The sequence below is a fragment of the Peromyscus maniculatus genome, chromosome 3 (genome assembly GCF_049852395.1).
Source record: "Peromyscus maniculatus bairdii isolate BWxNUB_F1_BW_parent chromosome 3, HU_Pman_BW_mat_3.1, whole genome shotgun sequence".
In the NCBI taxonomy this organism is placed as follows: Eukaryota; Metazoa; Chordata; class Mammalia; order Rodentia; family Cricetidae; genus Peromyscus; species Peromyscus maniculatus.
This window is the reverse complement of record NC_134854.1, coordinates 144931561-145075739: the sequence shown is the minus strand read 5'-3', so window position 1 is coordinate 145075739 and position 144179 is coordinate 144931561. Positions and strand designations below refer to the sequence as shown.

Here is a 144179-nt window from a genome sequence, read left to right as displayed (position 1 = left end):
TAAATTTTAAGATGGAAGATACGTAAAGAAGGTTCCAAAGAAGCAAGAATAGGCATGGAGAGAAATAGAATCTTGAAAACAATAGTCCCTAGATTATTTTTTGGCTTTCTTCTGTCCCACACCAGTTGGCTCTTCTGATATGAGACAGAAGCCTCTTAATTTTTTCTTTAGCAACATGCTTGGGTTTAGAGAAGGAGAGAGCCACATTCCAACTCTAAAGCCAGCTTGATTTATAATTGAGTCGGGACCACAACTTTTCTAGAAGTAAAGATATACTAATGTTAGGCAGTGAGATATTACCCTGTAAAGTATATTGGTACCAATAGGTCCAATATTGTTTGCTTGTAAATCTTTTCTATATAGCCTTTCCTTCTGCTTTAGACGTGTAGATGTCCAAGGCCTTTTGACTTCTTGAAGATGGGTATTCCTATTATCCTGTAAAGACAACAAACAGAACCCTGCTCCGAGCCTTGTTTGTTGAGTTTTCGTACAACTTGTAGAGTTTTCAAGACAGTGGATGAGCTATCACTTCTTATCAAGAGGTTTCTCCTGTTCAATCCTATTTTTATTCATTTTGTGGGTATCCATAGCTTTTCTTCTGCAGAAACAAAAGCAAAATCCCTCCCCCAGCGTAGCACATATTCTGGTTTCCATTCTGAGGTCAACACATCTTTGACGCCAGATGATGCAGAAAGTCCACGGATTACTGATAAAGGAACTATTTATTAAAGGATTATATGGGGGTGGGGGAGAACCAGTCCAACTGTGCGCCAGCTGCTTCACACATTTCCACCCTCCAAGAGCGCTGGAGAGAAGGGACCTGAGAACCTCTCAAGCTGGCCTAGAGGCCACGCCCTAGGGGCTGGTATCCCAAGATCATAGGTGGAAGGAATACCCACTACACAGATCTGTACAATTGCGGTGGTGCCAGCCCTTTAGGGTGCCTGAATTAATGAAATCATTAGTCATTCCGGGTGCTGCTGGTGCCGTAGATGGGTGACATCTGCAACAGCGCTGTGTGAGAAGAGTAGAATCACTTCCATTCTTTTTTCCTTCCCCCTTTTAGTTGGCATTACCCTAACGAGGAGAGAAGACGTTGTCTCTTCAAATTTCTTTACCCCATTGTTCCCCAAATTTCTTACCCCATTGATCCTCTCAAGTCTTCCAAAATTGATGTACTTGAGAATACCCCGGATGAACAGGCAGTCATGAGAACTGGAAATGATCACCAGTGATTTAATCTCTTTGTCTCACCTTTCGGCTTGGGGGGGGAGGGCGCTAACAATGTTTACTCAACTTTATGAGGTTGCTGGAGGCTATAGTGAGTTTATGAATGTTGAGTGCTTTAAATAAACAGCATTTTTGCAGATGGTTATCTAGATCTCTTTAGGAACTTTCATGTGCACACTAATCATCTGGTGCGGTTATTTAAAAAATGCCGAGTTGGGGATAGTTTTAGAAGCTTAGTGGCTCAGGTCGGAGGTGGGGAACCACGCAGCCTGCATTTTAAGCAAGCGTCCCAGGTGATTGATTCCTCTGGGAGCGGGGGGGGGGGGGGGGCGAATCTCACAACCAGATGAAATTAAAGAAAGGGAGGGGGGACTTGCCCCGTTAGATTTCCGTTCTCTCAATCGTATCATCCCGTGATTCTGCCGCTATGGGAGCTTTCCTTCCCTTCCCGACCTCACCTCCTTTGTGTCCTCTCTGAGCATTATCTTGGCATAGAGAGAGGCACACAGTTTAATGTGTAGAAACGGAGAGCGGGGAAAGGAGGAGGGGTGTGGGTGGGGTAAGGCTTGACCAGTGTTTAGCTATTCTAACTGCGAAGTCTGTTGCCTGGCTGGTTCTAGCCGGCTGATTCTGGCAGCGGAAGCCGCGGGGAGAAGTAGATTCAGCAGCTCCTTGTTTGCCGATGGAGGTGCTGACATCAGACACCCGGCACCTTTTCTCTAGCTGCATGAATTTTGCAGTTAGATGCACCATAAAGAGCCCCATTTTTCGGTGCGGCTAACCACCTCGGGATTCAGAGATTGCATTCTACTTTGCAGTTCTCCTTTGCTATTTTGAATCCTTCATTTTTAATCAGATCCCAGATTGTTTCCTTGTCTTGAACCTCGGATGAAGATTCGCAACAGATGGTGCCTACAGGGCACTTTAAAGAAAGAATTTTACTCGTTTTTACAATCTAGGAAAAAAGGAAAGGAGAGAGAGAGAGAGAGAGAGAGAGAGAACCCACAAATTTTACTGTTGCTGGGTGTGTGAAGTGCGCTTTTTGGGGGTGGGGGGAGGGGGAGCTGATATCAGTAGACATCTATGCTGAGAAGTAGAAACGAGTTACCAGGATCTGGGTGTGGTAGTCCATGCCTTTAATTCTTTCCCTTCATAGAGAGTTGGAGGCCAGCCTAGGCTAGAGCTTGTTCTCCTCCAGCCAAACCCAACCCAACCCAAACCAAGCACACACACACACACACACACACACACACACACACTTGAGCCTAGTGTATTAGAGCACCCCTGTGATTTCAGCATTCAGGAGGCTGAGGCTGGAGAACCATGAGTTCCAGGGCCGCCTAGGTTACGCAGTAGTGAGACTGAAAACTGGGCAGATAAATCTTATTTGATATCGAAGAGAATCAAAGAGGTCCAACTCTTTGGGTAATATCTTTGATACTAACTCAAAGTTCATTTTCCCCCCTGACCAAGCATTTCCAAACTTACTCTTAATAGATCCATTAAACCTAACTGGACAGAGATAGCATTTATTGGTTTCACACCCAAGGACACACATTCAAATATGATTATGTGTACTGCTGTCATGTATATCTAAAAATATTTCTTTGCTACTCAGCTATTTTGGTTTCAACTTGAATAATAGCCAATATTTACTGAGCTCTTGCTATGTTTGAGTTATGTTAAACTGCGTTAAGTTTGGGTAACTTTATTAATCCTCATAATTTAATAAATCAGTGCTAATAAGATATTTATCCTATTTTTTTGGTTTTTCGAGATATTTATCTTCTTTTTTTTTTTTTTTTTTTTTTTTTTGGTTTTTCGAGACAGGGTTTCTCTGTGTAGCTTTGCGCCTTTCCTGGGACTCACTCGGTAGCCCAGGCTGGCCTCGAACTCACAGAGATCCGCCTGCCTCTGCCTCCCGAGTGCTGGGATTAAAGGCGTGCGCCACCACCGCCCGGCGATATTTATCTTCTTAATGCAAAAAAAATTTGAGGTTTGTGAAGTTAGTAAGCAACAGTCCTGTGTAGCTAGTAAGTAAAGCTAGGGTTTAAAATAAGATTTATCTGACTCAAGGGTTGTCATATTACCTATATAGTATGCCTTTGCAGAACAGTCAGCTGACCTCCAACCTTCAGAACAACATTAATTCACCAGAGAAAATCAAGTTGGGGGCTGGAGATTATTGCTCAGCAGTTAAGAACACTGGCTGCTCCTCTAGAGAACCTGAGTTCAATTCCAAGCCCTCACATGGTGGCTCACAACCATCTGCAGTCTCATGGGATACAGGAGGTACACAGACATACAGGCAAAAATCCATACAAATAAAGTAATAGTTTAAACTTTAAAAAAAAGCCGGGCGGTGGTGGCGCACGCCTTTAATCCCAGCACTCGGGAGGCAGAGGCAAGCAGATCTCTGAGTTGACTACAGATCCGAGTTCTAGGACAGCCAGGAATACACAGAGAAACCCTGTCTTGAAAAAAACTAAACCAAACCAAACCAGAACAAAACAAAACCCAGCGGGTGTATAATGCAGTCAAGACAAACTACTTCAAATACTTATAATAAAACATATCTTGAAGGAAATATGAGACATAGCTGTTTAAGCAAACCAACCATCAAGCCTCAGATTTGTAACTGAATCTGTATGGCCGTTCTTAGCCTTAGCCAGACAGGAATGGTGGAGATTTCAGGCCCATTACTTTATTCAGCAGAGTTAAATGATTATTTGTTCCTCTAAGTACTTTGGCAATATAACAGTTTAAAATGAGCCATATCCTCAGGCAAAGCTGAAGCAGAGTAATCTTGAGATATCTCTAAAATTCCATTCAGAAGTGCTAGGAATCCAGTTTAAGAGCTGCCTGTTGGAAAAAGCTGGGAACCAGTTTATATGAAGTGTCAATTACTTTAAGCTTAAGGCGTACCTAAGAACTGGAAATGGTCTCTAACACTAGGTTTTTACTTGTAACTTGCTGAGAACATTGAATATCCTACCGTTTATCATACTTGTTTTATCTACCCCTCAAGGGATTTTTATGAACATAAAATGTATTTTGCTGTTCAGATATGACTGAGTTCCTAAGGACAGAACAGAATGCTGGCATTCTCTTTTAGAACTAAGCTTGGAGATGGTCTTTGTTTTCCTTTTCAATCTTTTCCAGGTCCCTTATGTGTGTCTTGGTTCTTTTTTTTTTTTTTTATCATGCTAAATACATAAACACACTAAGTATTAAGACAAAAGGCCATGCCATTGCTTTGTTCTTTAAAACAGCATTGCTTTTTGTCCCCTCTTCCATTAGCATACATCAAAACCAATACTATACACTCAGACAGCGCACAGGGAGTAGCACTATGGTGGTTAGCAGACAGCATTTTTAAATTGCAAGTGGCCGGGGAGTTGATAGAATACCCACAGCTTCACCTGCACAGCCTACTTTTTCTGGAAGGTATATGGTTACTATCAATCGGATTCTGTTACAGCAGAAGGAATAAGCTATTCATGCTCTGTGCTACTTTTCTCTCTGCCAATGTGTGTGTGTGTGTGTGTGTGTGTGTGTGTGTGTGTGTGTGTGTGTACATGTGTGTGTACGTATGCACACAATCCTACATGTATGCATGTACTTGCTAGATTTTCATTGTGATCAAGCTTCCCTTTATTACAAAATGCTTTAAGAAAGCATGATCTTTTCGTTAAACATGGTTTCTGTCCCAGGAGGCTGTCAGAGTAGCCCCTTCTGTGTTTTTTTTTTCTTCTGAAGACAGTGTGCCATACTGCACATTTGGTCCTCTAAATGTCCTCTGTGAAGAGGGTTCACTATCTTTGATTGCTCTCAATGGCATAACAAAGAATAGATATAGCCACTCATAATAAACAGCTGCTTTGTCAGGAGGCGTCATGCACAGTCAGACTTCTTTGGTTTAACCAACTGTAGACTGAAAACACCTGAAAAAACTGCATCAGTACTGAATCAGTCTGTTCATGTGTTTTGCCGTTTGTATGGTATTTGTTGTATTCAGTATATCATGTAGAGATGGTTTAGGATGTGTGTAGGTTATATGCAACATTACCTACCATTATACATATGGAGCCTGAATATCCCCTAAGAGAGTCCTGGGTCCAGTTACCATGGATATTGAGGAACTGCTGTGCTCACTGGCTCCTTGTGACAATTCTAAATAAAGTAGGTAACTCCTTTTTTAAACCACTTTTTCCTTTTTCAGGCAAACAGGGTAAGAGACAGGGAGGTGAATTTAACTTCAGAAGATCACACAGTTAGTGGAACCAGCAACCCAATGCCAGCAGTGTGGCTCCAGTGGTTCCCACCCTGGTTATGTATGGTACAGCTCTTAAAATGTATCTACTCTCTGTATACACACCTATAGAGAGAACGAGGTAGCGATGGGTCACACTTGCGGGAATTGGTCCTCTTGCTCGGCAGAGGTGTACAGGAGCCTTTACCCACTGAGCAATTTTGCCCAGCCCCTAGGCCAGTGATTCTCAACCTTCCCTACGACCCTTGATACAGTTCCTCAGGGTGTGGTGGCCCTCAACCATGAAATTATTTTCCTTGTTACTTCATAACTGTAATTTTGCTACTGTTATGGATCATAATGCAAATGTTTTCCGATGGTCTTAGGTGATCCCTGTGAAATGGTCCTTTGCCCCGCAGAGGGTTACACCCATGGGTTGAGGACCACTGCCAAGTCTTCAGGACTGATAGGATGATGAAATGATGGAGAGGCAGAGAGAGAAGTTGTTGGTTGACATGATTTGAGATGGGATACAAGCTGCTTGAAGTGTAGCTCATGTCTGGGATCTCTCGTGACTGAAGTTATTAGGGAATGAATTTTCAATGTAAAGAAGGGCGGTCACTCCTCACCCTCGGTCTCATTCACGGTGTAGAGAAGGGTGTTTAAGCAGTGGAGCATGGTCAAATGTTTAGCCACTTTTTTTGGACAATAATTTTTATAATGAAATGCTCCCAAGCGTATGATCTGTCCATTCTGACATCAATTCAGGGAGATCCTTGTATGTTCATACTGGTTTCCAAGAGGCCGAGCTGGCTCTAATCCCCGCCTGTCTTTGAACCTGCGAAGCCCACAGAATTTTACGATATCGTTTATTTTCTTTTGTGGCACACGGTCGCCCGTGATGCTCCTGCCTCAGCCTCCCTTCTTAGCGTTAGCACGCTCGGCCGGCGGCCGGCGGAGGGCTGCAGTTAACGCGCCTCTCCCCTACGGAGCGGTATTGTCTTCGTTGGGTGCGTTCGCGGATCGGGGCGATCCCAGTTCCCATCATCTTTGTCCCCAAATCTCTGCCTTCTGGCGAGGCAGGGCGCCGGGGAGGAGGACGGCTGGCGCCACTGCGGGCCGCCCGAGTCCCCGGGCCAGACGTGGCGCGGGAGGCTCGGCTCGGCTCGGTCGGCGGGGTCGGCGGGCATCCAAGCGCGCCCGGCCGGCCGCAGCCCGGAGAGGGGGCTTGCGCGGGCGGGCGGGGCGCACAACGGCAGGGCCTACTCTCGCGGTGCGGCCGCCGAGCCGAACCAACCTCGCCCCCTACCCGTTTTCCCGGCTCCCGGAGGACGGTTTGGGGGGTGGGGGGGAGAGGCTGGGGGCGAGGCGCGTCCTCGGAGCGCCCGCGTGGCTCCCCTTCCCCCCGCTCTCCCCCCTCCCGTCCCTCGCCGCCCCATCGCGAGCCCCGCGCGCGCGCGCCTGCGCCCCCCACCCACCCCTCCACCCCTCCGTGCGTGGCTCGGCTCCGGCCGCGGGGCGGTCTCCTCGCAGGTGTCAGCCCGCGCGGGGCGCGCTCGCCGCCTCCGCCCCGCCCCCTCCGCCGCCCCCCGCCCGCCCGCGAGGGGCGGGGCCGCGCGGGGGGCGGGGGCGGGGGGCGCGCGGCGCCTCGGTCTGGGGGGGGGGACGCGGGGCGGCCTCGCCGGCGTCGCGCGCTGAGCGTGAGCCTGGTCTCTGTGTGTGTGTGTGAGTGAGTGAGAGCGGGGTCGCGCGCGCGCGCGACACGGGCGAGTGAGGAGGGGGAGCGAGCGAGCGAGCGAAGGAGCGAAGGGACGAGCGAGCGAGCGGCGGCGGGGCGCGTGTGAGCGTGTGGGAACGAAGAGTGCGGGCGCGGGGGGCGGGGGGCGGGAGGAGGGAGGGAGAGGCCGGCCGGCCGACCCACGAGGCCGTGAGAAAAGTGGGCGAGCGGGCGAGGACGCGCGGCCTGGCTGCGGGAGCCGGCGGCGGCGGCGGCGGCGGCGAGGAGAAAGGAGGCGGCTCCCGGCATCCCGGCCCCCTCCCCCTCCTCAGCGGATTTCCCGCGGCCCGCGCTTGCTCCGAGGCGGCGGCGGCGGCGGCGGCGGCCCCGGCCGGGCAGACGAGGGAGGAGCCGGCGGCCAGGTGAGGGGCAGGAGGCCCCCGCGACGGCGGAGGCGGCGGCGGCGGCGGCGGCGGCGGCGGCGGCGGGGGGCGTGGGCCGGGGGCGCGCCCTCGAGCCCGAGGCTCCGGCCGCGGCGCGGGGGCGGGCGCGCCGGAGGCCGGTGGTCGCTGGGTACCCGAGTCGGCGGGGAGCGAGGCGGAAGCCGGGAGTCGCCTGCCTGCGTGCGGGAGGGGGCGGGAGGCGGCGATCGCGGCGTGAAATTCGTCTGGTTTCCCCGTGTCGCCGAGGGGGTGTGGTAAGCCTGGGAATGCTCGCAGTCCTCAGGGGTGTGGTTGTCGCCGCGGTCCCTGGTTCCTTCGAAGAATTCGATGTGACCGAGGCAGGAGGATGCTGTGAGCCTCACCCTGATGCGACTCTGTCCCCTCCCAACGTGTAAAATGGAGAGTAGCGAGCAGCTAGTTCCATTTTTTCCTTTAACAGCCATCTGAACAATAAGGGCGACCAGATAATTGAAGGTTTGACTGTAGTAGAAATACTCCCTCCCCCACCCCACCCCCAAATTCCCGATAGAGGACAACTTCAGTCTTAATAATTTGATGTTTCTCATCGCAGGTTTGTAATCCCCGTATTCTGTCTGGTTTGTATTTATGAATAGAGATGAGGTGTTAATTCTGTTTTATCAATGGGGTTTTTATACTAACCAGGCTGTGTGTGTAACTTGAATGTAAATTCTTTCAGTGTAATTTTACTTTCCCAGAAATTGCCTACAGTTTTGTTTGCCTAGTGTTTCTGAAGTTGGGTTAAATTCCAAATCCATGTGGAAAGTGTATCAGTTTACTATGGAAGGTTTTCTTTTTTCTTTTTTTTGTTGCCTTTTTTTCCTTCTAGACATTCTTAATTACTAACCATAACCATGAAGATTTAAATGTCATTTGAGTCTCTTCCTTTTCACAGTGGGGAGCTTGAAGGTTATTTCTCCTGTTGTTTTAAAATAATCTCTTAAGCAATTAATTGACAATACCTTTTAGGATACTTGGACTAAAACAAGGGAATTTCAGTCATGGAGATTAGAGATTTAACCCTTGACTTTTTAAAGACGCCATTGTTGATCTTTCCTAGTGGTTCCTTGGTTACTTGTGGGACGTTTTGAAGTAGCATGTTTCTTCATTGTCTGCTCCTTCTTTTGTGTGCCGTTGTTTTGTTAGTTTGGCAGACTTTCCCCCATGTCCCATTTCCTTCTGTTTGTTGGTAGCCCCTGTAGGTGCTGGAGTCCATGTGCTTTGTCTGATTCTGACAAAACAGCTAAGAGGTGAAGAGCAAGTCGCATACAGTCCTCCACCAGGTCAAGAGCCTCTGCCGCCGAATGGGCCAGGGAGCACAGTACCTAACCTAAATTTAGCCCATTGTCCACCAGCTCCCATCTGGCTTCTGTTAGTTTATACGGGACAGTGTTATGGGAAACCATTTTTGAGTCCCCATTGAATAGACTCACTTCAGTAGTTGCATGGGAGTTGAGGGGGGGAGAATGGCAATAAGAAAGTACCCCCTCTCATTTCCTCGTTGACAGTTGGACCACTGGGCCCTGTTGAGGCAGGGGCTGAGGGCAAGGAACAGAGTTTCCCCACTTTGGAGAAGCAGAAGTAGCTTTCTTTACTTGTAGGGAGCAGGCATAGCAAACAAAAACTGAGTGGGAAAAGTGGGTGGAGAGTGAGAAAAGTGTGAAGAGTGAGAAAAACCAAATATAAAGGGAATGAGTTTTCTTCTAAGTTGTAATTGTTGTTTTGGGAGCTATGTAATAATGTGGACTCCTGGGGAGCCATTGGCAGGTGAGTTTGTAGAGTATTCTGTAAATGGGATTAAGTCATAAACATTAAAAAATTACAATCGTTATGCTATTTTAAAATCTGAAGGAGAAAAATGTTATCTGTGCTGACATGCAGTTGTTCCAAGAGAAGCTGAGTAAGATTAGGTGCAGATGTTAGAGAAACTGTCTTTCTTTCCTTGGAATTTTCTTCTTGTATTAAGATTAACAATAATAATATGGAACCTCCAAAAATATCTCTACATATGTGCTACATGTATTTGTACAGTTTAGGTTTGTAGAAAGGACTTTATGCTAATGAATGTCAGGCTGTTTAACATTTTCCAGTATTTCCTTCTCAAAATTGGCTTAGACACAAAAGCTACAAGTAAGCTGCCCCATTCATTCCCTTAGAGGCTGGAGTGCATGGAACCCCATGTGCTTTTCCCCCTTCCTTTACAAAAATTTTGGTATTGTTCTTCCAGCTTGAACTGTTAAGACATTTCAGGGGGACTGGAGAGATGGCTCAGCAGTTAAGGACACTTGGTTGCTCTTCCAGAGGTCCTGAGTTTAATTCCCAGCAACCACATGGTGGCTCACAACCATCCATGAGTGCCCTCATCTGGCCTGAAGGCATACATGCAGGCAGAACACTGTATACTAAATAAATAATTCTTTAAAAAAAAAAAAAAAAAAAAAAAGACTATTCAGGATCAGATATATGATAATGGATAGTGGCATCAGGCTATTTAAAGAATTATTAATTTTTCTTTTTTTTGAGACAGGGCCTCACTATACAACTCTGGACTGAACTCATTATGTGGACCAGGTTGTACTTGAATTCTGCCTCACAGGTGCTGGGATAAAGGATGTGTGTCACCATGGCAGCTACATTAGCCTTTTTTTTTTTCTCCCCCAGTGCTGAGGATTGTACCTGGGGCTTTGTGTATGCTAGGCAAACTATCACTTGCCCCTTCTCATTAAGATAAATTGAAAAAATAAACTATGAACATTGGCAGTATATTATCTTTTTTTGTTAATGTAATACCTACATGAAGCAATTTAAGGGAAGGATTTAATTTGGTTTATGGTTCTAGATCAGTGGTTTTCGATCTTCATTATGCTGTGACCTTTAATACAGGTTCCTCATGTTGTGATGACCCCAACCATAAAATTATTTGATTGCTACTTCGTAACTGTAATTTTGCTACTGTTATGAATCATAATGTAAATATCTAATATATGACCCCCCAAAGAGGTCACAACCCACATGTCCAGAGCCGCTGTTCTAGGGGATACTGTCCCTCATGGTGGGGAGGCATGGGGGCATTGGGTCTGAAGCCAGGAAGCAGAGTGCAACGAGTGCTCGTGTTTCTTGTGTCCTTATTCAGATCTGGACCCTAGCACGTGTAGTTTTTCACTTTTCAGTTAAACCTTTTTGGAAACATCCTCATAGACACACTCAGATGCATTTCCAAGGAGATTCTAAATCCAAGTCGACAATGAAGGTTAACCATTTGTCTGGTATTTGATTTGTATTTCACATAGCCAACTCAAAATAGATTTATTTTCAGTTTTTATGTGTCTCTGTGGGTGCTCTTAGAGGCTCGAAAAAGTTGTTAGATCTGGAGCTGTAGTTACAGGTGAATGTGAGCCACACTCCTCCGCATGCATGCTGGGAACCAAAACTCGGGTCTTCTATAAGAGTAACAAGCTCTCGAATCTGCTGAGCTGTCTACAGCCCCCAAACACACAGCTCTTAAAATTTTATCCCTTAACTTGGCCATCTAATGTACTGTGCTCTGTCACCCACTGCGGGTAACAGCAGAGAATAAAACATGTGAGTTCTGTCTTTGGAGTTTGCGGTCTAGTTTCATTGATCACGGTACTTGTTTTTGTTTTTGAGATGGTTTCTCTGTGTAGCCCTGGCTGTCCTGGAACTCTGTAGTCTTTAGACCAGTCTAGCCTTGAACTCAGAGATCTACCTGCCTCTGCCACCACCGTCTGGCTGATCACAGCACTTTTTAATCTGCCAGTTTTCCCAGTAATGTCAGTAGAGTATCAAATTCTCACAAGCTATATACCAACTGAATCGATGAGTTGGCTAAACAGTCTTATATGTTTATGTGCCTGATTAATTTTACTCCCACAAAATGTCAGTATGTTATGAATTGTGACAAGAAAAATTAAAGCTACTCATTGTCTAAATGCTTCCTACTACTGTCTTCTGTACCTTTTCCCCTTCTGATGCTACTAGCTAGCTTCATGCTCTTAACAGCCATAAAGTCTGAAACAAAAACAGGGAATCGTGTGGTGTAAGACTACACACACACACACACACACACACACACACACACACACACACACAATCAAAAAACTGCATTTTGGAAGCCCGTGTAAATTTCTCTCAATAGTATTGGTAATTCTTCCCTAGATGTTTTGGAGTGCTCAGTTTTTAGCTTATTCCATCGACATATAATTTAGTCATCCTGTTGGACTACAGTAAATGAGTAGCTTTCACATTCCTTTATCAAAGCACAGTAATGTCTGGAAAGGAAATTTGGGGAGGAAGTTTGGCATTTGTCTTAAATGTGAGGACCTTTGAGCTACACTGTGCATTGTATCTCAGAAACTTTTGAAACTTTGTGCCATCTTCTATAGATACTTTGTAACAACCCTCTATTAAGAAAACATATTGGAATCTTTGTTTTGATTTTGGAGATCTTGTATAGTTGGCTATAGATGATAGACCAAAGGCTGGGAATTTAATAATGAAAGTTACATACAGTTTAAGTAAAAGGTAATGTTTTTTATGATTAGAGTTGGAAATGTGTAAGAACTTGTAGTTCGCTTAGGGTTTTTATTTCTTTTTTTTCTAAATTTCTTGTATTACAATAAACACTTTATAAACTTTTTAAGTGTAAAGTTTGTTTAAGGGCACTAAGGACATTTATTGTACAGAATCACCATTTATTTTCAGGATCTTTCCTGCAGAATTGAACCTCTACCCACTTGATGATAGTTCTTTGTAATGTAGCCCCTTGATAATTACCATTCTACATTCTGCCTCATGATTTTGACTAGTGTGGGTATCTCATACAAGTAAAACCATGCCTTGTTCTGTAATTGTCATATTTGATTTAACATAATATCCTCAATGTTCATTCAAGTTGTAACATTTGTCAAAGTTTCATTTTTATAAAGATTTATTATTTTTTTTTATCCTATGTGTATGATTTGCCTGCGTGTATATGTGTACCGCATATGTGTGGTTCCCAGTAGAGGCCAGAAGAGGGTGCCAGATCACCTGGAACTGGACAGAGCAGCAAGGGCTCTTAACTACTGAGTCTCCAATTTTAATTTCTTTTTAAGACTGAATAATTTTTTTTGTACACACCCACACCCACACTCCTACCCCTTTAGCCTACTTATTCATGTGTCAATGACATTTAGGTTGTTCCTACCATGTAGCTGTTAGGAATAGTGAATGCTACTGTGAGTAAAGGTGTATAGAGACCTATTTGGGATCCCTTTTTTTTCTGAGTTGTAGCCTAAGCTGGCCTCAAACTCATCATCCTTCTGCCTTAGCCCCCCTTGTGGTGGGAGCACAGGTCTATATCACTCACTGTACACACTGCTTCATTATGGTTTGGGCTTGCACTTCCCTTAGTGATGTTAAGCTTCTTATTCTTAGCATTTAAAAAATGGTTTATTTTAGTTGTGTTTATGTGTTTATTCATGGGCTAGTCAGAGGACAACTTGGGTTAGTACTCTTTCCATCCTGGGTTCCAGAAATGGAAGTTGGGTCATCAGGGTTATGGCAAGTGCCTTTATTTGTCAAGCCCTTTTGCTGGCCCACTCAATGACAGTGGAACATCAGATTGTGTTTGTCTTTGTATGCTGACACCATGTCTTGTTCTCTGTCTTCAGTTTAGTATTAGGTAGATATTTAGTATCATAGATATTTAAATATTAATATATATTGCTTAATTGACGCCTCACTCTACCCACTTGTTTTCTTATTTTTAGTCTATTTGGAGTTGTGATTAATTTTTGAGATGGAAGTTTGTTCTTTCTATTCTGTGCATATTTGTTCCTACTTGTCCTCACACACCTCCCCCTTCTCTGTCCCTGCTTTCACCATTAGCCCCTCTTCTGCTTTTATGTCACATGCATTTATTACCCTCTCTTTTCCTCCCTACCCCTTAAAGATTTCATCTTCCCTTCCATGGTCTCCTTTATAGTTCCATGACTCCTCCCATATGTGCACACATAAAAATTAGAACCTTGGATCTTCATACGAGAGAAAACAGTATTTGTCTTTCTGACTCTGGTTTATTTTATATAACATTCTAATTTCCAGTTCATTTTTCTCTGTAAATGCCACTTTTTACAGCTGAATAAAATTCCATTATGTGTGTCTGTATCACATTTCATTATTGATTCATCTAGACTTTGTTCCATTTCTTGCTCCTGTGAATACTATAGTTAATAAACATGGATATGCAGATATCTCTGGTAGGATTTAGAGTTCCTTGGGTATATATCCAGAGTGATATAGCTACGTCATATAGTTCCATTTTTTTGTTGGGTGGTGGTTGTTTTTTTGAAAACCTTCGTACTGTTTTCTGTAATTGCTGCGCCAGTTTGTATACAATAGTATACAGTAGTGAATAACCATTTCTCTTTTCACCTTATCAGCATTATTTGTTGTTTCTTTACTTAATGACCATTCTGAGTGAGGTGAGCTAGAATCAAAAGTAGTCTTTTTTTGTTGTTTGTTTGTTTCGAGACAGGGTTTCTCTATAGTCTAGAACTCTGTAGACCATAGTGGCCATGAACTCAGATCAGCCTGCCTGCATCACCACTGCCTGGTCCTCAAAAGTAGTTTTAATTTGCATTTCCCTGATGACTCACAGTATATTGGCCATTTTTGTTTCTTTTTGAGAACTGTCTTCAGTTCATTTGTCCTCACAACCTCCCACCCCCACCCCACCCCCTTTTTTTTTTTTGAGACAGGGCCTCTCATTAACCAATTTATTGATTGGAAAATTCTTTTTGTTGTTGTTTTGCTTTGTTTTTCAAGATAGGGTTTTTCTGTGAAGCCTTGGCTATCCTGGAACTCATTCTATAGACCAAGTGCTGGGATTAAAGATGTGCCACCACTGCCTGGTGATTGGAAGTTTTTTTAAAATTATTTTTATTTGTATTTATGAGTGCTTGCATGTATGTATATTATACCACGTGTATGCTTAATGCTGGTAGAGGCCAGAAGGCATCAGACCCTCTAGAACTAGAATTATGAATGGTTGCGAGGCACTATTTGGGCACGGGTAACTGAACCCATGACTGCTGTAAGAACAGCACATGCTGAGCCATCTCTTTAACCCAAAAGAACTTTTGAAGTTCTTTATACAGTCTAGATATTATCATCTGAAGTATAATTGGCAAAAATCTCTTCTATTCTGTAAGGCTGTCTTCACTTTGAATGTTTCTTTTGCTGTACTGCTTTTTAATTTCCATATAATCCTGTTTGTGCTACTTCTTGTGTTATTGGAATCCTTGTAAAGTTCTAACTTAATATTTTGAAGTGTTTCCCCTAACATACGGCTCAAGAATTCCTCTTAGAGCACTGGCAGACCCCAGTTTAAAGATGAATCTGCTGGGCATGGTGGATGCTGAGCTATATCATCAACTCTGGAATTTTTTTTCCTTAAATGTTTTCAGTCCTCAGTTGAATCACTAGAATGTGCAGATACAGAGGGCTGATATATTAAAGAACGTTTGCATAAATACAATTAGACCATCTGGCTTAGAGAACCAATGGAAGAGCCTGGCATGGTGGCACATGCCTTTAATCCCAACCTGGTCTACATAGCAGTATCCAGGCCAGCCAGGCCTACATAGTGTGACCCTGTTTCCAGCGGGGGAAAAACAACAACAACACATAGTTGGCATGATAAATGAACAGGAAAGGGTGCTTGCTGCCAAGTCTAGCAACCTGAGTTTGATCAGAACCCACATGGTGGAAGGAGAAAACTGACTCTGTCACATTGTCTTCTTTATGAGTGTATTGGCACATTAAATGTAATAAAAATATATACTCCCGAGTTATAGTGTGGTAGTGCTAGAGTATGGATATGAGAGTATACTGGGCATTTCTAATATGATATAGACTGCTAGAGGAAGGAGGAGTCCAGAAAAACAGCTTTGTCAAACCTCTCAGCCCAGAATATACTAAATGGGTAGGTCTAGAGTATATTTTTCAAGTAACAGGAAGTATAGGAGAATAGATTAACAATGAGGTGGTGCCCAAGGGCAGTGCTAAAATATTCTGGGTGTATGATGAATGAAGAGACTAGTGAAATTCAGGTGTCACAAAAGTAAAATTAACATTGTGTGCATGTGTGCCTTTGTGGAAGTAGCAAAGGAAAGATGGAAACAAATGGTGACTAAGCTTCTGCATTGAGTATCATAGTTAGGCTAGGTATGTCAGCCAGTGCTGGCCAGAAGAAAGGAGTCAATACATGAATGGATGATTGTGATGGATTGTAAGGTTGGTAAATCCAAATCTGTAAATATGGCTGACAGTCCATATACACATGAGTTGGAAGTTGCTGCCTTAAAGCACACTCCGCAGGTTGGAGGTGTAGAGGAAATTTTGGGACTTTTTCTGTGGACCCAAGTCTTGGCATAGTTTTTGCACTTAAGGAAGGTCTTCTTCAGTGCAAAATTCTTAATCCAGTTGATTGGATGAGGCTTTTTTCACATTTTGGAAGATAGTCTTTTAAGTCAGTAGATTATAGCTGTTAAAGACTTATACAAAATAACTTGGACATAGAGACCAGTATACGGTCAGACAGATGGGCATTATAACCTAGCCAAGCTGGTCTAACAGTTTGAATGGTCACAATGGGTGTGTGTGTGCAGAATATAGGTGCTAAAGCAGACATGTAAATTAGAAAGTATAAGCTCAATGAGGCAAGAGAGGATGGCATTTAGTTAAGGAAGCCCAGTAACTTCATTTCAATGGGATTTAAAATTCAGTCATGAGCTCATAATTGGAATGAGATACTTAGGTCTGCATTTCAATAACTGCTGAAATCTGGATGAAAATGACATTTCTAGGTAGTAGAAAATGGGTTTAGAATGAAAACCTGAGATTTATGGACAGGAGAGCTCTCAGAGACAAAGGAGACTCTTGAAGGAGTACCTGAAACTCAACGAATCATTTGTTAATCTCCACAAACCAATCTAGTGCCCATTTCTCACATAGAAGTGGATGGCATCACTTGGACAAGACGGTAGCCATTTCTGGATTGTTTAAATGGTATTAGAATTTTATTGTAGATTATAGTAGAGTGACATACAAATTCTGTTCCATAATGTACGGCCATCCCTTTCTATCCAGTTGAGGACTGGAAACATTTGAATAAAAGTCTGCATTGAATGTGTTTGACGTATACAGGCATTTGGATATTTGGTCCCTAATTGGTGGCACTATTGGGGTATGTTTAGGAGGCGTGGCCTTGCTGAAGGAAGGATGTCACTAGGGCAGGCTTTTGGGAGTATTAGACAGAGCCTTACTTGATTATTCCCAGTTTGCGCTCTCTGCCTGTGACCCAACATGTGAACTCCAGCTTGCTACTCCAGATGCCGTTTGCCACTTCCGACACTGTGATGGACTCGTATCTCTCTGGACTCCTAAGCCCTAATAGACTCTTTCTTCTAAAGTTAGTTGCCTTGGTCATGGTGTTTCATCATAACAGAAAAGTAACTGGTATACCCAGAAATAAGGTATATGAGAGAATGTTCATTGGTTATATGTAAATACCATTCCATTTTATATGAATGACGTCAGTATTTAGGATTTTGTATGCTAGAGAGTCTGAGTGGTGGCTCCTAGAAACAAATCTTCCTTGGTTACTGAGGGTTGAGTGTATATTTTTTTTTACCTAGCCTCTATTTTTAGATTCTGAACTCATGTATTAGAGCATTATATGGAATGAAAGATTCACTGTTTAAATTTATTATTTTTTATGTGTTCTTTGCACCTTGTGTGTGTACCTGCAGAGGTCAGAAGAGGACACCAGAAACCTGGAACTGGAGTTACAGATGATTGTGAGCCTACATTGTGTGGGTGCTGGGAATTGAACCTGGGTCCTCAGTAAGAACAAGTGCTTTTAACCAGAGTCGACTCTCCAAGCCAAGGAGTGAAAGGTTTTTTTTTTCTTGTAGAAGTGTTTTAATATCTTTAGAGAGTTCATTATGGCCCTGTTCCCTCTTTTCCTCCCTTCAGCCCCGTCCGGAAAGGTTTTGCTAGTGCTGCTGAACCCTGCCATCCTCCCCTTCTAGTTCTTTTTTTTTCTGCTCGAGACCACACACCCTGGAAGAGGGAGGGGATGTGGTATCCTTGATTTACTTTTTCTTTTTTGTGATGTTACAAAAGCTTGTCTTATTCTGTAGTGGATAATTGTATCTTTTTGTGTTCATGAGCTCTGTTTTCATGAGCTCTGTGTGTTTATAAGGTTCAAGGATTTTAACTTTGAATTTTGAGAACATTTGTTTATTAAGGAGATAGTAAGAATTAGAATGCTAAGCTTTAGATCCTAGAGTGTTTTAGTTGAAATTATTTGAAAGCTAAAAAAGAAAGTACTTTTAGCTTTTACTGTAGTGTGAGAATTAAAATTTTGAGAAAGTAAAATCATACTCTAAAAATACTTTAAAAAGGAGTCTAGAGCTAGGTATGGTGACATTTGCCTGTATGCCACCAGCACTGGGAGATGGGGTTAGGGCAGGAGGAGGGTGGATTGAAGTCAACCAGCTTGAGCTACATACTGAGATCCTTTCTTTAAAAACAAATCTAGGCAGTCTTAAACACTGAAACAAATGACTTTCCCATGATGAAGGGAATAAGTGAAGAACTTCATTTCTTTCTTTCTTTTTTTTTAAGATTTATTTATTTATTTCATATACAGTGTTCTGCCTGCATGTGTCCCTTCAGGCCAGAAGAGGGCACCAGATCTCATTACAGATGGTTGTGAGCCACCATGTGGTTGCTGGGAATTGAACTCAGGACCTCTGGAAGAACAGCCAGTGTTCTTAACCGCTGAGCCATCTCTCCAGCCCCCAAAGGACTTCATTTCTTGTTTTTTGGTTTTTCGAGACAGGGTATCTCTGTGTAGCTTTGCGCCTTTCCTGGAACTCACTCTGTAGACCAGGCGAACTCACAGAGATTCGCCTGCCTCTGCCTGCCAGAGTGCTGGGATTAAAGGTGTATGCTACCACTGCCCTGCAAGATTTACTTTTTTACTGATGGCAAAGTGCCTTTACCTGCTAAAGCCATCTCACTAGCCACAATATTTACTATTTTAAAAGATAAGAGTCTCTGTAAAACGAAATGGCTATCTAATAAATGTAGCACGAATCTTAAATGGTCTTATAAGAACCCGGAGACAGGTATTGGGGTGAACGCTGGAAGATCAGAGAAGCAGAACAAGCCACAGTGACATCACCTTGCCAGTTCCTCAGCTGATCCTGTTTCCTCAGACTGCTAGCCTCTGAGTCCTGATCCAAATGGATCTCAGCTGAACTGCTTCTCAAAAGCCTGAAAGCTTAACCAGCTCTAGTTCCTGGTCCTCATGCCTTATATACTTTTCTGCTTCCTGCCATTACTTCCTGGGATTAAAGGCGTGAGTCACTATGCCTGGCTGTTTACAGTGTGGCTTTAAACTCACAGAGATCTGGATGGATCTCTGCCTCCCAAGTGATAGGATTAAAGGTGTGCGTGCCACCATTTTCTGGCCTCTATATCTAGTGGCTGTTCTGTTCTCTGACCCCAGATAAGTTTATTAGGGTGCACAATATTTGGGGGAACACAATATAACCACAAATAAAATCTGTGGGAAAATACAGGTGTAAAGTAAATGGAATGTCAGCAAATGTCTATAAGCATAGTAGTCCCACCCACCCTTTTTTTTTTAAAACAGAATCTTACTAAAAGGGATGAAACAGTGAAGCTAGAAATAGGCAGTCAGATTAAGTGTATTCCTAGAAAGAATTAATACAAATATTAATACAATATTAATATAGGGAAATTGTAATGGAAGTAAGCTGTGTGCCCTGTTGTGCTGCCAGCTTCCCCAGGGGAAGATGGAGAAATCTTTCTGGAGGATGTCCAGATTTTTAGTGGTATACCAGCAGGGAGAAGGCATAGTGTTTCTCTTCTGTTTTTGTTTGAAGCAGGGTTACTGGGGCTGGCCTTAAAATCTCTGTGCAGCTAAGGATGACACTGAGTTCCTGAGCCTCCTGTGTCTGCCTCCCTCCACCCCTGCAAAGTACTCGGGTTAGCTGGAAGTGTCTCTCTCCACTTCTTGTTTGTTTAGTTAGCATAAAACTACATTTATTTGTGAATTCTAGAAATCTGTATGATTTCATCAATCTCATGTGTATTTTCTTTTCCATCTAGATAAAATTTTATATTTAAATAATCCAGAAAAGGAAGCGCAAGCAGATCGAGATGTGTAGCTCCGTGGCTGCCAAGCTGTGGTTTTTGACAGATCGACGAATCAGAGAAGACTATCCGCAAAAAGAGATCTTACGAGCTCTGAAGGCCAAATGTTGTGAGGAAGAATTGGACTTTAGGGCTGTAGTGATGGACGAGGTGGTGCTGACAGTTGAGCAAGGAAATCTGGGTAAGACTATACAAGTGCTCTTTCAGATTTTGTTTAGAATGCTGTGAGTTGAAACTCTGGAATAATGAGAAGAAGTGAAGTCATAACAGCCTTATCATAAGGGCCATCACTCACAGGTAGTCTGTTTACAGAGACAAGAGCACTAGTATTTCCTAAATTATAGTATGTATGGAAGAGTGGAAAGGAAACTAGAATAAAAACTTTCTAGATTTATGAATATTTAGCTATCTGCCAGGCATAGTGGCGCATGCTTTTAATTCCTGTCTCTCTCTTTTTCTCCTCGAGACAAGGTTTCTCTGTGTAGCCCTTGTTGTCTTGGCTCTATATATAGACCAGGCTTGCCTCGAACTCAGATCCACGTCTTCCTCTGCCTCCCCCAATGCTGGGATTAAAGGAGTGTGCCACCACTGTCTAGCTGAGAAACCCTGTCTTAAAAAAGATAAAATAAATAATTTTTTTAACTTATCTACAAAATTTAAATTCCTTTTACTTATCTACAAAATTTAAAGTACTTGTAAGGAAATTTGTAATTCACTAATGGGAATTCTGTTGATTAATTAGTTTCCATGTGATTCTTATTTTCATTTTCCTTTAGATAATATCTGCAGCATTAATTGAAATAACTTATTACTTTAAAAATACCAGTAGTGTTGTCTGCACACCTTTAATCCCAGCACTTGGGAGGCAGAGGCAGGTGGATCTCTGAGTTCAAGGCCAGCGTGGTTCTACAAAGAGAGTTCTAGGATGACCAGAGCTGTTAGAGAAACCCTGTCTTAAAAAAAATAATACAAAACAACAACAACAAAAAGGATTTGACTCAGCTGGTGATACATGTATTTCTAGTGTTTCACATGTGTTCAGAAAATAGCCTGGGCATGGTGGCTCATTAGAGTTGAGGCCAGAGTTCAAGGACAGTATGAGCTACAAACAAAAATATCCCTACAAACAAAAATAAATATAATAAATAAATAAATAAATGAACCAGTTGGTAGCCTTTGGTTTTCTAACCTTTAAAAATGTCTGTTAAGTAACCAAAATTTGGGGGGTAGACTTGGGCATCACTCTGATGGTTAGTGTTGTCAGCTTCACAGGATCTAGAATTTTTTCGAGGAGATGCGCTTCAGTGCATTCCTGTGAGGTGTCTTCTTAACTAGGTTAGTTCATCTGGCAAAGCCCACACTAACCGTGAGCAGGCCATTCCTTGGGCAGGGATCCTTCATTAATGGTCCTCTTATGGATCCAGATATTTTTAGATTATTTTATTTTATGTGCATGGGTGTTTTGTCTATATATATATATATATATATATATATATATATATATATATATATATATATATATGTGTGTGTGTGTACCATGTGCATGCCTGGTGCCTGCGGAGGTCAGAAGAGTGCATTGGATTCCATGTTGGTGCTGGAAATTGAACCCTGGTCCTCTGCAAGAGCAACAAGTGTCCTTCACTGCTGAGCCACCTCTCCAGCCTTTTATACTATATTAAATGCCATCCTCTTGTAGCGAGGTAAAGAAACAGCTTTCACAGAACTCTCTTTCTCTCTCTTTTTTTTTTTTAATTAAAAATAATGTTCTTCAGGATTTTCTCCTTTGGAACATTTTCCTCATTATATGCCTAATTGCAAAGCAACAAGACCAAAAACTATAATGTAACCCTAAACTGGAGTTGGTTGGCTCAACTGGCCTGTGGGTTTCTGTCCTTGGGCTGCCGGTTTTATATTTTCCCTGCTTATCTCTTAGTTTTACTGACTGTGGTTTGGACTTCAGGCTCCCTGATTCATTTCAAAGCCACCCTGTTTGATAGCAAGTCTCCTTGTTTTCAAAATTGGCATACTTGGGTCAAACTCTTGTGTCAGCTGACCTGTAAGTAGAAAGGGGAATGAAAACAACCTTCATCAAACAAGTGGTTGCTTATAATGTGGGATATTGTAGACCAGGCCACCTCATTTCTGCTTGCTTATAATGTGGAGTGTTGTAGACCAGACTGCCCTGAAACATCTGACCCCCTACTTCACCCCTCAGTGCTGAGATTAGTGGCATGGGATACCTCTTGTGGCCCTCCTAGATGTAATTTATATGGTATTAATATTTTTATGAGTTTTCTGCTCTGAAATGGCACCTGACATTAATTTGAGGAAAAGTCATAGTTATTATTTAAAATACTGTTTATTTTTTAGTTACATGTAATTTATGCTACATATGAATTACACTTCTTGTTGCCATCCTGTAGTTTTTAGATAATCTTTCTTTAAAAAAAAAAAAGAAAAGAAAATTACTTTTTATTTTTGGATGATTGCCATGATTATCAAGTTCTGAGATTAATTTCTCTGCTAAGTCCAGTGTAGTGAAGTTTCTATCAAAGACTTTTTTAAATTAGTGTTTTCCATATGTACAACTTTTTGTTTGTTTCTGCCTGTTCCTGCATGCTTTCTGCTTTTTCCATAGAAAGTCTTAAACTGGGGCTGGATTGATGGCTCAGTAGTTAAGAGCTCTTCCAGAGGAGTTGAGTTCAATTCCCAGCACCCACATGGCAGCTCACAACTGTCTGTAACCCCAGTTCCAGGGGATCTGACACCTTCACACCAATGCACATAAAATAAAGTTAAATTATTTAAAAAGAAAGGAAGTCTTATACTGTCAGTCATAGTGCTTTGACTCTAGCCTAGGCTGACTTGGAACTCTGTGTAGCTCAAATTGGCCTAAAAGTTGTGGGGATTCTCCTGTCTTAGCCTCCTGTGTGCTGGGGTCACAGGTGTGAGCTACTGTGCCCAGCTTCCTAGTGTTTTAAAATCTGACACTCTGTGGCACCTGACTGGTTCTGATGCTTGTTTGCTTTCTTCAGACTATTTTTTTATCCTTCTCTTGGTGTACTAAAAACTCCAGCCAAGATCCTCAACTTTAGGGAGAAGTGGGCTTATTTTTAGCCTGCTGTTCAGTACAGCTTTGGAGGCAAGTCAAGGCAGGAACTTGAAATTGCTAGTGGTATTCACAGTCACAGGTAGAGTGAATGAATGGATGCTGAAGTTGTCCTTTGTTCTGAGAGTGAATCCACCTGGCAGTTCCATCACACTAGGAAGCAGGAAGCAGGGAGAAGGGACCTGGTGACCCCTCCCTTTCCTTCTAAGAGGTCATGTACAACAGCAAGAAGCGCTGCCTCCTTGGACCTATAGCCCAAAGCCATGGGCGGAGCAAATGCCACTGCACTGTCCCTTATTGAGACTCTTACCAGGTGATTCTAGGTTATTAGCATTTGTCTGAAGGCGAAAATTATGTAGAAATTCATCTTCAGATTTTATGATTGCCATCTCATTCTTTAGTGGTGAGCTTCTAATCCCCTTTCATGCCAGGGAGAAGTTAAAAAGTGGAGGTATGGGTTATGAGCAGACGGTACCCAGTGTGAGCACCTGAAAGGGCAGTGTGAACGCTTTAGTTTAGAAAATGTTACTTTGTGTTCTTACTTTTTTGCTGTCAGCCATATTTTTATATTTATACTAATACAAATCATAGTTGAGGCACATGACCTGTTCCTGTTTTTGTTTGTGATTTCTGGCTCTAACTTGTACCCACAGTATCTTTTTTATAGAATGAAAAGTTGTTCAGGAAAGGATTAATCATGACATTTCTTAAACCATTTTAAGAAGGAAGTGAGAATAAAATCTCTAGTGTAATTTTAAGTGATGGAAGACATTTATGTTAAACAATATGCAAAAATCTTGATTTTTTTTTTTTAAAAGGTATGAATTTTATATATACTTAGATGACCATCGAGAAAAGTAATAGTACCCAGGGTGGTGGGTGGAAGGTAAAATGTATCTTGACGTTTTATATTTGAGTGTTTTAAGCAACATGTATTATTTTAAAATCAAAAGTTTTAAAATCAAAAATTTTAAGGAGTAATTCATATAAAAATCTTTCCTGTATTGCTTATTGCCTTCTTAAATTCAATTTAAAAATTCATCATAGAAGCAGATGAACTCAAAAACCCACACAAAACACAAAGTAGGAAGAAAATTGCATGGAGTACAGTGTTGAAATTTCCTATTCTACCTTATTTTTACTTTGTTGCCAGTCACTATCGAAGTCAGCCCAGTCATTTACTCTTTCAGAAATTTTGTATTTATATATGTGCAAATAAACTTATTCTCAAATGTCCCCTTAATAGTTCATTATATGTTTGCTTTTTCATTTCTGAATGTAAATATATTATGCCATCTCTTTAAATGGTAGTGTATATTATACTGGTGTGTATAATTTAGTTAATAAGTCAGTTGAGATTTTTGCTTTTCTTAGAGAAGAATGTCTCTATTCTGGTCTAGTATTAACAACACAATGCATTTGATTTTGAGATATAAACTTTGGTATTTTATTTTAATTTATTTATTTTGGTTTTTTGAGACAATGTTTCTGTCACCTGACTATCCTGGAACTCACTCTGTAGACTAGGCTAGTCTGAAACTCACAGATTGGCCTCTCCCTCCCAAGTGCCGGGATTAAAGGTGTGCATCACCACCGCCTGGCTTGCTTTGGTATTGTATTGTTCCTTTATATTATTATTACTTTTTTTACATTTAAAAATATTATTTAGATTTGAGATTATAATATAATCACATTATTCCTTTTTCTCTTTCCTCCCTCCAAACCCTCATATCCTTGATCTCTCAAATTCATGTCCTCTTTTCATTAAGTATTGGTACATGAATGTGTGTGTATGTGTGTGTGTGTGTGTATACATACATATTCCTAAATACATAAAATACAACCTGCTCAGTCTATGTAATGCTAACTTGTATGTTTCCTTAGTACTGACCATTGGTATTGGGAAACTAGTGTGCTCTTTCTTGGGAAAGACTATTTTTCCGGCTCTCAGCATTCCTTAGTTGCCTGTAGTTCTTTGTTTAGGGTTGAGGCCTCTTGGGCTTTCTCCTGTCCACATTAGCATGTCTATTGCTATTGCCCTTATTCAGCTCATGTTTAAACAGTCATGTTGATGAAACTTAATGGGTGTAGTTTCTGACATTACTAGGAGACACAGTCTTACAGCAAACTCCTTGATCCTTTGACTCTTAAAATCTCATGGTCCCTTCACTTACAGTGATCCCTGAGTCTTAAATTAAGTGCTGCAGAGTTGTTTGTAGATATGTCCATTGTGATTGAGCGCCATAACTCTTTAATTTGATTGGTTGTGGTTTTCTATAATGGTCTGTCTGTTGCAAAGAGAAGTTCCCTGATGAAGGGTAAAGACTACACTTATCTGTGGGTGTAGAGACAAGGATTTATAGTATAGACTGTAGGTTGTCCTGCAAGACCCATGAGTTCACTAGCCCTGGGTAGTTGGCTAGGTTTCTGATACTAGCAATGACTTCCCCTTTGTTGAGTGGACCTTAAGTTTAGCTAGAGAGCTGTCAGTTACCACCAAATTATACATGACACTACTGCACTCTTAGCATTATTGTGCTATGCTAGTCATTGTTGTTCATAGGTGTCATATCTGGGTAGAACTGTTTTGCTTCTCTCCTTTGGAAGCTTGCACGACACCTTCTGGTATCATGGAAGTTGGTCCTCAGGGAGGAAGCTTTCAGGTCTGTTCCAGTTCAGGAGCCTCTTGACCCTGTCTTGGTGTCTTCAGCAATAGGGAATTACTTGTACTTCTAGGAAGCAACCAACAGCAGTAGCAATAGCCTATAGTGATTTTGGGTCTCTTGGACAACCCTGGCCGACAAATCAGAAGAGGGCTTCTCATGTCTGGCGTTGGGCTTTTTGTTAGGTGGTCTTTGCCTCTAGGAGGGAGCATTGTCAGCCCAGATAAGAAAATTTTATTTAAACTATATATGTATATTTATACCTAAACACATGAATCCTATAGGCTTTTCTTGATCACTAATAGTATGATTCCTTATGGCGTTTTCAGACACCCTTAACCATTATTCCCCTCCCCTCTCTTTCTACTGTGACTGTCTTCCTTCTTCCCTAATTAGAGCCCCATCTTGTTTTTCCCATGCCCCTGATGCAGTTGTCTGTACTCTGCTATTCCCCACTTTATTGCTCCCTACCCCACCCTCCACTCTGGCAGTGAACCCTTTTTTACTTTCCTGGTTTCTTGTGGTTACTCTGGAAAATGTAGTCACATTTGGATTTGGAGCTGGAAGATTTGGAGCTGGAAGGCTCAGCTAAGAGAGAAGATGCAATTTTTTCTCAATATGATCTTAGTTTCATTATTTTCCCACAAAGTTCATTATTTCATTTTTGTTTTTTACTGCAGAAAAGCATTCCACAGTGTGCATATACCACATTTTCATTAACTATTTGTTGGTTGAAGGACATTCAGGTTATTTCCATTTTCTAACTATTGTTTTGTTATTTTCCTAATTGGTAGGGACAGTGAACATCTTTGTTGTTGTTTCGTGGTTCCATAAGAGTTTTTGGATAGTTTTTTCTATTTTGTGAAGAATGAGATGGGGATTTTGGTTGGAATTACATTGAATCTAACTTTTTCTAAATTATAAATAAATTACATAAAAGAACTTACAAAGAAAAACTAGGACCTCATTCTCTAGTCCTGGCCTTGAACGCCTAGAGATTCTTCTGCCTCAGTCTCATAAGTGATAGAATTGCTGGATTGAGCCACCATGTCCTTCCTCTTTTGTGTTGCATACTCCTTCCAGTGGTTTTAACTTTTTTTTTTTTTTTTTTTTTTTTTTTTTTTTGGTTTTTCGAGACAGGGTTTCTGGCCTCCAACTCACAGAGATCCGCCTGCCTCTGCCTCCCGAGTGCTGGGATTAAAGGCATGCGCCACCACCGCCCGGCGGTTTTAACTTCTTTATTATTTCTTTTTTCAGGTCTACGGATCAATGGAGAGCTAATCTCTGCCTACCCACAGGTGGTGGTAGTCAGAGTTCCAACCCCATGGGTGCAGAGTGATAGTGATATTACTGTTTTGCGCCACCTAGAGAAAATGGGGTGCCGATTGATGAACCGACCTCAAGCTATCCTGAACTGTGTTAATAAATTCTGGACATTTCAAGAGTTAGCAGGCCATGGTGTACCTCTGCCAGATACTTTTTCTTATGGTGAGATCACAAATGAGAATGTATAATTGAGGGGGAGGGGGCCTAGAGAGATGACTCAACAGGTAGTCATCTTGTGAAGAGTGCTTGCTTCACAAACATGAGAATCTGAGTTCAGATCTCTGGCACTCACGTAAAAGATGGGTATAGCCATGTGTCCTATAACCACACTGCTGTGGATGGTGGACAGGAAGATCACTGGGTGTTGCTGGTTGTCAGCTCCACTTTCAGTGAGAGACCCTATCTTGGGGAATAAAGCACTTTCTAGTGCTAGATCAAGACACCTAGCATCCTTCTGACGTACACATACATTAATGCATGCGTCGTACACACACAGAGAAACATAGTAAAGTGTTTAGTATTCCATATTTAACTGGTAGAATAAATAACTGATGCTAACTATAACGTTTAAACAATTATATCTCTATTCCAATAAAACTTTCTTGTAAAATCAAACAGTAGGCCAGAAATTAGCCCACAGGTCTTGGGTTTGAGGTAAAAGACAGCTGTTCAGTATTTCTGTTTTATGTCTTTGTTATCATTTTCATACTCTTTAAGAAAATGACCTCATTAAAGAAGATGGGCAGTATGCTTTAAAGTAGCACTCAACTGTTCTCTGACAAAGGGTCATTTTAAGTCAGTTTGATGTGCATTAATACTAAAGTGAAATATAGTAATTTATACAGCCAATAAACTGAAAAAGTTTCCAATCCTTTTGGACTTGATCACCTGCCAATAACAAATGTGTCACAAGAGGCACATTTTGAGTAACACTGCTATAAATATTATGCTAATTTTCTGCCCTTCCATTTGGAAAAGAATGATATGAGAATGATATGCTTTTCTTTTTCTTTTTTTTTTTTTTTTTTGTTAATATTTTGTTTGTTCGAGGCTGTTGGCCTTGAACTTGCTGTGTAGATCAGGTATTCTTCAAATCCTCCAGCCTTTCCTTCTTTAGTGCTAGAATTACAGGATTGTGCCACCACACCCAGCTTTCTACAAAAATAATAGTTTTCTACAAAAGCATTTCTTCAAATAATGTTCAATAGAATACTTGGAAATTTAATGAGGTTTTAAAATGAATTCCTTATCTTACTATAAAGAACAGAACCCCATATGTGTGCGTTTATATAATTACTGCTTTTAGTATTTACATAGGACAAAATTAGTGTGAATCACTTAAAGGCTGATTTTCTAATGCTCTTGGGGTTTTAGTTTGGGAAGGAGAAAAGGGCTCACTAGCTAGTAAATTGTACCTTTAATGGTGAGGGATTAAAATTTTATAAGTGGATAATCTTAATTCAGTAAATTGCAAATTGTTCCTATTGTACTGGTGTCCCCAGGCCTTTTCCTGTCTTAGTTTTTTCTGTGATCGTACTGATTGTTTTTACACTTACAGACAGTTCCCCTCAGTTTGCTGCTCTGTCATTTTCTTCTGAGCAGTGGAAACAGTAAGACGCAAGTAAGAGTGGCCAGGCGTGGAATGAATGTGTCTTTAGTCCCAGCACTCAGGAGGCAGAGGCGGGCGGGTCTCTTTACATAGCGAGTTCCAGGACAGTCAGGGCTACATAGAGAAACCCAGTTTCGTATAACCAAAAAACAAAACAAAGCAAAAAAAAACTCCACAAAACAAAAAGCAAAACTATACTGGACCTAGTGGTACAGGCCAGTAATCCCAGCTACACAGGAGGTGGAGGCAGGGGAATCACATGTTAAAGCACAGCTTGGACTACAGAGTGAGTTCAGGTCCAGTTTGGCAACTTAGTGAAACTTTGTCTAGAGTAAGAAATGAAAAGAGGGCTGGAGATAGAGCTCAGTTGATCTTTGGGTGCTTAGCATAAATGAGACTGTGGGTTAAATCCTTGCTGCTGCAAACAGAAGCACTGACACTAGAACAGATGTGCTTATGGGATACAACAGAGGACTCAGACTCATTTAGTACAGCCGTCTGACTCTCACAGAAAGGATGGCCAAGAACGTGCACTGGAGAAAAGACAGACCATTGCCTGCTGGGAAATCTAGATAGCCACAAGTAGAAGAAACTAAATCTATCTCACCCTGCAGAAAAATCATTTCAGAAATGATCAGAATCTTAGTGTGAGACCTGAAACCATGTAACCACTAGAGGAAAACACTTTAAGATATAGGTGTAGATAATTAATTAATTAATATCTCTCTCTCTCTCTCTCTCTCTCTCTCTCTCTCTCTCTCTCTCTCACACACACACACACTCACTCACTCATACACACACACACACACACACACACACACACCCGTGTAGTTCTTAAATTTTTAAAATTATTTTATGTGTATGGGTGTTTTATCTGCATGTATGTCTGGGCACCAGGTGAGTGATGTTTGTGGAGACCAGAAATGGGTGTTGGATCCTCTGCAGCTGGAGTTTTGGACAGTTGAGAACTGTTGTGTGGGTGCTGGGAATTGAACTAGGTCATCATGAAGTGTAGCTAGGGCTTTTAACTACTGAGCCACCTTTCTATCCCCCAAAGGTGCTGTTTTCAATAGGTAGTCATTTATACGTAATTTCTTCAAGACAAACAGAAATTAGTCATCAGTCTTTTGCTTTCACCTCCCTTGTCCTGTGCTTTAAAATTGGTCCCAGCATACTTTTGCTATTAGTCTTAAATTTATTTTGTCTCAAACCAGGTGGCCATGAAAACTTTGCTAAAATGATTGACGAAGCAGAAGTGTTGGAGTTCCCAATGGTGGTGAAGAACACTCGGGGTCATAGAGGTGCGTAAAATTTGCTACATAGTTTTGAAATTGCTGTTGCAAATTAACAATTTAAGAGCAACCAACAAGTGTTTGAGACCACAAACGTGTAAAAGATTTCTACAAGTTCACTTTGGTGAGATGCAATTTCTGTTTAGAGGTTATGGTAGAGATAAAACATGCATGACTAGATCTCAAATTAATGTTTCATTTCAGCAATGCATAGTCTCTTAATTTTCTTAACACAAGCTCATTTGGCACTCTCCAAGGCACAGTGAAATTAAAAGCATTTTAAATCTTAAAATATATTTTTCTGTCCTGAGTGCAACTTTAGATTGTAAAAAAATGAAACTTAGTTAGCTGAACTTGGAGTCTTCAAGTTACATACCTGTATCATAAAACTGAGGTTAGGAATTTGTGCAGAGAGTTAACCATGGTCCTGGGTTATCAGCCAGACCTAACAAGAAAGACTGGCACAGCAATTAGGTTGCTTTGCACCTTGGTTCAACAAATCAGACAGCTGGCTAGTCTGTCCTTGTGAACTAGACTGCTTTTTCTAGGAATAGTTTATCTTAAAAACCATTAGCAAGGCACCTGGTCTAATCTAAAGCTACTTTGAAGCTAGTACCACTTAATTGTGTTCAAAAAACCTTTGACTTTATATCTTCCGAAGGACCTGGGTTCAATTCCCAGTATCCACATGCAGCTCACAACAATCGATTACTCCAGTTCCAGAGTATCTGACACCTTCACACAAACATACATGCAGGCAAAACTCCAGTGACCATAAAAAAAAAATTATTTTTAAAAAAAGACGTACCTCCTTTGGAATAAAAATAGAGCAAGGAACAGATTGGAGAATTCAGAAACATTTAAGTCTATGATACTGCTATGTTAGTGTATTGTAATCATAGAATGTTAATATGTAATAATATATGTGTATTTTAACTCAGAGGGAAAGGGTTTGCTAAAGAATGAGGTTAACATTGGCTAATCTTTGGAGGAATACAATGTAGCTCCTCTTTCTCATAAACCCAAAATGAAATAGTTAGCCACAAGAATTTGTTTGGGGAAATAATAGATGATTATTAAGTTTGACCCCATATATTTTCACATTGTCTTACAAATCATAATTAAATCACTTTAGTCAATACTTATAGCAAAGAATACTTTAAAAACACACAAGTATAATTGCTTCTAAAAGAGTATATGGAACCCAAGAATGTGTATTTATCACTATCCACAATTTCATGACTTGCATGTGTTGTATATTTTTATTCTTTTTAAATCCTAGGCAAAGCTGTTTTCTTGGCACGAGATAAACATCATTTAGCTGATCTAAGCCATCTTATTCGGCATGAAGCTCCATATCTGTTCCAGAAATACATTCAAGAGTCTCATGGAAGGGATGTGCGAGTCATTGTTGTGGGAGGCCGCGTTGTTGGCACCATGTTACGTTGTTCGACAGATGGAAGGATGCAAAGCAATTGTTCACTAGGTAAAGACAAATGCAGAGCCTTTCTGTTGGTATATAAAGTGAACATGCTTTCCACATGGAAATTGTAGCCCTACTGTCATTGTTGGTTTTCTCCTTATTGAATTAGATTTCACTGATTATGAATTTATTTTTTGTGATAACTTAAATTTTTCCATTTCTGTCAAGCTTTTCATGCATGTATATATTGTATTTAGCATATTCCTCATACACAGCCCCTTCTACTTGCCTTGCCTCTCTCTTCTTCCATTGGTCCCCTTGTCACCTTAGGACCTCTGCAGGAGCAACAAGTGCTTTTAACTACTGAGCCGTCAAAGTGGGCCTTGTCACGTCATCCAGTGCTGGGATTAAAGGCATGTGATTGATCCCACACCTGGCTACCATTCCCCCTGTTAACTTGGATTTTAATAAGCTCTACAAGTTCTAGAAATTTTCTGTTGTTCGTTATAAAGTGTTTTTTGTTTGTTTGATTTGGTTTTTGGAGACAGGGTTTTTCTGTGTAACCCTGGCTGGCCTTTAACTCAGAGATCCATCTGCCTCTGCCTCCTAAATCCTGGGATTAAATGTGTGCACCACCACCACCTGGCTCTGTGTGTGTGTGTGTGTGTGTGTGTGTGTGTGTGTGTGTGTGTGTGTGTGTGTGTGTGTGTGTGTGTTTTATCTGTGCACCATGTGCCCACAGAGGCCTGAAAAGGGTATTGGATCCCCTAGAGATGCAGTTACAGTTGTGAGCTACTATGTGGGTGCTGGGAATCCAGGCTCTGTCAGAGCAATCAGTGTTCCCAACTGCTGAGTCATCTCTCCAGTGTCTCCTCCCCATTGCTCTCTTTGTTACCGCCTCTCCTCCATCTATTTATTATTCTTCTGGAAGATTTATTTTCTGATTTAATTCCCAGACTTTCCACTTTGTTTAATGATTCCGTTTTAAGTTTTTTGTCTGTGCTTTAAAAATATTCCCTATATTGGATTAATTCTGCTTTTCTTTTGGTTGTTTGGTTTTTGTTGTTCTGTTTTGAGACAGGGTCTTGATGGATAGCTCAGGCTGGCCTTGAACTCTCCTCTTGCCTCAGCCTCTAGACTGCCTTTCACCACACCCTGCTCCTCTGATTGAACTTTCACAAACGACTGTAAGTTTTGGGATATTCAATCACACTGTGAACCCCGAGTTTGCATTTGCATTAATTAAATAAAATCATCCTTGGAGGTTAGGAGGAGGAGCTAGCAACTAGTTGACAGAAAGTAATCAGAGTCAGGGGTGTCTGGAAGATGGACAGAGAAATGCCCAGGAAGTAGTAGGGAGGGACTTTACATGGAATGGTCTTTTTTGGTTTGGTGGAGTGAAAGGTTGCTCCCTTTCTGAGATAGCAGTGAAGAGGGAAGGTCAGTTAGTTGTTCCTCAACCTTTCTGGGCTAGGGGGTTTTCATCCTAGGCTCTGACTCCTGAGTATTATTAATAAATAGAACAATAGAGGTTTAGTTAAAACTACATTTGGTGGCAGCGGCAGGAGGCAGATCCAGCAGAACATGAAAGTGACTTCAGAGACACAGTGACTGCTGAAACAGCAGTAGATTCAGGTTCAACACTGTGCCAATGGAAAACAACCATGCTGTCCTTCATTTCCTCTGTGGAATGTTGAGTTGCTGATCAGTTTTGTTTTAGCTCCAGAAAATCTCTTTTTGGCTGGGTGGTGGTGGTGCAAGCCTTTAATTCCACTACTTCAGAGGCAGGTGGATCTCTGAGTTCAAGGCTAGCCTTGTCTGAGTTCAGGACAGCCAGAGCTTCACAGGGAAACCCTGTCTTGAAAAACAAAAAACAAAACAAAAATTAAAAAAAAAACAACTTTTTATTATTGTTGTTGAACTTGAATTTCTTTAGGATATTCTTTCTTGTATTAGGTATTTATCTTGTCACACCTGGACTTATTTGTCGATTTTTTTTTTTTTTTTTTTTTTTTTTTTTTGAGCATGTATTGCTTTAGTCTTCCAGCTGTTGGGAAACCATACTGGTTCCTGTACTCTTCTTATCTTTCCAACCTCTGGGTAATGAGGACTCAGCTTCATTTGCCTATCTACTTTGGCCATTATGCATGACATTCCTGTGGATGTTCAGAGCTGCTACACCCAAAGTCTTGCCAGGCTTCTTTCTTTGCTTTCTAGTCTTCTTGAAGCTAGTTTCCCACATGAGGATGCTCTTATGTTTTCTTACTCTCACTCTATGCTAACAAAGCTCATTCCTTACCTATATGTTTGGCTAGTGATCTGAAGACTCAGAAGCCTTTTTCTTAGGAATAGAACCCATAAAGAAAGAGTGCCATATTTGGATTGCCATGTTCCCAGTATGCACCCCATCCCTTGTCCCTGTTTTGTGTCTGTATTAAATAAATTATTTTTGAGACAGAGTCTCACTATGAAGCCTTGGCTAGCCTGGAACTTGCTCTGAATTCCAGGCTGCTTCAAACTCACAAATTCGCTAGGCTTCTCTACTTGCTATATATAAAACCAGCTGGTGGACTGGGGAGATGGCTCAGTGGTTAAGAGTACTGGCTGTTCTTCCAGAGGACCTGGGTCCAATTCCCAGTCCCCACATGGCAGCTCATAACTGCCTTAACTCCAGTTTCAGGGAGTCCAACACCTTCACACAGACATACATGAAGGCAAAATACAAATGTGAATGAAATAAAAATAAGTAAATTATTTTTAAAAAATCAGATGTTCTAATTATACAAACATTTTAAACACAGTCTTTCATATTTGCAGACTGGAATGATTCAACTGAGGACTTAAAATATTAAAAAAACAAAAACAACCATAGTCCAGAGTTGGTGACTAAAGCTCAGTGTGTATGTTGCTTCCTAAAAGTTCCTGAAAGCAGAACTTGGCAGAAGCCAAACACTGTGCTAAGTTGGCAGGAATCAAGTACTAGTCAGTCCTTCTCTACTTGAGTCTCATGGGCTCCTCATCCTCTCCCTGGCACTCTTTGAGTGTTGTTTGAATTGAGTTTATGGATGGAAAGTTGAGCCTACAATGGTTGCATCTGTATTGAACATACATTATCATTGTTCCTAAGCAATAACATTTTAACAACTCTTGTGTGTTCCCATTGTATCAGGTATTGTACTATAGAGCTGATTTAAAATACACAGCAGGTTATAGGCACTACAAACTCTGTTAAGGGCTTGTGACCATTTGTAGATTTTGGTGTCTGGTGGGGATGGGAGGTTCTGGAAACCCTTGTTTGTGATGTTGAGGGACACTGGTCCATGTTATAGACAGGATAGACCTTAAGGGAAGTTGAATGTCTTTCTAAGACTTTGTCTTGGAGTTCTTTCTCACTTTTCTTTAATCTCTGTTCTGGCAGATTTAAAACTTAAATTTTAAGCCAGTGGTGGTAGTGGATGCCTATAATGCCAGCACTCAGGAGGCTGAGCAGTCCAGATTAAATAAATAAGCTTTAGTCTAACTAGGACAAAACAAACCATTTGTACACTAGCGTTGTTGTTGTTGGTGTTTCATTACCCATTTAGAAGAGGCCTGTGTTAATGCTACTCCGGAAGTTGGTAACCCTCTTCTACCTCTCCTTTTCCTTGCCAGGTGGTGTGGGGATGATGTGCTCCTTGAGTGAACAAGGGAAGCAGCTAGCTATCCAGGTGTCTAATATCCTGGGGATGGATGTCTGTGGCATTGACCTGTTGATGAAAGATGACGGCTCCTTCTGTGTCTGCGAGGCCAATGCAAATGTAGGTTTCATCGCCTTTGATAAGGCTTGTAATCTAGATGTAGCTGGTGTCATAGCAGACTATGCTGCCTCCCTTCTGCCCGCTGGCCGGCTCACCCGGCGCATGTCCCTGCTCTCTGTGGTGTCCACGGCCAGTGAGACTAGTGAGCCGGAGCTCGGTCCCCCTGCCAGCACTGCTGTCGACAACATGAGCGCAAGTTCCAGCTCTGTCGATAGCGACCCTGAAAGTACCACCGAGCGAGAGCTGCTCACCAAGCTCCCAGGGGGGCTGTTCAACATGAACCAGCTGCTAGCCAATGAAATCAAACTCCTGGTGGAGTGACTCCACCGGTAAATAATTAACCAACAAAACCCTTGTAAAACTGTCTCCCCTCCCCCACCCCTCCCCCCTTAACCAACTTGCAATGCTGTTCATGGAGAATGCTCAGGAGGTTGAGAGAAAGGTATAGTAAGATTGGTTAGAAGAAGGGAAAATAGATGAGACCTCGGATAGTAACACTTACCTGGTTCATTCACAGAGTCTACAGAAAGGAAAAATAGGTGATACACAGAGAAATGGCAGGCTCTCTTGCTAACCTTTTCAGTGACTAAAACCCTGCTCTTAGGCCATGAGGAACCTGAAAGTTTCTTTTTCCATGGTCTCTTGCTTTTGTTTTTATGTAGAATGGTTTTGATTCAAGTACTTGGTAGCATGACTTCACACAGTTTCAAGATTTGTAAAGAGGAAACATCTGCTTAAAAATAGAAATGTTTTAGTAGCAATCTGAAAATTCTGCCGTTTCTCTCAGCTAGCATTTAAATGCACATAATTGTTTATGAACTCTTAAGGGGCTCTGACCGGGACTTCTTATTTTCATGTTCATCCTTGTTTTTTTCCCCCTTAATTTGGGTGGGAGGGTAATGTGACTCTAATCCAATAAAGATTTTTAATAACAAAATTGGCATGTTTGCATGATGAAAGGGAAATGAACAGTATTGCAATGTCTGGTATACAAAGTAACATTTACTCAATGTAGATAAAGTTGCACTAGTTAAAGTTTGTGCATTGACTTGTATTTGTTAGTGTTTTAGTCTTTTTTGAAGGATATATGCTCTGTTAATGTTGCATTTTTAATACAAGCTGGTAACATCCCTTGCTCTATGACTTCATCTTTAACAATGGCCAAAGTAAACAAAATGCTACTTTTTTGGTTAACAAGACACTGACTCAACATACACATTTAAAAGTCTTCTTGCCCCCCTTTTCTCTTGATGAGTTGAACATTTAAAGGATAAGTACAGGGACATCATTTTGGGGAGGCAAGTAAAGGTCATTAGGTATAAAGCTGAAATGATTTCTTAATGCTATTTTTTGTATTTGCATTTTTCACATTTTAGGAGGGTTTATATATATGTTGCATGCAAGTGTATGTGTTTTATTTTTTGTTTACACCAAACAAAGAATAGATTCTAGAGAATGGCATGATGGGAAGCAGTTTTTTCCTTAAAACGAAAGAAAACAATTGAATTGCTTTAGACTCCAATAGTGTAGAGATACTCCCCTAAGGACAATAGGAAAGTAGATGTTTCTTAGGCATTTTGTGTGTGTGTGTGTGTGTGTGTGTGTGTGTGTGTGTGTTTTATTTGTTTTTATTTGTAGACTGTTTGGCATATGACTTAAGGCTACATGCTTTTATTTAATGTTATGACTGTGCATTTTCTCTTTATACACTTAAGATTTAGAGGGAGGTGGACTGGATGTTTTAATGCGATTTATTTAACATAATTGAGTCTCATATAGCCCTATCCTTAAGCCTTCAGTACTGACCACTCTATATTCCTTTTTTGAATTGACGAAAGCCCCCAGTCTGCATATAGTATGAGCCTTTAAGACAAGGATAAAGCTATTCCAGTGATTGAGTCTGGAAGATGTGTTAAGATGGCGATGCTACAGGGTTCAACATACTTTTTAAACAGCAAGCTCCATCTCCCTGCAAATTCTCTGCAGCTTCCCCGAGCTTTTCTTACCTCTCCAGTGCTGCTTTCCTTCACATGGACTGTAACATAATTTCTTGGACACTACTTAGAGACTTGAAGGTGATAATGAAACATCAGTATTATCCAGCTCCAACAGAGGTTTGATCATGATTAACTGTACAGTTTTCCCCATTTGAAAAAGGAATGTAATAAAACTTGGTTTCCCTCATAGAATTAAATAATATTAAAATGGAGTGAAAGGTTGATTGTTGACAAATAGAATAGTACCTATAATCTGTGAACTCGCTCATTTCATCTCAGAAAAAAGATACATAAAGAGTTCTAATTTATCTTTAGGATACTCTAATTGCATCTGCACGATTTGATTTGCACAGGGTCCTTGGGAGTCATAAGTACCTCTGATTCACTAACAGAATAAAAGTACTTGGTACTTTGCTGAATGATCATATTTTGGAGGGTGCATACTATTTGGTATAGAGAAATAAATGAACAATCGTGTAATCAGATCCTAAAATCAGATCTGGTTGCCACATACATTATGATACACATGTAACACCATGCATTTAAAAACAAATAGAACATCTTCATTTGAAAAGTTCATCTTGTTATGGTGGGATAAAGAAAGAGGAAAATTAGAGTTATCCATTCTCAACCAAGCACTCTGCTCTGTAAGGAGTTTTCACTGGCAGTTCCACTCCCGGTTCATGCAGCCACTGTGCATCAGCCAGTGTGAACTGTAGCCCTTCACCAGCCACCTTCTGGATATCATACTCACACAGTAGATGAAATTAACAGGGTTGCTCATCTTGAATTCTCTCAATTAAGGTAAGAATAAGAGCATTAAGGTAAGAAGGAGAACTCAAAGGAAATGAGTGATAGTTGACTTATCCTCCTAATTGTTTTCACAACTTTTGTATAATCTTCACCTGTGAGAAAAAATGTATTTATCAAATCTGTGTAATCATGCCAAAATCTGAATTACTGTAAATTTTTTGTATGCTGTTAAAATTGTAATTGTTAATTGTATTTTAATAATTCTCATGTTTTTATGTTACCTGCAATGAAAATTGGACTCTATAGATGATCTATCTATACATATGAACTATGTCACTTAAAATTTCTAATAAGTATTTTTTCTTTTGATACTTATAATTGGTCATTTCTGCTGGCTTTTCTCCAATGAACTTTGAAATCTTTCTTTATGCTGTCAATAAGAAACTGGAACGTTAGAAAAAAATCCAACAAGAGACTTGCTTTCATCAAGCACTCCTCAGACTTTAAGAAAAAGCACTGACGGCAATGGAGACGGCCACTGACTGTCAATCATCACCTTTTTCTCAAGAAGGAAAACATGGAAAAGCAAGCCTCTTTTCAGTGAACCCCTAGCTTGGGGTTGGGGGTGTTAGAGACATTGTGAAATGAAACCTTGTGTTATATTTTTCTCCTGGTTCGCTGTTTTGAGAAGGTTTGTGGGCTATTTGGCTGGTGAGACACGCTCCCTTCCTAAGAAAATGTAGGTGCTCAGACAGGTAACCTCTGCCGCTGTTTGTTTGTCTGTTTGTTCGCTTTATTCACATTGGCTTCTGTTGTGCTAGGATGTAATACATCGTAGGATTTATAACCAGGGTCACTGCTTTCTTTTGTTTCTTAAAAAGAAAAAAGTTTCACATAAAATACAGTCTAGGTCCCTTGGATTTGGAATGTTTAGTGATGGACAGAAGTCTGCTGTTGGAATCATCTAGTATTCCAGATTAGATTGGAAATGTTTTCATTTTGTTTTGGTTTGGGGGTTTGTGTAGTATTTTATTTCCTTTATCCCAATGCACTTTGCCATGCCTCCTGGGATGGCTGCCTAACTCTGGTGACTTTTTTTTCCATGTTAACAAAAAGTTTGGTTTTTAAAAATTCCTTAATGTTTTACATTTTAAAAATTGTTTTTGAAGAAATATTCTAATTGCTTGCACTGTTACTGTTCTTTGCCAGCCTTTTCAGGAGCCAAAATATACAAATACAAACAAACAAAAAATACTCAGAGAAAACACTTTCCTTCTTCCCCCCTCCTGATGATGAGTGAGAAGTTTTGAGAGCTTTGGGGTCAGTGCCCTTCTAAACTTCCCCTCCCCCAATAATGCAGCTGTGCAGTGGGTGCTAAGTGCAGCGGCTCGGACCAGGCACAGCCCAGCCTGCTGGCAGGTAATTGGACTCTCCTTTATTTCCTTCAGAAGGCTAACGTTCTACTGTTCTAAGTTTTCTTTCTGTAACACTTTAAAGGCAAACATGAGTTTATCATAACTTGATTTTTACAAATAATGTATAACTATGGTAGAAATAATTTAAAGAAGAGTTTGTGGGATAAAGTTTGAATCGATTGGGATGAACTCAGCATTTGGGATTTCATTTAGCTGTTTAGATAGTCCATTCCTTGCATATATGTCTATAATAAGTTTTCAGAGTGTGACTTCGGCTTTGTTTTGTTGTGGGTTTGTTTGTCTCTTCCATTGTGCTACTCTGGCTTAAGCTTTTTCAGGGGTTGGTGTTCGGAATACACAGTGAGCTCACACTTTAAAGACATCAATTAGGAGTTGACAGGTATGGAAAACTAGAGTTGTGTAAAGTAAACTAGGTTCTAGGTTATATATATGGTTTAAGTACACTGCATCCAGTTGGCCTTAGTGACGTGCACGGGGCTTGTGAAACCAATAGAGCTTTTTAGTCACCTTAGAAGTGATCACTAGCCTTTCTGATCCAGTAGTCCTAACAGATGTATGTGAATAGCCGAAGACTCTCAAATTCTAAAGAGTATACATTGTATAGATTGGAACATACAGGGTAGCATTTCTGAAGCACAGCATGGTTAACCAGATTAGCCAGGGTCATAAAACAAAGTTAGTGGCAGAATGGAAATAGTTTGTACAGTTTGGTAGTCTTCTGTTAGATACCACTTTCCTTTATGTCCATCCCAGTTTGCTTACTGTTTCCTCCTTCCCTGTCCTTTCTAAGGTTTTCACTCTGAAAGCTAGCTTTATATTTTACATTAGAGCAGTAATCTCTCTTTAATAAAGGGTTTCAGAGACAGTAGCCAGCACCTTCCCTTTATTTTTTGCATAGTTTTATCTGGTAGTTTGTAATGTCCTACACTAAGAATTCAGCAGACCTGGTTAGTGAATAAGAAACCCTGGCCTCAACTAGAGGCATGTAATAAATGATTAGCCTATTCTGTGCTTCAGTTGACACATGGGGTAGGGACATCCTCTGGCATCTTAAGATGATTATCTGTTGAACTGAACTGAAATTGACTTGTCCAGGAATTCCACCTGCACTCCTACAGGGATGTGTGAGGTGTTCTGAGAAGGACTCCTTCAGGAGACTTGTTCTCTGGCCTACGAGAATGGCTACCAGTAGAATGTTTGCATTGCACAGGCTGTAGAGAGTTTTAACAACCCCTATTCTGATGCCCCATTAATACTGCCGACTTGTAAGGAATCTTGATTTTATTGTATTCAAACTTACTAGGTGGACCTCATATAGTATATTTACCTGGCTGCTATTTGGGATTTGGGGAACATGAGGGGTGGGGTGAACTGTTGTTGTTTTAGGTTTCAGTCAGACAGACATCCCTGTGCCTCAGTTCCCAGAAGCACAGCAGGCCTCTAGGAGCATCCGTGGGAACGGCGCAGTCCTGACATCTCCAACTTCTCCTGCTCAGGCTCATCCCATATGCAGAGGTCAAAAGGGTGGGGTTTGAGATGGGGGAAGGAATGAGAAAGTGGAAGCGATGTCATTGCAGTGCTGCTGTCGACCAGCTCTTTGGTGCTGATGTCAGTGTTTGTTATTGTTTTAAATTGCCAAGTCTGTACATCTATTGGGGAGAAGGTAATGGGAGGGTGGAAAAAGGAAGCTGTTATTATTGCTAGTCTCTTCTTGGATGTAGTTCCTTAGTGTCGAATAGAAAATTTCAAATGTAGGCTCCAGTGACAAAGAATGGGAATAGAAGTGAATCTTAGATTTTTAAAAAGCATTAGACATCATGCTGTGTTAATTCCCAATTCTCTTAGAACTATTATTTTTGTCATTCCTTCCCTTCCCCCTAATTTTTTTATGTATGTATTAGTTTAAGGAAATGTACATTCATGCTCAGCCCTTTCTAAGGGACTTAATGAATATTAACTCTTTTGCAAAACAAAATACCCATTGCTTATATGGGCATACAAATGCTACCCTATTTTAAATGTAGGTGGCGTATGTGTTCGTGTTTTATTGTATTCAGAGCCATTGAGCAATAAGCAGTCCAGAACATTGAAATCTCAAGCAGGTAAAGCACCTAACACCCTTAGTTTCTAGAATTACTTTAAAGGCTTTGTATTGATGTGTCTTCCATGGTTCTTTGGGTAGTCTCTGAGTTTGGAATTTGTAGGAGTTGTAGATTACCTAGTTAAATCATGTACTTATTTATAGCTCATAGGGATACATAGGGAAGGAAAACAATGAAACAGAACATGGCTCTTTGAGATAACGACCACTGAGTGTATAATCATTCCTCTTCCTTTCTTTCTGTTTTTAATTTTCCTAGCTTAGCATGAACATTGATCATATGTTATTTGGTTTTCTATGATTGGGGTTTTTTCTCCTGATTATTGAGGTGGGATGGGTAATATTTGAAAATGTTGATTCACGTGTTAAAATATGAATTGTTAAAGCATTTGTTTAATTTGAACAATAAGCAAGGCCTTTTTCTATATGCCCTTCTGCTGCAGCAGAGAGATAAACGGGTAGGTGGCAGCAGAGAAAGGAACTCTTGAGAGTGGCTGTTGACGTTAAACCTGCATAGGAGAAGAAAGAGCATGTGACGTACTGAGTGGAGCAAGGAAGGGCAGAGATGAAAGCTGCATTTAGGATGGCTGCCTCCTTACTCTGAAAGGTAAGTTATTTCCAACCTGGAATGTGCTTTTGGTGTGATACCAGTGTTGTGGAAGGTGCATTGTTGTGGCCTGTTGTGGTGTGTAAACATGGGTATCCGTCATTCTTTACTTTAGGTTAAATCTGTTCCTACTGGTGCATTATCAGTCCCTGTTTTGAAAAATTTATACTAACACTATGCAAAATCCCCAATACATTGAAACATTGACCTTTAATGATGGCAAAAATTATGTAGAATATAAATTCTCTTTTAAAAACTCTTTTATGGAGTTAAGACCTCCCCCTTTAGTAGGAATGCTGGAAGGGTAGATAAAGAATGTAATAATTAAGCAGGGTGGTGGTAATATAGGCCTTCAGTTCCAGCACTTGGGAGGCAGAGGCAGGGGTATCTCTCTCTCTCTCTCTCCAGACCTGTCAGTTCTTCTCTCCTGCTCACGTTTCTGAGTCTTTTCCTCTTTTTTATTTCTCATTTCAGTGTTTGTGTGTGTCTCTCTCCTCCCCATTCCTTTTTCCCCCTCTTATTCTCCCTGTTGCCTCAAGATTTTTTTTTTTTTTTTATCCAATGTTGCCCTGCTGATTTTTTATTTTGTGACAGGCTCTCTCTACATAGCCCTGGTTGTCCTGGAATTCACTATGTAGACCGGGCTGGCCTTAAGCTCAGAGATCAACCTGCCTCTGCCTCCAGAATGCTGGGATTAAAAGCATGTAATCTTTTGTTTGGGGGTGGTTTGTTTTCTTGCTTTGAGATACAGGGTATGTAGACCTAGCTGACTCACCCCTATGGATCAGGTTGATGTCATTCACAGAAGAGCCCAACTGGCTTCCTCTGCCATCACGTCTATGTCTGTCTTTCCTTTTTTTTTTTTTTTTTTTTAAATTAAGGTTTAAGGAATTGACACTGTGGCACTGCATTTCTGTAATCCTAGAACTTGGGAAACAAGCAGAAGGAACAGGGATTTAGGGTCATCCTTGGCTGCATTGTGAGTTGAGACCAGCATTAGCTATGAGAGAAAAGAAGGAAGAGAAAAAGGGAAGGGGATGGAGAAGAAGGGAAAGATTAGACAAGAATTTGGCTAGGCTAAGTAGAAGAAAGTAAATGGGATTTTGAAGTCTACAAGAATTAAAGAGTAAAAAAATCAAATCTTTTTTTTCTTAAATCTTTTTTTTTTTTAATTTTTTTTTTAAATCAAATCTTTTTTTTTTTTTTTTTTTTTTTTTTTAAGCTGAGGACTGAACCTAGGGCCTTGCTAGGCAAGCGCTCTACCACTGAGCTAAATCCCCAACCCTCAAATCTTAATAAGCAGACCTGTTTACGTAAACATTTAAATGGACTATCTTTATTTCTGGCGACAGTGATTTTAACAGAAATGAAAGGACAATGCGTCATTATTCACGTGCACACAGGCCTCATTGCTGACCCAGTGCTCCACCACTGAGGTAAAGCCCAGCCTTTTTAGACTTCGGCTTCAACCTGCCTTTGTTTTGGTAGGGGCAGGGGTGTTGAGAAAGGGTCTCTGTGCAGCTCTGCCTCATGAGCCACATAACCCCCCCCCCCCTTACCTCCTGATTTTTAAATCTAAAGGAGCTCTGCTCATTGTGAAACCTATGTATTAGAGATGAAGGTTTAGCTTTTCAGATAAAACTTGTTTGTTTGTTTTGTTTTTGTTTGTTTTTTTGTTTTGTTTTATGTCAGGCTGGCATTGAACTCCTAATCCTCTGCTCTCCCATCAAGTGCAGACGTGTGCATGATGAATGGCACAGAACAGTGGTGACACTAACGGGCCTCAGTGTTTCCATAGAGAATAATGTTTCTCAGAAGCACATTCATTAGGGCCTTGTTATATGGAAATAATGTTCTCAAGTCATACAACAATAAAGAGGATATCCAGAGATGGGTGATTGGTGATGGCGCCTACTAATCTAATAGAACGAGTTCCTGGTTTACAAATACTTACCATAGACATTTGCAAAGATTAGTTACTTCATGTAGTCTTGAATTCAAACTCAGGTTAGTCAGGCTTGCACTCCAGCCCCTTTACATATTGAGCTATATCTCAAGTCTTTAGGCAAGTCTTCTAACTCCTGAACTTGAACTTTATCCCTGGAACCCATGGTGAAAGGAGAGAACCAGCTCCCTAAAGTTGTCCTTTGATTTCTGCATGTTCATGTGCTTGCATAATGAACACAATAATATTTTTAAAAAAATATTTGTTTGTTTATTTATTATGTATACAATGTTCTGCCTGCATGTATGCCTGCATGCCAGAAGAGGGCACCAGATCTCATTATGGATGGTTATGAGCCACCATGTGGATGCTGGGAATTGAACTCAGGACCTCTGGAAGAGCAGCCAGTGCCCTTAACCGCTGAGCCACCTCTCCAGCTGCCACAATAATAATTGAAATAGATTAGAAAATGATTTCCCAAGATTTCAGCCAGAGCTGAAACCCAACTCTGTAGTTGACATTATATCTACTTACTCCATCAGTAGTTACTGGACACCTGCTCTGCATGGGAGCTGGCCTTACCCAGGGTAAGCATGGGGTTCTTTTCAGAAAGCTTATTGAGATGGCTGTAGGAACACCTTCGGGTGTTTGCATGCATATTTACTGTTGACATTCAAGTTTACTTGGCTCAGCAATTCTTCCCAGACCTGAGTGTGGTTCTTACTCAGTTCCCAGCATTCATGTCAGGTGGCTCTCAACCACCTGTAACTCTAGCTCCAGAGGATTCAACTTTGGTGGGCATTGCGCGCACGCACACACACACACACAATCTTTAGGGTAAGGAAAGATACAAAGACACCTTTGTGCTCTCTAGAATTTCTGTTCTAAGGAGAAAGCATTCCTACTCTGAAACCTGCCTCTCTTTTGCACATTCCATTCTATTCCAGAAAATGATTCAGACTGTCACAGAGATGAAGTCTATATTCTCAAGTGCCTTCTTTTCATTGTAGATTGTAAAACCAGAAGAGGGACAAGCAGAGTCAGTAGGATGAATAGTAACAACAGTGGAACAACTGTCTAAATATGCAGTGAATTTTGTTGTCTAAAAAATGTGTTAAAGTGATACCACCTGTATTTAAAAAAATTGTCCTAACGTTGGAAAATATTTTACTGCCCTAAATAGTTATGTCCCAATCAGTAATTTTGGCTAGTATATAGAAATGTTAAAAAAATTCAGGGCTAAAAAAGATGACCAACTTGAATATTAATCTGAAATGAAATTTATTGTACATAAAGTATTAAAAATTTAGGGGATAAGAGTAAGAGAATTAAAGTTGAACTTTGTTTGGGGCCTTGTACAGTAATTTTATTTAATCTGTAAGAGTTTTCATTCCCGCTTCAGTTTCTTGTGCTGGCACAGTTCTGACTACAACCACACTTTCCTCTCTAACAGCACTGTTAAGAAATAATACTAACCAGGTGGTGGTGGCGCACACCTTTAATCCCAGCACTCGGGAGGCAGAGGCAGGCGGATCTCTGAGTTTGAGGCCAGCCTGGGCTACAGAGGGAGTTCCAGGACAGACTCCAAAGCTACAGAGAAACCCTGTCTCCAAAACAAAACAAAACAAAAAGAATACTAATAAGACTGTGATGCTAGTTTTAAAATATTATGACCATTCAGTACCTCAGATTGGATTTGAGTTTTATAAATTAAAAATTATTCCTGTTGGGTATCTTTATTTTTTAAACAATTTATTTTTATTTTGTGTACATTGGTGTTTTACCTACATGTATTCTGTGTGAGGGTGTGGGATCCCCTGCAACTGGAGGTACAGATACTTGTGGCTCCCATATGGATGCTGGGAATTGAACCCGGGTCCTCCGGAGGAGTAGTCAGTGCTCTTAACCATGGAGCTATCTCTCTAGCTCCCCTGTTGGTTATTTTAATCTCTGAGAAAACATGCTTAACTAGATAATCTGCTTAAAATAAGTTATAAACTGTAGGAAAGGAAAAAAGCAAAGTTTTAAAAAAAGCTGCAGTACTATGCTTTTTTTGGTAGCATCTCAGTTTTGTGAGCTGGAGTCTTGTGTAGCCTGGGTGGCGAGTCACTCATTGTGTTGCTTCGGTACCTGGAGCTGGCAGGCCATCCTGCCTCAGTACCCGAGTGCTGAGATGGAAGGTGCAGCTCTGGGCAGCCCATTGGCAGTACTGCGGATCCATGTGCGTATTCTGGATTTAGAAGAGTTTCTTCTGGAGAAAATAAAAGAACTGTATTTATAGTAGTAATAGTTATGCTCACTAAAATGTTAGGAACATTAACTATTTTCCAAGTTATAATTAGAGTATATGTCTTTGTTAACTCAGATCACCAAGTCAAAGAATGGAAATAACAAAAAATTGAAGTACAATTTGTATATATTGTAATGTTGGTTGGCTTCCTGTCCTTCCTTTTTCTTTTTTCCCTTATCCCCGTGACAGAGACTTAATCTGTGATTTCAGTGAATTTTGTTTTTCCCCAGGTTCTCTTAAAATAACCAGTGCTATTCTGGATGAAGACAGATTGGAGTTCACTGTTTAAAGTGGAAGAATAACACAGAATAAGAAGCCAGTAGTTCTACCTTGTTGGATTCAGTGTGGTTTCTTTTTCTAAAATAAAAGCACTGAATGGAAATGAAACACATGGACTGTGCCTTGTTCTTTTAGCAGCTATTATCTCTACCCACTCCATCATAGGTGCTGTTCACATTAGTCCAGGATACTAGACTCAACTACCCACTCCATCATAGGTGCTATTCACATTAGTCCAGGATACTAGACTCAACCGAGTTCTTTTATTCTTCCCACTAGTTGTCTTAGGCAAATGAAGTCTTACATTCTTTCCTTCTGACGGGAATACTCCTTTTGACACATAGGCAGGTACTATAGCGGTGTTGGATAATTTCCTCTGGGTCCCTTTCCTTCAACACTGAATGATCATGCCGAATCGCTGCTGTGGTTGTTAATCTCTGAAAGGAATGGTCATACTGTCTCAGATTTCAATTCTAGCACTTAATGGTTACATGGCCTTTGGACACATCTCTCTCCATGATGTAGAGTATTTATTTCAAAAGAAAGTAAATGAATTTAGTTAGATTAATATGTAAAGATTACTAGAATATGGTGTAGCACTTCACCTATTGTTGAATGTTTAACACTGTCAATCTTATACATTTGGTTATTGATAACTAATTCAAAACTACTGAATTATTTAATTTGCTGAACTTCAACATAGGGTCTTGCCCATATTGGCAAGCACTCTACCACTGAAATAAATGTATTCCTAAGATTGGTGTTTCTGTTTCAGTTCTTAGAATCTTAAGGACATGCCAACAGGTCAGACATTTGCTTCAAAGTGAAAGTTACTAAGAATGGAACAAGGCATTTCAGAAGTTACTGATAGAAGCAAATGGACTGTTGTGAGAAAATGAAGAGTGTGATGGTGAGACAACCCTGTGTACACTGATTACCATTCTTGTTGCTGTGACAACACCCAACCAAAGTAGCTCAAGCAGGGGGTCGGGGTTAGGGTGTTTGTATGTGTGTGCAAAGGGGTATGAAGCACAGCAGGGGAGGCGAGTGCGGGGTATGTGCATCCTGAGTGCTGGTGTCTGCTTGCTTTTGATTCAGTCAAGGACTCCGTTGGAATGGTGCTGCCCTCATTTAGTACATGGGGGAAGAGGGTAGGGGTGCTTCAGTTAATGCAATCTGGGAAATCCCTCACAGGCATGCCCTGATGTTAACCGGCTGGTTAACAGTACAGCAATACAGATCAGTGGAACCCTGAAGCAGCAGGCCATTATTAGCAGTCCAGTGAGAAGTATCCCAGAACCAGCAATATCACAGCACTGAAATGATTTCTCATGTAGATGCTGTAACTTAATAGACTGAGCCTGGGGTTGCCATGATTTTAAGGAGTAAAAGTCATTTTTGGATCCTGTTTTTTAGAAAACATATCTGTTGAAGATTAAGTAGATTGAATGTCTTATGAAATGACCCATGATTTGAGATTCTAACACAGCACAGTCAAAAAGGAATAAGGAGTTGATAGTTGATGAAGTTAGCCTAATTAAACCAGTAAATAGAAAGCCACCCTTCATGGTAAGATACTTGAGTATAACAAAAAGCACTAAAGGCATCAAATTTCTTCAGCGTTCTGAAGACTAATAAATAATCAGTAAATGTCAACTTCTTTATTACAGATGACCTTTGGGAGGTTCAGGGGTTTTTGCTTGTTTATGGCAGTTCCCTATAGTCACCTCCAGTTACACACAAGACTGTAGATTGAGGGCAAGGCCTCATTAGGTAGGTGGCAACAACTCTCATCTTGTTTATGACATCGATGCATGTATGGATAGAAGAGTGCTAATGAAACCCTGGTAGTCAAGAGAGTTCTGAGGAAAAGATACAACGGAAAGGAAAAAGCAGTAGACAGGAGTGCTTTTTAGAGCAGAGAGAACAGACTTCATGTGCAGGTAAGCCCACCAATCTGAGCAGGTTGCCCATTGGATGCTTTAGTACTGCTTGGGTAGAAGTGGCCTGACTGGTATGTGGGAGGAATCCTTATTGGACCTGTGCAAAGGGTCAGGAGTGCTAGAGGCTGTAAGTCTCATGTTTTCTTTGAAGACACTGGGTATTGTATCCCCATGGCAACCATGTTCCACTCCTTAACACTATACAGACCTACTCCACACATTTAAGGAACCTTTTCAGGATTTCATGGTTCGCTGAAATTTCTTGTGTCATTACCACTGACATGTTTTGTGCTTTTAGAATTTGCCTCATACAGTTCAATTTGTAAGGCCTACTCAGATTTAGCAATGTCTCCCAATCATTGAATATAAAGAAATGTTGAAGCAGTGTTTCTGGGTGGGTTGTGGTACCTCCACCAGGTAGTGTTAGCTTCCTAATAACAAGTGATGAGAAGTATAGGCACATTTATTTTATAGGGTGTGTTCCAGCATACCTTGACCACTGGCCTTCTAAAAATATTAGAGGAATGGCATCCCTACATAGTTGAGGATGCACTTGAACTTCCCTTCTATTTCCATCTTCTGAGAGCTGGGGTGCAGGTGTGCACCCCACACCTGTATGGAATATTTCTTAAACCAATTGAATCATTATAAAAGCAGTGTTCCGTAGCTTGTCTCTTGAATATTTTGTCATACAAGCAGGTATACTGCTCTCTCAACATTTTAAACAGCATGTGATGGTCATATTTGCTTCTATTATAATTTACCTTGTCATAGCTACATGTAGTATCATACTCTTTTAGTAAAACTCCCTCTTTTTGGTTTTTCAAGACAGGGTTTCTCTGTGTAGCTTTGTGCCTTTCCTGGATCTCGCTCTGTATACCAGGCTGGCCTCGAACTCATAAAGATCTGCCTGCCTCTGCCTCCCGAGTGCTGGGATTAAAGACATGCACCCCCACCGCCCGGTATAAAACTTCCTCTTTGCTTAAATCTTTTTGTTATTTTTAGATGCATCCAAATAATTCTAATATAAGAACATTAGCTTTACTTAGAATCTTTAGGGTGACCAATTGAAAATTATTTGAACACATTACCATTACTGGAGAAATTCCTTGTGGTTAGGATTCTGTACACTTATGTTTGAAAAACAGCACCTGGAAAGCTGTGGAGAGTAACAAGGATCATACCATAGTGAGGTTCCAACTTGAAAATGGTCACATGGTCAGTTATCAGAATCGGCAGAAAAGATATGGGTTAAAAAAAAAAAAAAGATTGCTTCTTTTCTCTACCAACACAGTCAGGAATTGTCCTGGGATCTGGCCCAACACAGCTGGAGGATAATGGATGTGACAGGAGTTAAGAACTGCCAAGTCTAATTAATATCTAGCGGCTGTAAAGTACCAACAGAAAGAGTAAAGTCATTTGCACTTGTTTAATAAAATCAATTGAATATTTGAACACACACTTGGGGGATATAATCCAACCTCATATTTAGTGTAACTATAGGATATGAGATCATAATGAAAGCCTGAAGGAAAGAAAGGCTGCCAAGAATTCAATGCAATTTAGTTCCAAAGCCATTTTTATAGTCTTAAATATTTTCACTCCATTCCCCTATTCCATCCCTAACTCTACAAGATAATCCATTGGAGTGAGAACACAATGCTAAGATCAGCCAGTCAAAAGCAACATGTGTTTGTGTTAAATATTTGTTGGCCACAATGAACAAATTCAGTTTATGTTTCACCTTAGGGGTCATGATAATTCTAGACCATTTCATGTATAGGATCTCTGAGAAGGAACCTGAAGTCTAAATCTAAGTGGCATCTGGTCTGGCTGAGCAGAGCCAACTCTTGGTAGCATAAATACAGCGTTCTTGGGGTTCCCAGCTCGGCAAGTTCCTAATGAAGCCAGTTAAGTGCACTCTGTTAAACTGACCTAACTATTTGACAGATCTATTGGGTAAATTCCAGTTAGAGCTGAGTCTAAATTTCAGCTTTTTAGCTGGGCATGGTGGTGCACACCTTTAATTCTAGCACTCAGAGGCAGGAAGAGCTCTGAGTTCAAAGCCAGTCTGGTCCACAGTAGTAAGTTTCTGGACAGCCAAAGATACATAGTGAGACCATAAAATAAAATACAAAATTAATAAAGGGTGAAGTGGAATTTTGTCTACATCGGAATATACCCACACACATATAAAACAAAATAAAAACAGACATTTTGCAGAAAAAAATGGACCTGGCTACATGATAACTGACATATAGAGGGTTAACAGAAGTTAGAAAGCTGGGCACATGTTTGGAGAACTGTGGGAAACTTGCTATATTCTGTAGTTAAGGGGATGTAGACAGAGAAGTGCAGTTTTGCAGAGACAAGGACAAGGAAATTCATTTTAGATTGTACTAGCGATTAGTTACCAAGATGTCTTTCCACCCTTTTCCTATATTAAAATTTTATTGCAAGAATTTAAATTATTTTAATTTTATATGTGTGGATGTTTTGACTGCATGCCTATGTCTGTACACCTCATGTATGCAGTGTCTGAGGAGGCCAGAAGAGGGCGTCAGGTCCCCTGGAACTGGAGTTACAGATGGTTCTGCCTAGCCATGTGGGTGCTGGGAGGGATCAAGAACATTACTTACTCATGATTAAGGAACCTAGAGGGTGCTTTGCCCTAATCTGCCCTGAAATCAACAGACTGAGAAAGTAAACGGAAGTAGGCATGCCCCAGTGTCTGTTCATGGGCAAAACTGGCCTCATTCTGCACCTTCCAGTCCTGCAGCAACACCGTATCCTGTGTGTTTGTTTCCCAGGAACTTCATGAGAAGTCTGGCTAGAGAAAGGAAGAGAAACTTTCCTGTGGTGACTTAAGACTCCCATCACTGAAAAAGGAGGGTCAGAAGCTAAAGCGGAACCCATTACCTCTGCCCAATGCTTTCTCTTTGCTCATAGTTCAAACTTAAGGGGAGTATGAAGTCATGTCCTCAAACTGGGAGCAGCAGACATTACCCATGTGCCTACAGAGAATAAACTTCCCAGAAGTCTGAGGACATGCTATTTTGTTGACTCCCACAGACTATCAGCCAGGTCAGAAGACAGCTTCTGACATGATACTTGTGATGACTCCTAACGTTGGAAGTTTTCTACAGCCCCCGTGTTTCATTTCTCAACAGTCCTCTGATCTCAGGCCTGCTCTAAGGACTACCATTGGTCTGATAAACTAATAGAGTTTGTCCCAAGAAAACAAATGCATTTCAGGGAGTGTAACAAAGACTTAAGTTCAAAGGTATATTAAAGCACAGAAAGCTCCTATAGAGTCTGGAAGAAGGTCAGAGCTGGGGCACGAGTGCATTCTGGGTAGACAGTAATGACCCCAGGACTAGGTTAAGGGTGCACACAGGCTGGGTTTTCAAAACTCAGGGAAAGCCCGAGACTCAAGGAAGTAGGTAATATGCTTAGGTTTCTGGAGTTCTACAGACATAGAGGCAGATGGATCAGAGGGTCATAGTAAAGTAGACTGAAGAATGATGCCAGAATCCAGTGGATGAGGAGACCAGGTTTGTGCTGACTCGGAAAGTGGCAGTGGACTCTAAAAGATGAACTTAGAACTCTTAGTTACCAGTCACATAGAAGAAAATAGCATCTCAGCCACCCTACAATTTAGTCCTCTCCTAAACATCGTATCCATCCTCCATTGAAAGAAGAGATGTGAGGGCCTAGGGAGATGACTCATAGTTAACAGCATGTACTGCTCTTGCAGAGGACTTGATTTGGGTTGCCAGCACCCATGTTGGGTGGCTCACAACAGCCTGTAACTCCAGGTATAGGATATCTGACGCACTGACCTCTGATAACACATGCAAATGATGGAAATTTTTAAAATCTTAAAAACAACAGTGGCCGGGCATCGGTGGTGCACGCCTTTAATCCCAGCACTTGAGAGGTAGAACCAGTGATCTCTGTGAGTTTGAGGTCAGCCTGGTCTACAGAGCAAGATCTAAGACAGGCACCAAAACTACACAGAGAAACTCTGTCTTGAAAAATAAAACAAAAACAAAACCAACAACAGTGGTTTGAACAAAAGGACTCAGCCAACAAAGTGAACCAGATGTGCAAGTTCCGGCATAGAAATATAAGCAACATGGAAAACAATAGTAACAGGCCCCTCCCCCAAATTACTAATTCTCTAGCAATTCACCCAATGAAAGTGACCTGGAAGAACTTCTGAAGAATTAAAAGAAAAAAATGACTACAACTGTGTTCAAACAACTCAAAGAAGATATGAATATACACCAGAGAACAAAACTCAAACTGAGGATTGGGGATTTAGCTCAGTGGTAGAGCACTTGCCTAGCAAGTGCAAGGCCCTGGGTTTGGTCCTCAGCTCTGGAAAAAACAAACAAAAAACCTCAAGCTGAATGAAATAAGGTGGTCCATTCAAGATACATAAATAGCCAGGCAGTGGCACTCAGGAGGGGAGACATCCAGATCTCTGAGTTTGAGGTCAGCCTAGTCTATAGAGCAAGTTCCAGGACAGCCAGGGTTACACAGAAAAACTCTGTCTTGAAAAAAAGAAAAAGAAACAAACAACCCCAAACAAAGACACAAAAATAGAGTTCAATAAAAAGATAGAACTGCTGGAGGAAAGCCAAACTGAAGTGATGCTGGAAATGAATACCTCGATAAAACAAACATAGGCCTCCCTCGTTTGGCAGCTTCATGTATAATAGATCATGTGGAAACAGTGTTAGGGATGGAAGATAAAATAGAGGAATTGGATCACTTGACCTTCAATCATTGACCTTCACTAAGTGATCCAAAATGATACATTTACAAAGAAATGTGAAGAGAACATTTGGGATATAGTTTAAAACAAAACAAACTTTCAACTTATGGGCATAGATGAAGAAGATAACATTAAAGGCATACAGAATCTTTTCAATAAAACCATAGAAGAAAAGTTCTCACAAGTAAAGAAAGAGCTGTCTATCTGTGGTAGTTTGAATGTAATTGACCCCCATAATCTCACATGGAGTGAAAGAATGAACACTATTACGAGGTGGGGCTTTGTTGGAATGGGTATGGCCTTGGAGGGAATGTGTTACTATGAGGGTGGGCTTTGAGGTTTCCCATGTTGAGGATACTGCCGAGTTTGTTGGTTGACATTCTGTTGCCTATAAGTTGTAGGACTTTCAGTTATAGCACCATGTCTGCCTGCACGCTTGCCATGCATCCCCACCATGACAATGGACTAAACCTCTGAAACTGTTAGTGGAACAGTCTTTGTACACTGTGTATATGTATTACTCTCATTGGTTAAAAAAGAGCTAACTGGCCTATAGCTGGGCAGGAAGAGATTGTGTGGGAGAGCTAGACTAGGAGGCTTCTGGGAAGAAGAAGGGCAGAGTCTCGAGAAGATGCAGATAATGTAGGAGATAAACATGCCATACTGAGGTAAGGTACCGAGCCATGTGGTAGAACATAGATAAAATATGATGTAAAAGCTAGTTGGTAACAAGCCTAAGCTATTGGCCAAGCATTTATAATTAATAAGTCTCTGTGTAGTTATTTGGGAGCAACTGGCAGGACAGAGCTGACTGGCAGTCCAACGAAAAACTCCACCTACAGCAAGCCCCTTCAATTAAATGTTTTCATTTATAAGCGTTTGCTGTGGTTATGGTGTCTTTTCACAGCAATAAAATCCCCAACTAAGATACCATTCAAATATAAGAGGCCAGCAGAACATCATATACACACGATCAGAAGCTACCCATGACGTATTATAGTAAGATTACTAAAAATACAGAATAAAGAAAGACTATTAAAAGTTTCAAGAGAAAAACCAAGACACTTATAAAGACAGGCCCATGAGAGTAACACCTGATTATTCAATAGAAACTTCTAAAGCCAAAAGTTCCTGGAAAGATGTATTCCGTGTTGTGAAAGACCACAGCTATCAACCCAGCTATTCTACCCAGCAATACTATCTGCTAAAGCTGAAGGAGAAATAAAAACTTTACATCACAAAAACAAATTAAAGGAATGACCCATAAACTATCTCTACAGATAATACCAAAGGAATTCTTTGGACTGAAGAGAAAGATAGATACTATCAAGGGGCCATAAAGTGTAAATAAACAATTCCAGATCTGTTAATCAAGAGAAATCTAGGAAAACATGTAGTAGTAATTTCTTGTCAGCTGTCAGGCCCCAGATAATGACACGGAGACTTATTGTTAATTATGAAAAACAAACAAACAAACAAACAAAAAAACCTTTTGCTTAGGCTTGTTACCAACTAGCTCTTAAAACTTAAATTAACCCATTTCTATTAATTCATGTTCTGTCGTGTGGCTTTTTACCTCTCTTCCATTCTGTGTATCTGACTTGCTCTGCATCTTGCTGACACTGTGTTTCTTATGCACCTAGATTCATCCGAGTTCCATTTTCTCCCCAGAAGCCCTGACTATTCTCTCTTGCCTAGCTATTGGCCATTCAGATCTTTATTAAACCAGTCACAGCAATACATTTTCACACAGTGTACAAATATCCTACAATAAGAACACGACAAAATTACAGGAATCAAGGCATAACCTTGGATAATAACTCTGAATAGCAATGGTCTCAATTACTAATTAAAAAGAAATAGACTAACAGATTGGATTAGAAAAGAGGATCCATTTTTTTGCTTCCTCCAAAAAAATTACATCTCAATGTGAATGATAGATATTATCACCTTAGAGTAAAAGTTGGAAAACAGTATTCCAAGTGAATGGAAGCAAGAATGCAGGAATGGCTAGTCTAATGTCTGATAAAATAGACCCAACTAAAGTTAATCAGCAGAGAAAAGGAAGGTTATTATATATTCATTAGAGGAGTGATAAACCAAGATGATGTTAACAGTTCTAAACACATATGTAATAAATACAGGTGTACCATCAAACAATAACTACTTGTTGTAAAACCACAGATTAACCTCAATACAGCAATAGTGGATGACTTCAGTACTCCTTTTTACCAACAGACAGCTTGTTCAGACAAAAGCAAAATAGAGAAATACTGGAATTAAATGATATCATAAACCAAATGAACCTAACAGAAATGCATAGAACCTTCCACCAAAATACTGAAGAATACACATTATGTTCAGCAGCAAATTTGGAAATTTCTCCAAAATTGACACATATTAGGTACAAAGAAAATCTCAACAAATACATGGAAATTGTAATAGCTTCCTATAATCTGTTTGATCACAACAGAATAAAACTGTATACCAACAGATATAGAAATCACCAAAAGTTGAAAAAACAACTTATAGAAACTAAATAATGTGCTACTGAATAAAAATTGGGTCACTGAAGAAATTAAAAAATTCCTGGAATTGAATGAAAATGAAGAGAATACCAAAATCTTTGGAAAATAGTGAAAGCAGTTCTAAGAGGAAAACATATAACACTAAGTGCCTACATAAAGAAATTGAGATATGTAAAATGAATAACTTAATGATACACCTAAGGCCTTGGAAAAACAAGAACAAACCCAAACCCAAAGCAACAGATGGGAAGGCATCATCAGAATCAGTGCACAAATTAGTGAGTGACATTACAAGAGATATCAGTGAAATTCAGGAAATCATAAAGACATGCCTCAAAAACCTTTATCCCATGAATTGGGAAAGCTAAAAGAAATAGATGAACTTCTACAACATAGAACATACCGAAATTACAATAAGAAGAAATAAATGATTTAAGCAGATCCATAACCAGCAAAAAGATTGAAGCAGCAATATAAGTTTCCCAACTAATAAAAGCTTGTGAACAGATGGATTCACTACAGAATTTTATCAGCACTTCAAAGAAGAATTAACACCAATACTATTTGAGTTATTCTATGAAACAGAAAAAGGAAGGTGCCCCAATTCATGTTAACGTGATACCAAAAACAAAGACACAACAATGAAAGAAAATTCCAGACCAAGTTCCCTGATAAATGCAGATGCAAAAATTCTCAATAAAATACTGGCAAACCTAATTAATTTAAGATCACCAAAAAAGATTACTCATTACAACCAAGTTGACTTTATTCCTGAAAAACAAGGATTGTTTAATATATATGTGTTAGGGTTTTTTTTTTTCTTTATCACTATGAAGAGACATCATGACCACAGCAAATCTTATAAAGTAAAACATTTAGTTGGGGTGGCTTGCTTACAGTTTCAGAGATTCAGTCCATTATTATCATGACAGGGAGCATGGTGGTGTGCAGACAGACATAGTGCTGAAGCTGAGAGAGCTACATCTTGCAGGCAACAGGAATTCGACTGACTGACACTGAGGGAAGCTTGAACAAAAGAGACCTCAAAGCCTGTCCCCACAGTGACACACTTCCTTCAACAAGGCCACACCTCCTAATAATGCCACTTCCTTTGCGGGCCATTTTCTTTCAAACCACCACAATATGTAAATCAGTAAATGTTATTCATCATGTAAATATAATCAAACACAGAAATCACATGATCATTTCAATAGAGGCAGAAAAGTCCTTTGACAAAATTCAGGATTCCTCTGCAATAAAAGTCATGGAGAAGCTAGGAATGAGGGGAGCATATCTCAACATAATAAAGGATATATGTGACCAGGCTATAGACAATATCATGCTAAATGAAGAAGAATTCAAAGCATTCTCATTAAAGTCAGGAATAAGACAAGAGTGTCCACTCTCCTCCACTCCTACTAAATACAGTGCTTGAAGTCCGAGCTAGAGCATTAAGAAACAAGAAGGGAAAGTATCTCCATTTGCAGGTGGTATAATTCTATATATACGAGATCCTGGGACTCAACCAAAAACTCTTAGAGCTAAGTGGCAAGATACAGAATTAACACACATAATCAGTAGCCTTCCTATATACCAATGTCAAACACACTGAAAGCTATATCAGGGGAACAATCCCGTTCACAATAGCTACACAATTAATGAAATGCATAGGAATAAACCTAACTAAGGAAACAAAGACCTCTACAATGAAAACCTTGAGACACTAAAGAAAGAAATCAAGGAAGACACCAGAAGATGGAAAGGACTTCTGTGCTCATGGATAGGAAAAATCAATACTGTAAAAATGACCACTCTACCTAAAGCAATCTACAAATGCAACACAACCCCAATAAAAATTGCAGGGTGATACTTTACAGATGTAGGAGAAATAATCTCAAAATGTGTATGGTGGCACAAAAAGTCAGTCTGCAGCCCAGGCTGCCAGGCTGAACCCACCTGCAGATACAGTTGTACTCTAAGATAGCTGTGGGTTAGGATTCAGTGTGAATTTGCAGAAGGAAACATAATTTAACCCACAACACTGTTCAAGGAATATGTATTGACAAAGTATCTTTCTCTTATAGAGTAACCTGAGCACATGATCTCTCTGCTTCGCTTTCCATCGTCTAACACAACTTTTCTTTCTTACTTTAGGGAGTGAACTGTATGTTCTCATACCACCATCTAAGCTGGGGTAGAGTCAATACTCATCTCATTAGCCTTCGTGCATTCATTTGGGAGCTTTGGCAGATTGCAGAGGGAAGAGAATAGAGTCGAGTCTGTAATTAGTCAAGGGTGGAGGGGGCACAGAGGGATCAGGGAGTGGCCAACCTTCACTGACTCTTCCTTTTCTTTTCCTTATATTGTGATTGGTCATAACTCCAGTTCTCCAGATGTAGTCTTGAGTCAGCATTTCTGGAGTGAGACAGAAAGAGGCCTCTCTTCTGCTCACCTCTGGGATGAAGAGAATAAAAACCTGGCTGCCAAGAATTCCACCCCACTCCCGGCAGGAGGAACTAGGATGTTCTTGGGGTATCCCCAAGTGATGTGCATTAGGAACCTTTTTGACACCACATCATAGAGAATGAAAACACTCACAATATATATTTGCAAGTATGAGACCAATGGTATATGTGAAAAATGGAAATCATCCGGAGAAAAATGAGGAAATAATACTTGAGCAGAATGCTCTAGAACAAAGTATCAAATACATAGTGGTCTGGTGATGTGGCTTAGTTGGTAGAGTGGATGCAGAAGTCTCTGGGTTTGACCCCCAGCACTACACAAGACCGGGTGTGATGTTACCTGCCTGCATACCAACACAGGAAATGGAGGCAGGCGGACCAGGAAATCCACACCATCCTCGGTAAAAGGAAGCTGGGGTGACACAAAGATAGAAGAATACATTAAAATAAAGCCATTTATTTTAGCTGTATTGATTGATAAAGGTTAGTACCACTGGGCTGGGAGTGCAGCTGGGTGGTTGAGCACTTGCTTAGTATGCACAAGACACTGAGTTCAGTTCTCTCTGTCTCTGTCTCTGTCTCTCTCTCACACACACACACACAGAGTACACTGTACATGCACACATGTATGTAGCACTCACTTTTCTAAAAGGAAGTTCACTATTATTTTTATTTATCTATCATCTGTCTGTCCATCCATCCATCCATCCGTCCGTCCGTCCGTCTGTCTATCTGTCTATCTACCTACCTATTTATCTGAGTGTTGAACCCAGGGCTTTGTGCATATTAAGTAAGCACTTCATCATGGAGCTTTAGCTTCCGCCCAGGAAGACTACTCTATGCAAGAAAAAAATTAGTCTCTCTCTCTCTCTCTCTCTCTCTCTCTCCCTCCCTCCCTCCCTCCCTCCCTCCCTCCTTTTTTTCCTCCCTCTCTCCCTCCCCCTTCCCCTTCTCTCCAGGGTCTTTCCTGGTTCCATTTTTCAAGTACTAGAATTATAGCTACGACCTACCATATCAGCAAAAATGAATCTCTTAGGGGACGATAGTTGATGTCTGGTAAGAGTCTGAAGAGTAAATAAGCCTCCATCCGTGCTCCATACACACCACTTCAATTAAATGCAAACACACACACACACCATGTTAGAAGGGTGTGCTGGTTAGTTTTCTTGTCAATTTTATGCAAAGGCCTTTTCCACACCTATTAAGATGATCATGTGATTTCTTGTTGTTAGTGTATTCTGGTGCTATTTTACATTTATTAATTTGAATATGTTGAGCCATCTTTAGATTCCTAGAATGAGAGCTACTTAATTATAGTGTATGATTTCTCAATATGTTATTGAATTTGTAAGTATTTATTGAGAATTTCTGTGTCTATGTTCATCAGGAGAATTATTATGGCTTTCTGTGGTTTTGGAATTGAGGCAACATTGGCTTTATTGAATGTTTTCTCGTGCCTTTACATTTCTCTTTTATGGAAAAGTTTAAGAATCATTGGTATTTGTTCTTTCAGGCATGGTAGCATTTGGCTTTATCCATACAGCCTTGGCTTTTCTTTTTATACTGCTCCATCTCATTCTAGATCTGCTTATATGCTTTTGATTTGATTTTGTAGACAATATGTATTTTAGAATTTACCCAGTTCCTCTAGATTTTCTATCTTTTTGTAATACAGCTTTTCAAAATATTACCTAATGGTCTTCTAAATTTCACTGGTGTCTGTTGTAACCTCCTGTGAGGAATGGATGAAGTCCTAAGTGAATCTGTATTATTGACATGTCAAAGACACCAATACCTAAGACCCATGGGGCTGGCCAGGTCTTCCCCTCGTCCAAGTACAGATGTTGACAATGTGTGTAGAAATATGAGCTACAGCTTCCTCCTGTAGTGGATGACTACAGCCTGAGACTGCTCTCCTACAGAGACCCCTACCAAGATTGGCTAATTCGCCTCCTTCAGCTGTATGTAAGAGTTTCTGGGGTGCTGGTGTGTTTCCATCAGAGTACACAGTCCACCTGACCCCAGCCTTCTTTGTATGTATGTCTGTGGTGTCTTTATCCCCAGTACCCCAGACAGTCAATCCCAAAGCCATGCAGGTCATGGCAACGTCCCATTTCCCATCTCTACTTTTATTAATTTGGCTCTTTCCTTTCTTTTGGTTAGTTTGGATAAGGGTTTGTTGATCTTGCTTAGTTTTTCAAAGAACCATATTTGTTTCATTGAGTCTTTGTCTCTATATAATTAATTCATGCCCTGGCTATTTTTTAAAAGTTTTTTTGCTCTTTGGAAGCTGAGGGTTGGTAAGGAAGAAGATGAGGAGAAGAAGAAAAAGAAAGAAAAAGAAAGGAAGGAAGAAAAGAGGAAGAACTATATCTACCATTATTTGCAGGTGATTGTATACTTATAAAAGCTAAAATAATTTGTAAACAAACTATTAGACTTAATTAGTAACTTCAGCACAGTATCTGGATTCAATGTCAATATGCTAAGATCCATTGCATCTCTAAATACTAGCAAATAAAAAGTTGAAATAAAAATAGAAAAGCCATTTCCAGCAGTATAAAAAAGCCAGCACCAGGTTGAGCTGAATCCCCAGGGAGTCCTTGCCCTGAAGGAGATGGGAATGGGGGGTTAGGCTGCAGGGAGAGGGGCAGGAGGAGGGAGGACAGGGTAATCTGTGGCTGATATGTAAAATTAAATCAAATTATAAAATAAAAAATAAAATAAATAAAAATAAATTAAAAAAAAGCCATCACCAAAGAAGATAAATCTATCAAAAAATTAGTGATAATATGAAATGAAAATCACAAGCCAAGCAGGGTGGAACACACATGTAATCCCTGTGTTGGGAGCCTGAGGCAGAGGAACCAGGAGTTCAAGGCCAGCATGGGCTACACGACAAGACCCTGTCTTGTTTTGTTTTATTCTGTTTTTAAGACTTTTTAAAATTTATGAATGATAGTGAAAATATAGTAGATGTTCCAATGGAATTTCACTGAGCTGTAAAGAAAGATAGAACTATAAGATTTGCGGGGAAGTGGATGGAAATGGAAAATAATATATGAAGTGAGGTAACTCAGGCTTGGAAAGACAAATGCCACATGTTCTCATTCAGATTGGATCCTGGTTTCTAACATTTATATGTGTGCTTTTATGTGGGAGTGACTATGTGCACAGGAAAGTGTAGAAACCGGGAGAGAGGGAAATAAGCTTATGGTGTGTTGGGTGTCTTTGTGTGTAGTAGAACAATGTAAATTAAAAGTGGAAGGGGGAATCCTAGGGTTGGAAAAGTATAAGTGGAGAGGTGGTGGGGGATGGAGAGAGAAGAAGGGTAGAGGGAGAATCAACTAATACTATGTATGGAAGAACAATAAGGAAATCTAATCCTTGTTAAGCTAATAAAGATTAAATTAAAAAAAGTTTTTTATCAAAAAATTAATTTAAAAAGTGGTGTGGTTTTTTTTTTTTTTCTGTCATATGTATGTGTGTGGGGATGTGTGTGAGAATGAAGGTGGCCACTTAGGCCAGAGGCATTGGATTCCCTGAGCTGGGGTTATAGGTGAGCTGCCTGATATTGGTGTTACAAATCAACCTGGTCCTCTGGAAAAGCAATACATACTCTTAACCCCTGAGCTATCTCTCTAGCCCAACCTTGACCATTACTTTCCAAGACTAATGCTGCCTTTGACTTGCTCTTGTTTTTCTAAGGCCTTGGGGGTATATCCTCACATTGTTAACTTGAGATCTGACTTTCTAATGTAAGCACTCACAGCCATAAACTTTTCTATTAGTGCTCTCTCTCATCATTGTGACAGACTACCTGAAAGAGGCGATTTAAGGGAGAGAGGGCTTGTCTTTGACCGACGGTTCAGGGGGTATAGTCTATCATGGCAGCAATGTGTTCATGTTTCTTTTACATTCCAAAATGTGATCTGTTTTAGAGAAAGTTCCCTAGCCAGCTGATAAGAATGTGGGTTCCATAGCTGTAGGATAGAATATTCTGTAGGTGTTTCTTATGATCCATAGTTCAGATTAACGCTAAAGATTTTTAGTTTGTTAGCTGGTTGGTTTTAATTTTTTTGTACATATTATCTATTATAGAGAGTGGAATGTTAACCACCACTATAATTTTTATGGCCCCATTTTCCCCTTTATGTCAAATAATTTTTTTTTGATATTAGGTACATAAAATTTTGCTGAATATGTATTTATAATCATTATTCTTTAGACAGAGTTTCACTATGTAGCCCTGGCTGGCCTGGAACTTATTATGTGGACCAGGATGGCATTGAACTCACAGAGATCTACCTGCCTCTGCCTCCTGAGTGCTCATGATGCCCAAGCTGAGGAGAAATTCCAGGATCTGGGTAACGCTCCTGAGGTTCTGCCAAACAATGAAACTTGGAAACAGTGTGACACTTACAGTGAAGTAGGCTTGAAAGATGGTGGTCAGAGCTCTCAAGGACACATCCCCCACCCCACCCCCACACACACACTGCTTTGGAGGTTTTGGCTTTATGCTTGGAGGAACCCCTTGTCAGCAGCACAGAAAAAAAAAACTAAGAGGAAGTGACGTCATCATAGATGGAAAAGGCACTTTGGAAGAAATGTATGCAGGAAATTTCTAACTGTGGAACTAGTTAGAAACAGGACTGTAGCCTGAAAGGCTCCTGGGAAATGGAAATGCAACCATTGACAGAAGGGGGATGTGAACCACACAGCTGGGCCTGGGTGCTTCCAAATGACCCAAGAGGTGGGCTGTAATGAGTCCTCTAAAGTCAAAACAGGGAATGAAGAACACACACTTGAAGTTGAAATAGAATCTGGGGTAGAGATGGCGCAGAGCACCCCTCTATTGGAGACAGCGAGCCTCATGTGGATGGGGAATACAGAGACCAATGACTCCAAATCAAAGTTGTCAAGCACCAGATATTTGAGAGGAATGGCGATGATCGTACACAAATGTCCTCTCACTAGAGGGGGCTGTGGTTGCCTTTGAGGTGTACAGTGCTTACTTAGATAGTCACAAGTACATATTTCCCAGGATGAGCTTAGCAGTCCAGGAGCCAGGCTATGGAGAAAGGGGAAGGCTCCCCACCTTGACAACAATAACATCAAGGGTCCCTTGATAATTGCTTTCAATGGGGATTTTCCAAAGGAACAGCTGACAGGAAGCAAACGAAGGTGTCAAGCAGCTGCTCAAACAAGAATCAGTGCAGAAAGTCAAAATGGACTGGAAGGTTATTAGCAGTGAATTAAACTGGACCTGGTTGAAACAGGTAGCTCAGGGATATTTACTATTTACAGGGTTTTTGTGTGTTTTCATCATTTCGGTATGCAAGTTTGACTTAAACTCCCTGCCCCCTATAATCATCATGACATGAATAGTAAAGAGGCTTAAGAATCTGTGTATTGCATTCAGAATGAGCAGCAGCAGGTTAGCTAACACCTCTCCCTCTGGAGATTTAATGTCTGGTGCTGCACTCCCTCCTCCCCCCAGGTTCAAGGAGTAGTCTCAAGAGGACGCCAGAGAAAGGAAACCAGATGACGGTTAGAGACAATTGTTAGCTGTTCCAGAATGTCAACTGGAGAAGTCTGTTTTTAAATATATCCTGGTTATTTTTCCCCCTTAACTCCTGGTTCTTTTTCTGATGAGCTGGATGGGTAGGCCTCCCATCAAGCACGATGCACATACAGCATGCAAAGGAATGATGAGAGCCCCAGGCCCCACTGGACACACACGGTGTCCAACAACCAAGAGCTCAGTGCACTGACTAGATTAGAGACTGAGCTACGTGAACTAAGGTTACAAAAGATCTCATTGTCTTTGGGAGAATGCATTTTCTCATTTTGTTTGGTAATAATGAAATCTGATATGGGTATTTTACTGTGAAAAACATAACTCATGGACTTGGATGTTGATTTCTTTCTCTAGACTTAGGAAAATGTTCATTATAACTTCATTGAATAGTTTTTTTCTATGATTTTAGTTTGCATTTTAATTTCTTATTCTACTCTGGGGATTCAAGATTTTTATCTCTTAATCATGTTCCAGAGTTTTTGGAAATTGTGATCACACTTGCTTATTACTTTTTCATATATAATTTTATTTTATATTTATCAGTATTTTTCCTGCATGTATGCCTGTTTACCACATGTGTGCCTGATGCCTGTGGAGGCCAGAAGAGGGTTTTGGACCCCCTGGATCTAGAGTTACAGACAGTTGTGAGCTACCACACGGGTATTGGGAAGTGAGCATGGATCAGCCAGTGCTAACTACTGAGCCATCTCTCCAGCCCCAAAAAAACTTTCCAAAAAACACTTTCCAGAAAAACAAACTATCTATTTGTTGTCCTGACTCTTCTCAACCAGCATAATGCATGGAGGCACCTTCTAATCTACCATTTTATTCCAGAAATCCCAAGTTTTGGATACCGCTAAGTGTGAATTGGAAATGTATGATAGTACTGAATAATGATTACAGATTGAATGCATACAACAGTTATACCTAAGGCAATATACAGTATATGTTAATGTTCTATGACCATAACAAAATATCTGAGATAGTTGATGTATAAAAAAAAAGAAAATTTTCATTTTTGCTGGTAGTTTTGGAGCTTCTTGTCCAAGACTGGAGAGTCTTATTCTTTGGGCATCTGGTAGACCTACTGGATGGAAATGACAGAGAACATGTAGTAAAAGAAACTGTTTATCTCATGGCCAGAAACAAAAGAAGAGGAAAGCGAGGGTCCTACAGATATCTTCAAGAGCACACCCCAGTGACTTAAGAACCTCCCACTTAGACCCACTTCCCAAAAGTTTCATCACTTCTCAGTAAATTTACCTTTAAGCACAGATTCTTGGGGGAACTTGATGGTTCATAATGCTTGTCAACTTGACAGGATCTAGAGTCATCTTAGAAACAAATCTTTTGCAGTATCCATGAGTGAGTTTGTAACTGGGTAAATGGAGATGGAAGAACCCACCCTAAATATGAATGGAATCTGTAGGTGGAGTTTCTCTGTGTCCCAGCAGCTGCTCCCAAATAATCATAGAGACTTAATATTAATTATAAGTGCTTGGCCAATAGCTCAGGATTATTACTAACTAGCTCTTACAACTTAAATTAGCCCATTTATATTAATCTATATTCTGCCATGTGGCATTACCTCTCTTTCATCTTGCACCTCCTGTTTCCTCTCCATGTCTCGCTGGTGACTCCTCTGACTCTGCCCTTCTTCCCAGTGTCCTTAGTCTGGTTCTCCCACCTAACCTTATCCTGTCCAGCTATTGGCCAGTCAGCTTCTTTATTAAATCAATCATAGAGTGTAAAGGAGTAATTCCACATTTCTCCCTTTTTGTCTAATTAAAAAGGAAGGTTTTAACTTTAACATAGTAAAATTATATACAACAAAAATAGTTATTAAGTAAGAATTACAGTTACAATATCAAGTCCATTTATGGTTAGTAAATTTAGAGAAAATATTCTATTATTTATCTTTGTGACTCTAAAGTTTTATACCTAATTTATCTTTTGTCATAACTAAGGAAAACATTAACTATGTTTCTTTAGTCTTCAACTCCGTCAAAGACCCCAGAAGGGTGAAATGTTACCTAATGACAGGGAAATCTGGCTGTCTGGACAGTCACTCAAAGTTCTGTAATATTGAGGCATCCATCTTTGGCCTACAGGCCTAGTATATCTGACAGACTTTTCTGAGAAGCAGGAAATTTTGAAGGACTGTCCTACCTTGTCTTGGAAAAGTTTGACAGTCACTTTCTTTTGCATCCTTCTGGTCCAGTTTGGACAGTATACTGTCAGCAATTGAGCCAAGGGCAGTTTTTTGCCTAGATGACTAGCTTTTACCATAAGGAAAGCAAACTCCATATGGAGTTTCTTTGATGCCCATTATCTTCTCTGATATAAATTGGTGCTGCCAGGAGCAGAGATACTTTCTGAGAGACAACCTGGGTCTGCCTAAGGGCCTTAGCAACAGCAACTGAGACATGACCTGGAGATGACCTGGATCAATGAGAGGCATCTACATCACACCAGCAGATGCATATTCATCAGACCTTCCCCCAGGGTGGAGTGGAGGGTATATAAGTTTTGCCTCTTCCTGAATAAACTGAGTTTGTTGTTTCAACATTCTCCTACAGTCTGTGTCATTGACTCTGTGCCTACTTGGCCCCTCCCCCAAAGGGAACAATAGCACAGGACCCTGCCATACTGTCTCACTATTAAGACAAGTCTTATGTCATTAAAACATTTTAAATGCCACATTCTATAGGTCTTTGAAGTGTTTGAAGACCATCTATCTATCTAAATATATCTATTTAACCTTGAAACATACCTAATATGACTACAAGTTTGATTGTTATAGATGACTAACTACTAACCTTATTAAAGACTATTGAAGTCCAGCCTCTAATAGTCTTTTTCCCAGGGTTCCAGAAGAGACACTACTAGTGGTGAGAATTAATCTGAGGGATACTCGAATGAATCTAAGTACACCGAGCTCTTTAGTCCATACACTTTATTCTTCTGAGTCAAAATCTATCTACACAAATTCAGTCCTGTTCTCATACTTAGCTCCTCTCTGTCCCTTCCTCTCCTATCCTTTCATTGTTCTATCTCCTTCCATCATCCTCCTCATCTTAGTTCATTCTTCTAGTCCTCCCTCTCTGAGGTTCTCAGTTACATACCCATACAAAGCAGCAATTCTCTGGCCAAAGCATGGTCACAAGGCTTGAATTCTTACAGGGTCATAAAGGCAGATAAGAGTTTATCTCAGGCAGTGACTGTCAAGCTTTCTTTTACAACCCAAAAGGGGAGTGGTTAAAGGAGGTGGGGTCAACTAAGAGCTTAATCAGTTAATTAATATTAATCAGTTAATCAGTTAATATAACAGAAAAAGGGAATTTATGTGCTCAAACTACATTTCTAGAAGTGGTTAGGTAAAAAGTTAAAAGTCTACAATGTTAGTATAAATCCTGAGTAAAATAAAACTGCCTATTTCTCTTTAGGAGCCATAACTGTCTCTGTAAAACTCGGCTGTGTCATTGTCTGGCAGGGTGGGGGTAGGTAGGCAGCCTGTGTTACAGCTTGATGTACCTGGTATACAAAAAGTCCTTTTGTTCTAAGTTAAATGTCAAAGGGGGAGTCTAGAGATACCACTGAGGCTGTGTAAGAGTGGAAGGTCTGAGCTTAATTTGCACAAGAAACAAAGCTATGTACCTAATGTCCACCTGGCCTAGGCAGTGTCTCCATATGGATATTTACCTTAATTCAGGAGACTAGTAAGTGGTCTGGAATGCTTATTCTGTCTACCATTTGTCCTAGGATGATTGATAGGTATCTCAGATAAAATGTCCAGAGCTGGCCCTAGCCTTGAATGCTAGCTAAAGGAGATAGTTACAGAAGGCAGATATTTGAATCTAAAACTAAAAAAGAGAAACAAAAAGCTTGGAAGAAGGAAGCCTTGCCTATGTGACTGTTATCCAAATTCCTTAATCGTATAGGGAAAACCTATGCCCAAAGAATGATCAATCCACAATGTTAGTTCTAAGGAAGAAGAATCAGTTGGAGAAGCTGTGATAGTGCACGTGAAATTCATAGCAGAAAACAGCTGATATATTCAAAAGCCAAATAATAACAAATACTCCTTGAGCCTTGGCTTCCTCTGGAAAAGCCCTTGACTCTTCCAGGTAATAGCTTTAGCATAGTCAGCTGAATTCCTACTACATATTTCTGTGGCTCATAGCATAACCTGTATTCTATAACTATATATTACATTTTTTTTCTTTTCTTTTTTTATTTATTTTTTAAATTGCACTCATCACTCATGATATTCATTACTTACACTCATGATATTAATCACATTTGTGGTATTCATAGATTACATTCACAGTATTCATTCAATTATATATATATATATATATATATATATATATATATATATATATATATATATATATAAATTTTAAATGTTGAATGTCATTTCTTGAAGGGGGTAGGAAGCTAAATACAGGCTTACAGCACAATGGGAGGACCCCAGAGGGCAGAAGTTCGCTACTGATGTTTTACAATCTTGCATCTAAGCTGTTAACGCCTATTATTCAGGATACACAGACAAGGAACTTCCCTTAAGCATTCAGGAGGGTGGAATCTGGCAGGGAATTAGCATTGGGAGGATATCAAGGTCAAGGTCTGCAAGCAAGGCAACAGTTACCCAAAACAGGGGCCAGGGCCCTGCAGGTCCCCCTTTTATTAAAAAATGAGCTTCTGACTTGGGTTGCGTGGGACGTCAGCAGGTCACCTTACCTGTCATGGAGACGCCTGCCCAGGCCACACAGGTGCTCTGTCTTAGGTTGGTGAGTGCCCCCAGGCATTACCCGTTATATATTACATTTTTAAAAGAACTGCATAAGTACAATACCCAAAACAAGAGTAAAAACATACATATAGTATAGCAAAAATAACTTTAAGTTTGTATCAATAAACCAAAATCCATATCAATATAAAATATTTAAGACTAGAAGTTGCTCTTTTAGTTTAAAAGTAGATTCAATAATCTACTCTTTTACCCTATCATTTCTATATCCCCCTTTTTCCTTTTCTGAACAAGATCACTGAATTTAATCTCCTTTGTTTAGCTTTTTTCCTGACTATTACCAATAACAACTTGTAACCAACACCTCCCCTTAAATGATAATAAACATCAATAACCCATCTTTTGGGAATGTGGGTGTCGTTTTCTAGAATACTTCTTGTTGTTTGAGGGGTATTGGTATCTTTGGACCCTGAGGAAAATTAGGATAATGGTTAAGTCTTGGCTGGTTGGCTGGAGTAGTTTGTGAGGCTGGATAATCTCAGCCAGCAGCCTTGAAGCTGCTCTGGATGCAAAATTCTGAGGAAACTACAACAGAGGCCTTTTGAGATGCTGGGTCATCTGGTCCATTTATTTTTATTGGTGTCTGGTCACCTTGCCCTGAAAATACATAAATGTTTAAAGGTCACATACATATCTGCATTAGTATAAGTATAGACTATGTGTTGTACACAAGGTAGCCAAAGATAACTTTCTGTTTTATGTTTGAGCAGGTAAAATATACATCATGTGTTTTGTAGTTTTTTAGGTCTTTTTGTTTGTTTGTTTTGGTTTTTCGAGACAGGGTTTCTCTGTGTAGCTTTGCGTCTTTCCTGGAACTCACTCTGTAGCCCAGGCTGGCCTTGAACTCACAGAGATCCGCCTGGCTCTTCCTCCCAAGTGCTGGGATTAAAGGCATGTGCCACCACTGCCCAGCTTTTTTTTTTTTTTATGTTTGTAGTCAGGATTGTTTTGGGGGTCTTCCTTGATCAAACTTGATCATCTTTAGCCTGGACTCAATCCACAGCCTCTCATTTCCTGTGGAAATAAAAGCATAACCTCTCTCCTAAAGCAACACACCTTTTGACTTCCATTTTGAAGTCAAGATATTTTTAATATATATAGGTTGGTTTAATCTAGCAGCTTTTACAATCCAATGTCTTTTTGTAGCCAAAAAAAAAAAAAAAATTTAAAGACAAGAGAATAACATACATGATCCAGACTATGTATTTTCCATCTTTATGTGGCTTTTATATATGTATATATTACTTTACTCTCTTTTAAAGGACTTTATTATTTTAAAACTATATTTTTTTAATGACTGTCTATACCCTTTTCCTTTTCTCTCCCAAGGCTTTGCACATTTTTAAACACACTGTAACCCATTTAGAGTTTTTCCCCCCAATCTGGATCTGTCTTTACTGAGCATCTGTAACCTTTTATGTCTGCTGAGCAAAACCCCAAACCTGCCCTGCAGCATGCTGGGAGAGCTCACCCTGGTGGTTCAAGCCTGCAGGCAGCCTCTGAAAGGCACCTCTCTGTACTGCAGCCCATGTGAGAGGCTGAGGGAGCCCGACATGCAGCTTAGCTCATGGTGTACTGGCAGCTGCCAGATGTGTGTCTGTACTGTGGCTGGCATATGAGACATGAGACTAGGAAGTCATGTTTGGCTCTGTTTTTGTGTGTTTAGAGCCTTTTAAAAGCTTTTTTAGGTCTTATGGGGATGTAGGTGCTGGACATTTGGGCATTGTTTTGTGAATATATGTCACTGATTGGTTTAATAAAGAAAGATGACTGGTCAATAGCTGGACAGGATAAGGTTAGGTGGGAGAACTAGACTAAGGACACTGGGAAGAAGAAGGATGGAGTCAGAGGAGTCGCCAGCAAGACATGGAAAGGAAGCTGGAGGTGCAAGATGAAAGAGAGGTAATACCACATGGCAGAATGTAGATTAATATAAATGGGCTAATTTAAGTTGTAAGAGCTAGTTAGTAATAATCCTGAGCTATTGGCCAAGCACTTATAATTAATATTAAGTCTCTGTGATTATTTGGGAGCAGCTGCTGGGACACAGAGAAACTCCACCTACAGGCATCATTCCATAAACTGGGGAGATTAGATTGGACTATATAAAAAATAGAAAGCATGCTAAGCACCAGCTAAGCACTGTCTCCTGTCTACAGATACAATGTGATTGGTTGTCTCAAGCTTCTGCCATCATGCTGTTCCTGCTATGATGATTGCATCTAGAACATGTCTGCCCCCATGACATCCCTGCTGTAATGGCTGCACCTGGAACTTCCAGCCAGAACCCTCTTTCCTTAAGTTGCTTTAGTTATAGCAACCAAAAAAGTGACTACTATAGACAAGCTTACTCAAACCATAGCATACGACAATATACTATTATGATAATATATAATTTATGTAATTTTTATTCTGAAAATACATTTTTACAATAAAGGCCCAAGTGAAAAGGCCTTCCAGATAATATGCTATGTGTTAGTAAACTGCAAAAACTCTGGGGTTGCTGTCCTGGGTTTCGGCACCAAAATGTTAGTAAATTGATGGCTGAAACTGCGAGGAGACAATTCAGCCCTAGAGGGCGAGGTATCCCGGACACCTCAGAGCTACTCAGAACAAGAGCTCTGCCCTGAAGGTGTCCCGGACACCTGAAGCTGTTTAGCACAGCAATGATGGCTGAACTGGAGACAGTTCTGCCCTAGAGGGTGAGGTATCCCAGACACCTCAGAGCTACTTAGGACAAGAGCTCTGCCCTGAAGGTGTCCTGGACACCTGGAGCTGTTTAGCACAGCTCTGATGGCTGAGACTGTAAAGAAACAGCCCAACCTTGGAAAGGAAGGTTTTCTGACTTCTCGGGAGAGTCAGGCCTGGAACTGCTTCAACAAGGAAGGGTATCCAGACTCTTCGGGAAGGTCAGGATATACCTGGTATGATGGTATGATGGGGGATGGTTTCCCCGCAGGACACAGCAATCCTGCTCCTCTCCTGGAGAGCCACAATCTCTGGCTCAGTGTTATCAGCACTTTCTTGCTCAGTCCACTATGGGACGTCCCAGCAAGGTTCTTCTGCTCAGCTCCCCCTTGCCCAGTCCACTATGGGATGTCCCAGCAAGGTTCTTCTGTTCAGCCGTCAATGAAGGTCTTCACCCAATACTCTTTTGAGAAAGAGATTTATTTGGGAAGGTGGAGTCCAGGAGAGTAGCTGCCTCCACCAGGGTGGAGAGAACAGCTCACAACTGACCAGGCAGGGTGGTTTATATAGGATGTCTAGGGGGTGAAGTCAACTGTGATTGGTTAGTTTATTTTCTGTTCAGGAATTGGCCAGTTTTGTGAGCAAGGGGCAGAGATGGCCCTGATTTCAGGGCCAAACTGTGTTTCTTTCACTGGCCTTTCTTGGCTTTTTGACACTACTTCTAAGGCCAGAGCACATTTCTTTCACTGACTCTGATTCTAGGGGCCAAGAGTGATATTTTGGTACTAGTCTCAGAATCAGGGCATATTTCCTGGGTTCTGGGTTTGGGGATAAATTGTTGACTTCTCTGGCTCAGGTCCCAAACACAGGCTGTGTTTCTTCCCCTGGTCCTGGGCCCTAGGGTCAGGATTCTGCTGTCCTGCTCTGTGATTGGTTGATTTCACAAGTCAGTTAGGGGCAGAGATGGCTCTGATCTGAGCTTAACTGTGTTTCTCTCATTGGCTTTATCTGAGTCATCCTTCCTAATTCTGGGCACCAGGGTCAGGGTGGGTTTCTCTAGCCAGCCCCTTCTCTCTCTCTCTCTCTCTCTCTCTCTCTCTCTCTCTCTCTCTCTCTCTCTCTCTCTCGTTTTTTTTTTTAAAGGTTTATTTATTATGTATACAGTGTTCTGCCTGCATGCCAGAAGAGGGCACCAGATCTCATTATAGATGGCTGTAAGCCACCATGTGGTTGCTGGAAATTGAACTCAGGGCCTCTAGAAGATCAGCCAGTGCTCTTAACCTCTGAGCCATCTCTCCAGCCCCTTCTTTCTTGTTTTTCAAGACAGGGCTTCTCTGTGTAGCCATGGATGTCCTGGAATTCTCTCTGTAGACCAGGCTGGCCTCAAACTCAGGCTGGCTGAACTCAGAGATCTGCCTGTCTCCCCTTCTGAGTGCTGGGATTAAAGGTGTGCACCACCACCACCCATCTAAAGCCAGAATTCTGACATTCAGAACAAAACCATGTGAACCAACTCCTTTACAGAACATCTCTTAACATTGCTCAGTATTTTATTCAAAATTAAAATTGATAGATGAAACTGTGCATACTATTGGGTTGCCATGTAATTCCCATCGATTTCTACGTTCTGAAATGTTTATATCATATTGACACATCTGTGTCTTAAAACATTTGATTTTTTAATAGTGAAGCTCTAGGAAACTTCTAGCTTTTTGTCATCTGAGTCACTATATGGTTGTTTATTTGTATTTATGTATTTCTTTGTTTGTTTGTTTGTTTGGTTTTTGAGACAGGAAACTTGGCTGTCCAGGAACTCACTCTGTAGAGCAGGTTGGCATTGAACTCAGAGATCCACCTGCCTCTGTCTCCTGAGTGCTGGGATTAAAGGTGTGTGCCATCTCTGCCTGGTTGAATAGAGCTTGTATAAGTCAGGATTCTCTAGAGGAACAAAACTGACAGAATGAATGTGTGTGTGTGTGTGTGTGTGTGTGTGTGTGTGTGTGCGCGTGCGCGCACTTGGTGGTTTTATGTATCAACTTGACATAAGCTAATGTCATCAGAGGAAGGAACTTCAGTTGAGGAAATGTCTCCTTGAGATCAGCTGTAAGTGATCAATGGGGAGAGTCCAGCCCATGGTGGGTGTGCCATCCCTGGGCTGCTGGTTCTGGGTTCTATAAGAAAGCAGACTGAGCAAGCCATGGAAAGCAAGCCAGTAAGCAGCATCCCTCCATGGCCTCTGCATCAGCTCCTGCCTCCAGGTTCTTGCCCTGTTTTAGTTGTTTTCCTGACTTCCTTCAGTAATGAACAGCAATGCTGAAGTGTAATCCTAATAAACCCTGTCCTCCCCGACTTGCTTTTTGGTCATGGTGTTTCCCCATGTGATAAATACTTCCAACAGTTCCCTTTTGGGCTCTTGTGAATAGTGCGGCCGAGAGCAGGGGAGTGTGGATCTCTTTGGTACAATGGCTTTGTTTCCTCTGTACAACAGTAAGATTTCTAGGTTACATGGTCATTTCATTTTAAAAATTAAATTCTTAGTTTGCCTCCCCCCACCCCCACCCCCCAGGAATCAGTGCTGTTTTCCATAGCGGCTGTACGAATGTGCACTCTCCCCAACAGTGGGCAAGGGCTACTCAGTGTAGTCTCTACATAATCTGCCAGGAAGGGGGTTTGAGTCAGCCTCACTTGGAATTACTTAACTAGACTTATTTTCCCCCACCAAATTCCAGGCAGATAATCTGGTGATGATTGCATTTAAAGAGAGACTTTAGAGCAGATCAGAAGAGATGGAAGCAATTAGGGGGACCCGTTGTCTGGTGTGAGTGGACAAACAGCTCCCCCTGGAGGCCACTTGGTCTCCTAGAGGAGGTGGTGGTAACCGGCCTGGGTGCTTCCCCAGGCAGAGTGGCGGGACAGAGAAAATCAAAACTTACCCTGTGATCGTTGGTGTGTTTCTAAACATGCTGGTGTTGTGACCAAACCGTATTCATGGGCCCTCTGGAGTTTTCCTACTCTGAAGTTTATTTCAACTGCTGTTTGATTTAAACTGAAAGCAGACATGGAGGGATTCTCTGATTAAAATCCAAAGCAGGTGTTAATCAGATAGTAAATGTAGTTGATTGGAAATTACTGGGTTTAATTAATGCCATTTAGCACTTAACTGTTGATGCATATTTGAAGCTTCTAAGAGGCAAGATTGGCCTGGGCGGCAGTTAAAAGCCATGTGAACACCCATCTTTCATGGACACCCCAAGAAGGGCAGAAAGTAAAAAGAACACTTTGTGTACGTGTCAGAGGGCTTTCAATTGCTGTGATAAAATATCCAAGAAAAACAAGTTATACAGAGGACAAGTTGTAACACAAATCTTAAAAGGTCTTATTAATAAAAAACAAGGGAGCTAGATATTGGAATGAACACTGAAAGATCAGAGAAACAGAACCAGCCACAGCTAACCTCACCTCGCTAATTCCTCAGTGGATCTTGTTTCCTCAATCTGGAAGCCTCTGAGTCTTCATCTGAATTATCTCAGCTGAACTGCTGCTGAAAGCCTAAAAGCTTAACAAACTTAGTTCCGGGTATTCACACCTTATATACCTTTCTGCTTCCTGCCATCACTTCCTGAGATTAAAGGCATGAGTGGTTTCCAGTGTGGCCTTGAACTCACAGAGATATAGATGGATCTCTGCCTCCCAAGTGATAGGATTAAAGGTGTGTGTGCCACCATTTTCTGGCCTCTATGTCTGTCTAGTGGCTGTTCTGTTCTCTGACCCCAGATAAGTTTATTAGGGTGCACAATATATTGGGGGACACAATACCACCACAAAAAGTCCATTTTGATTCACGGGCTCAGAGGTTTAAGTCCATAGACCTGGGGTGAGGCAGCCTATCCCTGGGGGCACCTGTGGTTAAGCACAGGTGCCCAGACCATGGTGGTCAGGAAGCAAAGGTACAGAGAGGAGATGGGGTCATAAATTGCTTTCAAAAGCATAGCCCAAATCAAATCACTTCCTTGCACTAGGCCACGCACTTGTACATACACACATTACATATATAATTTGCCTATGTATGTGTCGAAACCTTCATATAAGTTTACAGATAAGAATTCTTTGTAGTAAGCGATTGTTTGAGAGTTACTTGGTATATATCAAAACTTTAATTGGATGTACTAGTTTTCCCTTGTGCACAAATCAAAAGCACCAGGGAGAATCTCAGGGCCTCCATGTTAGTAAAGAGCGCTAAGATGAGCATGCCTGCTCTGCCCATGGTGTGCATGTGGCAGGGGAGTAAAGAGAAGTACCAAAGGGTTATCTTGGAATCGTAGAAACAAGGTCCCCAAGGTTTGTGCAACAAGGCTCTGAAGGGACACTTAAATCATTTATACCTAATCTTATGCATGCACACGCACACACAGATATGTATGTGTGTGTGTGTGTGTGTGTGTGTGTATATATATATATATATATATATATATATATATATATATATATATATATATATACATACATACACACAGTTATACCAGTATTAATTGATAGCTTCCAGATACCATACAATTCTTGGGAGACAGAATTAGCCAAACATGGTCTGCGTGGGCTCCAAGAATTGCCCAGAGGAAAGCTTTGCAAGAATGTTGATTTGAATCACATTCTGGGCCTTCTGAGGCAAACCAAAGACCCTAAGGTGTGGATTAAATTTAGCATTCATTGTTTTTACCATGCATCACTGCTTATAGGGATGTGTTTTAAAAGAAAATTATACACAATAAAAGCTTGAAACAATCCCTCATAGTTTTGAAGTAACTCTCTTTCCCATTAAAGAAAAACACATCTGGATCCATTCCATAGAGGGCTCATTAATACCGGTACCTTGTTCCTTCCACCCCACATGGTTACTATTTTCAATTCCCTCTGGGGAGCAGAGTCCCAATCTGAAATTGCTGGTAATAGGGATAATAAGCTCAGAGACATCCTGGGAGGAATAGACTGAAAACAGTTTCCTGGCCTCTCTCTGTTGGCTATTGGAAAGGGAGATGCAGAGATGGGGTGGGCTTTCTGAGAACTTCCGCTCTGAACTCCAGGAGGCCTTTCTGGCCACTGCTCCCTCTTACACTCAGCGTTACAGCAGTGGTTCTCAAAACACCACCCTTGGACCAGCAACACCAGTTCCGCTTGAGAGTCCGCGTGTCCAAATTCTTAGGCTCCACCACAGAACAATGGATCACAGACCCTAGCACTGGGACCTAGAAAAATGTGTTTTACCATTGTGCCGTGTCTCCATTACTCATAAATTAATTGAGACAAAAGCTGCATTCTCCCCACATTCTCTAGTCTAGAGTATCTGATGTTAGTTGTCAGAATGAACAGTTAGAATGCTAGCAGTCATAATTTCACCAGGCAAGCGCTCCTAACACAAAGACTGTGGAGGGGGTCTGTGGGAGCAGGAGTAGAGGGAACGGCTGTGGAGGACACGGAAAGGCAGGCAGAAAGTGGGACACTCCTGCCCCGTGCTCTTCATTCAGACACCACACTGAGTCCTCAGGCTTGGGAGAGAACGTGGAAAAAACGGCGGTTGTCACCCTGAAGGGTTTCATGTCACCCTGAAGGTGATCAGGCAAAGAGTCACGCTGATGAAGGGGGACAAGACAAAGTGGCCAGTGCTGTGGTCAGGTTCACAAGGTACTGAGGCTTGGGGCATAGACAAAGGAGGAACTAGCTCTGCCCACAGCAGCGGAACATGATGGGTTGAGTTGAGGCCAGGTGTGGTGGCACAAGCCTGTCATCTCTGCATTCGGTCCTGCACAGCCCCTTCGCGTCACTCAAGTCTAGTGTGGTGGCACAAAGCAGTTGTAGGTAATATGCAGATGAGTAGGTAATATAGATGACTTATTCTTACTGATTCCATCAAAACTTTACTTATAGCCGGGCGGCGGCGGCGGCGGCGGCGGCGGCGGCGGCGGCGGCGGCGGTGGCGGCGGCGCACGCCTTTAATCCCAGCACTTGGGAGGCAGAGGCAGGTGGATCTCTGAGTTCAAGGCCAGCCTGGTCTACAAAGCAAGTTCCAAGACAGCCAGAGTTACACAGAGAAATCCTGTCTGGGAAAATAAAATAAGATAAAATAATTTTTATTTTCTAGGCTAGAGAGATGGCTCAAGGATCAGGAGCACTAGCTGCTCCTGCAGAGGACCTGTGTTCCGTCCCCAGCACCCACACGGTGGCTCAGCAGCATCGGAAGCTGCAGCTCCAGGGGCTCCGACACCCTTTTCCAGCCTCCATGGGCCACAGCCATGCATGTGGTGTACAGATATACAGGCAGGCAAAACATCTATCCATACACAGAAAATAAAGACTCTCCTCTCATAGTAGGAAGATACTTTTGCTGTACACAGCATTTTGAATCGCCAGGTCTCTTTCCTTTAGCATTTTAATGTTATAGGTGGTTTTCCTGGCTTGTGTTGTTTCTCATGAAATGTGGTGGTGTGGGTTAGTACCTTGAATTCTTACTGTAATGCTTCTATACGTAGTGTGTCTCTCTTCTTTGATCTCCTTCAAGATTTCCTCTTTCGGGGTTGGGGATTTAGCTCAGTGGTAGAGCGCATGCCTAGCAAGCGCAAGGCCCTGGGCTTGGACCTCAGCTCAAAAAAAAAAATTTCCTCTTTAGTTCTCATTTCTAACAGTTTGAATGTGTGTTTAGGTCTATTTTATTTTATTCTTTTGGTTTTTTAAGACAGAATTTCTCTGTGTAGCCCTGGCTATCCTGGAACTCAATCTGTAGACCAGGCTGGCCCAAACTCACAGAGATCTGCCTGCCTCCACTTTGAAAGTGTTGGGATCAAAGGCGTACGCCATCACACCTGGCGACTACCCTGTATTTTTACAAAGGAGACGGTTGGTGTTTTCCTCTTGTTTTGGTACATATTATGATTTTGTTTGTTTTTGGTTTGGGCACGGTTTGGAGATCAAACCCATATGGCCATGTACATGTGAGGTCATCTCCATCTTCCCATCTGAAAGTTGTATTTGAGGGCAGGCAAAATGGCTCAGACAGCAAGACCACTTGTGGCCAAGCCTGACGACCTGACCTCAATCTCCAGACCACATTTGGGGGAAGGAGAGAACTGACTCCTTCCTGGAAGTTGACCTCTGACTTCAATCAATGTGCTGTGGCATGCTCCCTCCCCAGCTCCCCTCAAATAAACACAATTTTTAAAAACTTTACTTTGAGGCACTGTCTTACTATGTAGTCCAGGCTAGCCCGAGACCTCACGATGTCCTTCCTGCCTTAAACCCTCCTGCGTAACTGGAATTATAGGCATTTGACACCATCCTGAGCACATTTTACAGTTTGTAAATGTGCCCTGGGAATTGAATCTTGGGCACACAAGGGAGGCAAGCTCTCTGTCACTGAGCAACAGCCCCGCCTTTGGATGCTATGGTTTTTGATTGAATGTCCAGCATCTTGTGTAAAATGAAACAAAATTAAGAAAACAGTGCTTGTTCCTGGAAATGAACACGTCTTTCCACAGGTAGGCAGTGCAGGAGGCTGAGTCAGTCTCCTTAAAAGGTGTGCTAGAGTGAGATTTGGCCAGGATTCCTCTCACTGTACCACAGCTTCCCAGTTTCCCTTACAAAGCCTGATGCTTAGGGCGGTGTCTGGAATGCAGCAGGTTTCTCAGCCCTCCTGTGGCATGGAGCTCAGGACTCCCTGTGTACATGATTACACCACGCAGGAACCTCTCCGTGTTCTCGCCTGGCAGTAAGAGGCGTGCGGTTAGTGCTTTGACAACTGCTGCTTTCACTAGGGTGAAGGAAGCAGAGGCAGAGGCCAGAAGAAGGCACTGGATTCCATGGCACTGGGCTTACTCACATTTGAGAACCACTATGTGGTGCTGGGAATCCAACTGTTTCTCTGCAAGAGCAGCCAGTGCTCTGAATGTTCAGCCGTCTCTCCAGCCCGTTTGGCTTTTGTTATCCTCAGAGAGGGAGCGATGCTCACATTTTTCTAGATTGTGAGTGAAAGCAGAATTTCAGACTTCCTGATTTGTGTCTTATTAATAGGGAAATTCCATTCAATCAATATCAGAGAACGATATTATTATGATTTTTGAATGCTGAGGATTAGCCCAGAGCCTCACACACATAAGACACACGTTCTCCCCATTGAGCACACACTTCTGGGTATGTGACAGTCTCACCCTGCTGCCCCGCTGGCCTTGAACTTGTGCACACATGAGCAGCCCTCTTGCTCAGCCTGGCAAGTAGCTCTGACTACAGGCCTGAGATGTGCAGTATATGGCTCAGGAAACAGTATTTCTTTCTTTTCAAAATGTATTTTTATTTCATGTGTATGAATTTTTTTAACATTAAATTTTTTTATTTTATGTGGATGGATGTTTTGCCTGCAAGTCTGTCTGTGTATCACTTGCATGCCCGGTGCCAGAGAGGCAGACACAGATACCCGGGAACTGGATTTACAGATGGTTGTGAGCCACCGTGTGGACGCTGGGAATCAAACCCTGGTCCTCAGGAAGAGGAGCTTGTGCTCTTAACAGCAGAACCAGCCCTACAAAAACAATATTTCTGATTTTAATTTTTTTTTTAAATGTTTGAGATAGGGTCTTACTATGTAGCCCAGGCTGACCTTGAACTTGAAATCCTCCCCTCAGCCTTCCTAATGGGGGGATTACATGCATGGCCACTGTACTTGGCCTAAGAAGCATTCTTAAAATTATTGTTATCAAAGGGCTTTGTTTTTACACTTACTTGTGTGTGCACACATGAACATCTGCAAAAGTGTACAGATGGCGGCCAGAGGACAGGCTATGGCAGTTAGCCCTCTCCCTCCACTGTGTGGGCCCTGGAGATTGAACTTGGACTGTCAGTCTTGATGGCAAGCTCCCTTATTTGCTGAGCCATCTTCCCAGCTCCAGGAGCTTTATTTTTTTCAGCAGCTGCATGGCACTGCTGTATGTTCAGATGACAGTTTGTTCAACCAAACCTGTATTATTGCGCCCTGTATAGACTGAACGCTGTGTTTTTGAGGCATCTTGCCCCAATTTGCCTCCTCTGGTAATTGTCTCTGCTTTCTTTGGGGAGTCTTCCCTTGCCAGCTCTGTGGGCATCTAGCTGGGTCGCCAATCCTAGTGTGAAGGCCTAGACTTGACTTTACAGGCTCCATCTTAGGGAAAGGGCCACCATCTTAGACCACCTGCTGTACTCAGTTCCAGGAAGAATCTCAGAATGTGCCATGACAATAGATACAGGGCAGTAAAGTTTAAAGAGATCCAGATGCTCCTGCTGACATTCTGTCTGCATTTATGGCCCTTGAAGATATCCAGATAACCCTGTCAGCAAGTTGTGGTTCCCCGCCAAAAGTCTAATGCAATGGTTTCAAATATAGTTTTGCACCGAAAGTCTAGACCAATAGTTTTCAAAAAATCACCTTGCCCCAAATCCCTAAAACTGCCAAGGCATGTAATTCCCAGCTTGTGGTCTTTCCCTTTAAACCCCACCCCCCACCCCTGAGACCTGGGCCGCTGCATTTCCCTCCATTTTCTGTGTCAGAGCATAGGTTGATGGCCCAGGTTCGAACCTGACAATAAAGAGACCCTTGTGTGCTTGCATCGGAAACCGGCTCCTTGGTGGTCTCTGGGGGTTTTGAGACATGGCCTGGCCTTAGGGTGAGCAGGAGGCACAGGCCCTGCTCAGCACAGCACCTAGGCTACAATGACTGATTCAGAGCAAGCCAGAGGAGAAACAGAGCTTTTGTCAGTTGGAGCCACCGAGGCAGAAGAACATGTATTGTGGATGCAGCAGCCATCTTCCTTACCTCTTGAAGAAAAGCCTGAGTGTGCAGCACAGAACAGTCTGGCCTGAGAGTGGGAACTTTGGAGAGGCGAGGCCTGACAGCCTAAGCCCAGATCATGAATAGTCTTTGGTTGTCCTGCTTCTTTCCATTCTTGCTTCATGCCTGAGGCACCCCAGTTACTGGAAGGCTTTTTTTGTTTAAGCCATTTGATACGGCTTGGTCATTGTGCAAGAAAGTATCTTCACGACTTATAACCCGTATAACCTGTATTATAAAGAAGAGATGAAGTGGCTGCATCTCCTACTCTCTCCCCCAGCAAGATGCATTCCCAGACGAGGAGATGATGCAGAGGCGCATCTTAAAGGCTTTTGTTGCATGTGGCCAAGTTGCTGTCAGCAGGCTATACAATTTATTCTTTTCTCTAGATCTACATATGTCCCTGTTTCCGCACAGTCACACTGATACTAAATAGCACTGAAATAAGAAATAAAGCCAACAACTCCTAGTCAGGGGCTGGGAGGGAGCTAGCTTAGCTGGTAGAGCGCTTGGCTAAGGGGCATGGAGGCCTGGGTCAGATCCCCAGAACCATACACCAGGCATCTCAAGAAAAACATGTTCCTAGTTAGAGGATTATTGCTTCCCACTTCCTTCCCTCCCCTCCTTCCTTTTCCACTTCCCTCCCCTCCTTCCCTCTCTCCTTCCCTCCCTCCTTCCCTCTCCACTTCCCTCCCTCCTTCCCTCTCCACTTCCCTCCCTCCTTCCCTCTCCACTTCCCTCCCCTCCTTCCCTCTCCACTTCCCTCCCTCCTTCCCACTTTCTTTCCTCTCTCCTTCTCTCCCTCCTTCCCTCTTCCTTCCCTCTCCACTTCCCTCCCTCTTTTCCTCTCCACTTCCCTCCCTCCTTCCCTCTCCACTTCCCTCTCCCCTCCCCCCTCCTTCCCACTTCCTTCCCTCTCCACTTCCCTCCCTCCTTCCCACTTCCTTCCCTCTCCCCTTCCCTCCCTCCTTCCCACTTCCTTCCCTCTCCATTTCCCTCCCCTCCTTCCCTCTCCACTTCCCTCCTTCCCACTTCCCTCCCTCCTTCCCTCTCCACTTCTTCCCTCCCTCCTTTTATCACGCGTTCTTTTCTTTTTTGGGACTGGGTCTCATGTAGACCAAGCTGGCTTCAAGCTCATAACTCATCCAAGCCTGGCCTTAACTCTGATCCTCCTGCCTGTCCTCAGCGTGCTGGGTTTTCTGGCACCAGCCACCACACAGGCCACAGTGGCTGTCCTGTCCCCAGGACTCCCGTGTCGCTCAGTGTACTTAGCAGAATTCTGAGAGGCTTTATTTTATCTTTTCTAGTTTATTTGCTTATTACCACCCATCCTATTTCCCTGAAGAAAAAGAGATGAAGAAGCAAAAGAGATCAAAGGAGAATGAATTGGGGATGAACCCCAAAATTAAAGGAGGTGTCTGGGATGTGTTCTGCAGCTTCACCTCCAAGAAGACTCAGCCTCTCCCAAAGCTAGTGTTGAGGACTGGCTAGACCAGTATGAATGTTCTAGAAGGAGGCAAGAAAGGGAACAGTGGCCCTACCCTGCTCTGCCTCCTCAGCCTAAGGCACGATAGCTGATTGGCCAGTGTCCGGTCTTGCTGCACACCCCGCCTGGGTGTTTAGGATTTAAGCGGGAGGACATCGGGAGCAGAACTCCTGGTTCCTGATCCTGGGGAACCTGGCTCACTCACAAAGATGCAGGCTCCACTCTTATTGGGGATGCTGGCCTTTGTGTCCATGGCAACGGGCCTCTGTCCGTGAGTATGGGTGTCACAGTCGATTGGGGGTCATCAGAGTTGACTGGGGGCCATCAGAGTTGATTGGGGCCATCATAATTAATTGGGGGCCATCAGAATTAATTGGGGGCCATCAGAGTTGATTGGGGCCATCAGAGTTGATTGGGGTTCATCAGAGTTGATTGGGGGTCATCAGAGTTGATCGGAGGGCCATCAGAGTTGATGGGGGGGGTTCATCAGAGTTGATTAGGGGTCATCAGAGTTGATCGGGGGCCATAAGAGTTAATTGGGGACCATCAGAGTTGATGGGGCCATCAGGGTTGATTGGGGGCCAATGGCTTTTTTTTTTTTTTTTTTGCCTGTCTTTCTCAAGCTTAAATGTGGACAGGCGAAGACACACCCATGGTTTCCTTCACTTTCTGTCTCCTCTTTTTCCTTTATTCCTTTCCTAGAATGAAAGGCTGAAACACCAGACTTGGGCTTAACAACAGCAACAAGATAATTTTAAATTTTAAAATGTGTAGGCTCTTTGTATCCTGATCTCGGTGACAGGCCTAATTTTGTCCTTGATACTCCAGCCAGGTTTGGGATTTCAGGGGTGGTCACTGAGGAACTGGGGAGGGTGTTGGGACCTGTGCTGGGAGTCTCTTTCTCCTTTGTTATAAAAAGCAAGGCTCGGGAAGCAGGGGCTAGCTCTGCTTAGCTGACTGCTGGCTGCTTCTAAGGGAAGGGATTAGCTTTTCACTGAGGAATGAATCACCGCTCTGCAATTCTTTCTTCCCCTCAGTAGAAAGTACTTGGTAACAGTACCAGCCCAGCTTGCCTTCCCCTCCACACAAAAGGTTTGTTTGGATCTGAGCCCTGGGAACTGTGAAGTAAAATTCACTATTACCCTGGAGACCAAGGACAAGATGCAGAAGTTGCTAGAACATTCGGGACTGAAGAAGAACTTCCACTGTGTCTCATTTTCAGTAAGTGCTGACTAGGCCTCAATGCTAATCCCTGGATTTCCAGGTCTCCTCCCAGGCTGCTCACCACGGTCTGACTTCAAGTATGGGTTTCTCCTGTAGTGCTTTGGCTAGGTTTCTTGGCTGCTCTCTGTTGAACTTGAGTTCCAGGTGGGGCTTACCCACAATTCCCTTCTCCTCACCCTCTTTCAGCCCCTCACCTCTGAGAACACTGCTTCTCTTCAGTGTTGTCTTAAGACTTCTCTACCCCCGTTTGACTCAGTTCTCTCCATCTGTTCTCCCGCTGCTGGGTTGAGTCCGGTGATTGTGTCCCCCGGTACCCTACTCCTCCCCAGAGTGCTCCTCTCCCGCCCAGGTCCCCCCACCTGCTGGTGGTACAGACGAAGTGGCTACCATTCGAGTGTCAGGAGTTGGAAAGAACCTCAGCTTTGAAGAGGAGAAAAAGGTTCTGATTCAGAGGCAAGGGAGCGGCACCTTTGTGCAGACGGACAAACCTGTCTACACTCCCGGCCAGCAAGGTAAGGCGTGCGTGCCTCGGGACAGACAAGGCTAGGAAGACGGCTGTGCATCGTGATGGGGATTTGTGAACGTTAGTGGGGTCACAGAACAAGGAGGGAGAAGACAGGGGTGTCCGGCGACGAAGTTTCTGGCCTGATTGTGAGTCTTACTCCAGCAAGAGCGTGGGTAGAGTTGCTGGTGCCTCTGGGCGTCTAAAACAAAGGCACGGTCTGTCCCGGAGGGTGGGGTGTCACACAGAGTTGGGTTAATGGTTCTTATGGGTAAGAAAGTGTCCAGTGTTTGGCTTGCACGTCTGTTCTTCTGTTCATTTTATTTTGTGGGGCATTCCACTCTGAAGTCTCATGCTAGGAGCCCTGGAGAAGAACTAAGAAACTGTGTGGTCTTCACCTTTCTCTCACATTGGAAAACATCCTCCACTCTCCTCAGCCTAACGGGTTTTCCTGACTCAGGAACACGTGCGAGGAAACAGGTGGAGGAGGAATTCTGGGATGGGAAACCCTCTTTGCTAATTATGCCCTTGCTGGTCTAGTGTTTTTCAGAATTGTCACCTTGAACAGCGACTTCATTCCTGTGAACGACAAGGTACGGATTTAGCTGGAGGAGGGAAAGGTGTTCGATCACTGAGAATGGAGAAGGCGATGCGGGGCTGTGGGCTGTAGAACACCCTCGGGAAGGAGTCCTAGCCTCGGGCACCAGCCCACAGATGCCCAGCCCTGTCTGTCTGTGTGGGAAGCTGCAAAGGTGACTGGTTTTCAGCCTTACATGCACAACTCAGTTAGCATGACATTCCTGAGAGATGGCTGCATCTGCTTATGTCTAAAAAGACTTTTCATAGTCGGGCGGTGGTGGTGCACGCCTCTAATCCCAGCACTTGGAAGGCAGAGGCAGGCAGATCTCTGAGTTTGAAACCAGCCTGGTCTACAGAGTGAGTTCTAGGACAGCTAAGGCTACAAGGAGAAACAAACAAAACAAAACAAAACAAAAAAGACTTTTCAGGTTGGAGAGATGGCTCAGTGGTTAAGAGATAGTGTTGCTGTTCCAGAGGACCCGGGTTCAATTCCCAGCACCCACTTGGCAGCTCACAACCTTCTGTGATGTGATTTTAGTCCCATGGATTTTGATACACTTCTGACTTGAGCAGACACTGCACTCATGTGATGTGCATACATACAGGCAGGCAAAATGTTCATACACATGAGGAAACGAAATCTAAAGGAGAGAAACGATACCAAATGGCTTTGCAGTTCAAATATTAAGACACTGGGGCTGGTGATGTAGGTCAGCATTTGGGGTTTTGGGTTCTGTCTCCAGCATGTGTACACACACACACACACACACACACACACACACACACACACACACACACACACAAGGGTATACTTAATAAAAGGAAAAAAAAGACTGTCCACTTCTATATATTTTTTTAAAATTAAGAGGCAATGCTAGGAGAGGTGTCGCACGCCTTTAATCCCAGCACTCGGGAGGTAGAGGCAGGCAGATCTCTGTGAGTTCAAGGCCAGCCTGGTCTACAGAGTGAATTCCAGAACAGCCAGTGCTACCCTGTCTTGAAAAACAAAATAAATAAACAAACAAATAAATAAAATGAATGAATGAATAAATAGGCAAGATAATAAATAAGGTCATTTATAAAGTAGTCAGTTTTCTTCTGGCAACGTTGAAAGTGTGGTAACCCTTGGCAAATATACTTCAATATTCCTCCTCCAATTCAATCCTTAACATCGTGTCTTTTCCCCAAATCTTTACTTTTCATGTCGTGGGATATGGAACCCAGGGTCTGACCAATGTTAGGCAAACACTCCCTGACGGAGCCACATTCTGGTCATAAGTTTTTGTAACGAGTTTGATCTTGTTCAGGGCACGCTGTGGTTGTTACAGGTCAGCAGCCATAATCACGTTATTTCCCGACGGTCTTTCCGTCTCTCTTTCCTGTCACCAGTAACCCTTCCATAACAGAGTCTAGTATACTATTGGGTATTGATTTCAAAGCGATGGGCGCCGTCTCAGCGGCTGCTTGGACTCTACCGCCCCCTGGAGGTTGATCTCATTAGCTACCCTGTTACATTTTTTTTTTTTTTAAAGAAGACAGTTTTATTTTCTCCCATTGACCTAGCAACTTATAGATTCTTAACACTTTCTACCAATCACATTTAAGATTATAGTTGAGCACATAAGAGCCCTCTTCTTAGATATTACCTGAATTTAGCCTTTAGTTAATTCATTTCCCCATTGGTCACTCCCTTTGGGGTTGCAAATGATAATTAACGGTTATTATCCCTATGTGATTCTTTTTTTTTTTTTAATTGATTTTACCATGAGTGAAAGTGAGGTCACTCCTATCCACAGGCTTTTGGGTGTCAAAAGAAGGAGCCAGGAAACGATTTGCTCCCAAGAGGAGGTTTAAAGTGTGGGAGTCCTGGGCAACAACATTCCCCTTCAGGGACGGGAGCTGCGGGTCTTCAACCCTTTTAGGGCTGGGGATCCTCTGAGAAAATCTCTTTCTTTCTCTACTGGATGAGTCTTAACCCCAGCGTTAAGATAATGTCCAGAGGGGAAGGCGTCCTTCCAGGACACGTTCCCAGGCTGCACCGTGAACTAACCTGTGCTCTCTCTGCCTTCCCTTTCCAGTACTCCGTGGTGGAGCTGCAGGTAAGCGGAAGCACCAGCTCTCCTGGGAGCTGTGGGGACAAGCCGCCCGGTAACGATTCCCACCGCGGCCCAGAGTTTCTAGACTCTGCCCCAGCACCGGGAAGCCATAGGTCCACCTCCCCTTTCCCATTGTCTCATGTCCACTGTCCTGAGACGGAAACCTCTGTGGATAAGGACGGCAGGTCCTGCCATGACCGCTTTCCCCTTTGGCTCTGGTGACTTCTCTGTGCAATGCCCACTTAGCCACACAGGCTGATTGTCCCTGTTTGTCAGCGTCACAACACCTTTTGGATAGAAACTTGGTAGCTGAATGATAAATACCTTTGAGGAATGTCCCAAAGGGTGAGGCCACTGTATCTCCTCCACGTTTTTTTTTTTTTTTAACAAAATGACCCATATTTTAGGCAGCGTACAATCAGTTCCCTCAGCCTTATTTCTTAAGAAGGACTGAACATGAGTGAACACTCCTGATGAATAGGACTTTAAAGTCTATTTCCTGAAGCCATTGATAACACCTGCAAGAACTCGGAGAGGAAAGGGTTTCTCTTGAATGAGGCTGGATTTACAACAATAAAGTCATAAATCACACAGGGAGCTATTTTTTTCTTGTAAATAATCTATACATTTTCAGTGTCCATGAAGGCCAAAGGTGAGCATTGGATCCCCTGGGATGAGAGTTAAAGATGATTATGAGCCACCATGTGAGTGCTGGGAATCGAACCCGGGTCCTCTGGGAGAGCAACCGGTGATCTTACCTGCTGATCTAGCTCTCCAAACCCTGCCTCTTTTTTCTTGGATAAAGCCTGAAGAGCAATGGGTAGAATCCATTCCCTGCTTTTTGCCATGCAGAGCTGGAAGCCAAGTAGCGAGCCACATTATGCTGTCTCTCTTTATTTGGACACAGGACCCAAATAACAACAGGATTGCACAGTGGCTGGACGTGGCACCCCAGCAAGGCATCGTAGACTTATCCTTTCAACTGGCACCAGAGGCAACGCTGGGCACCTATACAGTGACAGTGGCTGAGGGCAAGACCTTCGGCACGTTCAGTGTGGAGGAATATGGTAGGTGCAGGAAGGAACAAGCCAACGCGTTGGGCACAGTCTTGATTCCAAGTCAGGGAAGGTAACGTCAAGGTTGTTTGCTCGTGTTTTTAATCAGGGCTGAGTCTAACTTCAGGAACATTTGTTTTTTAAATAACAGCACTCTAATAATTAACTAGTTAATGGAATTATCGCTGTCTCCATACTCCTCTGTTATCTCCTAATTATACCAGGACCTTGTGTGTTTCTTTCTCCTCTCCCCAGTGTTGCCCAGGTTTAAGGTAGAAGTGTTGGAACCAAAACAATTATCAACCTTGGAGGAATCCTTCTTTGTAAGAATATGTGGCAGGTAAGTTCGGAAGCTTTGGAGATGAGCACTGGAGGCCCTGGGGGTGGGGGGTGTCAGAAGAGAGGTTATGTAGGTGATTTGATGTGGCTTGGAGTCATGAGTCATCCAGGAAGTTTTATAACCACCGTGTGCTCTCACGTTCCGTTATGAATTTAGTCGAGATTGTGGATTTAAATTCTACAGTGCACCAAGTACAACACCGATTCCCCCGGGAAAATGAAAGAAAGGAGCGCTGGTCTGGTGGAAGCCTGACTTCCCAATTGCTCGGGGAAACGGAGGCAGAAGAACGGGACATTCAAAGTCTGCCAGGGCTACAGAGAAATTTCAAGGCTGGCCCCGGTTCTTAGTGAGACCTCGTCTCATAGTAAAGAAATACGAAGAGCTGGGGGTGTGGTTCAGTGGTAGCTCAGAGAGAAAGGGAGGGAGGGAAGGAGAGAGGAAAGGAAGGAAGGAAGAAGGAAGGGAGGGAGGAGGAGAGAGACCCCTGTGTCCATACGGTGGTGCTTGAGTGTAACTAAAGAAGGGAAGGAAAGAGCTGGAACATCACATGACTGTCAGAGCACCTGACTGAGACGGGAGTATGGGAAAGAGGAAGTGTGTGTGTGTGTGGTGTGTGTGTGTGTGTCAGGGAGTTTCATAATTGTCTCCTTGTGGGTTTTTTGTACGTTTGTTTTTGGTATTGTTTTGTTTTAAATCAGATACACGTACGGAAAGCCTGTTCAAGGGGCCGCGCAGCTCTCAGTGTGTCAGAAGGCCTACACCTATTGGTACCGAGAAGTGGACCAGGAACAGCTACCGGACAAATGCAGAAACTTCTCGGGACAGGTGAGCAAATGGAATCTGAAGAGCTGCTTTATCCACGTTGTCTTTCACAGCCTCAGTAAACACCGGCATGAAAAAGTGACGAGAAGCGCAGAGTGAAGGCTTTGGTGGTGGTGGTATGTGTATGTGGTGGGGGGTTCCCCCTGGCCCAAGTCCGAGCAGCAGCACCCCTCACCAGAATGCAGCTTCTCAGGCTGCACTGGAGCCGGGGAGTTCATTGTTTCCTGTTCCCTTCCCCTTCTCCTAGCTCGGAGTTTCAAAGATGTTGTGTTACAGCCTGTGTGCGGTGTATTTTCTGTGTAGCACTGGCTGTCCTGGAACTCGCTTTGCAGACCAGGCTGGGCTTGAACTCAGAGAGAGATTTACAATGGTGTATTCTCATGTCACAGCAGAGTTTTCTCTCTTGAGGAAACTGAGGCATGGAGTTGAGCAGCTATGTGCTCTCTGTTTGCCTCCACAGACTGACAAAGCAGGATGCTTCTCCGCCTCTGTGGACATGTCCACCTTCAACCTCACTGGATACATGTACAGCCACAGCATTAATGTTGTGGCTTCAGTGGTGGAGGAAGGGACAGGTAAGAGGGGTGCTGCTTGACCCATAAAGAAAGGAGAGGGGGCAGCAGGATGGCTCAGTGGATAAAGGAGCCTGCTTCTAAGCTGGCTGACCTGAGTTCAATCCGAGGCCCACAAGGTGGAAGGAGAGAATAAACTCCCATGAACCGTGGTGCACATACAACATCACACAAACATACACAAAATAAGTAAGTAAATAAATAAAATGTGAGCTGCCAATAAAGAAAACGCAACAAGAATAACAAGAGGAGGAGGAAAAGGGGGTACCCTGTTCCCAGTCCTCAGACCAGGGAAATCTCAGCCGTTCCCCTTCTACTACCTGGGGAGACAGAGTTGATTTACTTTGACATTTGGTCAGAAACACAGCTTTGTATTTCCCCTGACACCATCCTCTCTGGAATTTTATGTTCAACATGAAGATGAGGATGCCAGGACTCAGGACATGACACATCTGTTTCCTTCTGCAGGGCTGGAGGCCAATACCACCCAGGACATCTACATTTCCTCAAAGATGGGATCCATGACCTTTGAAGACACTAACAATTTTTATTACCCCAATTTCCCCTTCAGTGGGAAGGTATGCTAATTTGTCTTTGTGTACCCCCAAACAAGCCAACCAACCAACCAACCAACATCAAAGACACATCAAACTGACTGGGCTATTCCCACCTCCTTCCTGCTGTCCTAAGGGCTTGGTGTGCCTTGACTAATTAATCTTTACAGTACTCCTGTGAGGTAGACACTATCATTTGGCCCCATTTTACAGATGACAAAACTGAGGCAAGAGAAGGTAAATGATTTTCCATAGGTTTCTCAGCTGCTGAGTCATTATAATCAATTCATCCACAAGCAGCGTCCTCACTCTCTTTTGGTGCCATCACCATCAGAGTGAAATTCTAGGCCCTTCCTAAGACCAGAGGTGGTGTCCTCCTCCTCCTCTTCCTCTTTCTAAAAGTTTATTATTATTATTACTAATATGTGGGTGATTTTCCTGCACGTGTGTCTATGCACCACATGTGTGCCTGGTGCCTGCGGAGGACAGAAGAGTGTGTTGGATCCCTGGAACTGGAGTTACACGTGGTTGTGAGCGGCCATGTAGGTGCTGGGAATTGAACCTGGGTCCCCGAGAGCAGCCAGTGCTCTTAACTGCTGAGCCGTCTCTGCAAACCCCAGAGTCTCCTCTCCTGATGTCCAGATCTTTGGACTTAAGAGCTGCAGTGCTTCTGGGGGAATCGTTTAGCCCGGGCTCCTGGGTCTGGGCAAGATTCACACCGCACGTCTCAACAGAGAGCCGTTTTCAGATCTTTAATCTGTCATTAGAGATTTCTAATTTCACTGTCTGACTGACTTGTCGCTCCCTTAGGAGGCCTCTTCCTCCCCTTCCTCCTCCTCTTCCTCCCCTTCCTCCTCACCTTCTCTCCCTCCCCGCTCCCCTTCTTTTGTTCTGTTTGGTTTGTTGTTTGTTTGGTTGGTTTTGGTTGTTGTTTTGAGGGTCTGGCTGTTTAGCCCAGGTTGGCCTTGAACTCTGAGTCCTCCCGCCTCAGCCTCCTAAGTGCTAGGGTAACAGGTCACTGCACCCATCTGCTTATCTTTTTTCCCCCAAAGAAATGACCAACACAACTTTATGCACCTCTAAACTTTCTTTTTCCTTATTCATCTTATCCACACCACAGATGGATCCAGTTGTCTTTAGACATTAAAGATTCCATAACTGGGGAGGTAAAGAAGTCTATCTTTAGGGGAAAAAAAAAGCGAGCTGGGGCAGGAGAACCTCAAGTTTAAGGCCAGCCGGCCTGTATAGCCAGAACCTATAGAAATAAATAAATAAACAAGCATTGAAATGAAATCAAAACAATGCACAGAGCCTCAGAAGGAGCCTATGGGAGTGAAAGGCCAGGAAGCCAGTGTCTACACAGCAAACCAAGTTCTGTGTCAGGCTCCTACTTCTGCGTTTCCAGGTCTGGGTACGTAGTGCGGTTGTCAGAACATTTGCCTACCCCGCACAAACCCAGCTGTGGCTTGAGCCCCAGAATCCTGTTAACCAGGTGTGCTGGTGCATGCCTGTAATCTCAGCCCTGGGGAAGTAGAGGCAGGAGAAACAGATGTTCAATGTTATTCTTGGCTACAAGATGAAGTCAAGGCCCGTCCGGGATGCAGAAGGCCTCTTCTCAAAAACAACCAAGCAACAACTTCTGTGTATTTCTCAAAGCTTGAATCGCATCTATCTTTTCCTAAAATGTGTTCTTGGAATTTCTATTGTCACTTTGCTTTGCCTCATACCCCGGTCTCCTCCTAACCTAACTTTAAAACCTCAGTGACTTTCACCCCTCAGGTAAGAGTTAGAGGCCACGATGACGCCCTCCTCAAGAATCATCCGGTATTCCTGGTGACTTACGGCATAAATGGAACCACCAAGCAGACCCTAACTACTGACAACAACGGCCTTGCTTCCTTCACACTGGATACGGTCACCTGGAATGCGACAGCCGTTTCTCTGGAGGTAAGCCCTGAGGAGGCAGCATCCCAGATGAGGATGATCTGGAGGGAAGGCTCCAGACTTCTCTCTGCGGTTCTCTGGCTGATGTGGTGTCAACTCGGTCACTCTCTGGCCCCTCAGGAGGTTTCCCTAGGTTCCTTCGGGTTTTAGTAGTAACCAAATGAAAACCCTCACACCCGAAGCGCTACGCTGCTCTCATGAATTCATCCTCGTTTCTGACTGATGACAGACCTGAGACCCGAGCAGGAAGGGAAGTGGTTCTGAGTGAGGCCTTCATCCTCTCTTTCCCTCTTCCTTGTGAAAATGACTCTTTGGGGTCAGTTTTCCACCATGGTGACAAAACACCTAAAATAACCAACTTGAAAAGAGAAAACCTTTCATTTGGTTCACGGTTTCACAGTTTGTAGTCCGTGGTGGAGTGGCCCTGTTGCTCTAGGTCTGTGGTGGCGCAGTATGCGACGGCGGGAGCAGATGGCAGAGGACGCGTGTTTAACTCATGAGGGCCAGAAAGTGGGGGTGGGGAGGGTGGGGCGCACCCCCATCGGAGTCTGTTTCCTAAAGGTTATTCCACCTGTCAGTAGTGCCACAGCCTGGGAACGCATGGCTTTCAGGGGACATTCACGCTGCAAGCACCAAGAGGCCTGTGGGTTTAGATGATGTAAGGCCGGTTATGTCAGTTTTAGCTGGACAGCTGAGCAGTGAATGCCATGAAACAGTCACACATCACGGCTCTGGAACGGGAAGTGCTCACCGCCCACCCATCCGCATTGGTCAGCTGGGCAGATGATCTAGGTGGACTTTTGGGTGTGTCTGTGGGCCCGCTGGCTGCACGCTGGTGTTCTACCTCTCTCTCTCTCTCATCCCCCAACCTGCTAGCCCGTGTGCATGCTTACAGCAGTGATGAGTGCAAGGGCCAGAGCTGGCCCACCAGGGCTTTTCCAAGTCGCTGGTTAGCGTGTGCTAACATCCTATTGCTGACACATTGTCAGCCAGAGAGGATGCTATGCAATTACTTGGTGAAAAATATTGGTACAGGAATATGACAGACCGCGGCCATTGTGACGTCATTCAGCAGCACTGTTTAAGCAAGCACATACAATTTGTCTTGTAGCTAACTTAACTAGATATTTATTCTAGGCTTCAGTCAACCATTGCATTCAGAAATAACTTTTTTTCAACCTCCTCATCCTCTATACCTAGTTTTCTTATCCCTGAAATATAAACTTGGTCATGCTTATCTACCCAACTGGCATCGGTCTTAGGAAGGCATATCACTCACAACTGCCCATCACTTGACAACTAAAATTCATTCTTTCTGCCTTTGTCTTCTACATCACAATGTTCCTGCACACATCATTTTGTAGTTCCCCATTGTCCTTGACATTGACATTCCCCATCTGTCCTTGGCTGGGCCTCTAGGAAAATGCCCACTTGTCATTTGTCATTCTCAGGAAGTGAAGACTGGAGAGAAAGAGCTCTGTGGTTAGGAGTGCACATTGCTCTTTCCTTCCTTCCTTCCTCCCTCCTTCCCTCCCTCCCTCCCTCCCTCCCTTCCTTCCTTCCTTCCTTCCTTCCTTCTTTTTCCTCCTCCTCCTCTTCTCTTCTGTTTCTTCCAGGGCAAGTTCCAACTAGAGGATGTGGAATATAATCCAAAGGAAGTACCTCGTTACTACGAAAATGCCTATCTGTACTTGCGTCCCTTCTACAACACCACCCGCAGCTTCCTGGGCATCCGGCGGCCAAATGGCCTGATGAGGTGTGGTCAGACCCAGGAGGTGCTAGTGGACTACTCCATTGATCCAGAGGATGCAAGCCCAGACCAAGAAGTCACCTTCTCCTACTATGTGAGTTGGGAAATGGGGGCTTGTAAAAGAGCATCGAGAGAGAGTCAGCCAGAGGAGAGACAGATGCCTGGATGCAGGACATGTGTGGAATTGCTGAATTTTAGAGACACATTTAAAAAGTTGAGACACCAGAAAGCTGGGTATGGTAGTGTATACCTAGAATCCCAAAACTGAGGAGGTAGAGGCAGGAGATCAGAAGTTCAAGGCCTGTCTGGGCTACATGAAATCCCACCTCAACAAACAACCAATAAAATCCAGATAGGCGTGTGGTCTCAGCATCAAGACGGCAGAGGCAGAAAGATTGTTTGCGAGTTCAAGGCTAGTTTGAGCACCACAGTAAGAGCCAGTATCGAAAAGTCAAAGGAATAAAAGATTTTCCGCAGTCTTTTTTCAACTAAGGCTTTCAAGCAGCACACATTTAATCCTTAAAGCATACCTCAGTTACAATTCACTGCACTTTAGTGATCACGGAAGCCTGGACGTTGTGACGTGTTCAGCATTTGCACACACCTACCGGCAGCTCTATTGCACTGTCTTGAAATACAGCAAGGGATGGGGGATTGCAGACAAAGAGGTTTGGTTTGGTTTGAAACAAAAACCCATTGTGACTATGTAGGAAAACAAAACGAGAAATTAACGGAGAAAATGGTTAGTCCAAGGCTGCAGCGAGGTGAGTGAGTGGGAAGGGAGGGAGAGAGAATATGGGACGCAGAAACGCCGTCCTTCTGTGTTTCAGTTTTTAATTTGATTTTTTTGTTAGTGCTGAGGATTGAACCCAGCAAGCACTCTACCACTGAGCTGTACCCTAGTCCTTCACTGCCATGCATACACACGCACACACACACACACACACACACACACACACACACACACACACACGCACGCACGCACGCACGCACACTGTAGTGCGTGTGTGCGTGTGTGTGTGTGTGTGTGTGTGTGTGTGTGTGTGTGTGTGTGTGTGTTAAACATGTAGAGACTTCAGGCTTCACAGGTTTCTTTACTCACTGAGCCATCCATCCTGCCAGCCCTGGACTATATCCTTCCCACCCCACCCCCCACCCCACCCCAAGACAGGGCTTCTCTGTATAGCACTGGATGTCCTGAAACTAGCTCTGCTAGGCTGGCCTTGAACTCACAGAGATCCACCTGCCTCTGCCTCCCAAGTGCTAGGTCTAAAGGCGTGCCCAGCTTCTGGACTATATTCAAAGCAATGTTATAAACTGAAAGTTGACATCAACAGCAGCCTCGGTGGGGAAGCAAAACCCCCATTTGGTGGACAGCGAGTAGTGTGTAAAGATAAGCAAGTTACTGGCCACTCACGGCGACTAAAGGAACCAGACGCAAATAAACCTTAGGAGGCATGACCCAGAGACAGTCTTTGTTCCCTTTCTCTCTCAGTTTCTGAGACTGTCTCTCCTCTGGATCATACCGGTTACTTCTGTCATTTCATGTCTCCAGCAAGCTGTAAACAACCATCTTGCCCCAGCAGAATAGGGAGGGGCGTGCAGAAACTAAGTCACAGTGAGAAAATAGACAGGGGTCTCAGGACAGGGGTGGGACAAGAGGCTGGGGGGGCTGGGCCCGAGGAGCTCTGAGAATCAGGTTGGGTGGCTGAGAAAGGGCAGCGAGCACTGGGTAGGAGCAGGGCTGCCTGCCTGCTGACAGAAGCCAGGGCTTCTCTTTCAAGCGAGAGCACGCAGGGAGTGCCTAGGAAGTAGCAGCATTCTCCTCCATGAGCCAGATGCCGCCAGATCGGCTCTGGACAGTGTAAGATTCATTTTCACCTAATTGAACTGTAATAAAGAACGATTGTGATGATGGATTTTTGGCTGACTTTATGCTACAAGGATTATAAAACAATAAAGTTTGGAGATCCTAGAGAAATCCCGGACTTCTGCTGTGAGGGATTCTTTTTTTTTTTTTTTTTTTAAATGCCGTCTGTCCTTTGTTTCTTCCACCCTCTTTCTGGCTCTCAGCCAAGGCTCCACTTGGAGAAGAGCCCTCAGGACCTGTGGGCAGGCAGCCTTATCTGGTAAGCAGACAGCTGCTAGGTGAGGTACTGTGCAGTCTCAGGAAGCCTGCAAAGAGTTGCAGTTCACCATGGGGATGCAGACATGCTCCTCAGGTAGGGGGCCCAGAGGAAGGGAACTGACTTCTGAGCTTTGGGTTTGTTTTTTCTCTCTCTCTCTTCCGTAGGTAACAGGGAAAGGGAGTTTGCAGAGGGAAGGGCAGAAGCAGCTGAAGGTTAAAGAGAAAGGTGAGTGTGCATGCTTCTGGGAGACGGAGATGTGGGCAATCCTAGAGAAGAGTTCCTATGCACGGAGGTGACTGGAGAAGGATGCTAACAACCAGACACTGGAGAGAAAAGGGGGGCGGCGCGGACCCTGAGGCCCCACCAGACACTGGAGAAGAGCCGTGCAGGTGGGTGTGCAGCCTTGCTCCTCTGCCTGTCTTCTTTTTCAGGACCAAAAGGCTCCTTCTCCATCTCGCTGACCTTCACCTCCAGAATGGCCCCTTCCCCCTCCCTCGTCATCTACACCATATTTCCCAGCGGAGGCGTCATAGCTGACAAAATTGAGTTCTCTGTGGAGATGTGCTTTGACAACCAGGTAAGGTGGCAGTGAAGAGTAACTGGAGGAGAAAGTTCTTGTGTGTGATGGAGTTGGGGACCAGCAAGTTCAGCGCAGTCTGAAGAGCACATGGAAGTCGATGGTCACACCGTACTGTGTCTTCAGTGTCTTAGAGCTATGCTGAAATCTCTTTCTTCCCCCTTCTGGTCCTTCCCCTTCCCTTACTGGTCTCCCCAACGCCCCCTCCTCCTGCTCCCCCTCTTCCTCCTCCTCCTCCTCCTTCTCTTTCCCCCTCCTAAAGTCACAGCAGAGCTGGAGGTGGGTAAGATGATGTGAGTTCAGGGCCAGTCTAAACTACAGGGAGAGCCTGTCCCAGAAGGCACGTTCTCCCCCTCTGTTCCAGTCTTCTCTCCCTTCCTTTCCCGTCTTCTCCCTCCCTTCCTCCCTCCTTCCCTCCTCTTCTCTTTATTTTTGAGACAAGGCCTTGCTATGTAGCCCAGGCTGGCCTTCAATTTGCAGCAATCCTCCTGCCTCTGTCTCCCAAGTGCTGGGGTTGTAAGCACGTGCCACCACAGCTGGCCACATATCCCCGTCCCCCAGGTTCTTCTTCTAAACTTGATCAGTCTCCCCACATTTTCCATCTCTGTCATAGCATTCTAGTATCACAGAAATGTGTCTTATCAATCATCTAACAGTGATGGAACGGGCTGGATCCCAGGCAGAGGCTTGCTGGCTGGTGACCCAGGTCCCTCTGCTTCACCTGCTGTCCAGGATGACTGGATCCCCACTGCATACCTTTCTCTTGCCCAGGTCTCCATTGGCTTCTCACCTTCCCAGCAGCTCCCAGGAGCAGACGTGGAGTTACAGCTGCAGGCCGCACCTGGGTCCCTGTGTGCGGTCCGGGCTGTGGATGAGAGTGTTCTGCTCCTCAGGCCCGAGAGGGAGCTGAGCAACAGCTCTGTGAGTGGTCTGGGAGGGGTGGGGCCCAGGAGATGATGGAGAGATCAATTCAGCTGCACCAGAGCATGGCAGTGGGCAGGAGTCCTAGGGAAATAAGAGCCCGATGAAAGGTGCTGGGAAAGCTGTGAAGGACTTGAAAGTAGAGCCCTGTGTGGTGGTGGCACACGCCTGTAATGCCAGCATTGGAGAGGCTGAGGCTGTCGGCTCGTAGCCTGCCTGGGCTATATAGTGAGGCCAGAAAGGAAGGAGGGAAGGAAGGAAGGAAGGAGGGAGGGAGGGAGGTGGGAGGAAGAAGGACTAAAGGTATTTGAAGGACACAGTAATATGGATGCTGAGGAGGAAGAGGGGTGAAACAGGAAGTATGAGGACCCGGGAAAGTGCTGTAGAGGTTACCACAGAATAAACAGAAGAATCCATACAAGTGAAGCAAGACAGCATGAGCCGTGGCCGCAGAGTGGGCGTGGTCTCCACCGGCTGTACTGAGTTGGGCTTGTTCTCCCCTCCCCCCATCGCAGGTCTATGGGATGTTCCCATTCTGGTACAATTTTTACCCCTACCAAGTGGCTGAGTATGATGAGTGCCCCGCATTTGGCCCATGGGACTTTCCTCGACCCCTCATCGATCCTGTGCCCAGAGGGGGACTGAGCAGGCATTCCATCATCTGGAGACCCTGGCACTCTGAAGGCGCGGACCTGTTCAGTTTCTTCCAGGTGGATGCCCTGACGCTTCTGTGAAAACAATGAAAACGATGGTGTGGGAACAGGGGAAGGGGACCCCACCTCTAAGAGAGCAGAGCGGCTCATGCGGGCAGGAAGGATGTGGGAGAGGCTCTGACCTGTAGGCTGTTCTCCCTGGAGAACTTGTCTGCTCAAAGAACCACTGTGTGAGCCGGGCGGTGGTGGCACACGCCTTTAATCCCAGCACTCGGGAGGCAGAGCCAGGTGGATCTCTGTGAGTTCGAGGCCAGCCTGGTCTACAGAGTGAGCTCCAGGACAGGCTCCAAAGCTACACAGAGAAACCCTGTCTCGAAAAACAAAAAAACAAAAACAAAAACCACTGAGGCTGTCCTAGAACTGTTTCCATGGCCCCCACAGGTGACACTTGTGGGAGAGAAAGAACAGTGGGAGCGGTAACCCGGAGGCCTGTATTGTCATAGAAAACAGTTTATACCCGTTCCAAGAGCAGGGCTTGGGATGCTGTGTGAGCCAAGCCCGACCGGGAGATGTCCAAGGTCAGAGGCCATGTCTTCTTCATCGGAGTGTTCTTTCTAATGCTGGCCTTTCTGTAACACTCGTGTTTTCGTAGGACTGAGTATGGCCTCTGCCCTCAGAAGCCAAACACTGAGGACACAGTGACATTTGGGAGAAGCATAAGCATCTTGATTTTTAATGAATTCAAGGCTGAGCTAGTTAGGCCTCATTAGTCACACTGAAGTCTCAGGCAATGTTATCTTCCTTTCCTCCTGGTTTGGGGGAATGGAACCCAGGGCCCCGAATGCCACCCCAATGCTTCCTGTCACTGAGCTGCACACCCAGACCACAAGTGACCTAATAAGCAGGCTGGTCTCCGTGGCTCGATGCTGGGTGATAACCACCAGTCTCGCCATTAGTAACAAAAGGATATTTTGATTCAAACCTTTGAGGTCTGGTCGTAAGGTAAAGCCCCCTTCACACTTCACACTTCATGGTCTCTTTGGTCCTTATCAGGACATGGGCTTGAAAATTCTATCAAATGCCAAAATCAAGAAGCCGGTAGACTGCAGTCACCGCCCTCCACACTACAGCCATACCATGGAGGGAGGTAAGCTGCAGCTCTGGGCCCTGGGACCCTGGAAACCTCCTCTGCCCTTGCACTGAGTGTGGCCTCAGATTGGTACTGGGTCGGAGATGCAGGACGTGTCTCTCCAGGAAGAGCCTTTGGAGCCTGGGTCCCTTATCTGTCCATTCTCTGGCCATAGCTCTTGGCCGGACTTCCCCAGGGACCCTTCTGACCTCGCCTCTCCTCGGCGGTCCTTTGCTTTGTGTGAGTTCTCCGGCTTGCTCTGAGTTTCTTACTTAGCAGTCTCACAATGCCAGCTTTCCGGTTTCCAAATGTTTCTTCTCAGACTCGTCAGCAGGTGGCGGTATTGCCCCAAAGACTGGGTTCGCGTCGCCATCGCCGCAGACAGAGGGCTCCCAGGTCCGCCAGTACTTCCCGGAGACCTGGCTGTGGGAACTGTTTCCGGTCGGGTAAGTGATGCGGTGGAGTCTGCAGAAAATTCAGAGTCGTCATTTCGAAAATCTCCGTGTCAGGAACTCCTCCCCCGGGGTCCCAAAACAAGCACTCAAACTCCGACCTCACACCCACGTAGTGCAGACTGCACGCTCGCCCCAAATCTACAGTTTTGCAAGCCACGGGCCACATAAGCATTGTGACACCCCTTCTCCCGTATCTGGACATCTCCCTCACCCCAGGATTTACATCCAGGAGCCTCTACTTTTCCGTTTGCCCATCAATTCTCTCTAATGCTCTCCGGTCCCGCACCTCACTTGGGTTCTTGTTGTGTCCACAGTAACTCGGGAAACAAGGTGGTCCAGGTCACAGTTCCCGATACCATCACTGAGTGGAAGGCTATGACATTCTGCACCTCGCAGTCCAGAGGCTTCGGCCTTTCGCCGACTGTTGGGCTGACGGCTTTCCAGCCGTTCTTTGTTGATCTGATGATGCCTTACTCAGTCGTTCGTGGAGAATCCTTCCGCCTGACAGCCACCGTCTTCAATTACCTCAAGGACTGCATCAGGGTGAGAGCGGGGATGCCGGAAGTAGTGTGGCCTGGAGCCTCAGGCCCACTCCAAGTCCATCCCTAAATTGGAAGCATACCCAATTTCTCTGGGAGATGCCCTGCTGCTGTTACAGGCCCTGAGTCCCTAGATCACCCTTTCCTCTGTCCCCACCCCTCCCCTCCCACCCCCCTCTTTCCCTCCTTCATACTGTGAGTTGAAACATGGCTTCAAGCCCCTTAACCAAACCCTCGACCACTGAGTTATGTCCCAGCACTCCTTTTATTTATTTACCTGTTCATTCTTTGACAATTCCATACACGAATCATTGGTCATTCCCACCTCCCGTTATCCTCTCTCACCCCGTTCCCACCTCCCAGTAAAAGCCTTTTTACTTTTTATTGTTGAGGAAGAGTCTCACAAAGTTGCTTCCACTGGCCTTGAACTCCCTCTGTGGCCCAAAGCGGACTTGGACTCAAGCTCCTGCCTCAGCCTTCCCAGGCCTTAGGGTTTCCAGGCCTGCACTATCACGGTCCACTCTCAGACCTTTTATGTCTTTAATCCTTCAGATTCAGACTCACCTGGGCCCGTCAGATGAGTACCGTGTAGAGTCACGGGCAGATGGTCAGGCCTCCAGCTGCCTGTGTGCTGATGAAGCCAAGACCTTCCACTGGGATATCACCGCTGTCAAGCTGGGTGAGAGAGGAATAATGGCCCGGAAGCCAACAGGAGCCAAGACCTCAGGGCTTTCCTGCTGCGTTTGCTTGTCTCTGCTTTCCTCCTTTTTATTTGCCTCTACCCTTTCCCTTCTGAGCCTGTGTGATGGGTAAATAAGGGAAGGCTCAAAGAGACGATCAACTGTATCCAATCTAGAATATTCTGAGTGCGAAAGGCGAGCTTTGGGTATTATAACAGGACAAGGACCCACCGTGGGACAAGGACTATGCTGACTGCTTTAATGTACCAATCCATTTTTAGAAATTTTTTTTTTTATTTTGTGTGTATGTGTCTAAGTGTATATCCATGTGCCATGCGCATGTAGGAGCCTGTGGAGGTCAGAAGGGGACATCAGATCCCGGGAATTGGAGTTATATATGGTTGTGAGTCACCATGCGGGTGCTGGGAACTGAACCTGGGTCCTCTACAAGAGCAGCTGGAGATGTTAACCATTGAGCCACCCTTCCAGCCCCTGTACTAATTCCTTTAATCTTCATACCAACCCACTGGCTGTCTCTCAGGGAGTAAAACCCTGCAATCAAAAGATGGCCTTTGATTTAATAGTTATACACTATTGGAAAACTTAATGGGTTGGAAGAGCAAACATTTATTTATTTATGCACAGTCACATATATTCCGGGCTGGCTTCAAATTCCTGTGTAGCTGAGGATGGTCTTGAACTTTGGATCCAAGCCTCGAGCTCCCAAGTGCTGGAATTCTAGGCACACGTGACCACACCTGGTTTATGTGGCACTGAATTCTGTCATGATGCTATCAAGCTGCGAGCCAAGGCTATGGCCTTATCTGGAGATTTGAGAGAAGATCTGCTTTCCAGTTCACCTCCAAGTCCCTGTTTCTGGCAGGCTCATGATCCGAACGCCACATCTTAGCTTCAGCTGTGGGCTGGAGCCCCCATCCCACGTCTCACATGAGTCTTCTCTGAGCTGTTTCATCACAGAGCAACTGTCCTTCTCCAGAGCACATGGCTGGCAAGTCTGCTCACTGGGGAGAACCTGGAGCCTTTGTGTAACATTTGGAAGAGCTAACCCATTGCTTCTGCTCTGTCTCTTCACTAAACACGAGTCACTTGGGCTGGGGACCTGCCTCAACGGCAGAGTGATGGCCCAGAATGTGTCACAAGGTCCCTACTTCCACTCTCAGCACCCAAACTACAAAAAAACCAAACGCCCTACCCTACTCAATGGAGTCACTCCAGCCCATACCTCAAAGGAGATAATTATCAAAACGCAGGGCTCCTGCACCCTTAGAAGTCACCTTTCACACTGCCTCCTCATCACCGGCATCACCCAGGAATACCTGAGAAGTGCAGAATCCGGGCTGCACCCCAGGCCTTGGAGCTAGAGCTTGCCCTGTCGACAAGGTCCCGGGTGATGGATGGGTCACGATAGCTTGAGAGTCTGAAGAGGAAGAGGCCTCGCTGGCCCCTCTGGTTGTTATGGTGACACTCACACTCCCCTTCCTTTGTCTCCCCTCAGGTCGTGTTAACTTCACTATTAGTACTGAGATTGTCGACAGCGATGAACTCTGCGGGGGCCGGAAGGGGGTTGTCCCTAACAGAGGCCGCAGCGACACTCTGATCAAGCCAGTTCTTGTCAAGGTGAGTGTCTTTCGGGCTTGGTGTCAGAGGTGGAGACGACACCCACACAGGGTGCTCGATGCCCCACCCCGACAGTCAGTTTCACAGCCCTCACGCTCTACCTCCAGTCTGGAAACTTCTGCCTTCTCCTCCCTTGGCCCTCTTGTCTTAGCCGTTTGCCTAATCCATACCTGTGGCCCGCGAAAGCGCTCAATGGGATGCCAGGCCCTCGGCAAAGAGTCAAATAAATGTTAGCTTCCCTTCCTCAAATTCATGACCTCATCAGTTGCTTTTTTAACTCGTTATGAACCCCATGGTTAACCTTGCTTCTAAAAAGTTTTCTAAAGGTTCCCCTAGCTGTAGGCTGTGTCTGAAAAGATGTTTACAGAAAGAGCCTGGATTCGATCCCTGGATTGAAACAGGGTCCTTCTATGCTTCAAAGAAAATCTCCCTTCTCTAAAATTCCGAGGGAAGCGTGGGAACACGGGCAGGGCCACTTCCCTTCCTCCTGCTTCTGTTCCCATCATGCTCTTCATCTGATGCTCACCCCATTGTATCATACAGCCGGAAGGAGTCCCAGTGGAGAAGACTCACAGCTCATTGCTGTGTCCAAAAGGTGAGAGGGTGGCCGGGCAGACGCCCCTTGGGCAACAGGTGATTTTCATACACAAAAGGAGGATTATGCTGGATGTGGTGGTGCGACCTGTAATCCCAGCTGAGTGCAGAGGCAGGAGGATCACCACAAGTTTGAGGCCAACTTGGTCTAAACTAGAGTTCCAGGCTAGCCAGGGCCACACAGGGAGAGACCTTGTCACCAAACCAACCAAGCAACAAAGCAGAGAAGTGTGCGGAACTAGAAGGGAAACAGGAGTCTAGGCTGTTACCCCTGCTGGATTCAAGGAACTGAAAGGCGGGATTTAAAAAAAAAGAAAAGAAAATTCTAAGCAGCACATGTAGGACTCCTTGAAATTTATATTCAGCAAAATCCCTATGAATCACCTTAAACACAGCTGCATGCCACCCCATAGAAAGTTCCGGAGAACACTGGGTATAGGAAACCCTAGGTCACGGAACTTGACTCAGAATCCCATGATTTCCACCACCCATGTCACCTGTTCTCTGTGGTCACAGGAGAGGTGGCTTCAGACTCTGTCTCCCTGGAGCTCCCTGTGGATACTGTTCCCGACTCTGCCAAGGCTTACGTCACTGCTCTGGGTAAGCGGCTTGCTTGGAAGGGACAAGGTGGACTAGAGGCTGCAGGGGCATGGGGGTGGGGGTGGGGGGGATGTGGGCCTGCAGCAGGTGTCCCCAGTCTGAAGGAGTGAAAGAAGAAAAGCAAATCCTGTACAAGAGCAATGCCCCGATAGGATTACAAATACGGTTTCAGATGAAGGCGTTGTGTGGGGCTGGAGGTTAAGAGCACATTCTTCTCTTCCAGAGGACCAAGGGACCATGTCAGTTGACTCAAAATTGCTTGTAACTGTAGCTCCAAGGGATCTAGTACTCTCTTCTGGGCTCTGAGGGTACCTGCACACACATACATACACACACACACACACACACACACACACACACAATACATATCTTTTTTTAAAAATGAAAGAATTGAGGCAGGATAAAAATAAAATCTTTTAAACAATGAAGTCACTGGGGCAGGAGGAAGCTCGCTGTTACAGACATTTGATATGTATTTGGGTTTAGGGTATCTATAAACTGGGTAGAGAAAAGATAAAATGTTAGCTGCAGCCATTTAACAGTGAAGCATTTGTGTTCAGTTCAGAAGGTCACAGCCGTGTTCGCACCAATAGCGCACAGTGCACTTCACGCCTTTGGGAGAACAGTGGACATGAGTAGACCTGGAGTTGGATGTAGTCATCTTGTCACTGAACACAACCCCAGCCTCCTTTCCCCCTCCCGGGACTGGCGTGGGACTAAGATATGTGACAACTATAGAGATGTCACCACAGCATCTAGCACCTGGCAGGAGCCGGGTACCGCTCGGTCCTTTCTGCATTCTCTCACCCTCTCAGATCCCTTCCGGGTCACTTTCTCCGTTGTGATTGTGATGCGTCTGTAACTCTGCTGTTGCGTTCATTTCCCTCCAGTGGGCCAGCTCATGAGATTCATCTTCCCCCTGAGAACATGGGTCGTGTCTTTTTCCTTTCTGTCTCTGACAGATTCCTTTCACACAGTTCATATCGAGTACCTATTTGTAGATTTGAATTGAACCTGACGACTCCAACACGAATGAGTCACCGTATCCTGCTAGCTGGCTTACGGGGTGTGTCCGTAGGTGTAACCTGGAGAGAGTATCTGTATTATGAGTGTCTGGGAGGAATGCACCCTTTTGGGGGTAAATTTATGTGCAGTTGAGGAGCTTAGGCATTAAGGCTAAGTATGGTGGATTTGTTATGTCACGTGCAACGTCTCTGGCAACATGTCCACTTAAAAATCCCTGTACTCCCTTGGACAACCTGCGTGCTTTCCTGAGCGCCTGTACCTTCACATGCCCAGTATTAGAGAACTGTGTTAGACTTGTTTGTAAGAAATGTAACTGTTTCCTGATGCTGGCCTCTTGACTATGAACCCCTGCTTTGCTTGTTTGTTTGTTTTGTTTTATGTGTGGGGGTGTTTTGTCTGCATGGATGTATGTTTGTTGTCTGGTGCCCACAGAGGCCAGAAAGAGGGCATCCGATCCCTTGGAACTGGAGTTACAGTAGCTTGTGAGCCACCATGTAAGTCCTGGAACTCAACCCAGGTCCTCTACAAGAGCAGTCGGTGCTCTTAACTACTGAGCCGTCTCTCCAGCCCCTAACTGTGAGCTCTTTAAAGGTAGAGAACATGTTGAACTTAGTGTTTTTCCCGAAAACACACAGCAAACTCTAACTAAATCTTAGCTAATATGTGTTTGTCAAAAAAAAAAAAAAAAAGGCACAAATCTTCAGAAGTCCTCCTGGCTAGGTGGTAGTGGCACATGCTTTTAATCCCAGCTCTCAGGAGACAGAGACAGACAAATCTCTGAGTTCGAGGACAGCCTGGTCTACAGAGTAAGTTCCAGGACAGCCAAGGTTACACAGAGAAACCCTGTCTTGAAAAAAACAAAACAAAACAAAAACAAGACAAAATTTCTTCTTTTCTTTTTTACCACATGCTTATTTCTCTATCTTAATGGCAGGAGACATCATGGGCACCGCTCTGCAGCACCTGGATGGTCTGGTACAGATGCCCGGTGGCTGTGGGGAGCAGAACATGGTCATTTTTGCTCCCACCGTCTATGTCTTGCAGTACCTGGAGAAGACAGGGCTGCTGACTGAGGAGATCAGGTCTCGGGCAGTGGGTTTCCTGGAGATAGGTAAGTCAGACCTTTCTTCATTGAACACCCCTCTGGAAGGTTTACAATAGGTCGATAAGCCAGGGAGAAGTTTAGTGTCTGCAGTGATCACCCTTGAAAATCTTGACGACGTGAGTTGAAGTTGTCATGAGGTCTAAAATCACATCTTGGTTCCTCAGGGTACCAGAAGGAACTGATGTATAAACACAGCAATGGCTCATATAGCGCCTTCGGGGAACAGGATGGAAATGGCAACACATGGTAACACTGCCTGCTTCCCGATGGGCTCCGTACCCCAGAACCTCACTCTTGAAGCACCCCCTCTCTCCCTGCAATCCCCTCCTCCTGCTCTCAGCCTCTGACCTTCAGCGATGCTTAGATTTGCTCACACCTGGTCAAGTCCCTCACTCTCTTCCCCAGGCCTTCGTTCACCCTTTTCTAGGTCTCCAGTGCACTGTGTCTTGGCCCCCTTCTAGAACCAGAATGAACTGGGGTTGTGTGTCATGGTCTGGAGATTCCCCCTTCTTACTCTGCTTTTTTTCTTCACCCATGCAGGCTGACAGCCTTTGTCACTAAATGTTTTGGCCAAGCTCAGAAATTCATCTTCATCGATGACAAGAACATCCAGGATGCCCTCAAGTGGATGGCGGGAAACCAGCTCCCCAGTGGCTGCTATGACAATGTGGGAAAGCTGCTGCACACAGCTATGAAGGTGGGGATCTGCCGAGGGGTCTGCAGCTCCCACTGTGTCCGGGAGGACCTTTTCGGGTCTATCCCTGATGTGGGTGGTCTTGGTCGGGTGCTTACCGGTCTGGTTTTCAGTCTTCACGTCTGTAGAAAGAGAAGAGGCTCCAGAGTCTAGTGTTCAGATCAAGGGCATCCGCATCAGCTGGGAATTTGTCTGAAATGCAAATCCCGGCTCCTACCCTAGACAGTGAGTGGAAACTGGGAGTGAGATGCAGCGGCTGAAGTTTCAGACCACTGGACCAGACAGTCTCTGAGTCTCTTGCTACTGCCTCAGGCTCGAAGCAAAGCCATTTTGCAGTGTCCTGTAAGAGGTTTGCTCTGTACCAGGTACTGTTCTCAGTACTCGTTTGATACTTGATGTTTACAACACACCAGAGAGCCAAGTACCCGTATGCTGCTATTAATCTCACTTACAGATGAAACAAGGCCCAGAGATGCGGTAAACTGTCCACGCTGTAAGCCAATGAGTAGCAGAGCTAGGACATGAGACTATGCAGCCAGACTCCAAAGGCACTGCCCCCGCCCCTCATTGTCAAGGTACACAACAGGAGTTGACTAGAACACCATTCCAGGGTTTTAGGCTGGAGAGCTGGCTCAGAGGTTAAGAACACTGACTGCTCCTCCAGAGGACCTTGGTTCAATTTCCAGCACCCACATGGCAGCTCACAGCTGTCTGTAACTCCAAGATCTGACACCCTCACACAGACATGCATGCAGGCAAAACACCAATGCACATAAAAATAAAAATAAATATTAAAAAAAAAAGACTCCAGGGTTTTGGTTTTTTCTCCTTCTTTCTTACCGGAGCCAAATAGGCAATTAAGAAACTTATCACCGTGTCTTCAAGTTCAGTGGTTCGCCATGAAAACACCAGTTAAACTCTGTAACTTCAAATTCCAGAATCACAGTGTTTTAGCTGTGCCTCCGTGGACAAGCCATTTCATGTTTTTAAGTACTTATTTTCTTCTCTATGGAATAAGGATAGTTTAGATTCCGTAGTTTTCCAGATTTTCAAAGCTCTTTCTAGGAATGTGTTGAGCAGGGAAGGTTATATTTAATCTTTCCTGGATAAGGGGCTGGGCTTGTGTTCCTGGTGTGTGTGTGTGGGGGGGGGGTGAGAAACTTATTCCTCCACCTTTAACCTCTGATCTAAGCCCTCTTAGGGTTTCTAAGTGCCCACCCAGCTGGCGATCTCAGGTCGCCTCCTCCTGTGGCTTCCGTTGAAGTCTTTCTTACCTCACGGTGTCCTGGCAGTCAGGGCTGCAGAAATCTCCGGTGGAGATGACTTCTTCTTCACTCTGCACATTCTTCTTCGAGGCCTTGGCTCCGGCTCTGATGTCCCGTCTCCCTGCTTCCCTCTAGGGTGGTGTTGATGATGAGATTTCCTTGACTGCGTACATCACAGCTGCACTGCTGGAGATGGGAAAGACTGTCGATGTGAGTTTTCTAACTCCTTGTCTTGCCTGTTCCTAGAGACATTTGTTCTTCTTTGTTCCTATTCACCCTGTCATTATATTTTATATCTTAGTGTGTGTGTGTGTGTGTGTGTGTGTGTGTGTGTGTGTGTGTGTGTGTGTAAATTAGAAGACAACTCACAGGAGTTGGTTGTCTGCTTCCACCACACAGGCTTTGGATGTCCAACTCAGGTCATCAAGCTTGGTGGCAAGTGGCGTTATCCACTGAACCACTGGCCCGCTATTCACTCTGTTAAAGTCAAGGAAGATATGATGATATCCTTATTGCTTCCCATCTTACGATAGTGCCTTATGAATTCAGTTGTTCATCTTGACCTCTTAGGACTCGATGGTGAGACAAGGTCTGCAGTGCCTCAGGAAGTCTGTCACCTCCACTAACAACCTCTACACCCAGGCCCTCTTAGCTTATACCTTCTCTCTGGCTGGAGAAATGGAAATCAGAAATGCTCTTCTTCACAAGTTAGATCAACAGGCCACTGTCTCAGGTATATTGGTCATGGTAGGCATTCTTTGGAATTGTTAAGGTGTGCTGTGAGTTAGCCATTTTCTGTGCCGTCCTCTGCTTCACATATGTTCAAATTTAGTGATTATTTCCATAGAAGTTGAATCACAAGTTCATCATTGGGAGTTGTGAGAGAAAGTCCATTTAAGTCCTCAAAAGACATCACTGCATATTCGAAACATGGGAATGCATTTGTTGAAGTTGGTCAGGTTTACTGGTGTCATAGAACTATTTTGGAGACATTTGGTCTAAGATCAAGTTGGGTATATTTAGAATAATATTTGAAGTTATAACAGAGTCGTAAGTGAAACATCAGTACATTTTCTTTATCTACATATGTAGAATTATATTTCCAGGCAGAAATTTAATCTCAGCTTCCATCTATATGAACACCAGTCCCACACTGTCCTCTCCTGTGAACTCAGGATAGATTTTGTCTTGTACATGACTCTCGTTGAGAGTGGGCAAGACACACCTTTCCCCATTAGATTGATTCATTGTGCTTGTCCCTTTCCCGTAATCTTGAATTGTAGCTCACATGTTTCTGCTTTGTTCTTCCAGTTAGATGACCTCATTGAGTGATTCATTATCTCAACATCTCTTTAAACAGCCTTCTCCCACTCTTTATGTCCATGTGTTTTTTCAGGTTACCCCATCATCAAGGTTTATTCTTGCCCCACGTTCTATCTGATTGCCCTGTCAGTATGCTTTATTTGATCACTTTCATTAGCATATTTTCTTCTATGGCTTCTTAGCATTCGGATACATGTTTTTGTTTTTTTTTTTTTTGAGACAGAGTTTCTCTGTGTAGTTTTGGTTCCTGTCCTGGATCATGCTCTGTAGACCAGGCTGGCCTTGAACTCACAGAGATCCGCCTGGCTCTGCCTCCCGAGTGCTGGGATTAAAGGCCTGTACCACCACTGCTCGACTCATATCTTACCATTTTTGTTTTGAAAATGGCTAGCCTTTGCAGAAGTGAAGCAAATAATGAAACGTTGCTGAAATCTTGTTCAGCAGCAACAAGTGCCCCAAGCACATAAAATTCTTATCAGAAGTTTTTGCCTACATCAGCATCAGAACCTATAAACTAACAAGAATGCTTCTCACGTATTTCTGCAGCAAGAACATTTATTGACCTTCCAGCTTCACCTTAGGGAGTTGTATGTGGTTGTTTGCACATATGCATGTGCGCACACACACACACACACACACACACACACACACACACATCATACATACTTAGGGCTAACTGAATCAGCTGATTCTGAGAAGTGTTTTCTAACCAACAATTGATTCTTGGCTGACACTTCTCCACTTTAAGGTGTGATGTTTATTAAGTGAAAATGGGAAAGTCTGTCAGCTCTTGGCAAAACTTCACGGTGATTCTTTCTTCTCTGTAGGAGAATCCATTCACTGGAACCAGAAACCTGACGTTGCAGATGCCAGTCCTTGGTCCCAGCCTCAGGCAGTGGATGTAGAACTTACAGCCTATGTGTTGTTGGCTCAGCTCACCAAGAACTCCCTGACTCAAGAGGAAGTAGCCAAGGCCACTAGCATAGTGGCTTGGTTGGCCAAGCAACGCAATGCATATGGAGGCTTCTCTTCCACTCAGGTGAGCAGTCTGCTTTTCTGACAGTCAGGTACACTGTGGAGATGGAGAAATATCTCCCTTGCCCTCTGGGTCCTTATATTCTTATAGAAATGGAGAAAAGGCAAATGAAAATACAGAAGGATTAATTAAGTCATGTGAATGTGTTGTTTTAAGATAAGCCCACCAGAGACTACCACAAAGGCACTCTTAAAATAGAAAAGGAAATCTTTATTGCTGGCTGGCAGCTGTATTGGGAACTTGCCAGAATCCTGCAGCTCTGAGCTTACAGCCGTTTGTCTTTTATGTACACAAACCATAGCCAGGTTGTCACAATTAGCAAGAAGCAGAAACCGTAAAGCAAGGTCAGTACATTTAGGAACTTTTCTGGAACGGTGGACTAGGTCTTTGATGGATTAGGTCTTTGTTTCCATTTTGGCAGGTATGTGGGGCCTACATGCTGGGTTTTAAGGTCAGAATGGTGTCTCTAACATGGCGTCAGTTACGCTAAGGTCTGGAGGCCTGTTACAATGTGAGTGATACCAGATGCATTTGGTTTTCTCTTTGTGGAGTATTTTTGTATGTGGGCTGGTTAGTTTTTGTCAACTTGACACAAGCTAGAGTCATCTAGGAAGAGGGATCCTCAAATGAGAAGATGCCTCCATCATATTACCCTTAGGCAAGTCTGTGGGGCATTGGCTTGTATAAATTGATGTGGGAGGGCCCAGCCCACATGGGCAGTGCCATCCCTGGGCTGGTGGTCCTATGTGGTATAAGAAAGCAGCCTGAAGATCCAGGCAGATCTCTGTGAGTTCGAGGCCAGCCTGGTCTTCAGAGCAAGATCCAGGACAGGCACCAAAACTACACAGAGAAACCCTGTCTCAAAAAACCAAAAAAGAAAAAAGAAAAAAAAAAGGAAAGAAAGAAAGAAAGAAAGAAAGAAAGAAAGAAAGAAAGAAAGAAAGAAAGAAAGAAAGAAAGAAAGAAAGAAAGAAAGAAAGAAAGAAAGCAGCCTGAGCCATGCTGTGTCCAGGACCACCGCGGCTACACAGAAAAACCATGTCTTGAAAACCAAACCAAAAACAAAGAAAGAAAGAAAAAGAAAGGAAGGAAGGAGGGAGGAAGGAAAGGAGGAAGGAAGGATGGAGAGAAGGAAGCTGAGCAGGCCAGCAGAGCAAGCCAGGCAGCATCTTGCTCCTTGCCTCTGCTTCCGTCCTGCCTCCAGCTTCCTTCCCTGCTTGAGTTCTTACCTAACGATGGACTGCAATTTGGTCATAAACCAAACAAACCCTTTCCTCCCCAAGTCGCTTTTGGTCATGGTGTTTATCATGGCAACAGAAAGCTAACTAGGACACCATGTAAATAGGAATAGGAATCCATAATTATGGCAAAATTTATGTTAACGAATTATAAAGCCTATTAGGGGATCTGTACATACGAAAATTGAGGGTTCGTGGGCATGTTCCCTTCTATTATTGCAGGTATTGGTAAATTAATAAGATATAATCTCTACTCCAAATATTTACAGTAAAGAAGGAAAGCTAGGTCGCATTTCATATAAAGGAAGGAATGCACATCTTTAATCCTAGTTCTAGGGAGGCAGAGGCAGAAAACTGATCTCTGAGTTCAAGGCCCAGCCAGACTCTTTCTCAAAATATCATACAAATGAAGGGGGATCTGGAACCAACACCCTAAAGGTGCAAACTTTATCAGCTTGAATAGAAAGATTGTGTGTGTGTGTGTGTGTGTGTGTGTGTGTGTGTGTGTGAGAGAGAGAGAGAGAGAGAGAGAGAGAGAGAGAGAGAGAGAACACTACCATTGAGCTACATGCTTAGTTCAGATTTTAAAAAACAAAAAAATTTTTCAAGAGAATGCTTAGAAGAGAAGGATCTAAGCAGATATATAAAATTTTGGTAGGCAACTATTGAAAGGAAAAAGAAATGATGTGAACAGAGACACCGATCTGTAAAAATGTCGATTGGCTACTGGGAAAACTGTTTTAGTTGGAGCCAATGGAACAGAAGCCACCTTATAGAGCTTCTGTTCATTATTACGGAGGGCCTTGAGTGGCAGCCTTCAAGCTGGGACATAATTCCAAGAGGGAAATGGTGGCTTGTTTTGGTTTTTAAACTTTGCTTCAGAAAGATTAACCTGTTGCTTGGTAATCCACAGGAGAGAGACCCAGGACTTGGGGACCAGGAGACTGTTTCATTAAACTAGGAGAATAGCAGGAGGAGATAAAGGAGAAAGGTAGAATTTGTGGTAAATTCGAATGTATCCAAAATTATCTGAGAGCTCAGGGTGTAGCTCAGTGGTAGAGCACTTGCCTAGCATGGGCAAGGCCTTGGGTTCAATCCACAGTGCGCTCATTGCACAAACATACAAGCACACATATGCACACATGTGCATCTTACCATAACAGGATAGTTAGTCATTAGTGCATTGTTCTGAAAATTAAATATCTAACAGGTAAAAAATTACTCAAATGAAGAAGAAAAGATATTTCTTGTCCTCATGGAAATTATCAATTGATTTATTGAAATTAGTGTCAGGCTGGGTGGTGGTAGCTCATGCCTTTAATCCCAGCACTCGAGAGGCAGAGGCAGGTGGATCTCTGTGAGTTCAAGGCCAGCTGGTCTACATTTTTTTTTTTTTGAGACAGGGCTTCTCTGTGTAGCCCTGGCTGTTCTGGATCTCCCTCTGTAAACCAGGCTGGCCTTGAACTCCCAGAGATCCACCTGTCTCTGCCTCCTAGTGTTAGCATTAAAGGTGTGCACCACCACACCCAACCAATTTAATGGATTTTTAAAAAGATAAGGTATTGTGCCTTACTTCAGAGTAAAGTAAAAACAAACAACAAAAAAAACTTCGTTGTTTTTCCTTAGGAGACTGAAAATGATTTTTATTTATTTTCAATTTTTGCTGCTGGGGATTGAAACCTGGCCTTGTACCTGCTAAGCGAACAGTTTGCCAGCTGGCTACACGCCAGCCCCTCAGGGACATTCTTAATCCAGAAAGACGTCTTGATGCCTAGCCAGCCCCAAGTAATTATAATATATATCAATATTTTGCTAAGCAGTGAGAAAAGTCTTTAGAACTGTCAGTGACACGTGCCTGTCAGAATTGTTTTTCACTAAAATCCTTAGTGATTACAAGAAGTCTCTCTCTCTCTCTCTCTCTCTCTCTCTCTCTCTCTCTCTCTCACGCACACGCACACGCACACGCACACACACACCACGAATCTGCAGCCCACGGGAAGGTCCTTCTGTTGGATTGCTGCAGTGCTGATGCAGTAACGATCCCACGGCTCCAGCTCACAAAGGGTAGACAGCTTTACAGGGAAGCTTGTTTGCAGCCTCCACAGGGTTTTGCCTCATCTTCCTACTTCCAAATATGCACGCTCTTTTGGTCTCGTTGGGATGTGAAAAGTGAGGTCCTTTATTCTGGAATTTGTATTTTATGGTGTCAAGCATGTACAAATTCTCACAGTAGAGAGCAAAACCTAACAGTTTTGCTTGCCATCTCATTTTCTCCCTCTTTATCGTAATTTATATAAATGGTGTTTTTTTGAAATGGAAAGCTTCAAGCTATACAATAGGATGTGCTCTGAGTGACAGTCTGTCTTATTCAGAGTTAAAGAAAAGATATCATGTGCCCCAGTAGCTAAGAAGCCTTGGACTGAAAGGAAAGATTGTTCAAGGGTCCTGGTACCCTCTCCAGCTGGACAGAGGTCATCACACAGATGACTGCAGAATAAATAACTGCAGAAGGTATATTCTTTCCTAGGACCGGCAAGTTATTGCTGGTTCCTCCTCCAACAAGAGAGCTATGAGACATACAATGAGCCATTATCCTCTTGATTCTAGAAATAACCCCTTTGGAGCTAAGTTCTATCTCTAAGTATGAATTCATCCAAATGGCCAGATGACCTTAAGTCTGTTCAATAACAACTCGTTAGTGATTATTTTCTATAAATGTAAGTTGTCGGGGTTTCCATATCAGCTTCCCCAGGAGAGGTGAATATAATTCTCTATATACTTAGGAGTGCTGCTACCCAGGCCAGCTTCAGCCACCAGGCACTGGTTACAGCGTCTTCGGGCTAATTTGCGTGGCTCGCAGACTGGTAAAGCGTGTGCTTGTTTTACTTCAGGATACTGTAGTTGCCCTCCAAGCGCTTGCCAAGTACGCTGCAGTTGCCTACACGCCCTCCGAGGAAGTCAGCGTGCTTGTAAAATCCACTGAGAATTTCCAACGCACTTTCAACATAGAGTCTGCCAACCGACTGGTACTGCAGCAGGAGGCACTGACCAGCATCCCCGGAGTGTACACTGTGGAGGCCTCGGGCCAGGGCTGCGTCTATGTGCAGGCAAGCAGAGGGCCAAGAGAACGCAGTACACGGAAAAGCAGTGCCAGAGGATTCCCGCCTCAAAGACAGTTTCTCACTTCCCACTTCCTGCCTCCGACCGCCCTCCCTCTCTCCTCCCCTTTGTGTGTCTCTCTCTTCCTGGGAAAGTGGTCTGAGGTGCACAAATTTGAAGTCCTTCCTGGTTCTGATCTTGTTATCTCTTTTCCACCAGACGGTGTTTAGATACAACGTTTTCCCTCCTAAAATTCCAGAGACCTTTAGCCTTCAGGTGGAAACGGGAAAAGCTAGTTGTGAAAAACTCACTTTACCTCGGTCCTTGACTCTCGCTATTCATACCAGGCAAGGAAAACTGAGGGCACCTGGGTCCTGGGAACTGAATGTATGTGTGTAGGGGGTGGGTGGAGTGTGTGTGTGTGTGTGTGTGTGTGTGTGTGTGTGTGTAGGGGTGGGTGGAGTGTGTGTGTGTGTGTGTGTGTGTGTGTGTGTGTGTGTGTGTGTGTAGGGGGTGGGTGGAGTGTGTGTGTGTGTGTGTGTGTGTGTGTGTGTGTGTAGGGGGTGGGTGGAGTGGGGGTGTGTGTGTGTTTTGTGTGTGTGTGTGTTTTGTGTGTGTGTGTGTGTGTGTGTGTGTAGGGGGTGGGTGGAGTGGGTGTGTGTGTGTGTTTTGTGTGTGTGTATATGTGTGTGTGTGTGTGTGTGTATGTGTGTGTGGATGCGGAGTGTAGCGAGAGTGGAAAGAGTAGGTTGACAACAAGTCTGCTTCTTCCTGCCCTCAGTTACGTGGGGAGCCGCAGCTCTTCCAACATGGCCATTGTGGAAGTGAAGATGCTGTCTGGGTTCAGTCCCGTGGAAGGCACCAAGCAGTTAGTAGGTGGCTTCTGTTTTTTCCATTTAACTCTTAGAGAACTTAACGTTATTGATGAACCAAAACCGGGTGAAGTTGGCATCATCCTATGTATCTATGTACACACATCCACCCATTTACAACTCAAGACCAGACATCGGAAAGGGTTATTGAGGTGCATTGGATACACAAAATGGGAGCAGCATTGGTTTTGGTTCCTATTCTTATCCTGTGCTGGGGTTGGAACCCAGGGCCTTGCACATGCTAGGCAAATACTGTACACGTGGCCTAGGTGCCTCACTTTCTTTATTCTGGAGCACTTGAAACTGGCCAGAAAGAGCAGAGTTGTGTTGGCCATCTACAGTATGTAAAATACTGGAATTCTAAGGCGTAGTGAGAAGGAAAAAGTATACATCCTTGTTAGTATATGTCTCATGATAAGACTGAAATGTTGGGAGTTTAAAGTTGAGTAAAATACTTTACCCCAGGGGTAGTGAAGAGCCTGGTTCTGGCTCCTAATCTCTTTCTCTCCTCCTTTTCAAATCCAGCTTCTGCAGCAACCCCTGGTGAAGAAGGTCGAGTTCGGCAAAGACACACTTAACATTTACTTGGAGGAGGTAGGTGTTCAGAACTAACCAACGAGCTGGAGTGTGTGTGTGTGTGTGTGTGTGTGTGTGTGTGTGTGTGTGTGTGTGTGTGCTGGCTTCCCTTCAAATCTACATGTTCAAGTGTTCTGTACACAGACAAGCAGGACCTGGGCGTGCACAGTGTGAGAAGGGGTCTGCTCCATGATGGTACACCACGAGGCAGGTGCTGTCCCTACAAGCAAATACCCTCCCACAGACAGACACCCTGAGCTGTTTACACCATTTGAGATTTCCAATAGATACATTCCAGAAAAGAAACAATGTGATGAGAATTAGCATTGTACCAAACATTGGAATAGTACTAATCCTTGGAAACTTTGAGCTTTGTTGAAATGAAAAGGTAAATATAACATGTTGATTTAAATTAAACTTAATAGCACAATAGATAATATGAATATATACATGTATTGAGGTCTCATTTTCCACTGGCAACAGTTCTAAATATTTTTACAGTCTTAAAAATCTTATTATTTCAGTATTCCTGTGGGCTAAGCATGTAGCTCAGTGCTAGAGTGCTAGAGACTGAACCTAGTAGACACAATCAAGAAAATTTTAGCTGGGGTGTGGTGGCGCACACCACACCTTTAATCCTCATACTTGGGAGGCAGAGGCAGATGGATCTCTATGAGTTCGAGGCCAGCCTCATGAGACCTTGTCTCAAGAAAATGTTTTTTAATTTAACTTTATATTCTCCAACATTTCAGCTTTATAATATATTGAAACATAAAGTGAGATATGTATTGATGAGTGCCTGTGCACATGCATTCCATTTTTGCACTCCAGCATGCGTTTTACACGGTCAGCCCATCTCCACTCTTTCTGTTCAGTTTTGAGTGTTCAGTAACCACAAGCATCCTTGCAACTCTGGATTACAATGCATGCTTAACAGCAAAGCCTTTCACCAAAACGGTGCTCTGAACTCTGGGTTTTAGCTATGGGCTGTGTAGCTTTGGGCAAGCTGTTGAAAGTCTTGGTTTCCTTTTTTTGGGGGGGGGGGGGAGTTTCGAGACAGGGTTTCTCTGTAGCTCTGGAGCCTGTCCTGGACTAGCTCTGTAGACCAGGCTGGCCTCGAACTCACAGAGATCCACCTGCCTCTGCCTCCCGAGTGCTGGGATTACAGGTGTGAGCCACCACTGCGCAGCTAGTCTTGGTTTCCTTAACCATGAAATGAGTTATTGGTAGAATCAGATAACTATGTCTGTCCTAGAACTATTCTATTCTTATTCATTTATTTGCAGTGCTGAAGGTTGAGCCCAGTGCCCTACCACTGAACTGCATGCTAACCCTGCAGCGCTCGTGAGAGGATTAAATGATTTAAGACTATAAAAGTGTTTAAAAGTGTTGCTGACACAAAATAAGCCCTCAATATATGTTATATGTCCATATTATTTTATTTTAATGCTAAGATTAATTTTAATTGAACCTGTTTTCATTTCAATAAAATTAGAAGTTCCCAAGGATCTAGTAACAGTCTAAAATTTGATGTGACTCTAATTGGTACACATGGGGAATAAAGTCACCTTTACTTTTTATTTTTTATTGTATTTTTTTGTTTATCAAGACAGGGTTTCTCTGTGTAACAGTCCTTCCTGTCCTGGAACTCGCTTTGTAGACCAGGCTGGCCTTGAACTCACTGAGATCCTCCTGCCTCTGCCTCCCGAAGTACTGGAATTCAAGGCTGCGCCACCATACTAACCTAAGTCACTTTTATTTTAAAGCCAACCGGAGAGAATGTACCAAATAAAACTTACTTTTACCGTGAATATCCACGTCCCGTTTTCAGCCCTCTGCCCAGCCTGTCCATCCTCCAGAAAGACACTTTGGTTTGCTTGCTTTTTGTAGTGCAGAGGATCACACCCGCGACCTCACGAGTGCTTGGCAAGCATCTGACCACGGAGCTACAATCCCTTCCCTTTTTCACTTTAGTTTTTTTCCCTCCCTCATGTCTTCCTCCCTCCTCCCTTCTTCTCCTCGAAGCAGGGTCTTCTGTGTCACCCAGGCTCCCCTTAGACTCTTGATTCTCTTGTCTCAGCCTCCCGAGTGCCTGGACTCTGGGTGGTGCAGGTGCACGTGACCATGCTGTTACCCGCAGGGTTCATTTTAGTTGTCTTTTAAATGCATTTTTGGTTTTTGGTTGTGTAAGGGTGTGTGTGTGTGTGTGTGTGTGTGTGTGTGTGTGTGTGTATGTGTGATGTATGTGCCATGTGCCTGTGGGTGCCCATGAAGGCCAGAAGGGTGCATTGAATCCACTAGAGCTGGAGTGACATGTGATTGTGAGACATCCAACATGGCTCTGAGAACACAACTCAGATCCTCTGGAAGAGCAGCAGGGCCTAACCACTGAGCCATCTGTCTGGCCTCCTCATTTTAATGTGCTTGATCTGTGTTCCCCACAGCTCAGTAAGAAGACTCAGACTTACACCTTGACCATCAGCCAAAGTGTGTTGGTGACCAACCTGAAACCTGCAGCCATCAAAGTCTATGACTACTACCTGCTAGGTGAGTATGGAGGGCCTACACGCATCTCACAACACAGTTTCATCTCACTTTCATGGCCTCTTGCTCTTAATTTTACAAACACTTCTTCCCAAGACAAGCAGCATGCAATCATATTACCTGACCTAAAACATTTTTTTTTAAGTCATCTAAAAAGCTATAGCTGACCAGTTGAGTGCTTGACTAGTTAGCATTGACAAGGCCCTCTGTTCAATCCCAGTACCCAGCACAGGGGTGGAGGTGGACCATGTGGGAGATGCCTGTAATCTCAGCACTTAGGAGGCAAAAGCCAAAAGATAAGGGCTAGCTTCAGCTACAAAGAGAGTTTGGGGGCAGCCTGGGCTGTATAAGACTGTTCTAAAACAAATAAATGAAATAAAATCAATCAATAATAAAAACTCATCTACAGAAGAGGTATTTTACATGCTGTGGTCTTTAGACCAAAGGAACAAAGTAGACCGTTGTTCTCAAGGAGCTGATGAGTTTCTGATGTAGTCAATAATGGATGCAGTTAATAATTCAGCCGTAGCACACCCAGTGTTAGTGATGGAAAGTGCCTGTAACTCTAATGCGCTCGTGACACACGGAGACATCTGAACATGGATAAAGCGGAACTTTTACCTCTGAAGGATCACCTCTGAATTCTCCCAAGAATAACATGTCAATCCATTTCACAGATGAGCAGGCGATGACTCAGTACTCTGACCCTTGTGAATGAGGTGAGTCCAGCAGAGAAAGGAGTCCATTTGGGGGCAGAGTGGTACCATTGGGAAGGAAGAGGACTTTGGGACAGGGGAGTTTCTAGGGAGAGAACTCTCTTTTGAGATACTGTTACTGTCTTTGGAACATTTTTTGGTGAAAGTGTGCTTCCATGAGGTCTTGCTGTGTGACTCAGGCTGGTGTTTGAACTTGAAAACCTCCTGCCTCAATATCCCAAGTGCCACACTGTCCTTAACTCTTGAAGAGAGCACAATGTCCCCATAGTTCACACCGGGAAAACCAATAGTGGCATTTATGTGGTGGTTTCTATATGATTATGAGTGTATTGTGAGGGTATGTGTACATATGTTTGTCTGTCTGTCTGTCTGTCTGCCTCCTGTGCAGGAATGGGACAGAGGACAACATTCTGCATTTTTTTTTTTTTTTTTTTTTTTTGGAGACATGGTCTGTCACTGGCCTGGCGCTCACCAAGCAGTCTAGGTTGGCTAGCCATTGAGACCCAGGTTGGCTAGCCAGTGAGACCCAGGTTGGCTAGCCATTGAGACCCAGGTTGGCTAGCCAGTGAGACCCAGGTTGGCTAGCCAGTGAGACCCAGGTTGGCTAGCCAGTGAGACCCAGGTTGGCTAGCCAGTGAGACCCAGGTTGGCTAGCCAGTGAGACCCAGGTTGGCTAGCCAGTGAGACCCAGGTTGGCTAGCCAGTGAGACCCAGGTTGGCTAGCCAGTGAGACCCAGGTTGGCTAGCCAGTGAGACCCAGGTTGGCTAGCCAGTGAGACCCAGGTTGGCTAGCCAGTGAGACCCAGGGACCCTCCAGTCTCCACCTTCCCATTACTGGGAATGCAAGTGTGCAGCACCACATCTGGATTGTTTTCACATGAGTTATGGGAAATGAACTCAGTTCCTTATGTCTGAAAGGCAAGCGCTTTCCTGACAGAGCCGTCTTCACAGCCTCCTTGTACGACTTTTAAAAACAATAATTTTTCCATTGGCTTAGAAAACAAATGGATTTTTCCTAGCTATTTTTACATAATATGTCTTCATTGTATAAAAATACTGAAAGGAAACATGAGGCAGACAGAGAAAAAAAGAGGGAGCAAGGGTAAGGATGGAAACCCTGAGGTGGCGTGGGTCCTCGGTCTTGGGAGAGCACTCCTCGGTAAGTAAGACCTTCATGTCGTCTGCTGTTCGTTTACTTGCTTTTCAGGACAGAAGCTGGAAGGGGACTAAGTGAACCCTCTGTGACATTGTGAACATGACTTTCCTCCTGAAGCAGAATTCATTCAATCACAGTTTGGTTCTCTGATCAGATGGATGGCAGATGGTTGTGCCTGGACCTCAGACTCTCTGCTTTCTTATGGAGAGGTGGGGATGCTCTCACGCAGGAGACTCCGCAAGGACAGGTCACAGAGGAAGAGGAAAGGATCAGCTATTCTTTCATTCATCACGGGACTCTCAGAGCGCGGGTGGCGGTAGCTGGTGGAGGGAAGACTGAGCATGTCTCCTGGAGGTGAAATCTGGGGAAGATGGGACTTAAAACTTTGGGAGTAGGCTAAAAAAAATAAAACTTTTGAAAGGCTGTCAGTGTATCTGGCTCTGTGTGTTCTTTGGATGCTGGGGTGGTTTGAATGAGAATGTCCCCTATGAGGCAGGCTTATGAAGCCTTGTTTTCCTGTGTGGCTGTCCAACTAACTGAACATCATGTATAGAAATACCATTCTTTCCCTGGTACACAAATGCGTTACTTTTATAATAAATAGGAAAAACCTGTAAGATTTCTTGATTTTAGTTTTTTCAATTGATTTGCATCAATAATATGAACATAAACACACAAAATTAAAAATAGGGCCAAGGGGTGGGGGGGCGGTGGTGGCGCACACCTTTAATCCCAGCACTCAGGAGGCAGAGGCAGGCAGATATCTGAGTTCCAGGCCAGCCTGTTCTACAGAGCAAGTTCTAGGACAGCCAGGGCTACACAGAGAAACCTGTATTGAAAACTTAAAAAAAAAAAAAAAAGTTAGGTATGTGGCTCAGTGGTTACACTCAGAAGACATAGAGAGGAACAGAAAATGGGGCATGGCTATAAAACCCCAGCCCTCTCCCCAGGGCCCCCATGCTATCTCCACCCCCCAAGTACCACATTCTCCATTGAGGTTCCATCTTCTAAGGATTTCATGATCTTCACACATGGCACCACTGACTGGAGACCAAATATTCAAATATATGAACCTGTGGGGACATTTCATATTCAAATCATAATATGCCTATATATGAATATAACGTCCTAGCTAAGGAATTCTGAGTAAAGAGTCTAACCTACCTACAGCCCGATTTTTCCTTTGTAAACCAGGAGAAATGATATTTACCTCCAATAGCAGTGCTAAGAATAAGTAAAATTGCATATGAAAGAGCCAATGGTACACTGGGAGACAGAGAGTAGAGGATGACTCAAGAGTTTCAGGCCAGCCTGGACTACGTAGTGAGTTCTAGGACAGAGACTGGAAGCCACATCAGAATGTGTGACTGATTATAGTCTGGGAAACAAAAGGAGCTGGGATATTTTATCACTCCACCAACTACTCCTCCAGTCTCCAAAAAGCCTCTATCATCAGACTCAAAACTTTTCTCTACCATTAGACTGTTCTTATTTCATCAACTACAACCAAACTGGCTAACAAACTTCTATTAGGAAATCTACAAAAATTATACTAGCAGAGGGTTCATAGAAAGGGTTGCCAGTGATGGCTAAAGTTATGTTTTAAGTTATGGTTGGGATTGGGGTTGGAGAGATGGCTCAGAGGTTAAGAGCACTGGCTGCTCTTCCAGAGGTCTTGAGTTCAATTCCCAGCAATCACATGGTAGCTCACAACCATCTGAAATGAAATCTGGTGCCCTCTTCTGGCGTGCAGGCAGAACGCTGTATACATAATAAATAAATTAATTTTTTAAAAAATGTTGTGGTTGGGTCAATCACCACAACATGAGGAACTGAATTAAAGGGTCACAGCATTAGAAAGGTTGAGACCATCCTATAGTCAGTAGGTCATTGTAGATGTTTCCAACTGTTTATGACTTTTACTCTCTTCTCTTTGTTTTCTTCCTTTCTCTTTCCCCATGCCCCATTCCTCCTACCGTTACATCTCCCAAAGCCCAGAAGCTGGCCTAGTATACAAAATCTGGGTGCATATCTTTACCTCTTCTTTGTAGTCTACCATTAGCCAAAACCCTGCATATCCACCCTATCCCCCCCCCCCCCCCGTTTGCCTCGGTTCCCTCCACCCCCCTTTGTGCATCCCTCTCCTCTACTTCCCATCTAACCACTAATACTTCTGGTCTCACGGTGACTGCTCACTTCTTTCCTCATCCCCCCACTCACATCAACATACTAAAGTCCAGTCCCTCCACCCTCTGAAACAACTGGTACTTGACAAGTGTCTGTTTTGTAGTGTAAGAAACACTAAATATTTATCTTTTCTGTCAAACATGGTAAAGCTTTGATTCCAGACAGGAATTCACCCCCTCCCATAAAACCTTTATGCAAATGTTTTAATGACCCTCCACCCGGGTAAAGCTTTTGTTTACACCAAGACCCTGCTGCATTCTCAGAACTTGTGACCAACCCCTTCCTGTTTTCCCTCCTTTCCTTTGAACTGATTCTTTTTAAGTTAGCCAGTCATGAAAGACTGTGAGGTCAGACCCCAGGCAGGAGAGAAAAAACAGCCACCACCTGCATTAGAATGGAAACCAAGAGCACTCCCTACCTTAGAGTGCTCATTCTTCTCATTTTGTGGGTAGTGCTCCCTCTTGACCAAGAGTCAAGTTTTGTCCCTTCGTGTGACATCATGATTATTTCTGTTAATGTACTGCTGGATACTGACTGTTGCTACAGACAGTGCTCAGCCCACAGGGACGGACTAGAGATAGAACCTGGAACATCAGTTTAACAAATGAGAATATTACTACAACCCCCATCTGTCCTGAACACTGCAAACATGTCCACTTAAAGAAGAAAAGCAACAGGAATAGAAGGAAAAACCAAAAACCAAAACAACAAACAACCAACTCCACCTTCACAAACTGACCCTAGATGGGCAGAAACAAAAGTAATATGAAAAACCAAGACAGCATTTCTCCTTCCCAAATTACCAACTGGATCCTCAAAGAAAACAACTTGGACAAAGTTCCAGATGCAGAATTCAAAAGATCATATAAATATGATCAAACAACTAAAAAAAGACATGACTATTTTCCAAGAGAACACAGATAGCTGAATGAAAATATCAAAGTTAATCTATGATATGAAAATAAAACTAAAAAAATGAGATAGAAATACTAACTATAGGGAGAGGAGGAAGCCCTTAGTTGAGTAAAGTCCTGAGTGAATTTGTATCGCTGACATGGACATGGTTGTGTCAAGGACCCTAATACCTCAGCACCATGGGAGAGGCAGAGCCTTTCCCCGAAGAGGCTCATTTAAAAAAAAAGAGGATTCAGAAAGTCCCAAACACCACAAAGTAAACAAAACGACAGGAAGAATGCACAGCTTTCCACGATAACTCTGAATATAAATGTTCTCAATTCACCATCAAAAGACAGACTAGGAGATTGGTTTAGAAAACAGAACCTCTCTTTTTGCTTCTTCAAGAAACACGTCAAAGATAAACACTATTTAAAGGAGAGAGGGTGGGAGGTGGTACAATCAAATGGAAGCAGGAAACACACAGGTGCTGCTATTATAATAATGGGCAAAATAGGATTCAAACCAAATCTTGTCATAAGGAATGAAAGAGTTATTTTATACTGATTCAAGAATAAATTACAATTCTAAATACATATCATCTGAATATAGGCTCACCTAACTTCACAAGGCAATCACTATTAGGTTTTAAATCACACATTAATGCCAACAAAGTAATAGTGGGTAACTTCAGTATTACACTGTCATCATTAAACAGATCAAATGTACAAAAAAGGAATAAAGAAATACTGGAATTATCATAAGTCAAATGTACTTAACTGACATCTATGGTTCTGTCAATATACCAAAGAAAAAGCAGGGTATGGTGGCACTCACCTTTAATCCCAGCACTTGGGAGGCAAAGGCAAACAGAGCTCTGCATTTGAGGCCAGTCTGGCCTATAGAGGGAGTTCCAAGATAGCCAGGGCTACACAAAGAAACCCTGTCTTGAAAAAAAAATGAAAAATTTAAACAATATTCTTAATTCTATCGGATCACAATGGGATAAGGCTGGAAATTAACAAGAAAAGCTATAGAAAACATAGACACTCATGGAGATTAAACTACACACCATTAGCCGGGCATGGTGGCACACACCTCTAATTCCTACACTCCGGAGGCTGAGGCAAGTGGATCTCTGTGAATTACAGGACAGCCTGATCTATATAGTGAGTTTTGGGATAGCCAGGGCTACATAGAAAGACCCTGTCTCAACAAAACAAAATAAAACAAAACAAAACCTCACCCTATTGATGAATGAGTCATTAAAGGAATCAAAAAAGAAAAAAAATTAAATCCCTCTAGTCAAAAATGAATACAAAGCATACCTCAGTCTATGGAATACAATGTCGGCAATCCTATCCGAAAGTTTACAGCACTAAGTGCATACATTAGAAAGTCGGACATATTCAAATAAACAGCCTGAGGAAGAACCTTAGAGCACTGGAGAAAAAACGAGAACAAGCCAACCCCCAAAAGCAGAGATGCAGAGAGCTAATGAAGATCAGAGCAGCTATCAATGCAACACAAATATTAGTAACAATAAAAACAGCACAAAGAATCAATGAAACAAAGACTCGGTTCTTTGAAAAGATAAACAAAAATGGACAAACCCTTAGCCTAATCAACTGAAAGAAGGGGGTGGTGGTGGACCCAAATTAATAATTTTTAAGATGAAAAGGAGACATTATAATAAATACTGGGGAAATTCCTAAACTCATGAGCAAACGCTATAAATTTTATTTTCTACTGATTTGGAAAATCTAAGAGAAACAAGTGAACTCTAGATGCAAATGGCCCACCAAAGTTAAAATGAGACAAACTGAAAAATATAAACAGATCTGTAACACCTAAAGACATAGAATCAGTAATTGAAATTCCAAGTCTGTGGTAACCAGATGACCTGGAGAGCAGGAAAGAGCCAACGGGAAGAAGGGAGAGGTAAGTGGCAAGCTCACTGTGTGGCTGGTGAGTACCTCTGCCCATATCAGGATTCCTAGGGCTCCATCTACTGGCCACCCCACTCAGTCTGATGGAACTAACTCAGTCTCCGGAAACCGGCTAGCCTATGTATGTCCCTGAGGGCCACCTCCAACCTGCAGACTCGGGGGTCCACTGGCAGTATGAATCTCCCTCTTTTTCTCATGAGGAAGGTCAACCTCCATCTAAGCACCTGAAGCCCAGATCAAATCGGAGGAAGGAACCAGGCGGTGGTGTCGCACACCTTTAATCCCAGCACTCAGGAGGCCAGTCATCCTGGTCTAAAGATCGAATTCCAGGACAGCCAGGGCTACATAGAGAAATCTTGTCGTTAAAAAACAAACAAACAAACAAACAAACAAACCAAACAACAACCCCCACAACCCCGCAAACTCCAACCAAACAAAAACCCAAAACTAAAACCTACCAAACCAAGCAAAAAAAAAAAAAAAAACACCTGAAAAAGGACAAATGCCTTTTCATCATTCCTGAACCGTGAGTAGCACAACAAGGAATGATGACTGACGTCTTGCTTCCTGTTGAATGATCTGACTCTGAGGCTTATACTGGATCTCGTGATGACCATCTCAATGGATGAGCCTTGGGTTAAACCTAGATGTGACAGGGACCAAAACTATGTTTCTTATTGATGTGGAATAGCGTTTCCTGCTTAGACCACAGATTCTGGTTTGATCTTCCGGTTTCTGGTTCTCTTCACTGACATCAATGCAAACTCAACCAGCCCATTTAATACCCACATATACACCCCTCTCAATCTGTGTGCTAAACATCTTTTCACCCATTCCTTTCTGTCCCTTCTTAGCTTCCCCATTCTCTTCCTGATGGGGGGAGGGGGCATCATGTCTAAACCCAGACACATTTATGGCTTTTTGAGAGTTAGCAGGCTCTTTCGGCACTCCCAACGTCAGCAGCAGGGGGAGGAGCCAGAGACGGAGCTGCCTGTGGCTACCTGCAGCAGCAGTCTGAGGCTTGTCGGAGATATCCACTCAGATGAGGAAATGACTCTTGATTTTGCCAGCGACGAGACTTTTAGAATGAGCCAATATGAACAGAGTTAGATTTTTATTAGAATGAGAGTTTAACACAGATTTGAGATTTTTCATAAAGGAAGCGCTCAGGGAAAGGACGAGACCAATCAAGTGTGGTGTGAACTTTTCAAAGAGAACCAGGCACATGTTAGCAGTGGCAATATATAGGACTTTTGGTAGCCTTCAAAGCAAGTCCCAAAGAGTTTTTAAGGACCTCTCCCCTTCCCCAGTTTTTGCTAAGCGAGATCAGGTGGTTCTTCACGGGCTTTGGATTGCAATTTCATAAGGTAAAACCGTGGGCTGTAAGGGCAACTTAAAGGGTTAAGGAATATCGTCTACTGAAAAGGGGTGCTTGGGAGAGTCCTAGAAAACTGCAGGTTTATATATGGGAAAGAAGTAAGGTCCCATATGCTTAGGACTTAAGCATGGTTTGTTACTATTTTAACATTCTTATTGAAATATATCTATAGAAAACGATTATTTTTCTCTGTGTATGCAACCTTCACAGCAAAAGTTAATTACGCTATAATTCTGGCTTTTGTTTGTTTGCTTGTGTTTGTTTGTTTTTTTTTTTTTTTTTTGGTTTTTCGAGACAGGGTTTCTCTGTGTAGCTTTGTGCCTTTCCTGGAACTCACTTGGTAGCCCAGGCTGGCCTCGAACTCACAGAGATCCGCCTGGCTCTGCCTCCCGAGTGCTGGGATTAAAGGCGTGCGCCACCACCGCCCGGCTGTGTTTGTTTTTTTTTTAAAGATGTAGATATAGATTTTAAGCCCAGGGTTGTGAGAAAGAAGGCACTTAGGAAGACCCCTGAAAGCAAGGGTGTGACCCTCTCGAAGAGAAAGGGTCAGTTGGTGAGACACTTACCAGACTCTTGAACAAGGCTTTTTTCCTTTCCCATGCCCACGTAGTTTTCCCTGCTTTTCTGTCCTTCCTCACTGTCCTGTAATGACCCAGAGGTGTCGGAGACCTCGAACTCCCTCCCCATAGTCTCTACTCTAGACCTCTATATTAAATAACAAGGTTCCCCTGAAATCTGGGATAATAACAGCTGCTCCTGTCATAACTGCCCTTAAGAATCTCAACAACTTCCCTCCAAGGCCCCAATATCCTTCAAAGGCTCAAGTGAGGAAACGCTCATTGCTTCTCACTGAGGAATTCCTGGCTACTGGACTACTGTACCCATGTAACTCTCATTTGAATATTCTAGCCCAAACAACCCTTTGAGATGTAACCTGAGAGCCACCAAAAACCCAGCATTTGGCTACATAAGACCTGTAAGCGTGACTCCCTTTGAGAAGTTCACCACACTTGGCTGCATAATTTCCTTTCCTTGAATATGATAAAAATGTTAGGTGGGTCTGGTAGAATGTTCCAGGACCTGAGGGCTATAAATGAGACTGTAGACCTGGATCCACCCCATAGTCCCCAGAGAGGGCACACACCCTCCAACAATACCTTTTCATTCATGATGCTAGATTTTCAGGATGCTTTCTTTTGGATTCCTGTCCATCCTGGCTCTCCATTCCTATTTGCCTTCAAATGACAAGACCCCCTCCACCCAGATTATGTAAGCAGCTTAGGTGGACCATCTCCACCCTAGAACCTTTGGGACTGCATCCATTGTTTTGGACAGGCTCATCTAAAGACCCATCCTCTCTTGAATTTCTCTGTGGAAGGAACCTCCCTCAGTTCATAGATGATTTTTTAATCTGTAGTTCAGAGAAATCCCATCCAGAGCAAACACTGCCCAGACTTCAAAAGCTAGCTACATGTGGATAGGTTGTTTTCTCTTTCAGAGGCTCAGACCTCCCTCAGGGGGAAAAAAAAGGAGGGGGCCTGGTTCTTGGGATTTATACCAACCACAGGTATAATGGGCCTTTCCAGTCACTCAAGGATTTCATTTTAACTATGGGGACCCTACTTACAAAATAACTAAAGACCTTCTTGGTTATGACAGGGTTTTGCAGAGTCTGGATTTCACAGTTTGGCCTGATGCTAACCCTTCTATGGGCCCTTAAAGGGACCAGAGAAGGAAGCGTCGGATTGGATTTTTGTGATGACCCTGGCTCTGGGCATCCTAGAGCAGGAGCTTGCCTCCACCTTGGCTTTGCTCTTTCTGGTCTTACTAAACCTTTTCACAGGAGTAAAGAGGAACAGTATTGGGGTTTTGAATCCAGTCCAAACTCTGGGGTACTCCCCATGCCAAGGGCTTGTCTTCTCAAGTCCCTAGACCTGGTAGCACAGGCCTGGTCCCCTTGCCTCAAGGCACTTGGTAGCTATGGCTCTCTTGGTTGAGGAGATCTCTAAATTAACTTTGGGGCAAGTTTGATGGTTTATGTGCCTTATCAAGTTCTTAAAACTCTCAACTCAGAAAAAAACAAATAATAATAATAATAAAAAAATTCTCCCCTCGGCCTTATTCTGGGGCTCAGCAGAATGAACAAGGACCACGTGCTTACCAACTCCAGAGCTGTAAAACCTTGCCACAGCAGTGTAGTAGCCAGAGGACAGCTCTGTGAAGTTGGTTCCTCTCCTACCTTCGTGTGGTCTCCATGGGTCAAGCTAAAAGCCACCAGGTTTGCGTGGTGAGAACCATCTCCCAAGGTTGTCAAACTTTAAGTCCTACTACTTTGCTGCGGGAGCCTAATCAGGGCCCATCTATGATATTCCTGCATAGAAACATTGACCTTACCTGCAGTGTTAGATCAGAGCTGGAAGAGTCTCTCCATTTCCCCGACCTGTGGCGACCTGGTCCACAGAGGGTGCTAGTTTAAGATATGTAATCACAAGCCTCACAGAGGTCACAGAGTCTGGATCCCTTCTGGGAAATTCCAGTGTGCCAACTCCAAAAGCAGAATTAATTGCCCTCACCTGGGCTCTCCAGCTAGGGACATTTCTACATTCTAATGGACCATTGGCCTCATTGCTCTTGATCTCCAAGTTGCCCTCAATAACCAGCCCCTCCCTTACCCCTTTCAGGATCTCTTGACCTAAGGGGGCTGTTATATCCCTCTTTTTTTTTTTTTTTTTTGGTTTTTTGAGACAGGGTTTCTCTGTGTAGCTTTGCGCCTTTCCTGGAACTCACTTGGTAGCCCAGGCTGGCCTCAAATTCACAGAGATCCGCCTGCCTCTGCCTCCCGAGTGCTGGGATTAAAGGCGTGCGCCACCACCGCCCGGCCATGTTATATCCCTCTTAATGGGACTAACATTGTGATAGGCATAGGACTGGCTTCTGTTGTGTAGCAATTTCCTCTCAGATAAAATCTTCCACCTCAGAAGGAAGCTCCTTTAGACACGGGGGCGGGGGGGTGTTCTAAAGGGAAGGGAAACTATACTATAGGGAAGCTGGTTATACTCAGGAAGCAGTTTTAGGAAGTCCCTGAAACTGACCAAATCCACTAGACCTCTTCCCTAAGTGAAAATAAGCTGTAAGTACTGTGGAAAAACAGCACCAGACAAATTGAGCTGTCTATTGAGTGCTCCGGATTCTGGGGTGGGCTTTGGTGATGCAGCTATTTATATGTCATTTCTGCTATTATAAGTAACGCCTCGCCCATATTCCTATAAGAAACCCCAGTAAAGTTCACTGATTCACCAAGCTGGACTTTGGTGGTGTCCATACTTTGGTAGGTTGTTGGTTCCCTATCTGGGGTAGTGGGACATTTGTTCATGTCTTCCCCTGAGAATAGTGTCACAGGCGGCTTCTTATGCTTATCGTACTTATAGGCCAAATTAGCTATGAAATTAGACCACATCTCAGTGGCGCCTGAGGCCCTTGAGGATTCCTTCTCTAGCCTCAGCAGTACTCCAAAACCGCCATGATCTTGACATGCCGACAGAGGCCCAGGAAGGAAGCTCCTGTAGATACAGGCTGCTTGACCCTGTTTTGACCTGATTGACCCTGGGAGAAGGCTGCATCTGTGCCTGTCAGCTGGGGATAGCATGAGATGCTAAAAGTCTGTCAGAAGAGACACCTGACGTAAGGCAGAGTATCTCTGAGGGATGGCTCCTCAGGAAGGGCATACAGGAGCTTGCTTTTTTGGTTACTAACTCTCTCTTGGTCATCTATTGGCTTAAGTCTCCTTTTCAGCCCTGCCTTATATACCCTTTCATATAACTGACATCTTCCAGACTGTAGGCCACTGAGCTCCAGCTGTATCAACTATCACCATTGACACTGGCACCTGTCTCCGACCATTAAGGACCTTGTGGAGGTTTGAATGAGAATGCCTCCCACAGGCTTGTGACAGGTCAAGACCGAGCAGAGCTTCCTTCATCTTATACTCTTGCTAAGGTCACTTTAGGTTTAACTAGAATTTGATCTTCCTGATGGAGAATCCTGTGGAAAATTACCCAAATCTGTTCTAGAAAGCTGAGGTCAAGCTGCTCCAGATAACTTAACTTCTGTTACACTGCCTGCTTCCACAAAACCTCCCCCTGCAGCTAATCAGTGAAAGGCCAGAATGTGGGTTTTGCCTTTTAAGATTCCTTACTCTAAACACTAGGCACTTGAATGTAGTCCTACTCATAGGAATAGAGACTTTCAATTGGCTGTAAACTGTCTGAGTGGACATCTCTGGTGGGCTCTTTGTGACAGGCTTATATATTTGAATGTTTGGTTCCCAGTGTTTAGGATGAGAAAATGTGGCTTTGTTGGAAGAAGAGTGTTACTAGGGCCAGGCGGTGGTGGCGCAAGCCTTTAATCCCAGCACTCGGGAGGCAGAGGCAGGCAGATCTCTGTGAGTTCGAGGCTAGCCTGGTCTCCAAAGCAAGTTCCAGGAAAGGCGCAAAGCTACACAGAGAAACCCTGGCTCAAAAAACAAACAAACAAACAAACAAAAAGAGTGTTACTAGGGGTGGGCTTAGAAATTTCAAAAGCCTACACCAGGCAGGCCAGTCTCCCCACCCCCCTGTCTCATCTCTCATTCCTCTCTCTGTCTCTATCTCTATCACTGCCTGAAACTTTCAGATCAGACCTGAGCTCTCAGCTAATGCTCCAGTGCCTACCACCATGCTTTCTGCCATGATAACCATGGACTAACCCTCTGAAACTGTAAGCAAGCCTCCAGTTAAATGCTTCCTCTTATAAACTGCCTTGGTCCTGAAGCCTTCTCACAGCAATAGAACAGTAACTAAGACAGACCTCTTGACCTCCAAGTGATGTCACAGTCTGGCCTCGAACTCTTATAGTAACAATTCTCTCCATCCCCTGAAATACCACTGGAACCTTTTATGCTTTATCGTCCTATAACGGTATGGCAAATCAGTAATGCTGCTACCCACCCTCAGGTCCCTTCTCAGCTCTTATGAAACTCCAGAAGATGATGTTTGCTCCTTGTTGGCGATTTGTCCTTGATGATGTGTCAGAGAAGGTGAAGTAGGGAGTAGAGCCAAAAGAGCCAAAATCCCCACACTTTAACAGTCTGACCTGACCTCTTGGGGCCTTAATTCAGTCACTTCTGATGTCGCGTATAAACATACAGAGTCTAACTCCTAATGACCCTGGGCCTTACCCCAAAGAGCCAGCCCCAGGAAAGACAACTGATGCTACAAAACCCACTATTCAACAAGATCCTGAGATGCTCAGTTCTCTGTTCAGATATGGACCCCATACAAATGGTGCACAAGAACAAACTGATTTCACTTAACTGCATAAAACATCTCCCATTCCCAATGGGAGGAAATGAAATGTAAATGTCAGGACAAGGAGAAAATGACATAAAATTTTACTAGTAAAAGCATTTCCCTTAAGAGCTGGGATACAGCTCAGTGTTAAAGCTTGTGCTTACATGGATGAGACCCTGAGTTCATTTCTAGTTCATTCCTTGGAAGGCTGAGAAAAAAAAAAAGTCATGAGTTTGAGGCTAGCTTGGACTACAGAGTGAGATCCTGTCTCACTTTGCTTCCCTGCCCATCCCAAGGTCGTTTTCATATGTGTTCTCTGAGTTCTTACGTTAACATTATCTCCCTTAAGGGGAATGTGTTACAAACCCAAAATCTCCACCTTAAAATGCAAAGCTGCTATACAAACAGCTGACCGAGTGGTCAGTTCCCTCTTTCCCTTCCCAGTGTGATTTTTGTTTTGTTTTGTTTTTTTGAGATAGAGTTTCTCTGTGCAGCAGCCCTGCTGTCCTGGAACTTGTAGACCAGGTTGGCCTTGAACTCATAAAGATCTGCCTGCCTTTGACTCCTGAGTGCTGGGATCAAAGGCGTGTGCCACCATGCCCAGCTCCTATTGTGATCTTGGAAATGCCCACAGACTAGCCCTTGCTACAAATGACATTTGTGACATTACTCACAACCATGGTTCTAACGCTGGTACCCAGAGTCTACTTTGATCAAAGGAAGAGTGCCTGGGCACTGATTCGGTGATGTAAAGAGAATATTTGCGAAGCCACTCCTTATTTCTACAGAGATGGCAGGTGACCCAGACCCCTGTGTGTCTCATCCATAAAACCCCCTCCCCAGTCCCCAGAGGTAAGCACTATCTTGACACTGCCTGGAAGCTCATTCTTTGTTCATTTATAGTTATAGTATCTACATACATGTTAACAGTTATGGAAGACTGGTATGGTTTTGGACTGGTGTAAGTAAACAAGTCTTCCAGATGATATGGATTCTTTGATTTTGTGTGTTCTTTATTGGATCAAGGCCCTGAGCATGTATGAGAGTGATAACCCTTGAACCAGACTCCAGCACCATGTTCTTTTGTATTGGGTTTCACTTCTTGTGATTCACTTTAATACTCATTCACATTGTTGCATGTCATTATACCTCATTTTCACCGTTCATGTGGCCTTATTTCATTGACTGGACTAGATTCTTTCCTTCTTTCTTTCTTTCCTTCCTGCTTTCTTTCTTTCTTTAATTTATTTTTGTTTGATGATCAGTGATGTTTTGCCTGCATGTATGTCTCTATGAGGGTGTCAGAAGCTCTGAAACAGGAAGTTCAGACAGGTGTGAGCTGCCATATGGGCCCTGGGAACTGAACCCAGGTCGAGCAGCCAGTGCCCCTAACCACTGAGCCATCTCTCCAGCCCCCCAAACCAGATTCTTGAATCTGATTTTGCTAGATAATGCCAAACTCTCAAAAAATATTTTTGAGACATTTTACACTAACACCATCAAAGAAAGTGAGTCACACTCCACTTCGTGCTAAGACTTGGCACTACTGTATTTTTTAATCAGTTAATTTGGAGGATGCACAGTGTTTCATTGATTTGGTATGTGTAGCTCTTTCTTGTAGCACCTTCTCTGTAGTTTTGGTTATTTGGGAGTCTTGTCATGTTGACTCTTCTACCATGTTCATCTCTGGTGATAAGGGTTATTTTTTCCTTCCTGCTATAGAAAAGGGAAAGCCTTCGTGGGAACTGAAGCTCCATTTTCTTGGAGTGGGGGAGGGAGGAGAAGTTGTCCTCTGTTTGCTTTTCCTCAACCACCTTCAGCTCAAAATAACCTTTATGCCAGAGCATATTCTAGGGTGTCATACTGATTTATTATTGGGCATTGGGCTACTGAACAGTTTTTTGTTAAGAGTGCAACAGTCATTATTTCAGCCTTAGATTTCTTAATCTAGGCCTGTAGTTTCAAAATGTAGTCAGACTCTAGTCTGTTTTACTCTTCTCAGGTCTGTGCGTCAATAGTTGCGTCCATATTTCTTTCTTTCATCATTTAGCTCTTTCTCAACTTAATTCTGGGCATGTCAGGATTATTAAGCTGTGTAGAAGAGCTATACCTTAAGCCATTTTATCTAAGTATCTACGTGAAAGGATCTGTTGAGCAACATCTTAATCCACTTTGGGTTACAACAAGCAGCATGATGATTGCACTTTGATTTGATCTTACCACAAAGCCACGGTCTAATTAGACTTTATCCCTCAAGTCCTTCTCTACGAACTTGCCTACAAGTCTCCAAATGTGTGGTCTTAATCCCTTCTTGTTCTGACTAAAACTCACTTGATAGACAGGCGTGGTGGTAAACAAATTGTAATTCTAGCACTAGGGAGATGGAGGCAGGGGAATCATGAATCTGAGGCCAGGAGATCTTATCTGGGAAAAAAATCAAATCCAAACTAAACCAGACCCAAACAAAACAAAGTGAGCTAGTCTTTGCTAAGGTCATTTCCAAAACAAAATAAACTGAGCTGCTCTTTGCTAAGGTCATTTCTTTCTTACAGTCCTTGTCAACTCCAGTCACGCGAGTCCAATTTCTTACCCTTCTCTGGAGCTATAACACCATAAAACACAATAGCTGCCTTGTAAGTTGTGAGACAAACATAATAAAATTCTTCCCCAGATTTTCAGCCTCCAGTACATTTCCTCATTGATTACTAACTGGCCCTTAGTTAACACTTAATTTTCACTTTTATTTCAGGTACTGGAGGCCTACAACTTCGATAGAAGGTCTACAGCGAGCCATTTTAAAGAACGATTCACTGGCCTAGATGAGAGCAGCATTGTCCTTGTTAGAGTTTCTATTGCTGTGATTTACATTTTTTTTTTTTTTAAATTGACTTAGGGAGGAAAAGATTTGTTTCAGCTTACAGTTCCATATCACACAGCCCATCACGGAAAAGAGTCAGAGCAGGAACTCAAGGCAGGCACCGAAGCACAAGCCATGGAGGAGTGAGGCTTCTGGACCTGCTCATCTTGGCTTGCTCAGTTTATTTTCTAATTACCCCTCCCTGCCCCCACTACCTGTGTGTTAGGTCTCAGCCTGAGACCCTCACACTGCCTATGGGTAGCACTATCTGCAATGGTCTGGGCCCTCCCACTTCATCATTAATCAAGAAAATTCTCCATGGGCTTGCCCAAGCTCCATCTTATAGAGGCATTTTTTTTTTTTCAATTAAGGTTCTTTTCTCTCAGATGATTCTAGCTTGTGTCAAGTTAACAAACAAAATAAAACAGACAGATTAAGCCAGCACAAGTATCTTATTTCTAGTCCCAAGAAGTCAAGTTTGGTTGGTTTAAATAGGGTTTAGTGGTCAGGCAGGTAAGCTCAGAACTCACGAAGCTGAGATGAGAGGATTACTAGCTCAAGGCCATCCTGAGCTACACAACATTGAAGGCCAACCTAGATTCCATAGGGAGATCCTGTCTCAAAACACTAATACAACAAACAAGCAAAAATCAGAGTAAATAGAGCTGGAGAGATGGCTCAGAGGTTAAGAGCACTAACTGCTCTTCCAGAGGTCCTGAGTTCAATTCTTAGCACCCACATGGTGGTTCACAACCATCTGCATTGAGATCTGGTGCCCTCTTCTGTATACATAATAAATAAGCAAATCTTTTTAAAAAATCAGAGTAAATAATCTCAAATCTTAGTATGCTAGATTTATTTATTTATTTATTTATTTATTTATTTATTTATTTATTTATTTTGGTTTTTCGAGACAGGGTTTCTCTGTGTAGCTTTGCGCCTTTCCTGGAACTTACTCTGTAGCCCAGGCTGGCCTCGAACTCACAGAGATCCACCTGGCTCTGCCTCCTGAGTGCTGGGATTAAAGGCGTGCGCCACCACCGCCCGGCTAGTATGCTAGATTTATGTTGGCTTGACAAAAACAGCTGAGAAAATCAGCTTTAAGAGAGGAAAGGTTCATTTGGATTCGTGGTTAGTTAGCTTTGGTGTTTTGGGTCTGTGGCAAGGAGGAATATTACGGCAGGCAACCTGCTGTAAAGATGTTTACTTTGTTGTAACCTGGAAAACAGAGAAGAAAATCCCAGATCCCGATATCTCCTTCAAGGACATGCACTCAACGGCCTAACCTCCTTCTAATAAGGCCCCATTCCTGAAGGTCCCACAACTTCCCAATAATGCCCAGGCTGAAGACTGAGCTTTCACTCAACACACAAGTCCAGAAGGACATTTAAAATCCAAGCCTTAACACTTAGTGCTTATAGTAAAAACATTTTGTTTCGCATTCTACATGTTTGCTGACGTTTGGATGGAGACTCTGATGTGCATTGTCTCTATCTGAGGATGGAAGGTGGACTGAACAGCCATTGTAGGGAATGTGACATGTCTAGAGAAAGAGGACACCAGGTGACACATGGATTGACTCCTGTTGCTTCTGCCAGAAGTGAGGTGTCTCATGGTCACTCGTACATGGCTGGACCATCTGGAGGGAGTGGAGGAGTACAATCCCACCATGTGCCCGGAGGGACATCGGTGACACGCTTTAAAGCCCTCCTCAGTACAGCAAAGGAACAAGAGATTTAGACTTGGTTTAGAAGGACTTTGTTCTTTGTTCTAATCGGACTCAGGGCCTTCATCTCTGAAAAGGAGAAAGCACTCCTTCACTCAGTGGAAGCTTGAGAAGCTGAAGCAGGAGCATGAGTGGAGTCACCAGCCCTGTGGTGCTTTCTTTTTAGCTTCCATTCTCCACCCAGGGACAATGTATCATGGTTTTACTATATTTACCACCAAAACGTGCATGTTGACTTGGCTGCTACAACGGATGATAATAACTTTCTCTTACCTTACCATAATATAAGCTTTCCAAGGAGAATGCTTCATACATCTCCCACATGCCTACTGCAGTAGTGAAAACTATGTGTGCTAAAAACGTATATTGATTATTTTCTCCTCAAAACTGTTTTACTCTCAACTGAAGATTTTGATAAATTTCAATCTTCTTTCCTAGAATCTATAATTTGTTTCCAAACAATTATTTTATATTCACGATGTCTAGGTTCTATGCAAAGCAGAGGTTACACTCATGTCAACAATTAATGGGTAGAAATCAGGGATGGCTTTATGAGTTTAATTAATAATTTACATGGCAGGCAATGGTCAATTTTTACTCAATCAATCTTAGGCACTCACAACCCAAGAAATCACTAGCAGGATCTGGGCTGAGAGGAGAGTCGGTGACTTTTGAGTGTCCTGTTGCCCTCTGGGTCTACCTTCTCTTAAGGCTTTCTAGGCAAGCATCTCAGAAGACAGGCTGAAAGTACAGACACATTAACAAACTCCGAAGTTGAAGCAGCCACAGAAACAATGAGCTCTCAGGACAGATGAGAAAGTGAACGTATAAAAGTGAAAATCTTAGCATAGTTAATTAACATATGAGACTGCAAAAGTCATCGTTTGTCAAGTTTGATATTAAGAGATTAGATTCTGGGCTTGGAGATGTGACTTGGTGGAAGAGCCAACAGAGACAGAAATAATAGAAAGATAATAAGATTTTGAGTTTAATAATTACACTCTGACCAAACCCCTTCCAGAAGCATCCGGCTTGTGACCCAAAGGCCACATGCAGCCACAAAGAGTATGAATACAGATGGCCCAAGTCCTAAATATAAAACATTGTTGTTTCTTTTTCATGATTTATTTATTTGTAACTGGACTGGGAACTTCTCAAGTGTGAAATCTGTAGATTACAACCATTTCAAAAGGTTGGCCACACCTGCTGGGAACATTCTTTGTCTCCCCACCAGCCTCTTTCAGGGTCAAGACCAGGACCTTGAACATGCTAGCCAAGCACTCTACAATGAGCTATGTCCCAGCCCTATTTTTCTTTTTTTCTAGGCTAGGCAACTGTTTTGTTGGGCTGGTGGGTGGGGGCTGGGGATGGAATCCAGGCCCCACACATTCTCTGAACCCTTGGCCATAAGCGATTCTCTCAGACATCAGATGCGGACACTGGAACCCTGGATAGGTAGCTCTTTCTCAGCAAACCTGCTTCACAATCGGCTCTTAACACCATAGTTGTTTAATAAGAACAATTTATTGAATGCTTACAGAGGAAAATCAACAAAGTAAATTGTAGACATTACTTATTTCTCACATTGACCCTGCTAGATATTGCTTTCATTTTAATGAAACTCTCAGAGACTGTGACTTGTCCAACATAGGGAAGCAGAGTCACTAAGCAGCAGAGTTGGATTCCACCCAAGATCTCACAGTTCATGCTCCAAGCCATAACAGCAGACTCAAGGGATGAAGATTTCCCTTGTCTTAGTATATCTGTGAATGCCCAGAGCACATCTTAACGGAATTAATTCATGGGAAATATGTATGAACTATCAAGAAGGTATCGTGTTTGTATAAAGAGGTCTACATTCAGGTATATGAATTCAGCTTTATGGCTGATGAATATGAAGTTAAGGAATCAGGTGGGGATGGTGGTGTATGTTTCTAGTTTTAGCACTTGGGAGTTTGGATGCAGGATTCTATAGGGACACATAAAGCTCCTGCTGCTCTTACCAGGGGGTCAATGAGCAGAGGAATTGATTTTTTAAAATATGTATGGTTGTACTGCCTACATGTATGTCTGTGTGCCTCTGAAGGCCAGAAGAGGACATTGGATTCCCTAGAACTGGAGATACAGACGGCTGTGATCCACTATGGGGGGGGGGGTGCTAGCATGGAACCTGGGTCCTCTGGAATAACACCCAGTGCTCTTAACCTCTAAGTCATGTCTCTAGCTCCAGGAATCAAACCTTCAGGATGCTTTTTATTCAGAGAGCCAGCAGTCTGAGTAGATAGCATATCGACACCCAAAGCTACTGTTTCCATCTTGGTTCCAGCCAGGAGGTTAAGAAACAAGTGTGGAATAGGGACGGCCCACAGCAAGGACAATCACTCCAGAGCTCGTTCTTGCCCCTCAGGCCAGGTCAGCAACATCTCTGAGAAAGCTTTGTTCTCTCATGGTCTCCCTTGGGTTCTTCCTTCATCCCATGAGGCTCAGGCACTTCTTGAAACACCGAGTCTAGTTAATGACTCTTGGCATCAACTTTATTTCCCTCCGGCTCCGACCTCATCTTCAGTGCTTCCCGTTGCACTTGGTTTGGTATGGTCCCCTTGTTTTTTTCCTTTTAGCCCACTGAATATATGACCCTTCTGCCTGGGACAGACACACAGGCCTCTCTCTCAGTCTTGTCATGTTTCTTCTTTAAAAGGTCCTTGTTAGATGCATTTATTAATTTTTGTTTGCTTGAGTGTTTTACCTGCACAGATGTCTGTGTGCCATGTGTGTGCCTGGTGCCCTCGGAAGTCAGCAGAGGGCCCTGGATCCTCTGGAACTGGGGATCTAATGGTTGTGAGCCACCTGGGTGCTGGATATGAAACTGGGGTCCTCTGGAAGAGCAAGTTCTCTGAAGTGTTTGTCATGTCTTTCCTCAGACGCCACTTTCTCTGTGAGGTCTTCCCGGATCACCTCTTTCAAACACTAAGGCCCAGCCTTCACTTCTCCCAACAACATTCCTTCAAGGTTTTTTTTTTTTTCTTTCTTTTTTTTCTGTTGCATTGGTCATCCATCACCTAACAGCCTATAGATCTAGGTTCCATTTGTAATTTCTCTCACTCCTACCTCACTGCAGCAACACCAACTCCAGGAGGGGAGGAGCCTTTGTGTCTCATCTATCTTGATGGACATCCACAACCAAGACGCGACTCTATTAGAAGAACTGCAACATGGTCTTGCTGACACTGAATAAAAGGATGGATTAAGGGGGCTGGAGAGATAGCTCAGCGGTTAAGAGCACTGACTGCTCTTCCAGAGGACACGGGTTCAATTCCTAGCACCCACATGGCAGCTGACAACTGTCTGTGACTCCAAGATCTCACACCTTCACATAGACATGCATGGAGGTAAAAGCACCAATGCAAATAAAATAAAAATAAATAAATTATTTAAAAAAAAAAAAAAGGATGGATTCAATCTAGCGAGTGATGTATGGACTGAAGTCCCAGGGTTTCTGCCTAGGCAAGTGGGATTGTCATTTCCTAAGGGGCGGTGAGTGGGCAGGAGAGTGCCGCCGCCGCTGCTGCTGTTGCTGTTGCTGTTGCTGCTGCTGCTGCTGCTGCTGCTGCACCTGTTTATTCTCTCTGATTCTGGAAACTTTAACAGTTACTTGGATTTCTACTTGCTAAAAATTGCCTGGAAGTTGAAACCAGAAGGGGACAATTACTCTCCGTTGGTTCTGGGCTTCATCTTTGACTGATTTCCTATAGACTCGGTTACTTCCCAACTTCGAAGCGGGAGAGGTTATTTTATAGGTACTGGTGTTTGTCTTCAGATTCCCGTCTAGTGTGAAAAGATGATCTGGAAGGTTATGGTTCATGTAGGTTGTTAACCAGTTGTGTCCAGACCAGCAATCTGCCTTTGTCGTCCTTTTTGTATTGCTTGGAAACACAGCTTCTCAGATGTGCTCAAGCTGACTTTAATACTGCTTCTTGCATAACTAACAGGTGGTATAAAGTCTTTGCCCTGCTTTTTAATTTGCATGACTTAAGAGTCTCCCTTCTTGAAAATAATATTTTAGAATTATTTTCACAAAACTGAAAGCTGCCAGAGAAGATGATTCCTGAGTACTCATTGATCAGTACAATCTTATGATTCAAGGAGTGCCCTTGTGGCTGTAGAACAATGAGATATACGGTTGCCTATTATTTATTTTATTTTGGTGGTACAGGGAGTTATCAAGCCCAGAGCATTGTCAAGCAAACACTCTACCACTGAGCGGCACCTAGTCCTAGCTTTTAAAAATAAAGTATGAGCTGGACGGTGGTGGCGCACGCCTTTAATCCCAGCACATGGGAGGCAGAGGCAGGCGGATCTCTGTGAGTTCGAGGCCAGCCTGGGCTACCAAGTGAGTTCCAGGAAAGGCGCAAAGCTACACAGAGAAACCCTGTCTCCAAAAACCAAAAACCAAAAAAAAAAATAAATAAATAAAAAAAGTATGGGAGATGTTTCTGACATTTTATATGTGCCTGAAACCAACTGCAGATAATACAGAACCCTATATACATTTTTTTCCTGATACAGACCTAATATGATAAAGGTTCACTTCCTGACACAGTAAGAGATTAATCATAAAATAGCTCAATTATAACTACATAGTACAAGAAAAGTTATGTAAATATGGTCTGATATGTCTTACTTTACCGTGCTCACCTGTTTCGGATGATGATGTGAGACAATACAATACGATGGGGTGAGGTAAGGCTTAGGCACTGTAACTGGTGTTAGGTCACTGTGTAAGGGTTACTTGAAGACAAGTACTGTAACCAAGGGTGAGAACAGGGTAGTGATACTGGTCAGGCGGGCTCCATTCTTATCCTGGTCCAGAAGCTCGGAATGCCATTGGTTCATCCTGGCTGGAGACCAGAACACCGGAAGGAACTCTGGCTTCTTGTCACTCTCTTCTTCTAAATGGACATCACAGCTGTCTAGAAGCTGTGATGAGGCGACCCAGCCAGTTCAGACACTCCTGTCTCTTTTAGTGAACAACTTTGAAATTGGAGCTCTGGGTTTTCATGGTGAAAATTGGTTATACCTACTCTCCAATTCCAGCCCATCTTTTAAATGACCTTAGGGTCTCAACCCTTGAAGAGGGAATGCTGGGTATTTAGATAGGGATTAATAACCTTGGAGGTCATTGAAGATAAATACTCCCTCATGGTCTGCTTTGGATGCTGCCTCCCATTTCTTTAGCAATCCTAGAAAGGAAAACATCACAACTTACCCTCTTTGGGCCCCTTTCTAAAAAAAAAAAAAAAAAAAAAAGGAATATTTCTGGCCCCTCAAGAGTTTATCCAGCTGCTCTCCTCCCCCATCTCCCAGAATGGTTGTGTGTGTGTTTAATCCCAGCACTTGGGAGGCAGAAGGAGGCAGATCTCTGTGAGGTCTAGGCCATCCTGATCTACAGAGTAGGTTCTAAACCAGGGCTACATAATAAGACCCTATCTCAAAAACCAAAAACCAACAAAAAGGGTACTCCAGCAGGACCTGTCAATCATCTAGCTAGAAGTCTATCCCGCCCCCAGGAAAGCTGATTCACTTAAAGATGTGCTATGAAGATGGAATAATTACCCCCTTAAGAGATAATGTGTTTATTTATACTTGCCCAAAGCCCCTGTCCAGTGCAATAGCTTTTGGATGGATGGATCTTCATTGCTAATCACTGCCAGTTTTTTTTTTTTTTTTTTTTTTTGTTTTGTTTTGTTTTGTTTTTGAGACAGGTGTTTTTCTCTGTGTAGTCCTGGCTCTCTTGGAACTCACTCTGTGGTCCTGGCTGACCTTGAACTCACAGATCTGCCTGCCTTTGTCTCTGCCTGCCAGCTTTTTGAATTGTAAATTTTTTTTTCAGAGCTGAGGACTGAACCCAGGGCCTTTAGTGCTCTACCACTGAGCTAAATCCCCAACCCCTTGAGTTGTAAATTTAAAAGCACATTTTTTTCTTCTCTGGCTTTCTCCAAAAGCCAAAGTATGGTTTTCCTGTTCTGCCCACTTTTCCTGGCAGTCTAGGCTTCTCTCTGGTTCTCTGAAACTCCTCACTCTCTCTGCAGCTGCTTACTGACCTCCTTCTACTGCGGAAAATGCTGCCTTTCTAGACCCCTAACTCAAAAAGCGGGACTTGCTTGGCTCCACTTCCTCCTCCCGGCAGCCACAGAGATTTACAGCTTGCCTGCCTTGTTTTCCTTCCAAACGCTAATAAAATGGTCCTTGAGCTTCCTTTTGAGACTGTTTAAAATTCTTTTATTAAAGAGACTAATAACTCATGAAAGGGAACCCTGACTTCCTTGGTAAAACCATGACCCAGAGTCATGGTTAAGTTGCTAGGTAAGTTGAGCTAAGTGACTGACAGGTGGGTCGTACATTGTGGTACACGTGACAGATGGTTCATGTCCAGGGTGGGATGAGGCAAGACTGCATCATACTACTCAGAGAGTCGCACAATGGAAAGCTTACAGATTATTATTTGTGGAGTACATTTTTCTATTACGTATTTTTGAGCAATGGGTTACTTTAGGTAACTGAAAACGCGGAGGGCAAAATCTTGGAGAAGGAAGGATTACCACATCAGGCAGAGAGCATTCTTAAAACATTTTTATTGTTGTGTTTGTGTGCACAGCACAGTGCATGTGCAGAAGAGGATAACCTTGTGAAGTTGGTCTCAGTTCCCACCTTTACACGGGTGGGTTCTGCGGATCGAACTGAGGTTGCCAGGCTTCGTGGCAAGCACCTTTACCTTCCGAGTCACCTCATTGGCCCGTTTCTTGAGACTTGATACTGTAATGGACATGGATAAACTTGCTAAGAGAAGCCCATTTCTACTAGCTTTTCTCAATACACTTTCTGGTCACCGTGCCAGGAGTTACTGCCTCAGAGCCAAAGCCCGATTGTCTTTCTTGTCCCTGTCACTTAGCATTTCTTGTGTAAGGCAGAGGACGTTTTGGACCGAACCACCTCTTTGGGTCCTCATCTTCCTTCTCAGGATTCCTGTGACTATGTAGAACTATTACACATATTTATCCTGGTAATCTGTTTCATGTTGCTTTAATTCTTAAGGGAGTCATAGAACCTAAGAGAATAGAAGGGAAGTTTCCTTCCCTACATTAGCTTGGATGCTAGTTTTGGTGGCGGCTGTAATATTCTGTTATAAAT

The 144179-nt window shown here is 43.3% G+C and overlaps 2 protein-coding genes, 1 long non-coding RNA gene and 1 pseudogene across 13 annotated transcripts in view; 3 read left to right on the top strand and 1 right to left on the bottom strand.

The window, feature by feature from the left end:
* Nucleotides 1-5873, bottom strand: part of LOC143272507 (uncharacterized) — a 7208-nt gene extending 1335 nt beyond the window's left edge. The window contains exon 1 of the long non-coding RNA XR_013050143.1: nt 5609-5873. This is a non-coding gene — a long non-coding RNA (uncharacterized LOC143272507). The remainder of the gene's footprint in view (nt 1-5608) is intronic.
* A 1284-nt stretch (nt 5874-7157) lies between these two features.
* Nucleotides 7158-46650, top strand: Rimklb (ribosomal modification protein rimK like family member B). 11 transcript variants are annotated; one of them, XM_076567902.1, is made up of 10 exons: nt 7349-7621; nt 19871-20096; nt 26945-27175; nt 29837-29923; nt 31197-31400; nt 34989-37935; nt 38326-39303; nt 41345-41422; nt 41865-42028; nt 46494-46650. In XM_076567902.1, the coding sequence occupies exons 2-6, from the start codon at nt 19922-19924 to the stop codon at nt 35453-35455; spliced, it is 1164 nt and encodes a 387-aa protein (XP_076424017.1). In that variant the 5' UTR covers nt 7349-7621; nt 19871-19921; the 3' UTR covers nt 35456-37935; nt 38326-39303; nt 41345-41422; nt 41865-42028; nt 46494-46650. The 11 variants fall into 11 exon arrangements, with proteins under 11 accessions (XP_076424012.1, XP_076424015.1, XP_076424017.1 ...); XM_076567904.1 differs by having other exon boundaries at nt 34989-38623; nt 39094-39303; XM_076567903.1 differs by having other exon boundaries at nt 34989-38639; nt 39094-39303.
* Nucleotides 46651-62543: 15893 nt separating this feature from the next.
* On the top strand, nt 62544-63747 carry LOC102919652 (dnaJ homolog subfamily B member 11 pseudogene; annotated as a pseudogene).
* Nucleotides 63748-83779: 20032 nt separating this feature from the next.
* A2ml1 (alpha-2-macroglobulin like 1) lies at nt 83780-121096 on the top strand. Its single transcript, XM_015987728.3, has 35 exons — nt 83780-83891; nt 84244-84406; nt 84937-84989; nt 87054-87074; nt 87979-88138; nt 88382-88466; nt 89165-89291; nt 89749-89863; nt 90329-90438; nt 92194-92361; nt 93975-94202; nt 96402-96462; nt 96669-96814; nt 97586-97735; nt 98251-98445; nt 99442-99535; nt 99840-99963; nt 100287-100515; nt 101064-101190; nt 102708-102829; nt 103373-103424; nt 103940-104023; nt 105984-106160; nt 106319-106400; nt 106695-106851; nt 108249-108323; nt 108684-108846; nt 110264-110475; nt 114602-114817; nt 115029-115156; nt 115591-115681; nt 116207-116275; nt 118702-118804; nt 119479-119520; nt 120725-121096. Exons 1-34 carry the CDS (start codon nt 83832-83834, stop codon nt 119517-119519), a joined length of 4188 nt encoding a protein of 1395 aa, XP_015843214.3. The 5' UTR covers nt 83780-83831; the 3' UTR covers nt 119520; nt 120725-121096.
* Nucleotides 121097-144179: the final 23083 nt, after the last annotated feature.

Coding starts and splice junctions, on each gene's coding strand:
- Rimklb (XM_076567900.1), top strand. CDS start 19,922: ATGTGTAGCTCCGTGGCTGCCAAGCTGTGGTTTTTGACAGATCGACGA. Junction 20,097..26,944: donor AGTTGAGCAAGGAAATCTGG/GTAAGACTATAC, acceptor TTCTTTTTTCAG/GTCTACGGATCAATGGAGAG. Junction 31,401..34,988: donor GCAAAGCAATTGTTCACTAG/GTAAAGACAAAT, acceptor TTTCCTTGCCAG/GTGGTGTGGGGATGATGTGC.
- A2ml1 (XM_015987728.3), top strand. CDS start 83,832: ATGCAGAAGTTGCTAGAACATTCGGGACTGAAGAAGAACTTCCACTGT. Junction 84,990..87,053: donor TCATTCCTGTGAACGACAAG/GTACGGATTTAG, acceptor TTCCCTTTCCAG/TACTCCGTGGTGGAGCTGCA. Junction 106,401..106,694: donor GATGGAAATGGCAACACATG/GTAACACTGCCT, acceptor TCACCCATGCAG/GCTGACAGCCTTTGTCACTA.